Source organism: Mustela putorius, unplaced genomic scaffold, assembly GCF_011764305.1.
Source record: "Mustela putorius furo isolate JIRA1106 unplaced genomic scaffold, ASM1176430v1.1 tig00003845_pilon_pilon_pilon, whole genome shotgun sequence".
NCBI classification, from domain to species: Eukaryota; Metazoa; Chordata; class Mammalia; order Carnivora; family Mustelidae; genus Mustela; species Mustela putorius.
Window position 1 is genome coordinate 91199271 of NW_025421998.1, and position 144179 is coordinate 91343449.

General features: G+C 43.9%; 1 protein-coding gene across 2 annotated transcripts; it reads right to left on the bottom strand.

The window, feature by feature from the left end:
- Positions 1–270: 270 nt before the first annotated feature.
- On the bottom strand, positions 271–112965 carry CREB3L2 (cAMP responsive element binding protein 3 like 2). 2 transcript variants are annotated; one of them, XM_013050021.2, is made up of 12 exons: positions 112448–112965; positions 48353–48629; positions 32415–32590; positions 30845–30932; positions 27138–27322; positions 25027–25173; positions 23938–23996; positions 22643–22711; positions 9708–9807; positions 9312–9438; positions 7485–7701; positions 271–5841 (listed from the first exon to the last, which is right to left on the bottom strand). In XM_013050021.2, exons 1-12 carry the CDS (start codon positions 112547–112549, stop codon positions 5766–5768), a joined length of 1623 nt encoding a protein of 540 aa, XP_012905475.1. In that variant the 5' UTR covers positions 112550–112965; the 3' UTR covers positions 271–5765. The 2 variants fall into 2 exon arrangements, with proteins under 2 accessions (XP_012905475.1, XP_004741747.1); XM_004741690.3 differs by having other exon boundaries at positions 48413–48629; positions 112448–112964.
- Positions 112966–144179: the final 31214 nt, after the last annotated feature.

Sequence of the window (144179 nt, forward strand, 5' to 3'; positions counted from 1 at the left end):
TGAACTCAGCAGTCAGGCGGCAAAAATCTCCAGAGAACGCTGTTTTTCTTCCTGGGACTGACTGAGAAAACAATTCCATGTCTCCATATTCCTCCAATGGAGGCTTGGATTTCAGTCCTACATATCAGACAAATTGCCGTTGGAGGCTCTTCTGTCAGCTAGATAATCAGAAAAGAATGGTTAGGCACACATAGATGAAAGCCACGCTCCTTCGAAAAGCAAAATGCTTTCAAAACCAGATGAGCAGAATTTGAAAGACAGGACAACGTGTTACTAATTAAGAAAAAAATATTTTTATTCGCAAGAAATGGAAATACAAAAGCGTAACAATTTTTCGGTTCATTTTTTCCCCCCACACTAAGTACAAGTATCCTGCAAAGCTTTTTTTAATTCTTGGTATTTACTTAGCTATGATAAAGACTAAAAAGCCATTAAAAAAAACAACAACAGCACAATATGACAGATAACAGACTCACAATCTGTTTAGACTTAAACACTGCTGGCCTACAGAACTATTACAAGAGAGAGTAGAAAGTTCGGCCTGTCCGCATGGCCATTAAAGCTCACGGGAGAGACAGTCTAGAGTCTGCTTAGCATTGTTTCAGTAGGGTCCCTCACGATTCGCCAAGGTGTACTGGTGCTTTCCATAGACTCCTAAAGCATTTTCTCTGCAAGGGCGAGGCTCTAAGGAAGGCAGGCCACGGGTCCGTGGTGCAGAAAGTTTATGATCTCACTTAGCTGGTGAGCAAAGGACAGGAGCAGAGGAATGGAGTGAAAATCCCTGGTTTTTCTTTTCCAGGACGGAAAGCCTGCTAGTTGGAATTCACAGGGGACTAGATGAACAAGATAGGACATGAGTGTCGGGTGAGTACCTCCAGCAGAAAGCAAAGAGCTGAATGAATGCTCACACAGTGGCCCCAGCACAGGGACCGGACAACCTTACAGGATCCCAGAGAGGAATCTGCCCAACCGAATCCACATACTGTACTTTCCACATCTCTTAGAGGTCTACCTGTCTCCTGGTAACGAGTTGCCCTGTTTTCTCTATAAAATGGAAAGCCTCGATGTATTAAGCACAGTACCCAGTACTTAGAAGGTGCTCAAGAAATAGTATTTCTCTTCCTTCTCCAAACCAAGACAAAAATAAAGCATTCCTGAATTACGATGCCCAAAGTGACAACTTGAAACAACACGTAGATTTTTCCTGTGCTAAGCGTGGGCTCTTTGGCCACAGAGAGGCAGAACATTAATCCTTGAACGGGCCAAGTTCCTTGGCCCTGAGAAAATGTTCTGCTGTGAGGATTGATGATAACTTTAATCCAGGCTGGCCGGTTTTTGATGTGACTGCAGCTCTACAAAATGGGATTTTCCTGATGGACAAAACCGCATTTCTTTTCTCCTGATGTGCAAATCCGATCGTGGTTCATTTTTAGGAAACCGCTTTTGAAAAAAGTGGAAAAAGGCTCTTTCCCCACACTTGCTTCAGCCTAATACCACAAGGCTATCCGTAACATCTCTCAGGGACCAAGGAGTCTTCAGTCATCCTGGCGGATGTATATAAGGCACATTTAAGGCAGATATGTGCTGGAGACAAGGGGGACATTTGTGCATGTGTCAGAGAGAGAGAGGCTTAGTGCTTTTGTCTTTGAATAGCTATTGATTAATGAAACCTCCTCAGACCCCTGACTCCTCAACAATCCCTAGGGCTCCATGCAGAACTCTGCCTCCGTAAAACTGAAAAGCCTGAGGACTGACTGAGGGACTGATGGACTGACAGACTGATGGAACTGACTGACTGGGAAACCTGAAATCCATCTCTGGCTCCTTCACAGCCTCCCACTGGCTTCTATAACTGGCCTCCCAGAGGGGCTCACACTATCACATGTCCCCTAATTGTCTCAACATTCCAATGAAATGGCTCTCACTAGAGCGGTACCTGCTAATGGTTTCAGAGGTCCTGTCAGCACTTCGAGCAGGAGAACCGGGGTCTTTAATAAAGGTTTTGCAAAGGTTGCATTCGACGGAACCCAAGTTATGACTCATGCAGACCAGGGGGAGGCCAAAAACCTCCTCCTTCATCTCCAGTCTCCCCCACGTGAGCAAGACCAGCATGGAGGGTCCATTTCCTCCAACTAGAGTGGGATGTCTCCATTTGGTGGTCAGGCTCGAGGACGTGCCCCATAGGATGAGTGCTCGAGAGCTGGCCCCAAGATGCCTCTGATGCTCGCTTTGTGGTTTTCTTGGTCTGAGGCCGTGGAAGAAAGAAGCCATGAAGTGTTGAAAAATTTTAATGACACACATGTGACCAAAATTCTGGACAGGGTCTCACTGTGTCATGAAGCTGAATCACTTCAACACTCCCCGCTTCTATGGGCATCTGACATTCACGCCCTCTTTTGGCATTCAGGCTAAATGGAGAGATTGAGAGGAGGGAAAAAAAAACCTGGGAATGATAGTTGGTTTGTAACTAAGTTGAGCTAAAAGCTGCTCTCACAACCCACAGATTAGTTCTCCAAATCAAAATCATTTTTATTAACAAAAAGGTGATCTCATTTTGCCTAAGCTGATGTCAAATCTCTCCCCGCCCCACCAAAAGCAGCAACCTAGTTCAGCTGTCAGATTTTTACATAACACTCTCCTTATGTGACCAAGGCTCCAGAGTCCTAACACTTCACAGGAATTCTTTCTTAAACGGGCACCGAGGCCTTTCATCTCCAGTATCCTTTTCTAAGCGGAGTTAAGAGCTGTGTAAAGGGCCAAGCTGGGGGGTGCCTGGGTCACTCGGGGCTCAGCCAGTGAGCAAGCGCTTGTTCTCGGAATGTCTGCAAGACATCTCCTGCACCAGGGGAATCAAAGAGAAGGAAGAGGAAACGCTGTTTACCTGATGAAAACCAGAATTAATCTACTTATGAGTTGCCTATTTATTATTTATGGTTTATGGGGACGCTAACAGTCTCACAGACTTCAAAACTCAAGTTCGGAAGCCAACGTCTGCCTCTCTTTGAAATCTTCAGGGTTAACCAGGCATTACCGACAGGGGTATGGGACTGCTCTCTGGGGGGAGCAAAACCACCGATACCGGGGCTTAACCCCAGAACAGCAAAGGAGCACACATCCCTTCATCACTTGGCATTATCCAACTCTTTTGTGTCTTCTCGACCCCCTGGCATCCTCCTGAAGGGACAGGTGTTTCGTTCCCTTGACGTGTCCAAGTAGGGAGTGGAGGGCAAAGGCTGTGCTCAAAACAGCGGCAAGGTTGGTTCTTGGAACCCCCTTTAACGTGGCCATTGGAGCTCCCAGGCCGATGTCTCCTGTTTCCACATACAGCTGCAGTTCTGGAAGAACAGCTTCCCAGAGGAAACGGCCTGCTGTGTGGAGGTCTGGAGAGGGGGATGACAAGCAAGGGTAGCTAGGGAGAAAATAAAATCCTCAAGGTACTAAGGGGAGGTACCGGACATTTGCTGGCCTGTCCCTTCTCCTGCCTCAGTCAGGAGAGCGGGTTTCCCACGCTGGCTAATCCAGGAGGCTTCAAAACCTGATCTGGTTCCACCGCAGCAGGTCATTCGGCTGACCCATGCTCACACTTCTGCCCCCAATATAAGGCCTTTCCTTTCTCGTTGACCGAATACTACTTGAGTTCCTTCTTCTTACCTTTTTAGGCCCCCATCGGTGCCCTTGCCTGATAATTACAAGGCATTTTTAAAGAGAGGGATGGGTCAGCAGTAGCCCATGACTACCTGACGCCAGCCAGGCCCAGGAAGATCTGGAGGCAGAAGGGAAGGAGGGAATGGAGATCAGAGAAGCAAGGGGAGGAGGCACATTAGTAAGCCCTCTTCCTCCACAGCTCACACAGCCTCTGCTCTCCCTCCCCAACGCAGGGGACCCTGAGACGGTGGACAGCAGCCCCAATCCAGCTTTACACATGGCTGAGAAGACACCCTTGACATCTCCTGGTCCGGAACTTTCCACCACAGCAGAGAGAGAGAGAGAGAGGAATCACTCACAGGGAGCCCCAGATGTACGTAGGCAGACAGAACAGGGATCTGCTTATGAGGTACGATGGAAAAATGCTAATGACAGCAAGTCCTGCATCCAATATGAATGGAAGGCCCAGGCATGGGCTTAATCCCTTGTAAGTGCAGGTTTCAATGACAGTGTAGACCGCAAAGAGAGAGAGACAGAGACAGACAGAGAGAGGAGTTAAAGCTAAAGGTCCTTTAGCTACTACTAAAAATAAAATACAAAATGCAAGCAGATTTCTTAAACAAAATCTCTCCCAAGCTAGGGAAAAACACTTAAAGGGGATCTTCTACATTATACAATAAAAAGGCAATTTCCATTTCTTATTTGTATGAAAGAGGAAAGAATTTTTTCAACTACAAAAGTTACTTTTAATCATTAAACAAACAGACAAAAAAAAAGTAGGTCGGGGGGTTTAGGTTTTATCTCTTTGGGTAAGCTGCAAAGTAGCCAAACCTGACTATAAAAGGTAAGACTATGGATACACAAATGTCACCTACTCCGACCCCAGGCCTCAGGCCCACCCCTTGTGTTGAGGCAGAAGAGGAGGGTAAAGCAGAAGTGGGTGGTGGGGGTTGGGAGTGGGGAGGCGCTAGGAGCAGGCATGGAAAGGCAAGCCAGCAAGGTTGTCTGAAACGCCTGTTGTCAAGGACAAGGACTCCCTTCTCTTATGGGAACAGGACAGAAAAAGCCTCTGAACAGAGAGCCACAGACCTGATTAAGGCATTACTCCATCTTTCCCTCTGACTTCATTCTGCAGGAGGACACAAGCTTAAGGGGATTTCCCGATTATAATTAGAGGCCTCCAGTGGAAGGAGGAGGAAGAGGAAGAAGAAGCAGAAAAACACGGGAAAAAACAAAAATAAAAAAACACCATCTGGAGGATTGGGGAATCCCAGAGCTCGGGTGCCCTCCTACCTAGCTCCAAAGACCAGTTTGGAGGGAGACATTGGATCTTTTCAGTGTGGTTGCTAGCAGGGAAGCCTCAGCGAGCTAATAAATACTATTTACAAATGGGGAGGAGAAGCCGGGGAGGCAGGCCTAGGGGTATGTGGGGACGCCAGTTGTGGGGATGCCCTACAAGCAACAAGACGGGGCAGGTTCGCCTGGAGTAGAAAAGCCTGATTCTTTCAGGCATTGCACTTGCGGCCTGAGAATGGGGACGGGAGAGCCCTCGCTCCAGTGCGGGGAGGACGATCTGCGAGGGCTCTGATGGGGCAGAGTGGCTGGGGTGCTCACTGAAGGCGCTGGAACTTCCGGGGCTGTCGGGGTGCAGACACACCAGAGACCAAGGCTGAGGAAGGCAGGACGTCAGTCAGAGCTTTGCCAGATCCCAACAGGCATCCTGGAATTTTCAAGGCTAGAGTCTGGGGTCTCACATGAACAAGAGTCATCTCTTCTCCAAACAGATGGTCACATCCCATAGTGAAAATCAGGCAGTATCTTTTTGGCACTATTGGTAGAAACGGGCCTGCTTGTTCCAGCCCCAACCCTAGAACAATTTCCTATGGCGGTAAACAGGAGGGGGGGAGGGATGCTGGGCTCCCTCCTTCGGGGGGGCATGGGACGGAGGGAAGGTGCTCTCTCACCACAGGTGGGAATCCCAGGCTGTCCTCCCATCCAAAGCCATGACGGCTTGCCCATGTCTTCATCCAGATCAAAGGCAAAAAAGGAAAAGCTTATGACAAAGGTGGTTTGGGGACAGGAAAGCAGAGTGAAGAGAAAGAGGGAGGTGGACAGCCTCTTTAGAAAGTGGCGTTCACTCTTCTGTCGAGTTCTACAACTTTTAGTGTCTCGTTCCCCTCCAGTTTGGCGTTGACCCTGGAAAGATACCAAAAGGGAAGAGTCTTAGCTGACTGACAACTACAATTCTCATGCTTGGGAGTATGATATAATCATTCCATGACGGCAACTTCGTCAACTTTGAGGGCAGCCCCAAGCGGGTTCTCATTCTTTGCCCACCTACTAGAAATCCTCTGTTCCTACTAGAAATTCTCTGTAGTGTCTCCCGCTACCAGCCCATCGGCTCGTTCACATTCCTTCCTTTATCCCTACCCAAGAGGAGACATCCCAACCCAGAGGATAAGCATGGTTTGATGCTGATTTGTTATACATTGCTTTAAGCAAATATATCATCAGAGGATGAGTAACCCTATGCTACACTCTGGAAATAAAAGAATAAAAGGAAAAAGTCTGATCCCTGGTTTAGAATTTCAGATAAATTAAAAAAAATTAAGTTGAAATAACACTAAACATATAATAGAAAATAAACATGTTATTAAATTATATAACAGTCTAGAAAGTCTCTAGGCTCTCAGAGGAGGGCTTTGATGTCAGGGAGACATCTTAGAACAAGTGAGAGTTTTAATGGGGCCCCGAATAGTGGAGCCAAGAGGGGAGAGGACTTGGGGCATGAGCCACGTAACCAAGCAGTGGAGTGTTCCATAGCTCCCAATGGCACCTCTACAAGTTTCTCTGTAATGGAAATCATAACACCTAGCCTCTTAAAGTATTTAAAAGGATTTATAGATCACATTTGCATAGTACTTACGAGAGTAGGTGCAGTAAACATTCAATATGCATGTATCATGTAAACATACCAAGTACATGTAATTATGAACCTTTCCCACAGCTTTAGGGGGAAAAGCATTGGAATTTGCAGTTGAATCTTCAAGTGGGAGCCCTTGCATTGGAAGAGCATCATTTCTGGGAAGCACAGGGGTTAGTTCAGCTAGATCACCAACCAGGCCACACATAACCAGGAGTGTGGACGCAGACCCTCCTTCCTGTGCTGTCTGGCATTTTCAGGAACCTCCCCCAGCACAATAACACTATTTGACCATCCTTTATGCCTTTAAGTTTCCCAAAAGACTTTCCCCCCTAATGTCCTAAAAGAAACAACATACGGAGAATTGGAGCCCAGTGTTATTTTCCATATGGAAACCCATCTGTGCAAAGTGCCTCTCAAATGATGTCCCTCAATATAAATCTATAATTAAAATTAATACACATTTATTTGTATATAAATCATAAAACTCTACGCTGACATCGAGCAGAACATACACACATCTCTAGAGGGAGAAAGGGAGGGAAAGGTCCTGAGGCTGCGTCTGCATGGTAAGCGCGCCGCTTCGGCTGGGCTGTATTTTTTCTATATGAGGTTCTGAGGGGAGGAAGGAGGGGGTCAAGCCACCATGGCCAGCTCCCCAGTGACAAAGCAGACACAAGGGCAGCTCATCCTAGGTCCTCCACCACCACACTCCCCCCACAACTCCATCTCTGTTAAGGGCAGCTGTTGGCAAGTAGTAGCCTCTCCAGAGTCCCAGGTCCCGGAGAGAGGTCCTGAAAGAGCACAAGACCTGGACTGGGCCCATGGGTAAGTCGACACCCCACATTCCAGGTTGCCAACCCACAACCCATCATGCACGCCTCAGGGGAGCCAGATCTATGTGTACTTGACTCACAAGTGTTGCTGTAGCTCCAACAGCATGGATTTCTCCAGGCTGGTCTCATTGGAGATAATGAAATGGGGAAGATCCACATCAGGCCTGGTCTCCAGGCCTGATGCCCTGAGCAGAGAGGATCCTCGGTCCCAGTGCCCAAGCTCTCCAGCTGAGGCTGGGCTGGACGGCTCTTCCAGCGGGGAATGTTCCTCGTAGATCAGCAGATTTCTGGATCTCACTGAGGACAGAGCAAAGGAACAGGTGTTAGGGAAAGACCACAGGGTTTATCCTATCCCAGCGCCAGAAACAGATGCTAACTTGTGGGTTCTTTTGCCCAGAATGGAGGGTGCCTGTTGGTGCTGGCTTTCCATAAAGGCTTCAGGGTTTCAGAGTTTTGTGCAGTGAAACATTGTATCAATTATCCAGTGCTGTAAGAACAACAGAAAGCAAATAGACATGAAGCAAACCTCCATCCCCACAGCTTTGAAAATAAAACTCCCCTCCTTGCCCACCCATAACCATCTGAGGGGAACAAGTCATGAAGAATGGGAGTCAAATACTTGGAGAAGTCCAGACCAGCTAAAACAAGAAACATTTCCAATGAGTTGATCTTGCATGGAGAGAAGGCACGAGGGCAGAAAACTGCATTTTCATCTGGAAACCAGAGAGAAGCCCCAAAGCCAAAGCCATAAATCAAATGACAGAGACAGTTTCTTTGTTTTATAGGAGAGTTGCAGAGCTGGATGGCTCTGTAGCAATTTTCCACAACACAGAAACTCTGCTCTCATTGGCTTCCATTTAAATTTACAGATACATTCCCTTAGGGGGAAAAAAAAAAGAATTTCCCAAGAGATCACTGAAATTATGTGGTTGAAATGCTAGCATTTCTGTCATAAACCTGGCAGAGAGATAACCACCCAGGGAAGATCAGAGACGTTTCAGAACAGCAAGACTGAGCCTGCTGCCAATCTAGCACCCAATTCCACACTTGCTCTTATTAGTGTGTGCAGGTATCTGTGTGTATGTTATGATGCCCAAAGGCTACTTCATTATTTCCTACATACCTAAAAGGGATCATTGAACTAGGTGAGGTTATCACACTTCTAACACCTGAGTCTCTAAATTCTCTAAATCTTGGTCATAATGTGTTGTAAGACAGACCGATTCATTTCACGAACTCTTAACTATGGCAACATACAATTCCAATGAATAGAAGTAGAAACCCAGGGAAGTCCTTTAAAATGTCAGGGAAAGGGATGCCTGGGTGGCTCAGTTGGTTAAGCAGCTGCCTTCGGCTCAGGTCATGATCCCAGCGTCCTGGGATCGAGTCCCACATCGGGCTCCTTGCTCCGCAGGGAGCCTGCTTCTCCCTCTGACTCTGCCTTCCACTCTGTCTGCCTGTGCTCGCTCTCTCACTCTCTCTCTCTTACAAATAAATAAATAAAATCTTTAAAAAAAAAAAAATGTCAGGGAAAGCTTAATGTCCCCCCTCCACCTACTACTCCCCCCACCCTGCCAAATCTACCTCCCTCCCCCTTATCAGAGCTCAAAAAGGAGACCTCAGAATTTGCCTAGAGCAAGAATCTGCAAACTGTATTCTGCCATACTCTGCTCTAGAGAATTCCCAGTGGAGCCTCAGGCTGAGGCAGGAGGGGCACAAGAAGGGAGCCAGATGCCTGGGCACCAGACCCGCTGTGCCTTCTTCCCTCCCCTCAAGAGAGAAGCTACGCTTCTACCAGTTTTTAAAGATAAGACTTTCTCATAAGACCTCCCTCAGAAAGATGAGCTTCCAGAAAGCTCCAGACAAATGGAACAAGACACTTTACAAGTTGCCTAGTGCCATCTTACCGACAGAGGCTGTATACGGCTCCTGCAGAGAATGCTGGCTGGGCAGAGCCATCTTGGTGGCGGAAGGATAGGGCCCGTAGCCCTGAAGGAAGCTGCCGAATGCGACAGCAAAGCATAGCACGACCACCTGCAGGGGGGAGAGGGAGCACGGGGAGCTGTCAGTAAACGAGCCCAGAGCAAACCTCAAGCCCCGCAACAGCTAGGGAAGTGCAGGGACTCAGACTCCCCTTCCCCAGGCTGGACTGGGCCAACTGGTCAGCCCCGGGGAACATCAGAGAGAGCCACACAGCATCTCTAACCCCACGTGGACGTGGATGTGGCAAGTTGGGGATAGACTGGTGACTGGGGGCGGGGGGGGGCAGGGCACTTGCGGTGCTGTCCCTTTGGGAAACTCACCATGAGGCATGTGCCCGTCTGTGTGCCCGCCAACTTGCAGGTGCGCGAAACCTTGCCCATCACCAAAGTCTGAAGTTTTTGTAGTTGCTGCAGGAGAGTTCTGCAAACACAGCAAACCAAAGCATGAAGAGTCTAAGACAGAGGAGAGTGCTTTCCAGCGACCTCTGTCCCCAGGCTCCAGGGAAGCTGCCAGAGCTTCGCATCTCAATTTGAATGCAGTGTCAAGGGAGTCTCGTTCGGAGGGAGATACTACGGACCCCAGTGCCTTTGAGCCTCCGTGCGGCAGGACTCCCCAGAGTTTGGAATGTGCCCCTCACTTTGGCAGCCTGTCCAGTTCTTGCGCTGTTTTGTGTAAGAGCTGAATGCCCCAAGTTATCCCCTACAATGCTGGGACTTGTCTAACAGTCCCTGAGACAAAACAAAAAAAACAAAAAGAACATTTAGCTGGGTGGGTGATGGTGGAACCAGCGGATCTCATTTATCTACGAGAAGGGAAACGCTGAAGAGGACATAAGGAAGGAGAAACAGAGACCTGAAGGAGTGGCCAGAGGTGGTGGCTGTCACTGGAAATGGCGGCAGGATCCATGAGCCACGGTCACTCAGATGGCAAACTTGAGGAGGAAGAGAGGAAAACCAAGGATGACAGGGAGGCACACAGCCAGGGGCACCTCACACCTATGGTCCTTGCAGGCTCACGGCATCTCTACGGTCAGAAACAAAGCCAGACTACGACAGAGCAAAGAAGTCTGCCCGACTGGACGCATGCTCAGAGCCAGGGCTCTTGGGAACCATCCCCTCCACACACACTCTGCTCCTTCTCCAGGAAGAGACAGGGAGCAGAAGCAAAAAAGAGTTGTTCTCTCCCTAAAATCGGACAACTGTGCATACCCTTAAAAGGGAAGGTTTGGGATGAGAATCCTATATTCTGGTCTGTGTGACATCAGGTCACAGAGAGAGCAGATGGTGACATTCTTTGCAAATTCTGAACACTGCAAGCCGCAGAAAAGGATCTTACAACACAGCCTCCTGAATCAGAGCCTCTGGGATCAACCCGTGTGAGCAGCCGAGAGCTGAAGCTTCTTTTTGCTTCACTCCTTCCCCAAGCCCCGTGCACACGGCAAAGTGGAACCATTTTATAAGCAGATGCTTTTTCTCGAGTCTCAGAAATTTTCAACAAATTCATGCTGTGATGTCACATCAGAAAGCCAGACAAGCTCATTTGGAAACATCAGCAAATCACTTGTTTGCAGAATTCTGGGCTCTCCCGAGGAACCTGCCTCTAGACACAATCTACCTCCTGAAGAGCCTTCAAGTACTAGAAGGACAGGCTAGTCTTCTCAGAGTTTGCAGCCTCCACCCTGACAAGCACCAATGACATGAGTTTCTCCCAGCGTTAAGCCAAGCAGGGACAGGGTGGCCATAGCAGCTAGCTGGCTAAGATCTGGGGCAGAACTAGGGCAGTGCACAGCACACACACACACAAAAAAAAAACCCCAAAACCAAAACAACAACAACAACAACAACAACAACAAACAATGCTGTGTGGTCCTGATGAATTTAATTTAAGCAAAACAAAATCATTCATCCCATGAATCAGTATGATTAATTTAAATTCTATTAACATGGACGTCTTTTTAGTACCTTATGGTACATTTTGTTGTTGTTGTTCATTGTTAACCTAGAAGTATAATCAAACCATTTGGACCTGGTTTCTGTATATTCAGGCAACATGTTCTTTAAGTGTTCTGTTCCTCAAAAAGTTGAAAATAGAGCTATCCTACGACCCAGCAATCGCACTACTGGGTATTTACCCTAAAGATACAAATGTAGCGATCCAAAGGGGCATGTGCACAGGAATGATTACAGCAGCAACGTCCACAATAGCCAAACGATGGAAAGAACCTAGATGTCCTTCAGCAGATGAATGGATAAAGAAGATGTATACATATACAATGGAATACTATGCAATCGTGAAAAGAAATGAAATCTTGCCATTTGCAATGACAATGATGGAACTAGAGGGTATTATGCTGAACAAAATAAGTCAATCAGAGAAAGACAATTATCATATGATCTCCCTGATATGAGGAAGTTGACAGGCAGGGCAGGGGGTGTGGGGGGAGGGAGGGAAAAAAATGAAACAAGATGGGATCAGGGAGGGAGACAAACCATAAGAGACTCTTAAATCTCACAAAACAAACTGAGTGTTGCTGGGGGGAGGGGGTTAAGGGGAGGGTGGTTGGGTCATGGACACTGGGGAGGGTATGCGCTATGGTGAGCGCTGTGAATTGTGTAAGCCTGATGATTCACAGACCTGTACCCCAGGGGCTAATAATACATTATATGTTAATAATAAATAAATAAATAAACAAATAAATAGCTAGATAGCTGGATAGATAGATAAAAAGTATCTATATGTTACTCAAGGCTAAGAAATTCTGATAGTGTGATTACATTAAATTCCTCATACAGAGAGCCTGTCATTTGTGACAATACAGATGATGAACCTGGAGGGCATTACGCTAAGTGAAATAAGCCAAACAGAGAAAGAAAAACACCATATGGTATCACTTATATATGGAACCTTTAAAGAAAAATCTTCTTTTTTTTTTTTTAAGTTGAACTCAGAAGCAGAGTAGAAAAGCAGTTGCGAAGGGGTGGGGGGTGGGAGGCATAGGGTGAGGTTGGTAAAAGCCATAAGAGGATTTAACGTACAACAGAATAACTGTACTGTCGCACTGTATTGGATGACGGAAATTTGCAAAGAGAGTGAAACGAAAATGTACTCACTAGGAAATGCAAAACAAAAAACGGTAAACATGTGAGGTGAAGGATGCATTAATTAACTCGATGTCAGGAACACTTTCACAAAGTATGCGTGTTTCAAATCATGTCTATTTTGAATATCTAACAATTTTGTCAATTATACCTCTAGAAAGCTGAGGAAAAAGGGAAAAAAAGAGCTTGCAATGAAATGATCAGATAATGCAGCAAGTTCTTCTCCTCACGCCTTTTTCCTCTTCTCCCAGCACTCTGGACGAGCCCCCTATTCTTAGCTGCTGGCATAGCTGCCTTTCCCAAACAGGGTGCTAAGTGACCTAATGCACACCCACTTCCTGGGGGAGCATTCGTTCTCCCAGCCCTAGGATGTGGCAGGCAGTAGCTTCCATTTTCTTGACTACCTCAGTGGTGCTGGCGCCAAAGCTTTCCCTGGGTTCTCCCTGCTGTATGTTGGAATTCTAAGACCTGCATTTGGCCATAGGGCACAACACTTTTCTCTCATATTCTGGCCTCCTTCTGTGGTACTGAGTCATGTGTTTGTTGCCCGCTAGACTACGGTTTCCTCACTTGCTTCTGAGGAGCCATCTTGAAGCAATGGCTGCCTTGGTGGGGGGGGCCAAGCACCTCAACTCCCGCGGGGCACCCCTGTTGCCTGAGCTGGCAGCCTGAGGTACTCAAGTTCAGCTGTGCTCTGTGCAGCTTTCCAGATGTTTCCAAAAACACTGTTTTTTGCTCCAAAGTCTTAAGGTGATTTTAAAGTGAAACCAATTCCCTCTTTTACCAACCAACCTTATTCACCCGCAATCATCCCACACTTCTTTCCTGCGAAAACCAAATCCATCAATTACTTGGAATCACTCCTCCCTTCAAATTTCTGGTTGCGATCACTAACCCTTCCCTAGACTGAAGACGCTCCATTGTGGCGCCTGAAAGCCGACCCTTCACAGACCAGACCTGCCTAAGCATGTCTACCGGTGGTAGGAGGTTCTTGCCTCAAGCTGGGACCCCTAAGGACAGAGGCAAAGTGCTGCAAGTGTGGAAGAAGGACCATCCAAGTCTGGCTGGGTGGGCAGGGAAGGCTAGATGTTTTCCAGTTGGGTGGAAGTTTACTTGGCATTCAGCAGCGCATCATCTCCCAACTCAAGATAATTATATTCTGAATCCACTGCAAATGAAAATAGTTGTTTAATGGTCCCTGATTTCTAACAGTCTATAATCCTTCTCTTTGAGATGAGCAAATGTGTAGTTTTAAAACAGAATTTTTTTTTTTTTTTTTTTTTTTTTTTTTTTAAGTTTGAGATGTTGGTGGAAAGCAACAGCGATCGATCATGTGCTGTTTCCTGCTGCTGCTTCTCCTGCTCAGGTCAGTGGGAGTAAACTGAGCTGATGGTGGAAATGATGACATTCTGAAGCCCATCAATCAGCAACTCAGAGTGATTTCACCCAAGGAAAGTGATGGAGGTCATCCATCCCCAAATCTAAACAGATTCCAAGGATCCAATCAAGTCTGAGAAACTCATATATATTCATTCCTACAGCAGAAACACTTATCTTCATCATAAGGAAAGGAAACTAAAAGGGAGCACCCGCTGACTGAGTTCTAGGAACCCCATATACTGAGAGATACCAAAGAACTGTCTCAAAGACATGTAATTCCTAAGTTGAAGCCCTCATATGTAAAAGCTGATTTTGTAGTTCATGGACTTTCCAATGTGCTATGACACATGCCCTTGTTGATAACCTAATAAAATCAAGAACCAAAATACCTCTCAGTTAGGTAGATTTTTCTTAAACCCAGTGACATTAATGTCATATCAACAATAGCCCAATGAAGAGATACGTCCATCCTTAGAAAAGACAAGGTTACTGTAGGGGCACCTGGGTGGCTCAGTTGGTTAAGAGTCTGATTCTTGACTTCAACTCAGGTCATGATCTCAGGGACATCAGATTGAGCCCATCAGACTCCTTCTGGGCATGGAGCCTGCTTAAGATTTTCTCTCTCTGCCTCTCCCTCTGCTCTTCCCCACATACACTCACTCTCAAGCTCACTCTCTAAAAGAAAAAAAGAAAAGAAAAGGTTACTATCAACAGGGGTCAAGCCACAGATGGCAGAGCCACAATAAAAATCAGGGACCCATACTAACAAGGTTTCTATGACAACGATACAAATAAAAACAATGACATGACATTGTTTGTCCTGTGGCACATCTCAGGCTATACCAAAGATGAAATGCCAAGTGAGAGGTTAAAGAATCAAGGGTGCTCCTTGACCTACGCCAGGTGTCTGGAAGTCAAACCTGGGCCCTGATTAGGAAAACGGAAACTACAAGACCTGTCCCTCCTTGAGACACTGCAAGAATGGACGGGGTGGCTTTAGAATTGGAGCATCTGCACTGGAACAGAGGATTGGCTGAGTTTAGATCTTGGTACCACTACTGCATAGTTTTAATCAAGTTATCTCAGTCCTGATTTTAGGTAGCCAGTCAAAGTGAATCCCTTTGACCTCCTCAGCTAATAAAAGAAGGAGAGAATTCCCCTTCCTGGAGTACTCTTGGTTTCTTGAAGCAAAGACACCCTTCCAGAGTGCCTGCTACCCCTTTCCATGGGTGACAGAAGCAGCCAGCCCTTTATAGGGAAGCTTGGGGCCTCCTAACTGAAGCACGGATCTGAGATGATGTGGGATTCTTCCTGATGCCCCTGGGACAGATGCCATGGCCTGTGACATCGGGAGTGTGGATGACGGACGTCACCCTGCTTGCACGAAGGGCTGGCTGAAGGAAAGGCAGCCATCAGGGGAAATGGAAGAATTATTTTTAAAACTAAAGCTATAAAAACCCAACCATAGGACAGACCCAACAGTGCATGCACAGCCCAGAATAAACTTTTTCTTTATTACTGTATTTTAAATCATCAGTGACCATGGCTAATTATGGCTTAATGAATTCTTGGGCTTCCGGGAGCAAGGTCTCAATTTAGAGAAAGGAGTACTCGTAGCAAACATTTATCTGGGCCAAGAGATTTTTTCACAACTTGTTAAATTGGAGTGTCCAACTCTTGATTGAAAATGCGGATTTTGTCCTGTGATAAGATGTAAAAATAAACTTAGTGACTGTCCTCACACAGCTCCTTGTAAAAGAGCAGTCCGAGGCAGCAGCCGGCCTCACCCAAAATATATCGTCCCCCTGTATCTTGGGAGGAGGATGAAGGGAAATCGGACAAAGCGCCTCAGAAGTCGCCAGAAGGGCGAGACATACTCTTATTACAACTGGGAATATATCAACAGCCTCGTGGTTTTGTCTTTCACTTAATCTAGTATTCTAAATTATGTTTAAAATGTTAAACATAAAAATTATGTTAAAATTATGTTAAAATGTTAAAAATGTTTCCTTCATTTATGAGACACAGAGAGGATGAGAGAGAGAGAGAGATAGAGAGAGAGAGAGAAAGAGGAAATGGTCATATAGTTATTACTGCCTTTTGTACTTGAAACATTCAGCTACCTGATTGCCCACCAGAGTAACAAACCAGAACCAGGGAAAAAGAGTAAACTGGGGGTTCCTGATAACTCGCTATGCCAGGAACTCTCGATAGATGTATTTTCCAACACATCTTCTAACACACCCGTAAGTGTAGGCACACGAACCACTCTCTGGAAAAGTCAGCCTCCTACAGAGATGCGGGAAATTTTTTTCCCTCCTTCCAGAACTATCAGAGCAGTGTTGTTTTCCAAATTCGCCATCATGAACCATTAGTGGGTTGTGGGAACACTTGGGTTGTCAGTGGTGAATTTTTTTTTTAAGATTTTATTTATTTATTTGATGGAGAGAGAGAGATCACAAGTAGGCAGAGAGGCAGACAGAGAGTGAGAGGAGTGAGTGATACAGGGTGACGATATATTTTGGGTGAGGCCGGCTGCTGCCTCGGACTGCTCTTTTACAAGGAGCTGCGTGAGGACAGTCACTAAGTTTATTTTTACATCTCATTACAGGACAAAATCTCTCCCCACTGAGCAGAGAGCCTGATGCCGGGCTCGATCCCAGGACTCTGAGATCATGACCTGAGCCAAAGGCAGAGGCTTTAACCCACTGAGCCACCCAGGTGCCCCAAATTGTGAATTTTTTTAATGAAACAACCAGCTGGAACACATGGGATTGGGGGCTATCACGCATCGTAAATAAGCATCCAGTTGTGAAGTTATGCGTGTGGGGTAGAGGTTCCCATGGGATGCCTGGGTCGCTACAGAAAATGCAAAAGGATCACTACTGAAAAGTCTAAGTGCCACTCAGCTGGTGCACCCAAGCACAATAATTATATATGGCTGCATATCAGGTTGCTTTATGACAGAAGAGCCAAGCACCTGTGTCCTTCTGAAAAAAAAAAAAAAAAAAATCCCACCTGAATCCTTCCCCAACCCCATGCCCACCCTGGTCTTTTAGAGTAATTGTCTCAGAATTTCTGAGGGTTAGGAGGAGGGTGTTCAAAAGCTAAACCATCTACTTCCAAGTCCTGGGGTGGAGACGGTGAGAAGCTGGGGTACAGTGGACCATGATTTAAAGTTCCACACGCTGCATAACGAGATGTAAGGAGACTCACGAACCATCTCCAAGACTTCTGAATACTGAAGCGTGACATATGCAAATAAATAACAGTCACAGGGCGCTAAAACCCTAACCTTTGCATAATATTTACGTATGATCTTTTACTTAAGCTTTGAGGGCTGTTCAAGGGGCTTTGGCCTCAATAGGAAAAAAAAAAACAAGGAAGCATTTTTTCCTTTCTCTTTCTGTGTAATCGCTGTATCACAAAGGGTTCGCTGTGCTGGGACCAAAGGATACTTGTGAGATATTCCATTACCTACTTGTGCAGGACCAGGAACAAGAGAGCTCTAGAATGTTCTCTGGGGCTGTGGAATGGCTGACTTTGCCACAGACTTCCAGTCTCTCTGGGGAACTCTGTCTGGTACCCAAAGGGAGGTTTGAAATATTAGAAAGCTTATACTCTTCCCACAACCAGAAGTCACAGATACCAAAGAAATGAAAGTGAATTAAAGCAAGGTGAAGGTCTGTTGAGTGGTAAGTCACATCATTCATCAGTACTCCAGTGGCCTCCCCGAGTAGGGCAGCAGGGGGGACTGGCAGTGACGGTCAATCTACAGAGAACAGGGGAGCCTGGGGAAGAGGGTGACAGTGCGTCATGCAAATGGGCACAGGCATAGGGGCCAAGTAGAAAAATGAGGAGAGGTGGAACACGGCGAAAGCCCAGTGCACATAGTTGGAAAGAGCTGTATCAGGAACCATGTGTAGATTCCAAGAACAAGACAAGTGGAGGTAGACAGAGAGGGTTAGAGCTGAGAGGACATGAACCCCATGCAGGACTCCAGGCACACAGCAGCCGGGTTCAAACTCCTGATGCACCAGCTTTGGGGATGGCCCCTGGTGGCTTGGTCTACCCTTCGGAGAAGAGAACTTGGGGTAGAGACCCACGCAGGCCCTGGAGATGACCCAAGGCCCCTGGGGCAGGGAATTCCAGAGTCCCAGGTTACCAGGGTGAGGACTGAGGGGGTAGAGTAAGAACTCCACATGCAAACATTGCCTTGGGCCTGCTGACTGTCTTCCCATGGACGGCTGTGTGGCTAGAGGTGAGCCAGAGCAGGGTCCCCGAAAACACAAGGCCAAAGCAAGGCCCTCCTATTCGGGTTTAAGTTAGCCCTGTGCTGGGCGAAGGCAGTGGTCCTTGAAAGAGAAAGGGGCATAGCAGAAGAAAAATGAAGATCTGTATCAATTTAAAACTTGAGTGGCTGAGGTTTACCGTTCTACCTCTAGACATTTGGATGACCTGAACCTCACGGTGCCTCAGGTCCCCCTCCAAAAAATGAAGTCAAATTAGGTAGTCTGTGCTAACGTGGAATTCAGGCCTAAGCTCCCACGCATGGCTCCACACATCGGGGCAGGAGGAGAGGGCCTGTGGCTCACAGCCTGACAGAGGCAAGGGACACAATATGGAACCAGAGGGCCAACAGAACCACCGACATGGGAAACTGCTGGGCTGAGTGGTGTGGGTCACCTGCACAGGAGTCCTCTGGAATGAGATGAGGGTAGGGCCGTCCAGAGGACCTGCAGCTTAGAGGGGTAAGGGATGGGCATGGGAAAGCCAGCATGATTGTCCAGCAGCCACACACACACACACACACACACACACACACACACATATACGCGGGCCTCACCCGGACCTTGTAAGTGAAAATGTATTTCCTGATTGAGTGCAGGAAGACAGGCCCCCTGGGAAGCTATCTCTCTCTCATCTCACACATCTCCTGATGGCACGCAATTAGTGGCTCGCCTCAGCAGTGCAAGTGTGAAGGTGCTTTCTCACGGCTTGGCTCTGCTCCGAGAGGCTCCGGGTAAGGCTGCAGAAGTGTTAAGAGCATTTCTTCATTTTCTCTCCCGTCCTCATCCCCTTCCAACTTCCTGAGCTCAGAGAAAAGGGTCTTTACACCTAGAAACCAACAATGCGCTCTACCAGGTGGCCATTGCTAAGTCCAGCATTAACCAAAAGATTCAGGATTGACTCTGAATTGGAGCGCTCATTTTTATCCAGAGAGATGGAAAAGTCCCTCTTGGGGTGTAACACGGAAGTGGGAAAATGAAAAAATCATCTTCCTTTAATGTGGTCAACAAGGAAATAGCCACTCACTTTCCCCACCATGTCAGGTCCCATGACATCATTGCGCCCGCGATCCCCCAGCCCACTCCAGAGATGTGGGATCCGGTTCATGCCTGGCTCTTCTGTGTCTATCCAGCTACCTCCAAAGGATGATAATCCAAGAAACAGGGCCAGGAACACAAACACAGGTGTGTGTTCATTAGGCCCAGCCCTGTACTTAGTTCAAACACTGTGTCACTGACGCAATGTTGTGTGAGCAAAGGGTCCAAAAGTCTCCCTTGCCACATGCCCAAACCACCACCTCTTCGGGACAGGTGGATGGCAAGAGACTGCCAAGGTTACAACAGAGTCACTGTGGTTAGTGCCGTGTCCTCAGAGCAAGGCGAGGCCCTTGAGGAGGGCAAGACGCCAAAGGGATGCAGACCCACTTTCCTTGTCTCAATGAGAACAGCCCTGCGCTCATGTCTTGACCTCTCAGGCTAAAACACATTAAAAATTACTTAGAAATTATAACCCCAGGAGTCCCCTGATAAGATTATCTGATAAGAGCACTGACTACAGGTCAGTCAACTGTCAGCCACAAAAGAAGGGTTGTCTGCCCGCAAGGTTGAGTTTTGAAGGCAGAGAATACAGGGCCGCCAAGAGACAGAGCAGGCCTGGGGCACGTTGTTTCTTCAGTGGAGGTTCCAACAGGCTAAATGCTGGGAAGAATTTCCACACAGTCCATGAAGAAGAAAAGAGGAAACTCATCATTGACTCACAGGGAAGAACATGAGATAGGCTGACCCCACGCTCAAATATACCATATGTTCCCGTAACTCCTGTTCCAGAATAACTAATATTATTGAAATCGCCATGGCCATTATTTAAAAAGATAAAAGTAATTGGCAAAACACAGATTGTGTTACACAGAATCAGATGTACCTTATGTCAGTGTTCCTCACACGATAGCTCTTTATCAGCTTCTGACAGAAATAAGGACTCTGAGGAAATACACTGATATGAAAATATGCCCACTGTGTTCTGTTAAATGGGAAAAGCTCTTAATGAAAGAGGATGTGTATATGTATAAATACGCACGTATAAAATATTACAAAATATAAATATCTCTGGGTGAAAAGATTTTAATTTTTTCTTTTTGAACTGTAGTTTCTAATTTTTTTCTGTGATGAGGAATATATTACATGTGTAAGTTGTTTATTTTTTGAGATACAGAGAGAGAGAGAGAGAGCGTGTGCACAAGTGGTGGGGGGTGTGCAGAGGGAGAAGCAGAGTCCCCATTGAGCAGGGAGCCCTATGCCGCATTTGATCCCAGAATCCGGGGAGCATGACCCAAGCCTCAAGGCAGACATTCAACCGAAAAAGCCGCCCAAGCACCTGGGTTGTCTTTTTTTTTTTTAAGATTTTATTTATTTATTTGACAGACAGAGATCACAAGTAGGCAGAGAGGCAGGCAGGGAGAGAGGAAGAAGCAGGCTCCCTGACGAGCAGAGAGCCTGATGCGGGGCTCGATCCCAGGACTCTGAGATCATGATCTGAGCTGAAGGCAGAGGCTTAACCCACTGAGCCACCTAGGCGCCCCACCGGGCTGTCTTTTTAAGTTTAAAAAATATGGGGTTGTCTGGGTAGCTTCTTTTAAGCATCTACCTTTGGCCCAGGTGGTGATCTCAGGGTCCTGGGATCCAGCCCCAGGTATGGCTCCCTTCTCAGCGGAATCAGCTTCTCCCACTCCCTCCCTCCCTGCCCGAGTACGCGCTCTCTCTCTCTCAAATTAATAAATAAAATCTTTTTTTTTTTTTTTTTTAAAATACGATACAGTAAGGTCATCCGGGAGAGGGGAGGAGAGGCCCTTTCTAGGAGAAGCGGGCAGCAGAGCACTTCTCATCCCAAGCACCCCGCTCCCCAAAGCTGAGCCCGTACTGCACCTCTGCTGCCCCCGTGTGGCTGCGAGAAGACCTGGCACCTGGAGCCCTTCGACAAGGACGAACCTGGATCAAACTCCAGGATTATCTTGGATACATTCTTCTTCCTCTTTCACCAGTTCATAATGTGAATTTGTCCCACTCGTGAACATGGAGCATTGTAAGTGCTAGGACGGGCGTTCAGGACGCTAACAGGTGGACACAGACTCTGGTAGGGGTTCAGGGCCCGGAGATCTACTACGGCAGGAGTGAAGTTGGAGGTAAGAAGGGGCAAAGCCTCAGGAGACTACTTGACCACAAGGAACCATGAAAACAGAGCCCTAAAGCCCTTTGCCGCAGGGGGTCAAGGCGAGAGCACCTGGAGCCGGGGGTGTTTATTGACTTCTCCCATCCTCTGTGGAGCACCTGAGGCAACTGCCCTCGACCTGCTGTTTGAGCACAGACGTTCCCAGAAACGCAGAGGGAAGTCCAGTGGGTTACAATGTCCGATGTTCCCACTGATGGTAGTTTAAGCTTAGGAGTAGACAAGCCTGCTGCCTAAGCATCGCACCATGAAGACGGGAGCCAAATTTAGTGTTATCAAATGACAGGCAAATAGATTTAACCTGATCTCTTAACGATTGCAAAATCATTATTAGGCATTAATGCTAAGCCTTGAAATGATTAAGTAATATTCTTCTTACCTAAAAGGCTATTTTTCTCGGCTTGCATTGTCAGATCTGTAAAAACTAAGGGCAACAGGATCCCCTAACAAATATTTTAATTTTTAAAGTGTAGTAGGCACTGCGTACACATAAACACATTCTAGATTAAACTCCCCAACTCTTAACCCTATACCTTAACCCCTTTTTCTTAATCCCATACCTCAACCCCTTTCTCTTGCATATGACCCAGGACAGCACTCAATACACTTCTCCTACATTTAGGCTCCAGAGCCAAGTTTCCTGCATTCAAATGCAACTCCACTATTTTCTGTGTGACTTTGGGCATATCACCTAACCGTCTGAGTCTCAGCGATCTCCTCTATATAATGGGGATATTAATAGGACCACCTCATAGGGTTGCTGGAAGGTTAAGGAGTTGACATCTGTGATGCGCTAAAAACAACACCTGACAAGAAAGGGCTAGAAGAGCTTGTTAACTCACTCTGTCCTACAGATTTTTTTTTAAATGGGTTTGAAATGTCATTAATTTTTATACACTGGAACTTAAAACAAACCTGGTGTCCTTTTTTCCTTTCACGAGTAAACACCATCTGTTACTAAGATTGGGTGACAATGAAGAGGCCAGTCCCTCCCGTCCACCTCTAAAGCTGAATGTCTTTTTCAGGAGAAACAAACCTACCATCCTTATTCTCCTCCAAGCTTCCTGCCATGTATTTTAGGAAAAGTAAAGAGAGTATGTGTGTGTGTGTGTGTGTGTGTGTGTGTGTGTATACAAGTGTGCGTGTGTGGAATATGGCCATCCCGAGTGCCTTCATACCTTCCTCCTACTCTAGTCCTGGATCTGCACCCCCCCCCCACTTTCCATTAGGCAGTTTCAACAGCTCTTCACGCTAGCGACACTCACCTATTGGTGTTCTCCAGAACCTCTACCTTCTTCCGAAGCTCCAAGTTCTCAGTTGAACAAGACTCCACCCTACAGAGGAGCAAGAGAGAAGACAATTAGTTGTACCAGTTGAGCGAATGCAGGTAGGGTTTGGAGAAGGAGGACTGGGCTTCAGCTACTCTAGGGAAGTGAGGGAGAGAGCCTAGCCAACCTCAGTTGGGAAGAAAGGTAAGAAGACAAAAGAAAAAGAGAGAGAGAGAGATGAGTAACACGTGCCTCAGAACAAGAAAATGAATAAGGATGGTACAAACTGTAAAGTCCTAGGGTGCTCTAACCTCGATTTCTTTTATTTCGTCCCTATTGCTCTCAATGTCCATCACTCATCTCCCTCATCTACAGGAGCCTGGATGCTGCTGGCTGTAGTCTTGGCCAGAAGGACTGATAGGGATAGACAAGGGGGTTGGAGAAAAACACAACGCCTCAAGACAAGGAATCCAGCTGCAGGAACATGCCTCCCAGAGGCATTAAAGACCATCTTGACCCTGAAGCCTACAGAAAATAATGGAACATCATGGGACTACTTCATGCTCCAACACCTAACCTAGGAACGTAGAGACACTAACTTCCAGTAGGAATGTCGTCTCCCCAGACACACAGGAAGATTCACTTCCGGGTCGGGGGCCTCATTTCCGGGTCAGGGGCCTCATTTCCATCTTAGACCATATTTGTTGGTCAAGTGGAGAACTGTATTTCTAAGGCTAATACAAAATTGCGTCTCATTCATGTTTCTCGACAGCCCTCCTGATATTCTGGACTACTCAGAAGAACAAACGATGCCTTCGAGTGTTTTTGTGGGTAGTAGCTAGCTCGAAGCATGAATGACAGTGGACGGAAAGTAAGGAACGCCGGCGGCACTGGATGCACGGCCAGCGCGCCTTCTCTGGGGCTGAGGGATGAATTAGCACTGCTCCTTTCGGCGGAAACAGTGCCTCTCCTCTGAGGAGAGTTCCAGGAACGGGAATGAGTGTTAATATTTGCACTTGTTTGCAAGGAAGCCTTCGAGGATTTACTCTGGTTAGAAATGCTGTGGTACCAACGCCTGCTAAGATTGCATTTTTTAACTTAAGGCCGTCCTTGTAAAGCCTCCCCCTCTCAAATCCACTAGGTGGCAGGCAAGATCTAGGGGATGGGCCAACCGGCTTTGATGGTGGCCAGAATGAACTTTATCCACTTTCCCTGAAAACAGAAGCTTGGCACACTCCCATTTTCCTAGGCAGATCACCCAGTAACACACCCAGTTTCGGCAGGAGGCTTACTTTTTCTCCAAGCTGTCCATGTATTCTTTCTTCTTTCTCCTACTTTCCTGGGCAGAAATCTGACACAGAAGGGGAGAAGAAAGGATTAACTTCCTGCGGCTCCGGAAGTCAGTTGTGTGTAAATGGAAGAGAGGAGTCTGTTCCGCACAGAAATCCCCAGAGTCCTGCTCATTTCTGTGGCCGTTCTTCATTGAGATAACCTGCTGGCTCATCTGTGACTCATCTCTTCTGACCTCCCTGGTTTCAACCAGCCTGTGTGGTCACTAGTTCCCACCAAAGTGGGCCCCTCATGGGAAGCCTGGCAGGCCTGAGTCAGAACAGAACATGTGGGTCACAAACCATCTATGTCATCTTCAGTAAATGACTTCAACTCCATGGGCCTCAGTTGGCTCAACTAGAACATGTACACCAAGGCAGTTGGGCTTGATCAGACATAACCCCCTTCCTGGTTCTGCACAGGGACGAAGAGTGGTAACTGAACTCTCTTTTTCTTTCTTTCTCTGTCTCTTGCCTTCTGGCCTATCTGTACCCTAGCCATGCCCCCTGAACTCACTAGTCCTGATTTTCCCTGTAGGGACCTAGGGCTAGGAGACTACTAAATCCAGGCATAGGATGGCAGATTACAGGATTTTTTTTTTTTAATCAAAAACCTAGTAAAAAAAATTTAAACACCCATAATGCATTTATATTAGTTTATTTATAAATTATACACATGCCCACGAGAAGGAAATACTACATACATCATAAAACAGAAACTTAAAAGGCTGATGTAAAAAATATTAATGGGAGTTCTAATGTTTTCCTCTTAGCCCGGAATGGATCCCCATGGGCACCAAGGAATAGGCACACCCAATTTGGGATCCACTGACACAGAGGATGGGTGGAGGGACTGGAGGAACACAGGGGTCAGTGGGGACTGTGTTCCTGCTCCCCACTGAGGGGAAGGGCAAGACTGAGCCTTGTCCCCCTTGTCCTCCCTCCATGAGATGGGCCAGTGTTGGCCACTGGGAAGAGGGGGATTGGGGGTACCCAGGCTTAATTCTTGTCATGGTCTCTGATCATAAAAGCACCTCGATTTAAAGGGCTCACCTTGTTCTTGATTTTCCTCCGAATCTTCTTCAAAGCCTTCTCCTCTGATTTTGTTAGAGGCAATTTGGTGGGGATGGGATAGCCCTCGGCGATCAGGGTCCTCTTCTCCTCTTCTGTCAGGACCAGTGGACCTGACCCTTGCAGTTTCTGTGCAGATTAAGGGGCAGAAAAAGGGTCAAAGCGGAACAAGGGGGCAACACTCAAGAAACATGCACAATTCAGGGGCGCCTGGGTGGCTCAGTGGGTTAAGCCTCTGCCTTCGGCTCAGGTCATGATCCCAAGGTCCTGGGATCCAGCCCTGCATCGGGCTCTCTGCTCAGCAGGGAGCCTGCTTCCTCCTCTCTCTCTGCCTGCCTCTCTGCCTACTTGTGATCTCTCTCTCTCGTGTCAAATAAATCAATAAAATCTTAAAAAAAAGAAACTTGCAAAATTCTGAGAGGAAAGGGCGCTCATATGCTTCAGGTGAGAGATGAGTAGTCTGAAGTGGAAGCAAAGATGGAGAACACAACCAAGGATTATCATTCAAGGGAAAGGGTGAAGAAACCTCCACCCATCAATTCCCAGAAGGTACCCCAGTGGGTGAAACATTACAGGATTCATTTCCCACATCTCGAGATTTCATGGCCTGGGAGTGATGGGGGATTCACTTGGAGCTCTTGGTGAAAGAGTGTCCTTGTTCTCCTGAAAACACAGTTTTGCAAGATGCTTTCCACATACCAGGAGTCACTTCTTGTCCCCCACTAAAAGCTAAGGGGCCAGGGCTCCCAGAAATCCACCTGCAGGCACATCTCATGGAAGTCTCTGGCTTCGGACAGTCCCAGATTGTCCATCAGCAGTGAAGACCCGGGACAATAGTTCATCTCATTTAGCCCATCATAGAATGATGAAGCTGAGCGCCAACAACATCTGAGCCCCATATTCAAGGTCATGGAACACTCCAAAGAAAAGGCATCTCTCAAATCATAGCTTGTGATCAAGACTGAGACTGAATTAATACACACGGAATACTGTAATACAACTCAAGGTGCATTCAGAATCTAGGGATAGAGACACATGAGTGTGTGTGATAAGGAAAGGCTTAAGGGTAGGAGGGGAGACTGACATTGGGTTTAAAAGGAAGGGGATGATTTACACAGAGAGAGGAGGGCATTCCAAGCAAAAGGCAGTATTCTGAAAAGCACTTGAAGATGCTGTCCTGTCTAGAATGGATAGGAAGTTGTTGAAACAGCAAAAGGTCAAGGTGCCCAGTATATAGTAGAAGTACTGGGGTTTGATACCAAGAGCTAATTAAGAAGCGCAAACAAGACACTGTAGGGGTGTGACACTGGGAGGACTTCCTAACATGGCCACAGATCCAGAACTCCGTGGGGCACACTGACTTTACACCGTCAAAATTATATTAACCGAGAGATGATTCTTACAAAATTTTTAAATATCTCATCTCATTCAAATGTTCTCTATGTGATATAAATTCAATACGGTTGATAATAATTTTATCATTCTTCAGATTTCATAGAAATCAATGAATTCTTCAGAATAGTAAAATGTTAATTCTCTGTCTCTATTTTTATCGGGGACAAGGTGCCCTTATACACATTAGGGATGAATGATGACTCGTGCTTTCGAACACAAGTCTCTGGGTTGGGAGTTGTACCACAGGCAAGAAAGGGTTAAACTATACTTTTGAGCTTTCAGCAACAAAACATTTCATCTCGGACAAAGTTTTAGGTTCATCAAAGACTGCTTATTTGAAAAACAAGTTATTTCCTATCATAGGCCACAGGATTACCAAAAGTGATGGTAAGTATCTGGGATGTGATTTTGAGGAGGAAGACAACACAACAGTGTGACCCCTTCTGCTCTGGCTGCGTCCAATGAAACAAACAAGCGGTAACGGGCATGTGCACCGGGAAAGGGCAGAGGATGGTGTTAGCATGGCGAGATCAATAGGCAGGTCTTAAAAAGTGTTCTTCAAGGTGGCTATCACCCTGCTTTAGCAACTAAACCTAAGAGTTCCTTACAAGAACAAGTGTCAAGTGGCCTTGAAGGACACCCACTCCCAGCGAAGCTCCAAGGGACCAAAGGGTAAGGGCTGCCGGCGAAATACTCACGTGAGGGGCCGTGAGGAGAGGGGAGCTGGACAGGGCCGAGGGGGCCCGCGCCACGGCTCTGGCAGGGCTGTGGGTCTGCGGCAGGCCGAAGGGGTGCAGGCGGGGGTTGGGGCTCAGGCTGCCCTCCGAGTCGCTGCTGTGGCTGCTGGGAGGGGTGGGGGGTAAGTGCAGGTGCTCCACGGAGGCTGAGGGAAAGAAAGCGGGTTTCATCCATCAGACAGCAATGAAGCAGGACCCGGAGGTGGTCAATCGGCTGCACGTCCACACAGCCCAACGCGGGTCAGCTGAACAAAGGGATGGAGATGCTGCGTGTGCGGATAGGGGAAGATCTCCAGTGTATTTTGTTAGGGGGGAGGGGGTAACATCAAGGTGCAGAACGGTATATAAAAGAGTCCTCCTTTTGTATGAAAGAGGCGAGCAGGTGAATACAGACTCCTATTTGTTTGTCTCTGCATAAAGAAACATGGGAAATACATAAGAAATCAATAAAATTCCGACCTCTTGGGGGCTGGGGGAAATTAGGGTAAACCGTTAGGGTAAACCGTGGCAGGGTGCATAACTTCTCACTGTATTTGCTTCTTATCATTTATATCCTTTGACTTGTGAACCACGTTAATGGATCAGGTGCTTAAAAAAAAAAAAATTAGCAAAACATGGAGCCCGAGAGCATTCCCAAAGGCTGCTTTGAGAAAAGCTCATTTGTTTCTGAAGGAATGTGCATGGCAGGGCCCCCAGGCAAGACGCCTGACATTCTTCCTTCAGAAAATCCTAAATCCATCTGTAGCTAGGTAGGGAGGCACTGGAAAAGCGGTGCGTGTGTGTCTGGGTGTCTGTGTGTGTGTGTCTGTGTGTGCGCGCGCGTGCGTGCTGGGGGAGCCTTGCTGCTCCACAGTCCCTTCGCCTCCCCTCAGGGAGTCACAGACAGGCTGTCTGCTGGAACGTGTGAGCCACAGTCGGTGTCATCAGTCACACATCTCCAGGGCAGCGGGGATGGGCTCCAGAAGGCACAATCCACTCTGAGTTCAGACTTATGGACAAAAGAGCTCTCCTTTTTCTGGTCTCCTTTCTATTCCTGCTAAGCTGAAGCACCTTGAGAGGCAGGCACTGGTTCTGAGCCAAGGGGCATAACCTTGGGTAAGCTTTTCACCCCACACTGCTTCGGGGCCCCCAGGACAACCGAGCCCTTTAGTACCAAAGGGGCAGCTCGGCCGGAGGAGAGCTTGGGGTCACAGAAAGGCTTCAGCCTCCTCTTCTCTCCTGTAACCAGAGACCACCTGAGGTGGGAAGGGCCTTCTGAGACACAAGTGACCCACCAGATCCCACCCAGAGCCAGTCCTGTGCCGCCCTCCCTGCTGTTCACAGCACACAGCTCTTTCTCTGCGCCTTCCTCTCTTCGTCTTTTTCTAACATAGTACCTTCACTAGATCCTTCCCCTTTTCTCTGACAAAGTCTTGCCAAAGAGCCCCCTGGGCTTTGTACAGTCTGCGGGCACTTCGAAAGCCAAGGAATATTCTAAAATAATCCTTGCATCTCTAATGCCAACATCGCTGCCAACGGTTCCAGGGGCCTTAAATATGCTTCTCCCCCCACCCTGCCCCTGCCCAGAACAGAGTCCTGAGAGTGTCAACCAAGGTGTCCAATGGCTTCAACAAAGAGGCCATTGGACCGAGGTGTCTTTCATGCTGTGGTCTATGTGAACAAACCAAGATCGATGCCTGTAGACACATCAAGGTTACCAAATTGAAACCCAAGGGCAACCAGTCATAGAGAACCAACTAGGCTTTAAACAACAGCCACTCAAGGATCTCCTAACTTTGCTTCCAACAAAGTATCAAAGTCTCTCCTGAGTGCCCAATGGTGGAAGACTCCCAACACCTTGTGGTTTGGCGCTGCCAATTTGAATACACTTTTTCTCCAATAAACTCCTAAAAATGTTAATATGCCTCAGTTTATCTTTTAACAATGGTGGGAAAAACCACCACCACCACCACTACCACAAAACCCAAGAGCAAAACCTATCAGGGGCTCCTGCTGTCTGCCACACCGTGCTGTTACATTTAGAACTAGCCAACTGCACCTAGAGCTTACTTGCCCCTCTCCCTTAGCATAGTCCAAATTATTTTAATATTTTTTTCTTTTCCAAGCAGAAGGTGCTCTACAAAAAAACAGAACTGGCACATCAGGAAAAGTGAGAGAAACTCAAATTTCCTTGTTCCTGCTTATTAAGAGCTTCTGACCTGGCTCTAGGTGCCTCGGTATCAGATTTCTAAATATCACTTGAAATACCAGTCTCAGATTACTTGAAAGGTCTGGGGACAGCAAGCTACTTTGCCTAGAAGCTCCACTGCTTCTAAGATATTGAATTTCCTCCTCTCTGTTTATCTAGGATAATGAGGAAGGACTGCCCGCCACTTACTTTACTCTTGAAATGTTTCTTCTCTAGTGATCCCTGAGTCTGAAGCCTGAACCATCATTGTTACAGTTAGGACACTTTCTGAAGCATATGGCAACATAAACTAAAAGAGCAAGATGTATTGAATAGTCTTCATGAAAAAGAAAGGAATTACTTTAGAACAGTTAAGTAAGTGGAAAGCACTAATGGAGACCACTCCGTGGAAAGATATAGCGTTTCTAAATGGGTTCTAGTCGATATTGTTAATTTCAAAAATGTAATCGTTTCTTACTGATAACAAAGGCAAATACCAGCCCTGATTAAACTGTCACAGATAAAATCCCGAGTTCCTAGCAGAATGAAGGGCGTTATGCTTTCAGGAGAACTGCTCATTTGTAACACCCACACATTTTCTATGACAAACGCAAACATGACTTTCTTGTTTGTCGACCACACTAACAAACTGTCCTAATCTCATCCAGAAGACATCAATAAAAAGATGATGGTAGGTCTGGAGGCACAAAATTTAAAGCACAGGGCCCACGCAGGGGTATCTCCATTTTTAAAAAGGCCAAAAAAGCCTCCTTAGACTTTATGACACTTGTTGGCGGGGGGTGGGGGGGTGGTCAGTGTTCAGGATTCCCCAGTATGGGCTTCATCTGAGAACAAGAGGGAGAAGTCAGAAAGAAACTGATGCAAAGAAAGAAAAAGTGAAAAGTATGACACCTTAGAATACGACATTGGAATGCATGAACTAATTTGTAACTAGGAAAGAGGCTCCTTGTAACTACTGTCCTCCAAAGCCAGCATTTAAGAACAGTGGATGATCAAATCATGGATTCACTTGACAAAGGGTTTAAACTGAGTTGCTTTAAACAGGCCAGGTGCCTTTGTGGCTATTTGTCTATTGGCCTCTACTGCGCAGGCCCGCAGAACAGAGAATGGGGCTTGATTCATACATTCACACCCAGAAAGGCAACACTTGCCTTGTTCACCAGCACCCAAGTCATAGCTGACCATAAAAGTTTGGGGAAAAAACACCTCTGCTAGGAGTAAAAGTAAAATACAAGACTTAGCATAAAAGCCTTAAGCATATACAAATATTTAGATAAAAGATTTAACCATGTGACACAGAGGGGAAATTAAAATTTAGCTTTCCTCATTTGTATTTAGAACCAAGGGTTTTGAGAGCAGAGCTATTTCAGAGAGCAGGCGATGCCTGTGCTACATGTGAACGCCAGCACTCTCTCCCACACCCCCTTTCTCCGCACCCCCCCATCCGGGACCCCAAGGAAGCCAGGAAGAGCAGACGGACCTTCTTTCGGAGAGAAGTTGAGGAACTGATCCACTTCATGGGGCTCCAGCTTGATCTTAGGTATAATGGTCTGGCACGAGGAATCAACCTAGAGGAGGAATTTCAAACAGTTTTTAAAAACCAGGAACAAACCTAGAGGGACACCAGGGGAGCGGCTTGTCATCCAACCATGTGTCTCCCTCTCTGGGCAGCCCCACTTCTCCGGGCTGAGCGCAAGCAGGCTCTTTCTCTGACAGGCAGGCGGCTTCCTTCTTAGACTTTCTCTCACCGCCTAACCTGGCTCTTCAGCAGACCGAGCGCTCGGGATTCCGAAGTTAAAAAACCAGGCCTTCTCTTTCTTTTGTTTTTATCATAATATAAATACCATAAAATAGTCTGGCAACTTTGAAAAGGGCCACAGGCCTCCAATAGTTTGTCCTACAGCAGGAGCTGCCTGAACCAAACAGTCTGTGATCCCCCCCAGGCTTCCTCGGGATTGAGAGTGTCGAACCATGAACACTCACTACAGAAGGAAGAAAAGGTCTCTGGCCTATGCGTGGAGCGAGGCCAAGACCCTGGCCTTGCTTAATTACACACTAAAAAATCAACCGAACTGACATCTCATGGTTCGAGAAGACTGAGAGGCACTCTCGAAGCCCAGTGCAATGAACAGAACCAGGCCGCCCATGAGAAAGGAATTCTAGAGCGCCGCTGTAGTGGGGCTCTGTCCACAGCCTCCCACTTTTCCCAGGGGGGTTGTAGAGAGCGCTAAGAACAAGTGTGCATGAAAGCTTTCTACTGCTTCTGTGTGACCTCTTCCTAAAAAGGCACAGGTAGATAGGATGCCTTGCTCAGAGAAGTTCTGACTTAACATCAGTGGAGCCATTGTTTATAAACCTTTGGCTTTGAACTTTAGGAAATTCAGGACTGGCTTTCAACATCTGGAAGAAGATGTCCACGTATGATTCTGGCCCACCACTGGACACTGGAAATGCCTGGAGAGAAGGTGGGGTAGGCATGTGGGCATGGAATCCAACAAGAAAGAAATGCCCAATTTAGGATGTTTTCCACGTGTAATACAATAAAAGCTGGCAGGTGGGAGATCCCCAAGTTGGGTCAGAGCAACTCCACATTGCACAAGGAGAGGAAATCATAACACAGGAAACAACACTTCCCTCAGCGCCGGCATACAAGCCAAGGATTGCATCATCATTTAGTCCCTCTCTTTCCACTGGCCTAAAAATCGATCCCATGAGGAGTTTGATTTTTTGTTTTTTCTGTTTTTTTAAACCATGGATATCGGTCTATTTATCTTAATTTTGTAACAGCAGTCATCGGAAAAATGAAAGCAGACTTGCTACCAGTTTTCTGAACAATGCCTTTAAAGGAAGTGGCATAATCAATGCCGATCCCAAATCAACACAGCCTTGATATATACATACACACATATGCAGCCTCTAGATCCCCCGAAACATCTAGAACCTGAAGCATCTAGAACCCCTAGCTCCAAAAATGGTTAAATGCCTTATTGGAGAATGAGGATGCATGTCTTTTGATCCAATGTGTGTGTAGGGAAGGAAAGTGAGCATACCCCAGTATTCATTTCCAGCGGGGGTTCCTCCTTCTCAAAAGGGGTGGAGATGGCTGTGATGGTCAAAGTGACGGAGGGAACAAGTCCTGGGGGCGGCTCCTCCGTAATCGGCTCTGTCTTGATGGTGGTTGATGGAAAGTCTGTAGACAGGTACCATTTCTCACTTTCCACTTCATCTGTGGGGAGAAGACAAGCACATGTATGAATCTGGTCGGGGGTATCAGACATAAGTAAAACAAGTGACCACTGACCCTGCTCCTCAGAAAAGAGCTCCAACCATAGGTCATGGAGAGTAGAATACGAGGAAATAAAGTGAGGATGTGAGAGAGGAGATAAATGGACAACGAAATGAATGGCCAAGGAAGAATCTACACTTGCATTCGTTGGCGTGGAAGTACGCCTAAAGGGAACCTCAAGGATCCACGTCAAAGAAACCTGCCTTCCTGGTCAGGGTCGGAAGGAGGCTGGGTGGACGGGAAACAGGACAGGAGGAAGAATCTCCATGTGTGATGTTGTGTACTTTTTGGTTTTCAAATTGAGTGACTGTGTTATCTATTTAAAAGTAAATAAGCACATTTTTAAAAGATTTATTTATTTGTTTATTCGAGAGAGAGCGTGGGGAGGGGAGGGTCAGAGGGAGGAGAGACACTCTCAAGCGGATTTCCCGCTGAACACAGAGCCTGACATGGGGCTCGATCTCAGGACACTGACACCAGGACCCGAGCTGAAATCATGAGTTGGATACTTAACCATGGCTTAACTGAGCCATGTAGGTGCCCCAATAAGTACATTTAAAATTAAGAAACAAATGGTGTGTAACCAGAGTCTCAGGAGAGAGGGCTGGGGACCATGGTGAGGTGGGCTCTGTTCTTCTCCCAGTGGACAGTTACTTGTTTTCTTTTTCTTCTCATGCCCCCTATTGTTGTCCTCTGGTTTCCCTACAATCCCAGTTATGCCTTAAGCTTGACCTAGACCTCCAGAACTTTAACTTAGCCCTCTGTGAAACTTCAGAGTTTGTAACAAACTTCTGCCTTTACTGAAATGGACCAAATATCTAGAGGAAAGAGCCGGAAGCGTGGATCTTGGCTTGCTACTGGCTTTCATAGTGATCACAGGCCTAGAGATCAGGACAAAGGAACAAGAACAGACAGAAGCACCTCTACAGTCAACATGCATTCTTCTAGGAGCTCATGTTCACCTGTTTCTTACCAAATTACTTCTGAGCCACTAGCCAAGCACAGCCCTGGAAAAAGAGGGAGACGGGCAGAAAAGACAAGACAAGGGGATTGCAAACAGGTGCAGAACAAGAAAAAACAAGTCAGAAATTCCCAAAGTCAGCATTCCTCACCTGAAACCATGTTTACTAAAATGAGGCAAAAATAAAGCAAAGATACATTCCTTGCTTTGTGAAAATGTTTAAACACACACACACACACACACACACACACACACAGGGTTAGTGAATGATTACTATACAGAAGAGCAAAGTTGTTCCCATTAGGAAATAATTCTACACTCAAGAATTGGACTCAGTGGGAACTCAAGCTTTCTTAAGGAAAGGTTTGTGAAAATCGTTTAAGAACTGCTAGACATGGGAAAAGAGTGGGCACAGAAGCGAAAAACGAGAAGTTCACAATTATTAAAATTGCGCTTCCTAAGCAACTTTCTTGAAACTCAAGAAAACATTAGATGCACATGTACAAAGGAGAATGATGTGCCCCCTTAAATTGAGTTTGTATCTGACTTGATTAATTATTCCAGCCCTGTATTTCCTGAGGCAAAGTAAAGATGGGCAAGACTTGTGTGGGCAGAAGATGTTTTCCTTTTGGAACTGGTTCTAAAAAGCTGCTGAATGCTATGGTGTGATGGGAGAATTTCCATCATTCGCAGGGGGCTCACCGCGTCCTGGCTGAGGGGGAGGGGGAGGAAACAAAGGGTCTTTTGATGGCAGCCAGAGGAGAGAGACCACGTTGGACTTGACACAGAATTCTGCTGGCCACATGGGCTCCCTGCACAACTTAGAGAAGCAACTGGATGAAGAGCCAAAAGAAGATTCTAATGCCTCTTCCAAAATGAGCTTAAGAACCAGAAAATTCTGTCACCAGCGAGGAAGACTCACTCAGGACAGACAGATCTGGGGAAGAGCTGGAGAGACAGAGGACACAGATTCCACTTTCTCTATTCGGCAATGACATGTGGATGCCTTTTCCTTTGTGAAGTCAACACTTACAGCCTGTTCACACGAGCAGCATTTATCCCTGCCAGAGACTGGAAGGGAGATAGCGAGATGCAATGCAGCCTCAGCGTATATTAAAATTAACAGTAAGGAGCCATCGCTGAGAAAAGGTCCCACCAGGAAATTGTGAAATAAGGCCAGATCCTCGGGCTGTGCACTTATGACTACTATAATGAAACTTACTTCACAGGGGGGGGGGAGGCAAAAATAAAAACAAAAACAATACAGAACTATAAGACAAAATAAAGACAGGTAATGCAATCAGTTCTTCTTGTGTAGCTAAGTCATCCTCAAACATGGGACAAGATAGTTGATATTCTTTTTTGTTGTTGTTGTTAGAGAGAGAGAGCGAGCGAGCACAGGCAGACAGAGTGGTAGGCAGAGGCAGAGGGAGAAGCAGGCTCCCTGCCGAGAGCCCGATGTGGGACTCGATCCCAGGACGCTGGGATCATGACCTAAGCCGAAGGCAGCTGCTTAACCAACTGAGCCACCCAGACGTCCCGATAGTTGATATTCTTAATGCTCAATGTCCTGCGAGCCTATTTTAAAATTACATATAATTTTAAAATAGGCTCGCAGGACATTTATATATATTATCTATAATATTTATACATATAGCTTATAGATATTATATATAATTTATATTCATATATAAATATATGTATATTTATATATATGTATAAAATCATTGCTATATCAGGAATGGAGACTGAAGGACAAACAATGATACTTGAACTACGAAGTAAAACCTCCTCTCTCAAAGACACTGAACTCTTCCAAGTGAGAAGCCCAGGCAAGTGGCCTCTCTTCCCGTGAGCTTTGTTGAGGACAAAACACCGGTGTTGCCTTTGTGCTTCCACTTCAATAAAGTAATTTATTACTCTAACTTGAAGATGATGTTTGAATTAGAAAGAAGGTTAAGGCCATCGAGCTCAAATACATCATTTTCTTTTTTTTTTTTTTTAAAGATTTTATTTATTTATTTGACAGAGAGAAATCACAAGTAGATGGAGAGGCAGGCAGAGAGAGAGAGAGAGGGAAGCAGGCTCCCTGCTGAGCAGAGAGCCCGATGCGGGCCTCGATCCCAGGACCCTGAGATCATGACCTGAGCCGAAGGCAGCGGCTTAACCCACTGAGCCACCCAGGCGCCCAAATACATCATTTTCTAATGAGGAAGTGGACACACAGATCCAGACTGCATGGTAAAATAGTGACCGTCCCAGATTTCTGCATTTCCAACCAGTAGTCCTTCCATCCAAGAAACAACTAAAAATGTAAATAAAGATTTGTGCACAGATATGCTTACTGTAGCATTATTTTAATCACAAAACACTGAAAAGAACCAAAACAGTAAAGACCAAGGGCAAGGTGAACAAATTATGATGCATCCACACGTGAAACATTTATGTGGATAATAATATTACACATGCCAAGTCTTTTTAATAACAAGGCAAAGAAAGATTTATTATAAAATATTAAGAAAAAATCTACATACCCCTTTATATATTATTAATGAAGAACTGAAAGGAAGCATATCAAAATGGTAAAAATATCTCTAAAGAATAATCCAGAACATGAATGACTTTTTTTCCCCCTTTAGATTTTATATGATTTCCCAGATTTCCTGTACCAGGATATACTGTTCCTGGATAATCATATTTGGATATGGCCTGCTTTCTCTGCCTGCTCTGTTTTATGACACCTTATGATGGTAATTATTAGATAGAGGCCCCAGTGGCTCAAGGGGGGCCCACTCAGAATCCCTTGACTCAACAAGAGTCAATAAGTACCTTCATGTTTGTTATAAATTGCATAATTGGCCTCAGGTCTATACTCACCTCTCTATCCATGACCACTGCCATGTAGTTTTGCAGTGCCTTCCCACTGTGGACTAATCCCCACCTCGGTCTGGCCACATGACTTGCTTTGGCCAAAGGGATGTTGGCTTCCTAACATAAGTAAGTCTTAAAATGCACTTGCACAACTGGACTTACACACTTGTGCTTTTGACATCCTAATTAAAGTATGTGCCAGGACAATCTACTGACCCCAGGAGAAGGAGGACAGACACGTAAAACAGCATTTGGCCCACAAAGGAGCCTGATCAAGATCAGCTAATTCCCAGCCAACTCAACATTCACTCAATTCAACATATGAGCGAATCTAGTTGAACCTAGGAAAATCACTCGACTGTCTTCTAGCTAAAGCAGCTGAACTCCAGCCAAGGCACAGATATATGAGCTATAATAACAAATGACTGTGGCTGAAGCTAGAGTCTTGGAGTGGTTTGTTACACAGTGACCTAGCTGGCTTATACAATCTAGCTGAATGTGTATACATGTAATTAAATCCATTACATCAGAACCCATTGCAACAAAAGAGCTGCACTTACTTGCCATAATTCTTCTAAACCATCATTTGTGAACCATACCAATAAATTTGTAGAGTGACTGATTAGATCTACCTACCAGTCCCATCATAAAATAAATGACTGCATACAGAACAAAGTCAGCCAGTATGAAGTTTGGTGAGAACAGCGTTTCATTGGCAGATGACATTAGAGAGAAGTTCATCCTAAACTACAAAGTGTTGGCTTGTTCTCTGTTTCTCCCTAAAAATAAATATAAAATCAGAGAACACAAAATGACAAATGTAACCTATGAGGCAGGGTGTGAACAAAGGGCAGAGTGAAAGGAAGTGAGCAGAACACATATTACAATTTTCCACATGATCTTATTCTTGTAGTTTGACTTTACAGGCAAAAAGATCAGTAGAGCCACCATGGCTTAGAACTGGAATTATCCTTAGATGTTCGAGTTATTGGCTAAACTACAAAAACAAGAGTCAATACACTCTACACTCCCTAATTTCTAAAACCTGAAGCTCAGATATTGAGTGGAAAAAAACCATTTTCCCCCCCTTAAATTGTGTTTACATTGCTTTAAAGTTTCACTTTGGAAGGAAAACATTACCCAATAACTAAGGTCAGTAGCGCATACTGCGGGAAATAAGAACAACCCCCATATCATCCGATTTTATTTATAAACAGCGTCCTGTCAAAGGTCAAGCTCAACTGGCACGTTTCCTCAGCATCACAACTTAGCTATCAGCAAGGAAATAAAAACAAGCCACTGTCTCCTGGTGGTGAACAAGTCCTCCCCATCCAAGGACAAAATGGCGCCGCTGTGAGAAATGGCGCTAGACTCTGAGACTATTCCCACAGCAGGGTGCCCAGAGGGGCTAGAAAAGACACGGGAGGGAAACCAATGTGGAGGCAATACCCTATTGCCCATTCTCAATCATTTCCATATATATTGTATAAACAACCGTAATGAACAGACCCTCATTCCTCAGGAAGAGGGGGAAGAAAAAAGATCAAACTCTGAATCAGGAGTGGGCAGTATCTTTACAAATATGTTACCTATTTTATGTTTATATACATATACACACATGTGTATATACAGTGTGTGTGTGTGTGTGTATTCTTAAAAAGCAAAATCCAATGGGGCCGATATCCCTTATAGGATATACGTCGAAATATCCACTGGCTATTTATAGAACAGGGCTAACGTGAAAAGGAAATTCTGTCAAGCCTGCCTCATCTAAATCCCTCAGCGTTTGATAACCTTGTTTGCTCTTTGACATTTTCAAAGGAGTTGGGAAATCTTGACGGGGTTTTTTTTTTTTTTTAAGGCTTTAGTGTCATAGTTTATTGACATAACAAATAAACTTATTTGCTCCCCCAATGGGAATCTTATGGAGGGTTTTTATTTTTTAATTTTTTATTTTTTATAAACATATATTTTTATCCCCAGGGGTACAGGTCTGTGAATCACCAGGTTTACACACTTCACAGCACTCACCAAAGCACATACCCTCCCCAATGTCCATAACCCCACCCCTCTTCTCCCAACCCCCCTGCCCCCAGCAACCCTCGGTTTGTTTTGTGAGATTAAGAGTCACTTATGGTTTGTCTTCCTCCCAATCCCATCTTGTTTCATTGATTCTTCTCTTACCCACTTAAGCCCCCATGTTGCATCACCACTTCCTCATATCAGGGAGATCATATGATAGTTGTCTTTCTCTGCTTGACTTATTTCGCTAAGCATGATACGCTCTAGTTCCACCCATGTTGTCGCGAATGGCAAGATTTCATTTCTTTTGATCGCTGCATAGTATTCCATTGTGTATATATACCACATCTTCTTTATCCATTCATCTGTTGATGGACATCTAGGTTCTTTCATAGTTTGGATATTGTGGACATTACTGCTATAAACATTCAGGTGCACGTGCCCCTTTGGATCACTACGTTTGTATCTTTAGGGTAAATACCCAATAGTGCAATTGCTGGGTCATAGGGCAGTTCTATTTTCAACATTTTTGAGGAACCTCCATGCTGTTTTCCAGAGTGGCTGCACCAGCTTGCATTCCCACCAACAGTATAGGAGGGTTCTCCTTTCTCCGCATCCTCGCCAGCATCTGTCATTTCCTGACTTGTTGATTTTAGCCATTCTGACTGGTGTGAGGTAATATCTCATTGTGGTTTTGATTTGTATTTACCTGATGCCGAGTGATATGGAGCACTTTTTCATGTGTCTGTTGGCCATCTGGATGTCTTCTTTGCAGAAATGTCTGTTCATGTCCTCTGGCCATTTCTTGATTGGATTATTTGTTCTTTGGGTGTTGAGTTTGCTAAGTTCTTTATAGATTTTGGACACTAGTCCTTTATCTGATATGTCGTTTGCAAATATCTTCTCCCATTCTCTCAGTTGTCTTTTGATTTTGTTAACTGTTTCCTTTGCTGTGCAAAAGCTTTTGATCTTGATGAAATCCCAATAGTTCATTTTTGCCCTTGCTTCCCTTGCTTTTGGCGATGTTCCTAGGAAGATGTTGCTGCGGCTGAGGTCGAAGAGGTTGCTGCCTGTGTTCTCCTCAAGGATTTTGATGGATTCCTTTCTCACATTGAGGTCCTTCATCCATTTTGAGTCTATTTTTGTGTGTGGTGTAAGGAAATCGTCCAATTTCATTTTTCTGCATGTGGTTGTCCAATTTTCCCAACACCATTTATTGAAGAGGCTGTCTTTTTTCCATTGGACATTCTTTCCTGCTTTGTCGAAGATTAGTTGACCATAGATTTGAGGGTCTATTTCTGGGCTCTCTATTCTGTTCCATTGATCTATGTGTCTGTTTTTGAGCCAGTACCATGCTGTCTTGATGATGACAGCTTTGTAATAGAGCTTGAAGTCCGGAATTGTGATGCCACCAATGTTGGCTTTCTTTTTCAATATCCCTTTGGCTATTCGAGGTCTTTTCTGGTTCCATATAAATTTTAGAATTACTTGTTCCATTTCTTTGAAAAAGATGGATGGTACTTTGATAGGAATTGCATTAAATGTGTAGATTGCTTTAGGTAGCATAGACATTTTCACAATATTTATTCTTCCAACCCAGGAGCATGGAACATTTTTCCATTTCTTTGTGTCTTCCTCAATTACTTTCATGAGTAATGGACATCCCTGTCATGTTCCTGACCTGAGTGGAAAAGCTTTCAGTTTTTCTCCATTGAGAGTGATATTTGCGGTGGGTTTTTCATAGATGGCTTTGATGATATTGAAGTATGTGCCCTCTATCCCTACACTTTGAAGAGTTTTGATCAGGAAGGGATGCTGTATTTTGTCAAATGCTTTTTCAGCATCTATTGAGAGTATCATATGGTTCTTGTTCTTTCTTTTATTGATGTGTTGTATCACACTGACTGATTTGCGGATGATGAACCAAACTTGCAGCCCTGGAATAAATCCCACTTGGTCGTGGTGAATAATCCTTTTAATGTACTGTTTGAATCCTATTGGCTAGTATTTTGGTGAGAATTTTCGCATCTGTGTTCATCAAGTATATTGGTCTATAGCTCTCTTTTTTGATGGGATCCTTGTCTGGTTTTGGGATCAAGGTGTTGCTGGCCTCATAAAATGAGTTTGGAAGTTTTCCTTCCATTTCTATTTTTTGGAACAGTTTCAGGAGAATAGGAATTAGTTCTTCTTTAAATGTTTGGTAGAATTCCCCCAGGAAGCCTTGATGGATTTTTGATGCAAAAAGCTCTTAAAGGAAGAAATGCTAAGGCTGGGTTCTGGAGGCTGGGAGAAGGGAAAGCATTGATTGAATGTGTTGGAATCCTATTAAACAGCAGCCCACCACATGTTGGAATGAAAGGTAGAGGCCTGTCTGTCCATGGTCCTCTCCCTGAGAGCCTTGACCCTGAAACAACCTTCAGTCATGAGTGATTGGATGAAGTAGTGAAAACAGTAAAAATAGCAAACACTCCTCTGTGAGTGTTTACTATGTGTGTAAGTATTGGTCTAAGAGCTTTACATATTTTAATGTAATCCTAAGAGCAGCCAGGTAAGGCAGGTGCATCTAATTACACATAATTAGAGATTAAGTGACTCACCCCAAGTCACCCAGTTGGTATGGGGCAGACCTGGGATTCTCACCCTCTTCTCTTTGTCCCTCTAGTATATTGCCAATCAGTGATTTTAATCTCCAGCAAAATTGAGTGTAGTCAATTAAAGTGTTTGGAGCCCATAATTAGCCACTACTAAAATGCAATATTGGTTCTTGCTATCTTCACCTCGGTTTGTATAGAATTCAGACCCCAGTGTTCCTGAGGTAGATTCCCAGGCTAAGACCAATGTTTTCAGTATTCACTAGGTGCCAGGCACTGTTCTCAGTGCTTTCATGTATCAGATGGACCTCTGGGATCAGCACGATTTCTCTCGAGCACTTCCCTAACTCTGTGTCCCTTCTGTGCCTGCGGATGGAGAACCCCTTTCCCTTACTGCCGTCATTCCTACGGCAGCCAGCTGGCGCGGTATATATTTAATTCTGCAGTCACCTGCTTAAAGGTAATAATATTTATTTGGTGGTTACTAACTGCCAGGCCCTGTTGTAAATATTTAATACACGTTAATTCATGGAAGCCCCACCACAGCAGTACGAGGCATGTACTAGTATCATTATTTTCATTTTAGAGATCAGGAAAGTGACACGAGAGTTGAGCAATGTGCCTAAGCTCACCCCATTAGTAAGTGGCAGGGTCCAAGTTCAAATTTAGACAGTTTGACTCTAGAGATGAGCAGGCATTCTGCATTGAGCAGCTCTGGTCCTCCTCTCAGACACCATGCTTAGAGTATGATATAAATAAATACCTGTGGAAGGCATGGTTGACTTCAAAATATTTAAGACACACAACAACCTCTCCTGTACACTTCTTTTCCCTAAGTAAAGTAATGACTCTCATGTGTGAATATCCAAAGTCATCTCAATTGCTAGATGAATGTCCACATTGTTTTCTGTTGCTATTCTAGCATTGCAGGGATTAGGCAAAGAAGTCACTCATTCATTCATTCTTTCTTTTCTTTTTAAAAGGGAAGCCTCATTATTCTTCCTGCCTATTAGGAAAAGAAAGCATCACCAAGATACAAGATCACCATCACCAAGAAGGGTGTCACCAAGAGCTTCTGTCATAAGCGCAGGGGCTGGACTCCGAGAGGACAAAGGCTCCTCTGCTTGTCCAACCCTACCTGAGTCTCAGCCTGCCCATGTGAGAGAACCTAGTTCCCCTCTGTGGGGAGATCAGCAACACAACTTCCTTTCTGACCCCTGAATCCACACGCACTACGATGGCTCTGATTGACTGATGCTCTCGTCAGTAGCTCGAACAAAATGTAATGAAGATACAGCTTGTTTGGTGTGTTTCTGTGACTTTCTTTGAGGCCCCACCTCCTTGGAACATCGCAACATCAAGATGTCTTCAACACTGCACGCTGCAAACCCGTCACTTATGACTCATCTCTCCCCTTTATCCCGCATACAAGATCGTGTGCTAATCGGGCCATGGGTTTCAGCCCAATTAGTCCAAACCCCATTACTTCTCTGCCATCCATGTTACACACCTCCCCTTTCCTCCTCCCGGACCCGGGTCCAGGCACACCTTCCGTGCTGTGGCCTCATCCGCCACGTGACATCATTTACTTCTACTCTTCCCCAAAACACCATCCTGCTTTCCTAAAAATCTGTTTTCCCCCAAACCCCAAGTCTCGGCTTCCACCAGGCTTCACAATTACCAGCAGCACTGCTCCTCTTTAGCTCACACACTAGAGTTTTCATTCCCACCTGTGAAAACAGCTCCATAAATTCAGGGTCTCCACACTAAGTCTCCCTACTCAGCCATCCCTTGCCCTGGCTAGCGTGAAAAGCCCAACTCGCTTAATCAGAAGGAAGATAATTATTATGTCCCTAGTCCCACCCTCTCTAGAACCTGGAACCGCCACAGTTACAGTTCCTTATTCCACCCCAAATAAAGCCCCCTCGGCTTGTGCGTGGTAGAAATCTTGTATTCGATCACTTCAGTGCATGTATTTTTTTTTTTTTTTTTTTTTTGCTGAGTCTGTTGGTATTTTATGTGCATTCTAATTTTGTTCTTATTCATCTGGGAGGATAGTGGCCATGTCTAGTTCTCTCTAAACAGACTTCCTCCAGCACTACTAAGCTTTTTCTTTAGGAAGAAGACTGAAATTGAAGAACAAAGCAAATGAGCACCTAGCATCCCGACTTAATTACAAAGGAAGACGACTAAAATAGCATAACTCATGACGATGCCTTCCACATGGTAAGGCACAAGACTTGGTCATTCAAATATAAGCTTTTTTTTTTCCCCTTTCAATCAGAGTATAAAAATATCCACAGACATTTTACTTGGATGTTTAACCTTCTCTCTCTCTCTTCTTCTCTCTCTGTTTTTGTAGAACACAAAACCCTGCCTGGCATGTGGTTAACAGCCTTAATCATGGGGAGAAATGAATGAGCTCAATGCAGGATGTCTTTCTGGTGGTTTTGAAGGCCAAGCCCACATTCTAAAGGGCTGGCAGTTGCGGTTGGCAAGCCCACATGAAGTTCTTTAGCTCTAGCGTTTCAGAGAAGTCTATCGTCAAATTCGGTCCTGAGGATAGATGATTCCTATGTAATCTTAGATCAGTGTTTCTCAACCTCTTGGCAGGCGGGGGTCGTGGTGTGTGTGTGTGTCACAGACTCTTTTGAGGATCTAAAAAAAAGGTATAAATGCTCTCAGAAGAAAAACTGACAAAAGTAGATAGAGCCCCAAATGTTGTATACAATTTTAGGGATCTACAGTCCATCTGAGTCCATGGTAAGTTAACAAGAAGAACAGCACTCACTACATATGCCCCATGGAACTGGCCTGGGGTTCAAGGAGGGAGGGGCGGGGGAGAAGAGAGAATAAGCACGGAGAAAACGAGGAAGGACAGAGAAGAAGGAAGAAGTGGGAGACCGAAGAAGAGACGGTAAAGGGGAGAAAGGGAGAAAAATCCCAATGAACCAGGACAGGGTACTCAGATTGTGTATCACTTTCTTTTAGGTTTAGAGGCAGCTATAGAAGAATTCCAGTTCATCTCAGGAAAACTGAAGAAGGAGCTCTGAATCACTGGCTTTCCCAGGTATAATGAAATGACGGCCTCACTATCCGTCGCTAGAAACAAGGACTCCTCGTTCTGCTTATGCTGTTTTCCCAATGCAAGAGAAAAAGGGTATTAAATTTAATGTGAACAGCAATTTTTTAAAGGCTGCCTCGTGATTCACTGCCTTAAACAGCTACCGCCCTTCTCCAACAGGGAGAAGGAGAGACCACAGACCACGTGGTACAAGGTGTTGGGGGGTCCTGGGGATTGCTCCTCCCTCGAGGCAGATGCAAACTGGGGTTCAAAGGAATAAAACAATGCTGTTCCCAAACATTCGCCCCTTCACATAAAACTCAGGAAAATACAGGAAGCTAAGACCTAGACAAAGCTTTCCCGGGCAAGTTCCCCGTCTACTCATGTACGGTGTTTAACTGTGATTTTGCGGTCCAAATAGTTACTCTCCTTGTTCACTATTCCCTACTGATACAAGGGCTTTTGCTGGCTGAGAAAGGGGGCTCTAACTCAGAGAAATACCAATATTTGAACATGAACGGTGGGTCAGAAACCCTTTGCAAAATATATTTGACTCACTATTAACTGTTCTCAGCAAATTACTAGCACAGGTCTATTGCAGCTCAGGATCTATAAATAGAACAAGGCAGGAGGTGAGGGCACTGAAAGGTGTGTGCTTTGGCCTAATGATAAGAAAGGCTTCCTGGAAAAGATTCCCTGATTCTTTTTCCCCAACACTATTGGCATAGACGGCATGGAGTTCCCCTACGTTGCATTTCTATCAATCACAATTAAAACACAAAGAAAGAAATCGTTTCATCATAGAAGAGAAGGAAACCTGCGTATTTGCAGTCATTTCGCTAGAGATCTTGCTTCAGAAGAATCAATGTCCTAGCCCTCAGGCCTCCCTCTGCTTCCCTCCAGTCACTCCCACTGTTTCAACGCTCCTCTACGCATCCAGGCCCCGGAAGCTCTGCCTCATTCAAGCAACCTTTCCTATGACCTTCCTTGCGCACGTGCTCCCTCTGTCCTGAACTCCTCCAGTTTCATTTCCCCTTGGGACGTTGCTTATATTCTGTCTGGTAAAGCACATGGGGCAGGTGGCATTTTCACTAGACCCTGAGTTACTTAGCGATAGGATCTAAACTTCACTGCTGTGTCCTTTAAGTCTGTAGGTCGGTGTTTGACACACAGCAGGTGTTCAACAAACATCCTCAAAACTGAGGGGAAAGTCCATCTGCCTCGATCATCGAGGCCTTCTCTAGCCTGCATATTCTAGAACAGCCAGGCCACCGAGGGGCTGACAACCCCACAGACACTAATGGTCTCACTATAAGTGTGGCTTTGTGGTTAGGACTCAAGTCACACGGCCTCTGCCCTCTGTTCTTGCTGTGTCCTCTGCCTAGAAGCCTCTTCCTGACATGTCTAGTTCTTTCTCTCATCTCCTGCTGATCTTTGCTCGGACCTTACCTTCCAAGAAGGCTCTGTCTCGCCTATTTAAGATTTCAGTTCCCCCTCCCCTGTTTGAAACCCTAATGTCCTGTTTCTGTTGAAACCCTAATGTCCCATGTGATGGTTTCAGGTGGAGGGCCTTTTGAGAGTGCTTAAGTCATGATGGAGCCCACACAAATAGAAACCATGCCCTTATTAAAGAGACCCTAGTGAGCTCCCTTGTCTCTTTCACCATGCGAGGAAAGCCCAGGAAGTCTGCGACCGGAGAGGGCTCTCACCCAAACCTGCTGGTACCCTAATCTGGGACGTCCAGCCTCTAGAACTGTAAGGAAGCAATTTCTGTTGTTTATAAGCTATCTAGTCTTTTGGGATTTTTGTTAAAGCTGACTAAACGGACTAAGACACCTGCCCACCTCCTCTAGCAATGCCCTACCCCTCCTCCCGGTTTATTTTTCTGTATATTACTCATCACCATCTAATAAACCATATATTTTACTTCGTTCCTTTTCTCATTTTCTACTCCACCCTTATCTCCTAGAGCGTAAACTCTACTAGGGCAGAGATCTTTGTTCACTGTGTTTGCTCTTTTACCCTCAATGCTTAGGACAGTCCCTGGCAGGTGAAGTACAAAGTAGTTACTGGACAGATCGCTATGACGTGAATCTGAAGAGTGAATCATAAAGCATTTATAAAATATCTACTTTTTCTTCCAATGTTTGCTTCTACACAAGACAGCTGCTAGAAGCCAAGAAATACCACCGGATCAAATGCACCCAGCCCAGTGTACCGGCATCATTAGAGACCTAGCAATGCCTGGAAGAAGAGAGCAGGTGTCTTCCCTGACGCCATCACCAGAGATGAGGAATGCGCTTCCTCTTCCGCACCTTCTCCCTTAACAACTGACTGCACAATTAACTCAATGAAGTAACTGCTCATCGGATACCTTCCGAGTGCCAAGCAAGTACCAGGAACACATAATCACACCTGCTCACAGCCGGCTCCAAATAGAGAACAGAAATAAAATAATGGCTGAAATATAAGGGCAAGTGTGACAGTCTCTACAAAAATGGAAAAAATGAAATAAACAAAAAAGGCGCTATGAAAACATAAAGGCTGACAACGTCTGGGGGGAGAGTCCGGAGGACACTGGGTTGAGTCTTGAGGGATCAGTGGGAATGTGACTAGTGGGGCTGACGAGAGGGCAAGAGAAGGCAATGGAAACTCCGAGTAGGGAAGGCCGTGTCCGGCGTGGCGTGGAGAAGTCACTGCCAGAGCCACACAGACGGGGAGCTATGGGACAACGTGGGGGAGGGAGGGAGGATGAGCCCAGCCCACAAAGGACCTCAAAAGCCACACTCAAAGGTTGGCTTCATTCTGCAGAACAATGGAGGACTGTTTGAGATTGTGTAATACGGAATGAATCTGAACAGAAGTGAATATTCTTCATGAATCGTTTCATACCTTCATCCCATCTAACTCCTTGGAGTCCTGACTTTATGAGTACCCTAACTACCAGAGAAATATTTCCACTCATTAGTCCCAGAAACCAGCTGCATTAGATTTGTAGTTTGTCCCTGCGCTCTTAAAGATTATAATCTCAAGCGCATTCGCAGAGTCTAACAGACATATGAAGAATAAACGAACAAAAAGAAAATAATCCCCCGTAAGTTCCACGGGTAGGAACCCACTATCATACGTCATTGGAGCACACGGCCTGGGAAGTTGAGAAATCCTCCCCCAAAATTTCCTGATCACCTAAGGTCCTGCCGGCCTCTTACAGCTCCTGGTTTGGAATAATAGGATTGCAACAGCAGCTAAGAACAATATCTTACTATGAGTTAGGCCCCGGGTTAGGTGCTGGTGCAGAGTTTCATGTTTAATCTTCGCAATAAGACATGGAGTCGACGCTGACTTGTCCTACTTTTATGCACAAGAAACGTAGGGTTTGACCACATGAAGTAGCCTGCCTCTAACTAGTCCCTGACATAGATCTTAAAGTGAGGTCTGGCTGCAGAATACATCACCTTCACCCCACCCTTAGCATGCGTTCAACAATTTTATTGTTGGTTGTATACATTTCTCATGTTCCCGAGAGGATAGGTTCTAGGAGAGCAAGGTGTACATTTTTTTTTCTTTCTATTTCCTTCATTGTCTCACCCGTGAACTCAAGAACCACTAGGTGAATGAATGGCTACACTTTAAGGCACTGATCATACGTGATATAGGAGTTCAGCCATGGAAGACAGTCACTTTCCAGACAAATGGGCAAACAGCTCAACACTCTAAAGCCAAGAAAACTCGATCTTGAACAAATATCATACAGATGGCACTGGCGATGGGCAAGAAATGTCACCTAGAAGGCTCAGTGCCCTGGGAACGCTCACCAAAATCTCATATGCATGTGGTCAAGGGACCAGACTGAATGTGGGTTGACAGGGTGCCCATGAAGGATCTGAGGAGAGGAGCGGTCAGAAAAATTCTTCTGAAAAATGACATGGAAAAAAAAATGACATGACCTCTTAAAATGACGGGCTTCCTGGAATTATCAACCAGAGAAGCCCACCTGATTTGCAAAAGGATGCCCTGCTGCCCCATCTACAGGGTCAAAGAAAGCCACTCAGTGACAGCAAGTTCCCAGACCACCCGGCCAGGGGTAGAGAAATGTCCCCCCCCCTTTTGCATTTCCCCACAGCCCCAGCCCCAGGCTTTACGTGGAGCACGTATGGGGCTAAAGTGGGGGCCGACAAGAGTGTAACACTCACTCCGCACCCCCGAGGAGCTCAGAGCCATGGTCCCCGGTGCAGCTCTTGCTCTGGATTTACCGTCATTGACGCTGTCGCCCGAGGTAACGTGGGTGAACGGTGACTGGGCCCGAGGCTCCTCACACAAGGAGTAGCTGTGCTCCGCCTGGATGAGAGGCGCGGGGGATGTTGGGCTCGGCTCCACCTCCATCGACACGCTCTTCTCTGAGAGGAAAGGGTCATTCAGGAGCTGACCCAGCACGTTCTGGGAAAACTCATCCAGGAGTTCTGAGAAGTGCTACGAGACACAAAAGAGGAAGAAGTCTTAACCATGACCTGAGAGTTACCCAACATCCTCGGGCAGATCCGTCATCTGCTGCTTCTGACGAAGTCACTGACATACAACGTCCAGTTACCTGTGGCTAGGGAGCAAACGACCCCAAAGTTTAGAGGCTTCGAGTAACTACTATTTATTATTCCGCACGACCCTGTGAACTGGCTAGGCACACAAGCTCATCTCATGTGAGCTCCTTGAGCTGGAAGGTTGGCTGGGAGCTATGTGGGGCCGGGCCAGCCAAATGCCTGGATCCTTCCTTCAGAGACTGTGGCAGGCTGACATTCTTCCCAGGATTCCAGAAAGGCGCTAACAGGGAGGAAAACCAAAGCTGACTGGCCTCAGAAGTCGCACATCAACACTCCCTCCACATTCTTTTGGTCAAGGCAAGTGACAAGGCCAGCCCAGAGGCATGGGCTGGAAAAATGGACTCCCACCTCCTGACGAGAGGAACGGCAAAATCACGGCAGACAAGTGTGGGTGAAGGTCAGTGCAGATCACTAGAAGCCATCACTGGAACTATCTACCACATTTTCATTGGGAATATTTTTAAACACACTATCCTGTATGTCTACAGCATGAGGGTACTATTTATAGCAAGGTGCCAAGTTCAAAGGCATCAGAGGCCGCTTCCCTCTGCTCTCCCCACCACCGAGACTCTGTTCCTCTGCAGTTTTTCCTTAATCTCTTCTCATCCTCCATCTCCACTGAGTCTCCACTGAGCCCAACACCACTGAGTCTCTAGCCCACACCATGCAGTGAACATGATACAGGAATGGTCTACACACACATTCACAGGGACCCCTGGATCCCCTGTTCCACAGTCCCATAGGTACAGCCCCAACCACTCTCCCTCATGGATAGGGGGATGTTCATGGTATGAGGGTATGCAGAACAGGGTTTTTTCAATCTCAGCACTATGGACATTTTGGACCAGATAATTCTTTGTTATGTGGTGGTGGTGGTGGTGGGGTTCCTGTGTTTTATAGGATGTTTAGCGCCTACTCAATGCTAGTAGCACTTCCCTAGTTTTGGAAACTGGAAATGTCTCTAGATTGCCAAATGTCCCTGGGCTGGGGAAATGGAGGAGGGATTCATCCTTGGTTTAGAACTACCACTACCGACTACATTAAAAATAATAACAACAATGTGATATGGTGAGTACTGTGAAGTGTGTAAGCCTCACGATTCACAGACCTGTACCCCTGGGGCAAATAATACATTATATGTTAATAAAAATAATTAATACAAAATAATAACAACAAAATTAAATTAAATACGAAAGTCCCCTTTGGCACCAGCTGCTAGAACCATTTTGTCTTTCTTAAGCTTCCTGAGTCACAGACTAATAGTGTCATCTTTATTGATTAAATTTTAGGGACACTTCTGGTATAGAAAGGAAGTTACAAAAGCAGATAAAACAACTGGAGAACTGATCGCAAAAGGTGATGCCCGGGGTAGGCAAAGAAAGCTCTTGAGATCCACAGGCATACTAAGCCCTACGACTGAAGGTCAGGGAAGGTGCTCTGAAAATGAACACACCTTCGGGATGGGAAGGAAGGAGGTTAGAGCTCTAAGATTATGGTCGTTCTAGGATACAACTTCTCCTTTAATAAAGGAGAGAAGGAGACAACAACAGAAGAGGCCCTTGTAGGCGAGGTCCTCAGAGTCGAGTTTTGCCAACATCACCAACATAAGTGGCTGCATCTCACTGGGACAGAATACAGGAAAGCCACGGGCTTGAGCACAGCCTGACAGATACCAGCCATCTACAAGAATAAGAGAGGCACTTGGGGATGAATGCTCTGCACACAAACACATTTATAACTGAAAAGCCCCTAGAAGCATCTCAGGCAAGAATTCCCAAAAGTCAACTGCCTGCATCAAAATCACCAGGAGACTTTGTTTTAGTCATTTTATAATGAAATATTTAAGACATTCAGAAAAATTATAGAAAACAGTACCACGAATAAGTACGTATCCTTCCTTTGGGGAAAATCTTATTTTTCCATGTTTCCTGCTGCAACTTTTTTTTTTAACTCTTTCTTTTTTAAAGAAATAAAACATGAAGGGACTATTAAAGCTTCCACCCATTTCCCTTCCTCCCTCCCAAAGTTAACCAACACCCTGAACTTGGTTATCATCCCCACTCAGGTCTTTACATTCCTCCGACATATGCGTATTTCCACTACATACATAAGAACACTTTAAACTTTAAATAAATAGTACCATCCCTCACACATCCTTCTGTACCTTTATTCCCTCCAAAAACATTTTTTAGATTCATTCATGTTTATACACGCAGCTCTATTTCATTCATCTGAACTTCTAATTTGTATTCCATTGTATTTACCTATTTCTTCTTTTTTAAAAGATATCATTTATTGGGGTGCCTGAGTGGCGCAGTCCTTAAGCATCTGCCTTCGGCTCAGGTCATGATTCCAGGGTCCTGGGATCGAGCCCTACATGAGGCTCCCTGCTCTGGGGGAAGCCTGCTTCTTCCTCTCCCACTCCGCCTGCTTTGTTCCCTCTCTCAGTGTGTCTCTCTCTGTCAAATAAAGAAATAAAATCTAAAATAAAAGATTTTATTTCTTTATTCGACACACAGAGAGAGAGTACAAGCAGAAGGAGCAGCAGGCAGAGGGAGAAGCAGGCTCCCAACTGAGCAAGGACCACACCTGGCAACTCAGGACTCGATCCCAGGATCCTCAGATCATGACCTGAGCTGAAGGCAGATGCTTAACTGACTGAGCCACCCAGACACCCCTTAATCTGTTTCTTCTCGAGAGATATCTAAATATCTCATTATTATATGTGATACTATAATAAACATTCTTGGAAATAATGGGAAATTAAAAAAAAATTACAAATCCTCTGACCCACCTTCGGAGCTTTTGAGTTGTTCAAAATCATCCGTATGAAAACCACCCCCACCACCTGTGATTCTAATGTTCACTTCAATTTTTCAACCTCCGAAGGGTGACCCCAACCCTACTCACCACCCCCACCCCCATACACCCCACTTTACAATTAGTTCCCTAGAAACTTACAATGTCCCTAGAGCCTGAGCTATACGCAAGTCAGAGGAAGACTCATGGCTTATTGAGCCACCATGTGTTAAACCTGAACTAGGTATTGGGGATACGAAATAATAAGGAAGACAACAGAAAGGCCGTGACTTTCCTGGGCTTGCCATTTAGGCCAGTGCTTCTCATACTCTGATGTTCCCATGAATCCCCTTAAGACACAGATGGTGACTTGCAAGTCCAGTGGACCTGGGGGTCTGCATGTCTAACCAGCTCCCCGTTAATGCTGCTAGTCCACAGACATGCTCTGCTGAGCAAGGAGCAGAATATCTGCAAGGCTAAGGTTAAGAGCCAGGTTTCCAGACTGTAAGATCACTCGAAGTCAGGGTCCAACTCCCTCAGCATGTCCCAAAAGACAAATTTCGTGGTTGCCTGATGGTGAATATTCTGCAAGTATCTGACAGAGTTCTTTCTGAGGCCAACATTCAGGGAGCAGAAAGAGAAATAAGTAACACAACATTAAAATGCAAACTCAAGAGCCGAACTCATAGTCCCTGTATTTCCCAGCCACAATTCGCTCCCCTGAGCGACAATGTCCACTCTGGCCAGCTGTGCTGACCCTACTACACCTCTGGAATCCTGTTCTACCCTGAGCCAAGGCTCTCTTTGACTGCCCTGCTTTCCCACGGAAGCTGCCAGGTTGGGCTACTCAGCGGACACCGTTTTCCTTCTCCTGAGCAGCAGTAATGAATGTTTTCGTGAACATCCCCCGGATAACCAATAATAAACCTTCTCTAACGCTGCTAACCGTCCCTGAACTCCCTCTACTTTGGGTTTTGTAGTAATTACTACGTTGCCGAACAATGTAGCCCTAAATGATAGACAGTCCTGAAGAACTTGCAGTCATTCCTGAAGGCAATATGCTAACCTCCCCTCTGGGAAAAGAACCTCGTTGGGAGAAGGACCAGCCAAACCTGACTGCCACCTGCACCTAGGAACTTGGCAAGGTGATGAGCACTGAGTAGGTCCCAGGGGAATATCTGTGATTGAAAAGATATTGTCCCAACTTGTCCCAGCCGGGTTCTGTGACTCAGCCCAGCTGATCAGTTCCTACTGGACCTCCATGGCAGCTGGGGGCTCAGGGGCTCAGCAGACAGGTCACCATCCCCCTGCTGGAACAAGGACGAGGCCAGAACCGGCCCATCATTCCTGGCAGCTGGTGAGAGGGGGCATATGGTCTTGGAGCGAAGTGAACCTCCCCAAACAGGGAGCCTTCCTGGATCCTGCAAACACTTGAGCAAAGGACCACGCATGTGAATCTGAGGGTTATGAAATGTTTATTTGCATGGCATAATAGCATTTACCATTCTGCCTAAGACTCTGGTCAAGCTGTCTGGATTTACAAGGTATTTTCATAGCTCTCCCCTCAATGAGTGCCCACAAGACCTCAGTCGCCTACTGTTTGAGCGAGGCCTTGAACTGAGGTCCTCTTATTTCAAATTGACCAAACTTGCCCCCAGTATTTCTTCCAGAAAAAGGTGCTGGAGCTTCACGATCCAAATGCAAGGAGAAGTTCCATCGGGTATAACACCAGGAAGCTGCCACCGATCAGCGATGAGGACCTGGATGGGACCAGGTGCCAGGCCATCTGGGGGAGAAGCGCTTCACCTATTAGACTCCCAGAAAGTGAGCGAGGAGCTCTCCTATCAGGCAGACACATGTCCATTCACCAGTGAGAAAATGGGGGTTCGGGGAAGTCAGGTGCATTGCCCAGGGTTGGGGTCACAGGTTTCGAAGTCCACGCACGTAGTTTCCACTACGGAACAGGGCCTCACTGAAGTCTGTCTCCAAAGCCGACCTGTCGCAGGGGCTGGAATTTCGAAACACTCATGTAGATTTCACAGACAGCCCATCCACTCGTCCACCACAAACAGAGTCTTCCGTACTCAGTACAGAAACATGCGGGGGAGTTTCTAGACGGGGAGGCTCCAACATCACTTCTATGGGACGCCAGCAGTAATGATAATGGTCAGGCCCTTGCCCTCGGTGCACGGTTCTGCCCAAGGGTTCCCAGTCCCATCACTGAATCTCTGGGTTGGAAGAAACCGCCTGACGGGGCTGAACCCCTGCCTCACGAGAGGAGTGTTCCTTGCCCACCTCAGTGAAGAAGGCCCTTGGCAACCTGCTTTAAGAACCTGAGTCAATGGGGCACCCAAGTGGCTCAGTCATTAAGCATTTGCCTTCGGCTCAGGTCATGATCCCAGGGTCCTGAGATCGAGCTCTGCATCAGGCTCCCCGCTTGGCAGGAAGCCTGATTCTTCCTCTCCCACTACCCCTGCTTGTGATCCCTCTCTCACTGTGTCTCTCTCTATAAAATAAATAAATAAAATCTTGTGTGGGGGGGAAGAACCTATGTCAAGGTCTCATCTTCTCCTGGTCTAATACCCAACATTTAATATCCTCCAGTCCGGCCTCAGCTGTCCTGTAAAGTCTTGCCTCCCTTGATTCTAAAGCCTGATACTTTTACTCCAATGCTACTCGTGCCCTTATGACCTTGGGTGATACAGCTCCAGAACCAGACTGCTCTGAGTTTGGATCCTGGCTCCTAGCTATATGGGCCTCAGTGCAAGAGGAGCTCAGATCCCTAAATTTCAGTCTGTTTCTCCTGTAATGTAAACAGAACAACAGTAGCAGCTTCCCGTTGTGAGGATTGAGTTAAATAATGCATGTGATACCCCCAACACTTCGCTGGCATAGCAATCAATTTTTTAAAAAGTTCTTTAGGGAAAAAGAAAAAAAAACTATAAAGATGAAAACAATTACATGTTGGCATCTGTACTTGCACACTGTCTTTTCACAGTGTTCTTTCTAGAATATCCTTTCATTTTCCTATCCATTAGGAAACTACCTAAAAAAAAAAAAAAAAAAGAAGAAGGAGAAGAAGAATCTATTTCTTTTACAAGTTATCCTAGACAGACATAGCTTCTTGGGAATATGTATCTCTTAATCAGACATATTTTTACTCTTCTTTGGTGTCCCTTTCATTGCCAAGTTACTTAAACCTTTTACCCTTGGGCCTTATAAACTCCATAATCAAGAAGTGAACATTTTCAGCCAGCTCCCTCTGAGCCCGGTACAGAGCACTGATCACATGCGCTCCCCAACTATCTCTTGTCTCAATTTATTATCATTCTACAATATCCCAGCCAAACTGTGAACAAATCTCCATCGAAACCTAGGCCTCCCTATAATCAAGAAAGAAGCGCTATCAAATGTTTAAAACATATATCCATGAGTACAGATCAGATCAATTAAGAGAAATGCTTAACCGGACATACATCATTTACTTTATTAAAAAAAAAAAAAATTCTGAAGCACTGACATTGTGTTTGTAGGTCATTAACCAGCTGTCAAAGGAGCACACAAGAGTGGTGTACAATCTGGGCGGCCTGCCGCCGCTGACAATTGCCCCAAGAACTGAGGTTATGGGGATGAGAAAAAGGGAGGAGGAGGAACACAACGGATTCATCATTCTTGAGCTCAAACAACTGGTTGCATAGAGCTGTCATCCTTGTACTTCTGCTCGCCACAAAGTTTTGCTCCTTCCAACCGATACAGTGAGTGGCTACCCTGAGCAAGGGACTCTACCGGCCCCTATTTAGAGGGTGAATGAGGATCATCTTATAAAGAGATCATGATCCTGAGATGCCATACGGTTACGTGAAATGGATATCCTGGGCCCCTCTGGAGCAAGGAGCTCAGAGAGCATGTTCAAAGCCGTGGTGCCCTCCCGAGGTGGGCTGGACGGCATCTTCTGGGTTCAAGCTAACACAAGCAACCAGTCCCTGCCTGGGCTTCTATGGCCATCACACCCTCTCTTCTGGATTCAGTTTCCGTGTGTGTGTGAAACTGTGTGTGTGTGTCTGTGTGTGTGTGTGTGTGTGTGTGTGTGTGTTTATGGGGGGGGGATCGTGAACAACTGGACTTTGGATTTGATTTCAGTGGTTTCTCCCCTCTTCTGATCTCTGTACCCTTTTGAAACTCAAATGAAAGCTTCCTACAGAAACTGGCCCACAGATGCAGATTCCTGGTGGCTCCCCGCCCCCTCCAGCCTGTCCAAGGTCAGGAGAGGAGGACTCCATGGATCTCCAGTTAAAAAACTCCCAGCAGGGATGCCTGGGTGGCTCAGTTGGTTGGGCGGCTGCCTTCGGCTCAGGTCATGATCCCAGCATCCGGGGACTGAGTCCCACATTGGGCTCCTTGCTCTGCAGGGAGCCGCTTCTCCCTCGGCCTCTGCTGCCACTCTGCCTGCCTGTGCTCTGTCTCTCTCTATGACAAATAAATAAATAAAATCGAACCTCCCCCCCTCAATGCACACACAAACCTCCCAGCACAGGTAATAGTAACACACACAAATAGTTAAAGGTCATGGCTATCAACACATTCTGCTCTAATACCCTATAATTTTCTAAAATGTTACAGGCAATACAAAATGCAAAAGCTTTCCAAAACTTAGGAAAAGGAGGGAAGTGCCCTCTTTCTGCTTCTTGGGCTAGTTCGCCCCATGTTACCCGGTCTAGGGCCGTGAAACTGAGGAGGCACAGGAGGAACCCAGCGAGGCAACAGCACCTGGAAGCTCCCTCAAGAGGTACGGGTGGGGGGTGGAGGGGAGAGTCGGGGGCAAGGCGTGCCCCGGGCTCCAGTGGATGTGTTCAACAAAGATTTTATTCTCCAGGCCTCCTGCCTGGAACAGGGCTGCCTTGGCTGACCGCATCTGGCTCAAGGCTCACTCTCAGGCAGGGGAAGAAGGGTTTTTAGTGCAAAATTGCAGCTAGGAGCTTGCCGGGAGCGCCGAATGCTTCAAAGACTTGGAGCCTTGGACAGACATAGGGGACGTGGTAGAGGCGAGCTGACAACCCCCAGAGCCTCAAAGAAATGCCGAGAAATAATTCTGAGGGCACAGCTCAAATTCACTTTGGAAACCAAGGTTTCCCTCCAGCAAAACACACAGTTGGCCAGTACTGGACAGGAGGGAGAGAGGGAGGAGAATAAAAGGAGGGAGGAGGCAGCAGGAAGAGGAAGGAGGGGGAGGCAGGATGGAGGGGAGAGAGACATGGCCTCCCCTGCCACTCTCCCGGGGACAACTTCAAGGACAGTGTCCTTAGACCTGCGTGGATCTTGACCTGCAAACAGGATACAGCCTGATGCCTAGTAGAAGAGAACACTCGCTTTTCTGTCAAAAATCCCAAGAAAATAAAATACTCACAAATCAAACCCTAATACAGTGAAACTTCAAGGGCGCTCAGTTTTTTGTTGGTACCAATATTAAGGTATAATACATATTTCTCTAAATAAAGAAATGTGGGGTTGAGCTTTAGAATTCCTTATTACGCAGTTTGAAGGGGTTTGTTTGCGGGGGGGGGGGAGTGTATTTTTTGTAAAGTGATATATGCTTCACTGAAATTTCACAAGCAGGAGCAGAAATTGTTTCTTAAAGAGCCAAAACACCCAGCCGTTGGTTTGTAGCACCCAGATGTCCCTCTCTTCGTAAAAAATAAAAGGTATGTGAAATAGGTCAGTCCAATTTTAAAGGCATTGGGGGATGTCTATGTAAAGAACCCTACTAAAAATCCACTGGTAGGGTATGTTCTATTTTTTGTAAAAAAGAGTCACCCCTAATTTATTTATTATAGAAACATTAATTTTTATGTGATATTTGTTTCCAGGGAGATGCACCAATACTAATCCCTTTTAAATGACATAATTTTTCATCATTAAGACAAGTAATGATGCATTTTCTCCAAATGCAATCCAATCTTGACGGCCTGTAGCAGGTCTTCTTGCTTAACGGTTGAGGTGAAAAACTTCATTATTTTATTTTATACAAGCAAATCAGCTAATGAGAGGAAGGGAGAAACACCCCATGGGTGACTTCTGGTAGGTGGCAAAGGAGAGCTCAGATTCAGAATTAACTAGCCCAAAGAAATTCAATCTGCCCAGTTCTTGGTTCATTTATATATATACCTGCAAATGTCTGCAAATGTGCTTCTTAGTTCTTCTGGAACCCAAACCAGCCTTAGGCTGGTAGAAGGCTTCCCCTTCTCTGGCTTTACAGTATCTAACCAGTCTCAACAGGAAGAAAAGTTGTAAGAAAATATAATTATTAATAATAATACGCCATGCTGAATGCACAGTGCTTTACACGGGACAAAACACTTCCACACCATTATTGTATCTGATCTCAACAAGATCCAGAATTATCTACAAGGTAGGGATGGGGACTGTGGAGAATGGGGGAGTAGGTCAGGATTCCTGGCTGCCAGTTCTGTTCCCTTTTAGTTTCAGCTTTGCCTGCTGCTCCCTGAACACAAACACAACCAGAACTCAGTAACCAGATTCCTGACTGCCAAACGCTTTTGGAATTGTAATTTGGGCCCGAGACCAGGACATCCCCTCAGATTGTGGGAGGAGTGCCTCGGGATCCTTTTAGAGCAGGCGGAGCTGTTCCAGAAATAACACACAATCCATATCAGATGGAGGAGTCCTCTTTGATTTAAGAAACTCAAACCATCCCCTGGAGTCCTTCTCCCTTCTCTTCTGTCACAACAGACAGTTGAATCTCCCCAAAGACAAACTCAAAATCATGATCAAGCCAACCATCCAAGGTGCAGGCAGTACAGAATCTGCCGTTTTGTTCTCTCCATCCACGGCGGAGCTGCCGAGAGCTGGGACGTGAGCGGGAGCCACCTTGACAGCCATTTCTTCCCTCACTCAGTCCCGAAGTCCAGATTCTGCCTCCGCATGGCCAGTGCGAGCACTGCTGACCGGGCGGGGCTTTCTGCCTGACCCATACCACACGCCAAAGCCAACAGGTTTACTTTTAACCTTCCCACACTTAAAAGGCCCAACATAATGCCATCTAAGTCCAAACTCCCCATAGAGTTAAAGTAGATTTAAATTTCTTATTCACCATCTCCCAGATTCTCCAAAGTTTCTTCCTAATTGATGTTTTGTCCCTTGTGGATATCCTCCTTCTGTGCCTTACCTTCAATTTGCGGTTTTTACCCTTTTATGTTCTCTTTATACAAGCCAGCTGGGAGGCTTGTTTTGGCCCGTCTCTTCCGACTATGTCTCCTGCCTCCTCCACAGACAACTCCTCCTCCCCTCAGGTGTCCTCCACTCGAAACAGAAAACAACACCATCTCTTTGCCCCACCATACACCTTCCAGTCTTCACCAAGAAACACCCAGGGCATTCCCTCAGGGCCTTCGACTTTGAGAAAGGCATAAAATATTCATTGTTTCTATTCTCTTTGGGTCCTACCCTAAACCTACTAAAATCTGGTATTTTGCCATTCCAGAAAAAATTTCTGATTATGACAACAGGCCCCAGATCATAGGTGGATGAAGCTTGAAGAAATACTGGAAATCATCAGGGCCTACCTGGTCATTTTAATTTGAGAAAATTGAAGTTCAGAGAAGTATGTGAAATCTTTACACTCTTGATTCTGTAACCAGAAAGATGGTGACTATCATTAAGGATGGCCAAATGACCGAAGAGTCCCACAGACTTTCTTCATGGAATTTTTTGGATAGGACATATGGTTTGCAATGGGACAATTCTGTCTCAAGCTAAGATCCAAAGCCAAGGATGTCAGGTGTGAAAAACTAAAGGAGCTATAAAGTTTTCATGAAAAAACAAAACAAAACAAAACAAAAAACCAAAAACAAACCCTATGTATTTCTGAGCCAGATATGTCAAATCAGATTACCAAGATCATCTCCTCCCTAGAATGCCACACTAGGAGAAAGGGAAAGTGCTTCAAGAGTACAAGATACTATCTGCCTTCTTGTTCAAATGCACAGGGAGTGACTCACTGCCAGGAGGTACCACTTCACCCCCAGATAAGAGCAACAGGAATCCCACAGGTTGCCAAACTAGGAAACCCAGGCAAGTTCTGGCTTAAAGCCACTTAGACTTTTGCTCTGTCAGATCTCACAAGCGTGCTCCACCTCCCTGCAATACTGGCCTAAGGAAACACACTGGAGACTCTTAACCACGTGAAGGAGGAGGGGTCCATCCCCTCGAGCCAGGAGTCGAAACACATACATTCTAGATCAGCTCTGTAATTTTTAGTAGTCACCTTGAACTATTAACCCATGCTTTCTACTTCAGCTGAAGTGAGGGAAAATGCAATCTGCCTTTCAAAATTGTCACAAAGATAAAAAAAAAATTCATGGACAGTCTGATTCCAATTTAATATGGGGCTATGGCAAATAAAAACTGGCTGAGAACCATGAAAGGGTTATGAACATGAGAGCTACAGTCAGCCACATAGTTATTTCTTACCTCCTTGACTGGCCAGTTAACAACTGTAAATATGGGGAACGTGGTACCTGTTGGACATCTGCACCTGCATGTTCCTTCCTCTTATGAAACCCAACCAGCTGAGGTAATGAATCCCCTTCTATCTCCAAATGCTATTAGAATCCAAGAGTCCAACACCTTGGTCAGGACAGAAATCTTGGGACTATGAGGAGTAAAGAACCACCGATTAGTTAGCTCTCTGATAACTGGTGAGATTGGAGAGACATTAGAAAGAGGAGCTCCATTATTTTTTTTTTAAAAGATCTATTTATTTATTTTGAGAGAGAGAGAGAGAGCAATGAGCAGGGGAGGCGCAGAGGGAGAGGGAGAAGCAGACTCTGAAATGAGCATGGAGTCCCATGCAGGGTTTGATCCCACGACCCAGAGGTCAAGACCTGACCCCAAATCAAGAGTCAGAGCCTTAGCCAAAGGAGCCACCCAGGGGCTCTAAACTCCATTATTTTAAATGAAGAAGCTAAAGTTAAGAGATATCAGGCTTGATGTTTATTCACTTAAAACAGTTTCTCTCTCTAATGAGAACTCAATAAATGCGGTTTCATTGTTATCATGACTATAAGCTTTATATTTCAAACTTTGAAATTGGGACAAATTATTAAGCATTTCTTTGATCTATCAGTCTATTTACACAGATTGCAAGGCTCATTTGTTCCTGGTGATCTCATATTAGATTCTAGTTTGTTCTTTCACTTACTAAGGGGCTCCGTGTCACTACATCAATTCCTAATTGATAAATCTTCTTCCCTTTTTGAAAACCAGGCCCACATCTCCAGTCTTAAACCTAGATAGTCCTCTACAGACCACGATTATGGAGAATCACGATGACATCCATGTTTCTTCAGTGCTCTTTCATTTCATGCCCCAAATTTTCATGGAAACTCCTCACTCAACTTTCTAAGAGGGAACTGGTCACAGACAAGCTGGATTATCAAGTGTTCACTTGGTGGGGCACGGACAAGAAAGGCCCAGAAAACTCAAAGTAAACCAATGAGAGAAGAAAGAGATCACCCAGGAGGCTACTGAGAAGCCATGACAGAACCAGCAGAAAGCGAGAAAAATAGGACAAGTTGGTTGTGAAAAAATGTCCTGGACGTGTTCAAAGACATCTCGCCCTGACTGTCAACAGCAGTGAGCCAAAGCTTCCCCGAGATGGATATTTTTAGGTTCTCAAGTCTTGCTCTGGAAATGGACTCCAGGTGCTCCAAAAGGTATGGGCTTTGGCCACCAGGCTGATGCTCCATCGAATAGCTACCATCCTGCCTCTCCTCTTCATTTGACCTCGGAAGGCTTGGAGACTGTCTAATAATGATGGTGAAAAAAAGGGAGCCTGAATTCTCTAAGAAAGACCATGAATGGAATGTAACGATCTCCATTTATCAGAATAAGCAAACTGAAGATATTTTGCTGTCCCTCTGGGAAACAACATGCAAACACATGTGAAAGCCTGAACAGCTTCATTTTCCTCCCCAAAGACAACGTAGGGCAATGCTTCTACAGTTTTTTTCATTATTTAACAGGGGTGGATGCTTGCTTACTGAGTCACAAACAGGGAGCATTTGCTCTCTGGTCATAAAAGGTGCTTTTCCCTTATATCTGAAGCCAGACAGGCTCAGAGATGACAGAAGGTCTGAATGTAATAAGGGTACAATGCTTTCGTGGGGGCAGGGAATGTTTTGGAAAGAAAGCCAGCAAAGATTCCTTAATAAATAAAATAAGAAGTCAAAAGGGCAACTGCTGCGGTGGTTAAAAGGGAAGCTCAATTTGGAATTAAAAGGTCTGGGTTTAGACCTAGCTCTGTCACAACCTGGCTCTGTAACTTCAGGCAAAGTCATTTAACCTCTCCGGGCCTCTTTTCTTAGAATACAAAATAAAAGAATAAAACCAGCTGGTCTCCAAGGCCTCCTGCAGCTCTGGACATTCTGAGATCGGTTATGAGGTAGGCGGCCTCCACTTCCCCTCACCGAGGGGAATAAAACAGCCTGAAAACAAATCTTAAGCCTGAGTCAGTGTTCCCTGCAACTCCTTCTCTCCAGCCTTTTCTGAGGCTCTTTTGGCAAAGAATTCGTACCCTTGAGGATGACTGCGCTAACAGCTGGATGGTCCTTGGCTAATTCCTGCCTTTGAACAGCTGGCCTAGGAGACAAACAACCAGACAGGATTTTATCAGAAAAAATGACTCAACTTTGGCAGGCCAAGTATAGACAGACAGAACTAATCGAAGCTAAAGAGGGCTGGACTGCTTTTCCGTGGGCCCCCACTACCTCCTTCCAGCCTCAGCAGTGCAGAACCACCCCGAGAAATGGGGGACAGAGAAAGGACTAGACAATTCCTAGGAAGCCCCAGAAGAATTCACGGCTGTCCTATCGTGTTTTCTGCTCCATTCCTTTGAAGAAACCAAACACTGTGAAGCGGTTGGAAGTTCTCAACCAGACCCTGTGGTTATTTTAGGTTAAAAAAAAAAAAAAAGATTCTCCATTGATTGGAAGTGTCCTGCATATCCCAGGGCCCCTGAACACAAAAGCTTCTCACTCCCCCTCCTGATGACAACCCAAAATCCACCACGGATTTCGAAAACCCGAAGAAGAGAACTTGTGATACGCAGACTCAGGCAGATCACAAAGGATGGCTATGTTCCTCCGGGGTCTTCCGTGCGTCTGTTTTCATTATTCACAGGAAACGCGGCATGGGGTCAGAAAGTTCTCTTGATGGCTGTCTGGGTCACTGAATTCTTTTCCCTCTACCACTCAACCACCTACCGACATCTGAGGGTCTCTCTCCTCAAGAATCCTCATACTCTCAACATTGGCAAAGCTCAGTTTTCTAGTAGGCGAAATCTCTCTTCTAAAGTCGGATCCTTGGCTTCCCTTTGTTTAAACAGATTAGTGCCACCAGCAGCCCCCAGAGAAGGGCAAGGGAAAAGAAAACAGCCGCTCACAAAGCTGCACACAGAGTCTGGGTGTGGAACGGAGGTGCCGCCGGGCACCTCGCTGGCTCGTGATGTCTGCGACGGTGCAGTAAAATTAGTAAATTGTGCCAGTGCTAATACTCCCGTCTCAACAAAGTGGTTTGTTTATTAGGGCTTCTTGCTCACAGAAGATGTATTTAAAAACTTTATGAGTAACCTTGGGGATGGACTAGGGGAAAAGTAAACATCAAGCCCAAGTTTTGCCTTTGCCAGCAGCCAGCCCTCCAGCAACGACAGGGAAGCCTGTAACACACGCAGCACTGGGTGAAAACAACACGATCACAACCTCCAAGAAGGATGTACTGATCAAAGGCAGATAACCCTGACTTGGTATTTATCATCTATCTGAAATGTGAGTTTGTTTCCAGAAATGAAGGTAAGTAAGCGATCTAAGTAAGTAGGTACTCAAAACGCTATTGCAGAAAGCTGTTTGTGAATCCATTAAAACATTAAAAAATACGTATGTGTATATATCTCAAAGAGCAAACATATTACAACTTTATTCCCTTTACTTTTCAGTTGTAGAGAATTATCTACAAATGCTTTAACATCTAGGGAGATATCTGACAAAATGTTGACAAGTTTCTGCTTAGTAACAGTAATGGTGTAACTGGTAATATGACACAACAGATGTGGGTTGTTTGTTCCTAGTTATATTTTCTACACTGAAAATCTGTGAGTTTATAATGGGGGGGGTAAGCATTTGTTTTTAAAAACAGACTCCATTTAATCAAATTAAGCGAGACCTGGATTAAATAGTCCTCAGGGAACAAAGAACAGTGAAGAGAGCTGACTAAGGACAAGCATGGTCTGCCCAGAAGGCAGATTTTCTCTATTTCATTCCTGATAAAATAAAATAAAATAAAATAAAAATAATAATAATAACAACAACCCACTGGTAGACCCAGGCTTACCGGATCACTGTGTAAGGACATAATATCCCAACTGGGTCCCCCCCCACCCCCCGCTCTGGCACTTTAAATGTTAAACACACAGAAATCTCTTCAATTTTGTCCTCCATTTTGATGACAATCAGGCCCCACCACTGGGCCTTTTGCCAACGAGTATGGCTACCTACTACAAGTGAACAGGAAGAGTTTGTTTGCAAAACCAGTTTCAATGGAGAGCTCTGTATGCCACAGAATCCCAAACGCTGAAAATGAGCTCCCTTTTATTCACCATCCCCTGACCAGGGTGGACCCAGAACATCTCCCAACTATGGGAGCTTTTATCCTTAGATTGTATTTAGTAGTGATTTCGGTTCTTCATGAATTAGGGCCACCAGTCATAAATCCCGAAAAATAATATCTTTCGGCCTTGCTCTTGCTCCACATCCCCTTCCAAAATTACAGTCTGCTACACGGGGAGAACAGACCAGCACTGGCCACTCGCTATCTCTCAGCCACCATGGGAGGCTGAATTCTAAGATGACCCCAAGATTCCTGCTCCCTGGTACACATCCTCTTAAGATCCCCTTCCCCTGAGTGTGGCCTGTATGACATGAGACTATGACGGCACTTCAGGGAAGGCAATTTTGCAGATATAATTAAGATCCCAATTCAGCTGACTTTGAGGTCATCAAAGCAGAGGTTCTCCTGAGTGGGTCTGACCTCATCAGGCAAGCTTTTTCAGAGAAGTTCTAGAAATCCCAAAGAGATTTTCCTACCGGCCTGGAAGAAGCAGGCCACCAAGAGTCCTACACATGTAAAAAACTGAATTCTGTCAGCAGGGGAGCCAGCAAAATTGCACCCAGACTCCTGACGGAGGGAAACCATGAAGGATACATGGTGTTTTCTAAGTAAATAAGTGTGTGGTAATTTGTTATGTAGCAATAGAAAACTACTACACCCACTCACTGGCTATGTGTCTGTCCACTCCCTCACCCACAATCTTCTTGTCCACATCTCTGAAGATGTTTTTGTGGAGGAAACGTCAACCCTGAGGATAAATGTGGGGACTGGAGACTCTGTTAACCTTGTAGTCAGCCTCAAACTGAAGAGGGTGGCCCTACCCCTGACTTGTCCAACGTGTTCCACCCCTGTTTCTTGAACCTGATGCTTTGCTTCACCTCCCTTGTTCGCTCCTTCTGGGAAGTCAGGCCAAGATGGCGGCTATGACTTCATACCTGGCCTCCCAGACCACAGATCTAGGTTTGGATAAGTCTCTTTTTCCTGGCCAAGGCAAAGTTGACTTTTTTCTTTTACAGAAACTTTTACAAGAAAACCAAGAGATGGAAGGAGAAAGATTTTTTGAAATTTAAAAAAAAAAAAAAAAAAACAGAAACATTTACTTAGGACCTATTTCTTGTACTATGTTAACTAAAGGCTAGTCACAGCCTGGGTTGGCTGGTGTAGCTTCTGGAATATTCATCTCCACATCCGCTTCCCTCCCCGGCCCTATCTTTGCAGGAGGTTTACAACTATGCCAGCTTCCCTCTGGCCTGACTTGCATTTGAGTTGGCACCTTAACTAGCTCTGGGGCCATTCCACTCTGCAGCTTCCCTCCCAGGCCCTCCTGCTCTGGTTTCTGGCTCCATGGATAACCAGGTACCACCCATCTGACTTCAACAATTCCTCTCCCAGGCCTCACACCGGGGACCTCACAAGATAACACTTGAGCGTCACTTGCTATCTTTGCGTCTCTTTGCTCCTATGTCTTACCCTTTTCTCTGACCTCTTCAGCTTTGACTCAGCTAAAATATGTTCAGAATTCACTGTCTCAGGCAACTGTGCTGAATTCTGGAGATACGGAAATGCTGTCATACAGCTCGAGGCCTACTAGGACTGCCTAAAACATGTTTAGTAGTCCACAGTTGAAGCTGGTACCACATTATGCCAAAACTCAATCCACAGTCAAATTATTTTTCTCAGTTAGTGCCTAAGCTTTGCCTTGCTAGTAGTCAGAAAAGCAGCATAATGGCGACCAAAACTTACCCTCAGCTTCTCTATCTCCTAAAAATAGGCACTATAGAGTTGGGCGAAAACCAATGTAATAGGATTTCAGTGTCTAAGTTCCATAGTAGGCTTCTCACTATTAAACTGTCTACTCATAGGTGCCCATTGTTAGTAAAAGAAGGAAACAGAATACTGACTCGCCTTAGGGCAACATGAATCAGTAGAGGTAAATACCTCTAAGAGGGTTCTCTTGACTATTCTAATGTGTGCTGGGCTCAACACAAGAATTCCTTAGTTTGAAGTCCCCTATGGAATCCAGAGGCATGAATATTAGTGTATTACTGAAAAATAACTTCATGAAAGCAAGCTGACCATCTACCAGCCACGTGTCTGTCTTGGACTGCAGTTCCCAGAAGGTATATCAAATGCATTTTGTTGTCTTTGTTCTGCGACCTACAAACATGATGAGGAAGTGGCCATTCACGTGCATTCTGGTGATGACAATGAAAATCAGCATGATCCCTGGCAACTGCCCATGTCAGCTTTGTTAACTCTGTCCCAGGCTTGAGCATCGCTGTGTATGAATCATCAGAAATATAATGGGACATTCACACAAGAATGAGAAAAAAATTTGAACAAGTTATACAGAAGATACCCTCTATCTAGTTGGGAAATGAGTCAATAGCTCACATCAGTGTCCAAAGATCACTGGTCCCAGGGTAATCTCAAAGGCCAAGCCAGCAAAAACAAATGTTTTCCCTCAAGGAGATACCTACTATCAAAGTTCAGGAAAAAAATAGCCACTTAGACAGCCATTTTAACCTCCAGATTGCTGACCCCATCTCCCCTACCACTGTGACCATCATGGTGACCTTATGAGAGTACTCCAGTAGTTGAGTTCCATCTTGTGTTAATGTCACACAGAAATTTAAAAAAATAATGCCAAAAAGATTCCACCTACACTGTACAGGTGTAAACTAGACCTCAAAACACTTTATGAATGACCTACATATTCTCATGTAATGGTAAAATTATCAAAATAAAGGGACTCTTTTTAGACTGCCCCCCCCCACCCTGGCCAATCCCAGTGAAGTGGACTCAAAGATTGAGAGCTTGGGAACACCTTCTCTAGTTTGGGGATATTACTGTCAAGTCACCTCTTTATATTTCACTTTTCCTATAAACAAAACAGGTGCCTGTGCACTAACCTTTCCTCACACGACTTGCTTTACCTGGGTCTGGATATTGGCAGGCCTCTTCTATCACTTCATTCAACAGCCAACATGACACATAAAGCTTATCAACATCCCAGGCAAGATGAGGGAAAAAAATCTAAGGAAGACTTCCTTAAGGGTTATTTTGAAACATTTGTATTTCTTATCCTAGGGGAGAGATGTGTTACAAAAAATTAAATAGTGACATGGGCTTAGGCACTTATTGATGTAGAAGCCAACGTATACTCTTATTTGATAATGGTGCTGGTTGAGGGTGGTGATCTCCAGGCAGAGTTGCCAAGAAGCAAAGGTCACTGTCAAGATTACTTATGGATTTTCTCTAAGGATCTATCTCCTTGTCAACATAATTCTCATCATCAGAGGCATAATGAGGAGAGTGACTACATATATTACTTTGTTAAATCTTCACAGCGAACCTGTGGATTACGTGATATCATTATCCCCATTTCACCAGTGAAAACATGCGAGCTCAGAGGGGGTCCGTAACTTGCCCAAAGTTGCACAACTGAGGAAGGGGCAGAGTCAGGAAATCAAAATCCGTTTCTCTGACTGTAAAAACTACATTCTTTCCAACATGCCCCTTGACCCTCCATCGTAAACATGTGGGTGGATGGTGTCTTGCATTTGTGGGCCATGTGGCTGCCACTGTGTTTTCCAGCGAGGGTATCGAGTCTCACAAAGCAGGCAGCGTTCACTGAAAGGAACCAGACTCACTCTCTGGGCCTCTGCTGAAGGCAAAATACCTGATAGTCATTTCAGAAAGACAGGTAAGGCCAGGTATGCTGACCATCAACCCACGTTTGGTTTTTTTTTCTGGGTAAATGAAGGGGACAGTTCCATCTCCCTCAGTGGGGCATTGTCACGATCAAATGACATAGACCACACCAAAGAACTTCGCAAATGGGAAAGCCCTGATAAATGGAAGGTGACATTATTTCCCTTATCCCCCACTAAGACTCAGAGGGCTATGCATCTGAGCTACTCCCCAGCAGGGCTTTTTTCAGGATTGAATTTGTTTAGGGTGGGGAGCGGGGAAGGATTATGAAGACTCCACCAACACCAGGGACGTGTGTTGGTGCCTTTCCACAGTGAGTCATTTACGGTTCAGTTAATCATGGCAAAGCCAGTCGGTACAATAGCATACACAGCCAATCCTCATTATAGGCAGAATTCCTATTTGCAGATCCGCCTACTGGCCCACATTTATTTGTAACCCCCAAATCAATACTTGTGGCACTTTCATAGTCATTTGCGTATATGCGCAGAGCGGCAACAATCTGGGTTTACCCAAGTGCACATTCTCAGCTGAGTTTGAAGCTCTGTCTTTTTGTTCCAGCTCTCATTCTAGAAGCAAACATCCTTTCCATGGACTATTTAATGCCACATTTTTCACATTTTTGTTTTCTTTCTTGGTGATTTTGCTATTGAAAATGTCCCCCAAAGGCAGGGCTGATATGTTGGCTTGTGTTTCTAAGCACAAGAACGCCATGATGTGCCCTATGGAAAAACTATGTGTTAGGTAAGCTTCATTCAGGCATGAGTTACAGTGCTGTTGGCTTGAGTTCAATGCTAATGAATTTTTAAAATATATTAAATAAGGTGTCTTTATACAGAAACACACCTAAAACAAGGTATGCATTATCGCTTAATGAAAATATTGGGACCAGAGGCTCATAGAAACCTAACCCTACATTTCCCCTACAAGCAATGATTTAGTACTCATTGACTCAGTGTTCACAGCAGCTTTATAGAGCGTAACTTCCCCCAACACAAGAACAGACTATATTTAGTCATTAGAATTTGTGAGCACAGAATATAAATTTGAGGAGGTGGGGGAAAACCGCCTGCTATGCATTTAAAGAGTCACATATTAACGATCTAAAATCATATATTACAAAAAAAAGACTGAGAGGGAATATACAAAGTAGGTAATAGTGCCTCTAAGTTAGCAGAATTAGAGAAGATTTGTTTTTATTTCTCCGACTTCACTCATGTTATTTTCATGGCTTAAAAATAAAATTCTAAGTGCAAAATAATTGCCCCCATTAATGTCAGTGAGAAAAATACGAAAGTCCTTCTTGTCAATTCTGTGACTAATCCAATATGAGGCAACACTTCCAAACGTAATTAAAACCATCTGAGGGACTGTTTGATTCACTTTTCTGAGAAACTTGAAAAAGATCTTCCTAACACGGATGGGACTTGGGGTCCAGCAACATCGAAGTTTCTCTTCGAGTTCTGATTTCTAACTCTACCCTATACTCAGCCTCCTGCCCTGCTTCCTCAGGGCTGATAGGACCCTGCTCCAAAGCCTCAGATTCTCAGTCCCGCACCTCAAATATCAGCCCAGAAAGGGAGTGCCTGTGCCTCCCTGACGGCAGTCACGGACCCTGTTTCATCACCTTCATGGCATTTGCCATTATCTTAAATTATCTTATTTATTCATCTGGTCCAGCTTGTATTGCCTGACCCCTGCCCCCTCCCTAGAATATAGAGCCTGTTAGGCTCATTGTCCGTAGCCACCTCACCCCCACCCCTCAACCTGGAAGGGCCAGATAGGAGGAGCTCAATAAATATTTGCTGACTTACTGACTCTCGGGTTTTCCTGATTCCTTTTTCTCCTTTGACCCCAAACCAGTGTTCAAACCAGTTATCTACCCATTATCTTATTCCAGGAGTCTAGGAATATGCCAGTCATCTCGTAAGTCCTTTCCACGTACACTCCTCTGTGTCCCTTGACTCCATCCCGACTCATTTCCTGGGAGACAGCAGGGTTCAGAGTTAAAGATTTCGTTCGAACTCAATGCAATTTATTCCAAGTGGGATTGGCCATTGGTGGTGTTTCGTTGAAGACCTGCTTATCGCTTGGCTGATTATTTGCTACTCTACATCACACATTCCTTCTTCATGACTAAATCACAGCAAAAGCCTCTAACTTCTCTGCACACACTCCAGGCTGGCTGAGCTTGAGGGGCTGTTGGAAGAATAATCACGTGTGAGAGCTGCTGTTGGTTTATGTTAATGTTCTCCTACCAGAGCCAACAATCCCCAACACATGACCCCCCCCCCCCGAAAGGGAGGTACGAGTGAGGTTGTGGAGGAGGGGGAGATGTGGGCTGGTGGTGAGCACCTGGAAATGTGACAATGGACAAATCATTTTATCTCTGTTGGGAAATCCTTTTTTCACTTACCTGTGTTTTAAGGCCATGAGGGGGATATACATTGAGCTGTTTGTAACGTCACATCTTAAATCAGAAAGCAGCTGTGGTATAGAAAAAAATGCTTTACCTAATCCTGTTTCCATGATGGTTTCTAGGCAACTGCCCAACGCTATGATCCTGGGTTTTCACACAGCCCAGTCACATCACACAGTCCTGTCACTTCGCCAGCAAGAAAAAAAAGCAGGGGTTTGTGAGCAGCAAATATGGAAGGGTAGATGGAACTTTCTTGATGAATCATAAGGAGCAAAAAATCCAGTCACTCTTAATGGAAAGATCAAAATCTTAAGAGGCCCCTGGCATGGGCTTCTGTCTGGGATTCTGCAGTTCCACGAGCATACTGGGAATTCTGCCCTTTGATTTGAGATACAGGTTGCATGTATTGTCCTGATGTATGAGGGATAGCTAAAATGACAACTAAAATTAGGAAATGACCTGTAGCATTGAACAGCTTCTGGGGACAAGAGTAGAGGATTACTTAATTTGCTCCAATTGTATATTATTTTCCTCAGGGGTAGGGGGAAAGACTAGCGAACTAATCCCAGGAACACAATCCACAGATTACAATGACAACTGGTCTCCCGGTGGGGACAGCTGAAAGCACCCAGGAGAAACAGGAGTAGAGCTGGGTGGGAGAGCTCATCTTGGGCCCACCCACGGGGCCTGCCGTGGCCCCCACCTGCAATTTCCATAAATGTTCAGCAAAAGGAAAAGCAATGCAAGGAAACAATCAGGACACCGTGGGTGGTGTCACCCTCTATAAAGACAAGCAATGAAACTGCAGTCCGAACTACTTCAGCAGCACCTCTGTTTCAAAACACACCTGTTCTGTTTTGCCCAGCTCCCCAGCTCTATCCCCTGGAATGCTGCACAAAGGTGCTTGGGACGCTCACTGCTTTCTGTGTGGCAGTGAGCGGAGGCAGCCGAGAGAGTCAGGCAGGGGGCCAGAGGGAGGTTGACCAGCTGCCCCAGCTTGCCCAAACGTCCCTGGTTTTAGCATTCCAAGTCCTGCATCTGGGGAAACTCCTCAGTCCCAGGCAAACCGTGACCATTGCTCAACCTACAAAGGAGTAGAAAGAAAAGTGCAGACATTGCCTAAACACAGGCATACTTAGTCATTCAACACCCTGAGTCACGAGGAATCCAGACTCAGGAAACCCTGCTCTGCAGGTCCCTGCTGTAAAACGGCAGTGAGCCAGCGTCTGGGATGCTGGAGCTTCCCCACCCTGATCCCCACGCCTGGGTTCTTCTTTGACACCAAATAAACTCTAAAGGGCAGCATTCCTCTAACAGCCCACTGACAGAGACAGCGGTCCTCCTCCTCTTTACCCTACATTTGGACGTGAATGGTAGATGGCCATGGTGAACCAGTTGTTCCCTGCTTGGAAATAAGTGGAAATGAAATAAAAAAGCAGCCATGGTAGGAAGCGCAGAGATGTAACCAGAAGCATCCAATTTCAATATAACTGAACATTTTCAATTATAAACAATCAGATCAAAAGGGAGCTCCTTCCTGTTCTCAGAATGTCACTTCCCTCTGTAGTTTCCATCTCTGGGGCCTTGACGATCTATCTGCGTGCCACGCCGAGTAGCTCTAGGGGATCCAAGGCCCAGAAATGCCATACGGAAACAGCACAGAATCACAGCAACGATTATTTTAATCTGTATCTCACAATCCAGGTTCTAAATGTTATGTCAGTACGGAGAGCACACTGCCTCGCTTGAGAAGTCGAACCATTCAAAAGGTGAACGAACACTTCCCCGGGGGGCTGGCGGAACCTAGTCATCTTTTTTTCTAGGAAAAGGGATCTGTCACTGGCAGGAAAGTAGCAAAATTCAATGAACCCGGTTGTTGAAGAGCTGCTTTTAGAGAACAGGTTTCCTTTTATAAAACGGAGGCCTTTCTAAAAGCAGTGTGTGTGAATTTAATCTAGTTTTCCACTGGTGTACATTCAAATTCTCAGAATGTTTGTCTTCTTTTCTTCCTGCCTGTGCCCTCGCTGGGCCCCTGCTCTGGTCCAGCCAGACTTAACGACATGGATTTCCCCCAACATGCAGCGCTCATCACTCCTCCTGGCCTTTGGACCCAGGGCCTGGCATCTGGAGTTCCCCCTCCTCCCCACCTCATAATCCGGCCTCTTCCCACATCCCCCTGGGAGTCAGGTTGCTACGCCCCCCAAGGGCACCAGAGCCTGAACATAACCTCCTCCTACTGCATTTATCACTTACTTTGTGCATTTTTTTTATCTATTTCCTTCTCTCTCTCCCTCTGGGTGCTCTCTCTCTCTCGGGTAAATAAATAAAATCTTTAAAAAAAAAAAAAAAGAAAAAGAAAAAGAAGAACATGCCTGGAGAAAGATAGACTGGGTATAAAAGGAGAATGATAAATGCAATGACCTTTACCTCTTTCCTCTACCAAAGTAATAACGGATCCATAAGTCAACACATTTCAGATGAGCTCTTACTAATTTTTGCTGTAACATAGGGAGGAATAATGATCATAATACAGCATTTCCTTCCAGAAAGGGAAAGCATCATGTTTGGCACGCTCTGTAGCAGGCCTGACCCACTGCCGTCTTAAGGAGCTAAAAACCAAACCAATAACTTGCCAATTTTCTCCTAAATCCAGGCCATCACTACGGTTAATTTCTGTGGTCGCTGAGAAGCAGACAGCTATCAGATCTTTCTTTTCTTCCCTGACCATGCAGTTCCCTGGGGTCAGCGGGAATATGGTTCAGTTTAATACTCATAGGCCAGAAGACAATTCCAGAAGTTCCTGTTACCCAAGGCATCTGGGCCAAGGCTATGGCTAACAGACTTTATGAACTAACACAAGTTAGAAGAGCATTCATATTTAAAAAAGGGATCCCATTAAGTTTGGGACTTGGAGACAAACCACTAAGATCTCTGGTGTCTGTGGAAGATGACTGGGATTTCTATTCCCTCAAAATAATCAGAAAAGAAATCCTTAGCTACTTAAACCCAGTCACTTGAGATCATCAGATGGATTAAAAAGAGTTCAAAACGTCTTTATTTAAGGAACCACCTTATCTGCCTAGCATTTGTGGCAATGCAATGTCTAAATGTTCGAAGACATCCAGTTAATTAAGTGGGGAGTCTCTTTTTCCGAATGTCATACCTTCCACATCAAGGGACAATGAGTAAGTTGCTCATAAGTCAGGACCCCTTGAGCTCCTCCAACCAGGTCATCCAACTGACTGTCCCTACTCTGCCAGCCCAATGCCTAGATTTGGGTGAGTGGATCTGGTCACAGACGAAACCCAAGGAAAGTCCTAGAGGGTCAAGGTCAAATCTCCAGTGCCCACACCATACAAACTTGAGCTCTGATGGAAATATAAGGGAAATAATAACTCAAGTATCTCTTTTCAGTCTTGCAAATATCAATTCATGGGGCACCTAGGTGGCTCAGTCAGTTAAGCATCTGCCTTTGGTTCAGGACATGACCACAAGGTTCCTGGATCGAGCCTCACATTGGGCTCCCTGCTCTAGGAGCTGCTTCTCCTTCTGCTTCTCCCCTGGCTTGTGCATGCTCTCTCTCTTTCTCTCTGCCAAAAAAAATAAACAAAACCTTAAAAAAGAAAAGAAAAGATCAAATCATGAAAAAAAAAAAACAAAAAACAAAAAAGATGAAAATTGAAGCCTAAGAGAAAGAACCTTGACTCCAAGGACTACAATTGACTTCCTAGTGAAGATCAGAGTCCTTACCTGGGGAGAGATGCAAAAATGGTCTCCATAGTGTGCAATCCCTGACATTAAGAAGTGGTCTCTATTTCTCTCCTTGTTGTTTCTAGAATAGCTTTTTGAGTTGTTTTGGCTAACAGATTATGGAGGAAGTGACTTTGTCCAAGTTCTGAAGCTGGGCAGAACGTGACCTAAGAGTCTTCAACACTCCCAATCTCCCCCACGGAAGTGAGCTGCCACGTGAATAAGCCTGGGCTAGCCTACGGGAGGATGAAAGACCCCAGGTCCTGTACCCCCACCATTCCCTTCCTGTTCTACTCCGTCTGATCACCAGCCATCCTCAGGAGCTACAAGTTGAGCAGCACCTCACCACAGACTCATATGAGTGAGCTCAGCTGACATCAGCACAAGAACGACCCATGTGAGCCAAGTCCAAATGGTTGGTTCACAGAATTGTGGGCTAAATAAATGGTTGTACGCTTTGAGTCACTAATTTGTCATGCAGCAAAAAGTCATACACCATTCCCCAAAACTTTCTGAAAGAGAAGAGATAATCATATGTCCAAATGGCATTCAATTCCTTGGAGACAGAAAACCAGACCAATAATTTCCCAAATACTCTACAAAGTAGGGCAAGTGAAATTATGATGAAAAATCAAATCCTAAAGACCGAATGAAATTATCATTTGGTAAATTTCATCCTTTACACTAAGGGAGGGAAGTGGACATAATATTTAGAAAATTTAAAGTAATTTTATTACTGTGCTTACTAGTGCAATAGAAAATAGAATGATAAAATCCTCACCCCAGTAACTTTCACTTCCACTCCCTTGCCTGTCACAGAAGTCTACTTATCCACATCGCAGGGTCCCAATTTTTATAATTCCCATTACTTTGTATCCCCACTATAGTCCTCTAGCAAAACCACAGAACAGCAGTAACTTCCACTGACAGAAATCCTTTACTGGGTGCTTTATACACACTATGCTTTGAATTTTCACAACCACCCCATGAGTTGAGTACAATTAGACCCATTTTATAGAGCAGTAAACCGAGGCTCGGAGAGGTTAAGTAACTTGACACAGTCACGTGGTCTGAATGTGCTGGAGACAGAATTTAAACCAGCATCTGTGTGATTTCGCAGCTCACACATTTTCCATGATGCAACACAGCCTTGACGGAATAGTAAGTGCTGGGCTCATAACATAGACTTCTCATGAGAGCACAGGCTCAAAATACAATGACTATAAATAAATGCAAAAATAAATAAATACACACACACGTACATACACAGGGTGGAGAGAGAAAAAGATGCAGCTGTGCCAATTGCAACTCTGCCCCAAAAGTTGGAACTTTATTGACTTTGGCCAAACCCTTTCCGAGACTGAGGGAAAGAGAGAAAGCAGCAAAAATATAAGATGGTTAGGATTAAATGCTTGTTATCCAATTATCTAAGAAAAGACATCGCTGAAGCAGTGGTCTCTGAACCCAAAGCAGACAGAGCGGAACTTTCTGAAATTCACAGAAATGCAACTGGCTAATTGCCCATATTTGTGAAAAGTCTCCCATAACACTACCACTACTGAAGTCAAACATGGGTTTTATTTACACAAACAAATAAATATAATCTTATTTATCAATTATTTTAAATTTAATAGTAAACTATTGTCTGACTTGTACTTAAAAGAGAAATGTAGCCTTACAAAGTACGCCGACTGTTTTTGTAAGAAACTTGTATTTTCAAATTAAATCTTTATGCTCTCCCTGAAATTCATTTCCTTCTTCCAAATTATTTATAAACCAGAAGAGAGAGACGAGAATTTAAAAATTTCAACTGCTCTCAATTGTTTCGATTTAAATTAATTCCTCTGATGGCCTGAGATCTGGCCAGCATATAAACAGGCAACGGTTTGAGGGAAAGTGTGTTAAGTCACCTGAATCAAAACTGGGGAAAGAACACCACCATTTTTTGCCAAAGCGAAGCAGAGTCTGATACTCTCTGGTTGGGTCAGCTGTCACTTCCTCCACCCAAGGGCCCCAGAGCTGGTGGTGGTGGGGGGGGGGGGGGGTCCTCTCAGGCCTTTCCTACTTCGCCTTCTCTGGAGGAGGTCCCTTCTTCCCCCCTTGGCTGTAACGGAACATTCAGATGGTTCTACGGCTGCTGCTAGGCCTCACCTCTGGCTGTGGTGTTCCAGAGTCACTCCTCTGTCACGCCACCCCTCCACTCCATTTCTACAGCAGGGGTCTTGCTCTCTGGTGAGCTGGTCCCTGGAGCCCTGATGACTTTCCTTATCTTGCCCAGGGACATACCTCATGAGTCCCACCGTGACTGCAGTCCCTACACTCTGTCCCTAGAAGTTCTCAGGCTCATCCTTCACTGTTTCCCCCAGCTGCTCCCGGCCAACACATCTGCCAGGTCTCTGTTGCTTCATCTTAGGAGGACACCCTCCTCCGACTCCCCGGTGCCAGCCTCCCATCCCCCGAGGCCAGACCCCCTCACTTCTCTGGGTGCTTTCCTCCGGACTCAGACGGCTTCTCCACGTATCCAGCCCTCCCTGCTCCTCCCCATGACCCCCTTCCTTCCCCATGTGCCATTCCACTGAAAATCCAGGCCGAAGTCAGGAGACTCTTGCTCCCCAAGGGGAAGAACCAAAATGTTCACATGAAAAGGGACGTTGGAGGTTTTTAAAATTTAAACCCGTCTCAATGCAGGGTCACTGCCTACAGCATTTCTGAAGATCAAGACCACACGGACCACACAGACCACCGCCGAGCAGCTAAGCGGTCACGTGCTCAACTAAAGCCGCCTCCTTCACCACGTTTGCTGGATGGCTGTGGTCTGGACCTTGGAACTTTCTTGAAGCCTGTCAGCATGGACTCTGAGTTTTTAATTCTCAGGTCTCGGCACTCACCTGGATGAACCACTGGCTCCCAGGCTCCCTCTGTGGGCCTTCACCCCCCATCTTCTCCAGCATCATTTCCCCTCATCTCCTGGCTCACGGGGCCTCCGCAGGCCTCCCCCGGGCCCAGCAGACTCCTTCCAGAACCACCTTCCCCACCTTCCCTGGGTTGAGGGCTGCCTGTAGGCTCAAATGCCACAATATCAGAGAGGCCTTCCCTGACAACCCCAGGTCAATGAGCCACCCCACCTGTTCTGTTCCCCATAACACTATCACCTCCTGAGAAATTACAGATGTGTTTGCTTTCTCCCTCCCTCAGCAGCACACGACACTCCAAGAAGGCTGGACCCTTGTCTGCTTGATTCCCTGCTGTATCCCCAGCACCCAAAATATAGTAGCTGGCACCAAGAAAGTGCTCCATAAATATTTCATCAATAAATTAATCCGCACTCCTTCCATGCTCGCCATCCCCATCACTCTCGTGTTTCCTTGCTCTCACACCGGCCTGTGTGCCCTACTTCCAGGGTGATTCTGCATATGGATTCTGACCGATGAGCAGTCCCTTCCTGCTTTGAGTCCCTTGGGTCTTCAGGCCTCTATCTGCTCCTTGACACCAGACACCCTCCCCTTCCCACTCCAGAACCTCCTACCCCAACAAAAGCCTGGAGAAGCACACGGCCTATGTCATCTTCTAATTTGCTAATAAGAAGGATGAACAGAGATAACCAAAGACTCCTCTCTTCTTCGATATTAAGCTAGAATCTACATTCTCTTGACTACCTCTTAGCCGCCCCACCCTACCGCAAGGCCAACACCGCTCTCTTCCTTTTCACAAAGGTTCTGTTCCATAATCAGCTAGAGATGCTTTCCAGACATTAGTGTCAAGATTTTCCTTTTCAAAAATCTATACTGTACTCATTGCTCTCTAGTTCTCTTGTAATATATGCTTCATTTTAAAATCCTTGGGGCGCCTGGGTGGCTCAGTGGGTTAAGTCGCTGCCTTCAGCTCAGGTCATGATCTCAGGGTCCTGGGATCGAGCCCCACATCGGGCTCTCTGCTCAGCAGGGGGCCTGCTTCCCTTCCTCTCTCTCTGTGATCTCTTCCCTTCCTCTCTCCTTCTGTGATCTCTCTCTGTCAAATAAATAATATCTTTAAAAAAAAAAAAAAAAATCCTTATACTGGGGGCGCCTGGGTGGCTCAGTGGGTTAAGGCCGCTGCCTTCGGCTCAGGTCATGATCCCAGGGTCCTGGGATCGAGACCCACATCGGGCTTCCTGCTCAGCAGGGAGCCTGCTTTCTCCTCTCTCTCTCTGCCTGCCTCTCTGCCTACTTGTGATCTCTGCCTGTCAAATAAATAAATGAAATCTTTAAAAAATAATAATAAATAAAATCCTTATACTTTTTTTTAAAAGATTTTATTTACTTATTTGAGAGAGAGAGAGGAGCAGAGGGAGAGGAACAAACAGACTCCACATGGAGCACAGAGTCCTATGTGCGGCCCCATCCCATGACCCCAAAAGCACAACTTGAGCCAAAACTAAGAGTTGGATGCTCAACCAACTGAGCCATCCAGGTGCCTCCTTACACTGGTTTTTAACAGTCCATGCAACTTTTATATTTGTCCTCCAATGGACACCAACGCTTCTATCTTCTAGATACATTCTTTTGCATTATTGTTTCTGTTTTTTATAGGTTGAATTTAAACTTTCTTCCAACTTCATCAACTATATATATATATTTTTTAAGATTTTTATTTATTTATTTGACAGACAGAGATCACAAGTAGGCAGTGAGGCAGGCAGAGAGAGAGGAGGAAGCAGGCTCCTCGCGGAGCAGAGAGCCCAACGTGGGGCTTGATCCCAGGACCCTGGGACCATGACCTGAAGCTGAAGGCAGAGGCCTTAACCCACTGAGCCACCCAGGCGCCCTCATCAACTGTATTTACAGTAGACTCCTCGTCAGAGAGCTATCTAATTTTTTTCCCCTGGATTCTTTGAAATCCTCCTCCCTAAATTTCTGATCCAGGGATAATTGTATTCAGGTGTTACTAGATTTGTTTTGAAAAACCTTAAAATAGAAATGGTCATTCCCCTTTTAGTTTTGGTAGGGTTTTGTTTTAAGCCTATTTTTGCTGCATGTGGCTTTTCTGTTGAAGAACAAAAGAAAAAATAAATATAGAGGAATGATAGCAACACCAAGGAAGAACTTAACACAATCTGCTTTCAGCAGAAACAGATCTCTAGAAAGTCTAAACATCCCGTTATCCCCTTTAAAGTTTACCACGTTAAAGAAATCCTCACTTAACCTACCATCAAGTCTGTCTACCTGGGCTCCCAAAGCACTCGTCACAACCAAAGCCATCAATGTTTGTCAACAGGGGAATGTTTTCCTCTGATGTTTATTCTTCCCACCACTCCACGCAAACACTGGAGCACCTGGGGCTACGACTCAACAAATACAGGAATTCTAAACCATCCAGAAAAACCAGATCATTGCAGTAGAGGGGAGGAGGGGATAACCATGATACGCAAAGGAGTTGGACACCGAATTATCTGGACAACCTGCTTCCCCTTCTTCCAAGGCTACCCTTTCTTTCCAGTGACGGAGAGTCACAAACCAGGAGTAAGTAAAATCAAGATCCACCCCAGAGATTATCCACTAGTGGAAAAGAGACACTGGAAAAGCAATGGCCTCCAAAACCAGAGGTGGGTCAGGGGACACTGCGGTGCCCGGTGCCCCACAACAGCTCAGGCTGTGGCTGACTCCAGCAAGCACATTCTCTTGAGATAACTCACAGTTTCCCTATAAATAGGAGCTTTGAAGGGTTCCTGGGTGGTTCAGTTGGTTGAGCATCCGCCTTCAGCATTGGTCATGAACCCAGGGTCCTGGGATTGAACTCCACATTGGGCTCCCTGCTCTACAGGGAGCTGCTTCTCCCTCTCCATCTGGCCTTCTCCCGAGCTTTGCTATCACCTGCTCTATCTCTCTCAAATGCATACATTAAAAATCTTCAAAAGAAAAAGAAGAAGAAGCAGCTCCATACTCTTCCCTCTCTCCCAACACACGTCGTATATACACACACAGCACACAAATACATTTATATTCTTGACAGGAGAACCAAAGCCATAAAAGACCGAAATCTGTGGAATTGTGCTGGTGTAAGCAATTGGGGTTTCTCTTCTAGAATAATTAAACTGAATCAATGACAACAGCTACTTGATTATGAGACTTTGGAGTCCACACATGAAATATTAGAATATTATTAATTTTAAAATATTAGGAGAACCCACAGGTGACTAGGCCACTTCGAGCGGTTCTTCTGAAATATTTTCTTGGAACACCTTAGGCAGAATCATGTCCTCAGAAAGCGTTGATTAAACAGTCTTTAGAGAAGGAGTGTGGCCCATGTCAGAAGCAAGGTGCCCAGAAGAGGAAGCCCTGGGCTCCCACCTGAACGATGCACTCTCTGCAGAGATTTAAGCCCAGGCCTCAAGCTCTCTTCCACGGTCAAGTGAAATGACCAGGATGAGACCTCTAAAGTCTCACTCCCCCAACCCTGTCCGATTCTGCATCTGAGGAGGAGCAAACTGAAATGCTATTAGTTATGCCAATATCAGCAATTGGGATATAGGTCCACTGACTCTACTTGCCTAGCCCCGGACAGAAATTCTGCAGTTATACCTTCAGGTCACTATACCAGGTCACTATACCAGAATACGGCCAACTGGCTGGCTTAACCAGTGACAGAAACTTGTTTTCCAGAGGCTGAGAAGTCCAAGATCAAGGTGCGGGCAGGTTCAGTGAGTGGTGAGAGCCCCGTTGGTTACAGACTGCAACTTCTTACTGCATCCTTACATGGCAGAAGGGACCAGAGATCTCTTTGGGGTCTCTTTTATATGGGTGCTATATCTTTTTTCAAGATTTATTTATCCATTTTAGAGAGAGCATGAAGCAGAAGGGGCAGAGGGAAAGGGAGAGAGAATCTCAAGCAGACTCCAGGCAGAGCACGGAGCTGGACGCCCAGTCAACCTCATGACCCTGAGTTCATGACAGGAGCAGAAACCAAGGGTCAGATGCTCAACCCACTGTGCCACCCAGGTGCCCCTACATGGGTGCTAGATCTTATTCACCTCGGGAAGGCTCTACCTCCAAATACCATTACATTGGGGGTTAGAACTTTCACATATGAAATCTGGGCAGACATAAATATTCATTCAGTCCACTGCAAACTTGTATCACTGGAGGGTCTGGTAAGACCCTCCATCACCTGGAGGATCTATTAAGACCCAGATGCCTGGGGCTCACTGCTGGAGTTTCTAATTCAGTAGGTCTGGGATGGCGCCAAGAAATATGCATTTCTAACCAGTTGTCAGATGCTGCTGCGGTCCATGGAGCAGATGTTGAGAACCACTGGTCTCCCGGGAAGGCACATGACATTCACTGATGGGATCGGGGACTTTGGGAGCTGAGGCTGGGAGAGGAGCCAGCCAACCAAGGCAAAGGAGCCAAAGAGGACACAGACCTAAGAAAGGGACAGCCATGAAATTCTTCCAGAAAGTGAAAGCACAGGGCTAGCTGCATCTTCTTAAATTAATATCCTAATGTATATTACCTTATAATTTGCAAAATGTGTTATTTTCATCATCTATCTTATTTCAATACTTAAAATATTTTCAATACTTAAAAAAAAAGTCCTAGTAGGTTGTAATCTGATGCTCTTTCAGAAAGCAGATAAAAACAAAAGCAAACTTAGTCAACAAAGAAAACTGGAAATTCGGGGTGCCTGGGTGGCTCAGTGGGTTAAAGCCTCTGCCTTCGGCTCGGGTCATGATCCCAGGGTCCTAGGATCGAGTCCCACATCAAACTCTGCTCGGGGAGCCTGCTTCCTCAAGAAAACTGCCTCTCTGCCTAATCTCTGTCTGTGTAAATAAATAAAATCTCACTGGAAATTCATTGATAACTCAGTGCTCAAGAGAGAGAAGGGGTGTGTCCTTGGTGTTGAATGTGAATATTTAAAAGGCACATGTTAATTCTAGTCCTGGCTCAGATAGAGAGGGGAAAGCTTGGAACAAGCTAATCTTTTGGAAAGAAGAGGGAGAACGTCTCACTTCTAACTACAGGAAGTTCAACGTGGAGATTTCACAAAGAATCAGCGGTAACATACTGTGCCTCAGCTTCATGCCTCTGGAGTAAAAAAGAATAAAAATCAGCAAGTTATAAAAAGAAAAATTGGAGGCAAAAGGGAAGCACCTTTGCAATCTGAGAGTTAGCTAGAGCTCCCCTGAAAACGGTTTTATTGACAAGCTGCAAGAACTGTGGTTCAGCAGCGTTGTCCTGCTTCCCGAGGCTACGTGTGAGCCGAGCTCTTCTCCAGGTGGCACCTCTCCCTACATACAGACTCTGAAGCATCTCGGGAATGGGAGCACGGAAGGAGGTTGTCATGGACTGAATATCTGTATCCCCCTAAAATTCACCTGCGGAAGCCCGGGCCATCAACGTGATGGTATCTATCTGGAGGTGGGGCCTTTGGCAAGTGATTAGGTTAGGAGGTCAGGAGGGTATGATCCTCCTGATGAGATTAGGGCCCTGATAAGAAGAGACCAGGGAGCACCACTCACCGGTGCTTGCTTCCTGCTTGCATTCTCTCTCTCTTCCCCTGCACTAGATCTCTCTCACCCTCCCCCTCTCTCCCCCCACATCCATCTCCTTCTCTTTTCCTCCCTCCCTCCCTCTCTCCTTCCTTCTCACTCTCTCCCCATCCTTTTCCTTCTCCCCCACTCCCTCTCTCTTTGTCCCCCCACCCTCCCCATCTCCCCCCATCCAATTGGGAGAAACGAGTTTCTGTTGTTTAAGCCATCTGGTCTATGTGTTTTGTTACAGAAACTCAAGCTAAGTCAGAAGGGGAGTGAATGTAGGTCAACCCAGCGGTTCGGGGCTCTGAACTCATAATCAAGGTATCATCGCCTACCTAGTGACAATTAATCGAACTTCAGGCCAAGTGTCCAGAAAGGATACTTTTTTAATATAATAATGTCCTTGCACTAATAGCAGATCTAAAACAGAATAAATGCCAGACTTGGTTTGAGTCCCAGCTTGCCTCCAGAGTGGCTCCACTCCCTACACCAGGTTCTGACCCAATGCTAATCTCAGACAAGAGAGGCTCTCTGTTTAACTCTGGAGCAGGACACCCTTGCTATTCACGTGAACCTGATGGGACAGTTTGGTTCTGGCACTTGGATTCTCTTCTAGATCCCAAACGCCATGGCTTCTAACTGGAGTTTGGCTTCCGACCAGTGTTTGCTGCCTACAGGTTCCCAGTAACAGGAGGCCTGCCTGAACTCCACTCCAAAGAACCTTCTTCCCCTGACAGCTCAGCCTCACACTGGCCACCTGCACGCACTGACCGCCCTCACCTACCCACGATTCCTTGCACGGTAGTACCCCATCCATTGGGTGCAATACCACGTGAATTCCTAATGGCTACTGTTGGCTGATCACCAACTATGTTGAAACGAAGGATTCTTGCTTTAACACGTGTTACGCCTCAACACAACACTGCAGGTAGATACTACTCTTCCCATTTGGAGGTGAAGAACAGGAGACTTAAAAAGTTAAATAATTCTTATAACTACACTCAAGTAAAAATAAATTAATACCTTAAAACATAAAACGAAAACCAAACAAACCAACGTTAAATAATCTTATCAAAATCATACAGCCAGTTAGTAAAGACTTGCAATTTTAACCTGCCTGCTTGATTTCAAAGTCTCGTCTTCCTACTATGCCCTAGTGCCATTTCCACCCCATCTTGGTGAACCCCATCCTTTCCCCACAGCTGATGCTTCGTTGGACCAGAGCTGGCCACCCTTCGAGCCACCCTCTCAGCCTCACACACGGAGCCATCCCAGCCTCCTCCAATAAGGTCCACAGCTAAGTCAGTACCCCTCCCCCATTCCCATATACCCCCTTAATCTCATTGCCTGATCTCTGTCCCAACCCATACGTGAATTTAGTTTGGCAACTCCCACCTGCTTCACCATCAATTTCCAAGTTGAAGCACAAAGTCATCAGGATGCATAAGAACAAGTCTTGTATATATCATATGGGGTGTCCCCATATCATAGGGACAAAGGAGATGACGGGAAAAGACAAAGGAAGGAGAAGAGAGAATAAAAAAAAAAAAAGCACTGAAGAGAGAGGAGGAAGAAAGAAGAAAGCCGACCACATGCTGCCCAGTTAAACAACACATGTCAAATAAGGACATTCATGAGGCTGCTTAGTCAGGAGGGACAGGAAAGTCTGGACCTGCAGCACAATCCCTGGTCTTCCCAGTCCAGCCAAAGCAAACTTTTCCCAGTCTGAGAAGAGAATGTGCCTGATATCAAGAATTACAAATCGTAAAAGCAATGTTTGATCTTTCATCAGACCCTAGATAGGAAAGGAAACCAGCTCTAAAAGACATTTGGGGGACAACTGGGGCAATCTGAACACAGACATATGAGAAAACAGTAGGGCATCCATGTTTAATTGTTTTGAGTGATAGGAAGCTGTTCCAGAGCACGTCTTTGTTCTTCAAAGAACATCTGCTAAAGTACTTAAAGATGAAATGTCATCGCGTCTCACTTTTAAAGGGTGAGCAATAAAACAACACACATACACACATACGGAAATAAGCTAATATGGTAAAATGTTAACAACTAGTAAATTTAGTTGGAGGATATATGTCTTCACTGCACTATTTTTACAATTTTTCACAGGTCTAAAATTTTTCGAAATAAAAAGTTTAAGGGAAAAAAAATACAAATTAGCCCCAACCTGAGAAAAGAAACTTCCATTAGCCTCGGGACATTTCCATTGATCCAGTAAGTTCCTCCCACTGACGGGGGATGTGGGGGTTAGGGGGGCATGGAGCTCTGGCTGTGGGCTGCCTGTGGAGAGACACCACCTACCATGGGTGAGCAGAACAAGCTCCCTAACCTCCTCAAACCTCAGTCTCCTCACTTGTAAAATGGGGCCAAATATAATACCTAACTCAAGGAGTTAAAGACTTAAATGAGACAATTCATAATAATTATGAAAGATAATTCATCATCATCATATTATTATTGATATGAGAAAGGACCAAAAAAACACTATCCCCACTTAAACTGCCAAATAGAATCCCGAAGGCTAGACCAACTATTTTGTTTTAGATTTTTTTTTTTCTCTTCCTCCTATGTAAAACACAGAGAAGCAATTTCGGAGAGATGGCATGTGCCGAAAACCGCAGATACTGGAATGGATCCATCTATCAGGCTGTAAAGGTGAGAACAGGATGACACCTCTCTACCAAAGCTTCCTATAAATGTCCTTGAACTTGACGTTCAGGGTAAAGCACTTGCAGCAAAGAAACAAACTGTAAGAAAGAAAACTGAGCCTCCTGCCGCTAAGCGGGGCCGTTCATGGAGCAGAGTAGAGGCTGGTGGGAAGCTGAAAGTCAAAACCGATTTCTTCTTTTGGCCAGAAAAGCTCTCGCTGGCCAGGACCCTGAGGGCTGGCTTCTCCCCTCCCCACAGTAACTGCCCTTGATGGCTGGGAGTGCGGCCCAGACAGAGTGCATTCCTCAGGGCTGGAGAGTGGGCGTGGGGCCAGCAGCCGTTAAACACCACTTTTGTATCCTCCAGCAAGAATGTCTGGAACCAACAGCATGTGCCTTGTTCTAAGAACAGATTTCTCTTCGAGCAATTTCTCCAGCATACAGAAGATCTGTTATACAGTATACATCGACCTATATCTGTGCTTACTTTAAAACTGTGTACTTCAGTGGGGGATACTCCGGAACATCCCTATTTTGTACAAGCCTAGACTAGGACATGCTTCCAACATCAGTAGGAATGGAGTCCCCGGATTCAGTTAGCAGCACCACGGAAACACCCAAATTTAAAAGAAAACAATGAAATCTACAAAGAGGCCCACAGTTGCCCATGTATTCCTGGAATTTGAGTTATATATCTTTAAAAAAAAAAAAAAAAAGGTTTTAGAAGACAGAGAAGTTTTTACACGGGACACGAAGGGGAACTGCAGACACTGTAGCACCCCGAACCCACTCCCTCGGGGACAAGGCTCTGACGTGTGGGAGCGCACAGAACATAAAGCCTTCTGCTGTGCATTCAGAAACCGGGGGCCTCCCTGCCCACGGCAAAGCCCCTGACCTCATGTTCTTCTGACCTTAATCATGGACTTCCCTGGAGAGTCACAAAAACCCATGGGCTGTTTATAATGTGTACTCCGGCTCTTTTTACCTTTCTAATATTATTAATTAAAAATTAAGCAAATCTTTTTAAAAGAGAAAAAAGAAGGGGTGACACCAAAATTCCAACACTGGAATATTAGTTAAGAAACACAAGAGAGGGGCGCCTGGGTGGCTCAGTGGGTTAAGCCTCTGCCTTCCGCCCAGGTTATGAGTAAGCCCCGAGTTGGGCTTTTGCTCAGCAGGAAGTCTGCTTCCACCTCTCTCTCTGCCTGCCTCTCTGCCTACTTGTCATCTCCATCTGTCAAATAAAAAAAAAAAATACAAGAGAGATGCATAATGAAGACAACATAAGCATTAAAAAGTGATAGGTAAGAAATAAAGAAAACAAACGCGTGGTCACCAGAAGCAAGGGGAGGGGGTGCGACTATGGATGAAACAGCTGAAGGGGATTAAGACTGCATTTATCATGATGAGCACTGAGTAATGGATAGAATTGCTGACTTACTATATTGTACACCTGAAATTAATATGACACTCTGTTAATTATGCTGGATGTTTTTAAAAAGAAGTAATAGGTAAATATTAAAATAAGAAAAATATCACTGGATGTTAAAAAATATGACACAAAAGTTATGAGGAATATTAATTATAGCTATATAAAAGAAAGACTCAGAAAATGTCTGACTGCTAATGCAACAGAAATTTACAGCCATTTTAGGGGGTTATAATGCGTTTTTAAGAGATGTCTCTTTTTTCATTTCTGTAATGGGGTAACATTCTTTTTGTAATAACAGTAACAGTTATTCTTGATTTTAAACAAGGAGAACAATGAATAAGGGCAGATTTCTGATTATGAACCTACAGTTATCTAAGGGAATTAAACACCGTACCCTTTAATACATTCAATCAATACATTGTGCATCGACCAACACAGGGAGTGTTTTCACACTAGCAAGTCCCCACATTCACACTCTGGCAACAAAATCCGCCTATTTGCTTTGGGGAGTGTCCCCAGTTGACAACACAGGGATAGAGGCTTTGGCATCTCTGCAAAAATATTTATGTATGAGAATACATGACACACACACACACACACACACACACAGAAAGTTAAAGAAATAACCTATATGAAAGCCTAAAATGATTTGAAATTCTGTAGCTAACAGTGGACTTCGTCACAGGGAGCCCTACTCCCATTTCTTGACTTGTTCAAAGACTTGGGTCCTCAGGGGTAGAGATCCTGGGAGTTCTCTGAATCCACAAGCTCACAGTGAGTGTGTGCTCAAAGTTGATAAGCTTTTCCCAAATCAGCTTAGTACCAGAATGAGGAACAGAGAACACAGTTTTCTAGACAGTGACCCACAGGTGCCCATTCTCTTTGAACACAGTGGAAATCCACGTGTCCCTTGGAAGCCAGAAGAATGCACGATGAGAGCCAAGTTAGTCTACTGTGGTCCTCAGAGGGAGTAAGCAGCCAAAGGTAACAGGAGATGCTTAGGGCCAAGAAAGTAGGAGCGTAGGGCCCATCGGCACCAGGTCCATTATTATGCCCAGAGACTCAGTATGGTATATCCGGGACATTGTAAGAGACAGGTTATTTTTCATAATGCCATGCAGGTGAAAAGGGACAATGGCAAGAGGGGTCTCAAGTCAGCCATGGCTTTCCAATTCAGTCTCAAAATGCTCCTCTGAGAAACCCACTTCCAATAGGTAATGATCCATATGGAGCTTCTAATTAATGACTCTCTTACCCATATTCACAGTTTAGTTCTCCACCAGTTAACCATGCAAGTTTTCACAAGATTACTAGCAATCTAAAAACATTTTATGAGTTGACATTGTAGGTTCTGAAGAGCATTTCCAGACCAATGATTGCCCATCATTGACTCTGCCGCAGCAAAGGTAGAATCCACTAGGAATGAGACATGAGAGGGAAGAAACTGTTGAGAGGCAGAAATACCCATATTATAAAATTAGAAATAAAAGTGAAGAAATAATAGAAATAGAAATAATTAGAAAGAAAAGTAAAATGCCAAGTATCAATCTTAAAAAAAATCCTCTTTTATTAAAAAAAGAAAAGTCCAATAAAAAGACTATTCCTATCTCCCCCATTGAATTCATCCACTGAACAAATATTTCTGCATGTTGGGTACTGAGGTATAGTGGTGATAAGAAGCAAACAGATCCTTGCTCTACTGGAACTTACACTAATGGATGAGAAGATGTCCATCAATCAAAATAATGAATAGAAAATATAAAAATGTTATAATCCCTCTGAAATAAAGGCAACCAGATCACCAAGAGCAGGGAGAGTTTCCATAAGACTCAAGCTCAGTCTAACAGATAAACAGCAGTTAACTGGGCAAAGGGAGAGGGCAAGAGTGTTCCAGACAGCGGGAACAGTATGCGTAAAGGCCCTGTTGCTGGAAGAAAAAGACGTTAAACATTTAAAAAAGGGAATGGAATTCTTCGGGCTGGAGCACAGAATGCCAGGGAAAAGGTGTACAGAGGTCAAGCCCCAAGGGAGATGCAGGACCTTATTAGGATTTTTTTTTTTTTTTAAATCGTTAACAATATAAAGCCATTGAGTGGCTTAAGAAATGACAGTGATTTGGGCAGATCTGCATTTTGAAAATATTTCTCCTAGACCTGGGGATAATGGGAAGGAGAAGACAAAACAGATGTGAGGAGAATGGCTGATCAGTTATGCAGCAGGTCCTGGTAAAAGATGGGGGCCGCTTTGTCCTAATGAGGCGGCCAAGGATATGGGAAGAAGTGACCGAGTCAAGGCATTTAGGAGGAAATATCTGCAGGAGGCGGCGCGACAGACTGAATACAGGGGCTTCGGGAAAGGATGACGAGGATGGCTGGGAGGAACCTCGCCTGCCTGCGTGATGAGGGCCTTATCCATCCCTGAGATGGGCAACAGGTTTTAGGCACGGCCTGGGGGAGAGAAGCATCTCAAGTTCAGTGTGTGACATATTTCACTGAGAAATCTTTGAGATAGCCCGGGGGAGAGGTAAGCTGGCAACCGGACAATCAGGTCTTCGAGAGAGATCCAGGCTCAAGATCTAAATTATAGGCCTATCATAACGTAGATATGGTAACTGAAGCAACAGAAGTTGCTCGAGCAAAGGTTACAGAGCGAGAAGAGACATTTAGGCATCACGCCCTGAGATAGGCAAACCCTTTTAGAAGATTGTCCGACTCAAAGGAGATAAGTGAGAATAACGTATTTTATAAACTAAGAAGCATTTATATTTATATTTATATTTATATTTATATTTTATAAACTGAGGAGGGCTGGGAGACTGATATTTCTCTGTATTTTATAGGTGTAGAAATTGAAAGAGAAGTTACAGATGAGGCTCGACCTGGCCATTGGTTATGTAGACAGACAGGGCAGGAGTTTAATCCCTATCAAAGCTTCAAAAAGTCCAGGAGAACAGACTGCGTTCTCTGTGAGCCCCAGAGGCTCTGGGAAGGGGGCTGAGAGGGACTCATAATCGACACGGTATTTCTTTTTGGGAACCCACAAACGAGTCCCACACTCTGGCCTCTGCAACACGCTGGCTGCCGCTCCCAGGGGGCCGCTGACACACTGTATGCTCACATCTGCAGGACTCCTGCCCCATCTCCCGTCCCTTAAAGGGTCTTTGTTGTTTGTTCCCCAACCCCACAGGCAGGACAGAGGGCCTTTGCTTCTGTTACTCCTTAAAGGCAGCACGAAGTTTGGGGAGCAGGGAAGTGAGAAAGAGACTTCATTCTGCACATTTCAGGGAGGACCAGGACCCAGGACTCAGGGGGAAGTAAAACCCGGGCAGCACACTCTCCTGGAGGCACGGCTCTCCTCCTGGGGCCTCAACACCCAGTTGTAAAATAGCAGGAAAAGAGAGAGGCAGTCAAGCCTTGCACAAAACAGCTTTTATTTTTCTCGGAGGAAAGCTGTTTTAAACTATATCCATGTGCTAGAATTAAAAGTGATTTCACCCTCAAAAAAGGGACCTTGGAATCACTCTTCCCAGCTGCACAGATCAAATGCAATTCAGCTCAGGCCATTGAGAAAGACACAGAGTGGGAGGCGCGACCAGATGACCCTCAACGGCTTCTCAGCTCCAAGATGATTCGGCTCCCACATGGAAGAACCAGATGTTCCTACAAAAGAATCAGCATCTTTCAAAAACATCTCTTTTCCTTTCTTTTTTTTCCCCCCTCTGCTAATATGTGAGTTAAAGGCACTCCGAATTTCAATTAATCGGCCTTGGGTTCAACATGGAAATTTTATCAGCCAGGAGTTTGTTCTCTCAACTACTTTCTCTCTGGGGCTTTCCTGGGGAAACTTTCCTAAAATTACAATGGCCAGTCAGCCACCAGGCCTGTGCTCAGACCTAGTGACCCAATACTCTTTTGCACAGAGCAGAGGCAGTCGCTCTCTGCCCATCTCAAACATTAGGCCTTGGGTGGCACTGACCCCAAATTAGTCATCTGAAGTGTGGGAGGTGTTTTTTTTTTAACTCCAACATTTTAATTTGAAAAATGTCAATCAGAGCAAAGTTGAAACAATTCTATAATGAACACTATATGCCTACCTCCTAGATTTGACCATTAACATTTTATTATTCTTGTCTTATCACAAATCTATCCCCCACTCTATCATGCATCACCTCATTTTATTTTTTATGCGTTATGTAACAAACTGCAGACTTTTATATAAATACAAATCTGATCTGAGAACTATTTTAAAAAACTCCAATGCTCTATCTTCAAAATATTTGACTCAGTTAGTCTTGAAGTGGGGGGCTCAGGCATCGGTATTTTTAAAAAATCTCCTCAGGTAATTCAAATATGTAGGCAAAGGGATAGGCAAGAATGCATCTGCTTGCCATGAGCCCTGATCAGTGGGAGTGAGACAAAAGAATTCCAGAAGCTATGCAGCTTGCAGTGCTCAGCCTTCTTATATGCACACACCAACACACACAACAAACACAAAGGGCAAAAGATACGGAGGTGGGGGTTGGAACAATTTGCTTTTATTGTCTCAGAACGAAGGCCTCAGCAAGGTGTTGGGGGGCGGTGCAGGGAGAATTTGGGTCTAAAGACACTCCCTGAATTTGCTTATACACTGGTACATCCCCTCTGCCCAGCTGCCTTCCTTCATCCTTGCCAGTTTCCTTCTCCTCCTTACAAGGAGGCAACAGGATGCCTCCTATCCACAGCAGAAGGCTGCATAGGAAGGGGCTACAGGTCTACTCGAAATCTAACAAAAAGAAGAAGAGGATTAGCAATAAACCCTGGCTAGGTTTCTCAGTCCAGACAACCCAGAAGGAGAATGCTATGGTGGCAGCAGCTGCTGTAGGAGCACCATCTCCCTTTTTGCTCAGAGACCCAGAGCACACACACGAGATAGCGATGCAACAACTTCAAGATAAAACTATAGGGACAAATAATACCTACAAGACTTCAGAAAAAGGAATGACAAGTAGTGACTATGAGAAGAACCTTGGTATAAGCCCACTGGGTATCTAACCAGAAAATTAGTAGCAATATCAGAAAAGCTTGGATATTAACTTCACGTTGAAGACAACAAACAGATCAATCATATGCAACAACACCAATAAACCTTGTCGTGTTTTGTTTAAGAAATACCAAAGCAGGGGCGCCTGGGTGGCTCAGTGGGCTAAAGCCTCTGCCTTCAGCTCAGGTCATGATCTCAGGGTCCTTCGATGGAGCCCCGCATCGGGCTCTCTGCTCAGCAGGGAGCCTGCTTCCCTCTCTCTCTGCCTGCCTCTGCCTACTTGTGAGCTCTCTCTCTCTCTCTATCGAATAAATAAATAAAATCTTAAAAAAAAAAAAAAAAAAGAAAGAAATGTTGAAGCAGTATCCTGCAGTGCCTTTTAATGTGAACTTAATACTCCAGAATCAGGGAGCACACTTAACATTTTCTAAAGTGACTCCACATTAAAAAAAAAAAAAAAAATCTCATTTAATCCTCATACCAACCCTGTGAAGTCAATGGGTATTATCACTTCACTTTACAAATGAAGCAAATGAGTCCAAGATAAATAAAATTAAATCAGAGACTACTGAGCTCCACAAACCCAGAAGGTAATTATCTGACTTCTAACCACATTTTTGTAATCTAAAAGCACTTTACAGAAAAACTGAAATCAAGGTCAGATAGAATAATCTCTTTTAAAGCAGACTGAGCAATGGAAAAGATGAGCTTGAAAAGTAGTCAGGTCACAGCAAATAAAATGTCCTGATACCATTTCTGGTTCTAATTCCAGCAACATTTCAGATGGGTGCAGAAACAGTACTCTTTTTATGAAATGCAGATAAGCCAGGACGCTGGAGAGCCGTGCCTTGATCTGGACAATCTCAGCACAGTCAATGTGCCTGGAGCACTCGTGAGATTTCTGTGGATTTGGGGAGAGTCCACAATTTATCTCTGAATGGCCTATAAAACATCTACTTTGGGAGGATCTCTTTATTTGCTAGATGGAATGTTGCCCAATTCATGAATCACTTAATAAAGACAGTGAGATCTTTAAAAAAAAAAAAAAAAAGATACCTACTTCATGTTTCTTGTTTTAATGTATTGGCAGAACAAAGGGGAGCAGTTTTTTAAAAGCAAGAGATTCACGCACAAGTCTTTATTTCTAGCTTCTTTTAAAGTCAGGTACCTGCCAACTCTGGGTCTAAATTCTTGTCTGTCAGCCTGGTGGGGCTGAGTGGCTGCTGCTTTCAGCGAACAGGTCCCACGTTCTCCCAGTCTCTGCAGTCCTTCCTGCTCCCCGTGACCCCCCCACACTAGTTTCACTCCCTGACAGCTTCACGCTCCATCTGCCTGAGCCCTGCGCTCAAGTCAACATGAGGGCTGATGGTCCAGAAAGGTGTGAATGGTCAGCCCGGATGCTGTGTGAGGGTTAGTAAGTCAGGTTACATTGTTTTCCAATAGCAGGGAATAGGCAATGAATGAATGTAGGACACTGGTCAGGCCTTGACATTGGGGAACAGGAAGCTGAATGGCCCAATCCACTGCTATTCCCACCAAATGATGAGGAATGATATCAATGAGGCTGACTGAGGAGGGCAGCAGGGGTGATGCTAAGTGCTGGGTCCCCACCAGTCTTGGGCTTCCCCACCTGGGCCGAGTGCTGCTCCAGAAAGACGCGTGGAATGGAGACAAGGAGGACAATCTCAGAGACACGAGCGTCTGGTTGACCAGTTGTCTGTGAGGGCCTAGAAAGAGCAGCAAAATGAGGCGTCTCAGAGGTTCTTGAGAACTCAGAAGTTGTACAGCGAAACAGAAGAGTCACGATACAAGTAGCAACCGATGCTACTGTGGGAAAAAGGAAATTCAGAATACTTGTACCTTAGGCGCACAATCTGAGGAACTGGGAATATTGGCCTCGAATACCCTTTTGAGAAAGGCTAGGGTCAAGTGCGAGCTGCAAAGGGAGAACCGCGGGGTTCAAGAGCAGGTGTCCACCGCAGGACAGGACAGCAGGGGGAAGAACGCCTTGGCTGCCGGGCACCCATCCTCTCTGGTCCAGTCATCCCAGCTCTAGCGTGTTTTATTCATTATCTTGAAACTTGAGTTTTTAGTTTTATTCTCCTAGTTCCACTCCAGGGTTAGAGCCGGGCAAACTCCGCCAGGGAGGCTAGGCAAAGTGCCACGAGGTCAAGCCAAGAGGCCAAGAGATCCCACAGCACAGGCTGAAGCTAGTCCCACTGGACCTTAATTTCAGAATAGGATTCCCGCCCAGACTCATGCACCCAGATGTGAAACTGACTCCAAAGGGGCTCACAGGGGGCCAAGTCTTGGGCTCTGTCTGGCTTGACCTGGCATTAGCACTTGGTGCAGTGTGGCAGGGCTAGGCTCCAGTCAGCCTCACGGGAAGGGCAGCAGGACACCTTGCCAATGGTTCTCAAACTGTAAGGTGCAGGGATCACCTGAGGAGCTGCAGATCTTCAGTTTATCACCCAGAAAGTCTAGAGTAGGGGCTGAGATAATGGGTCAGTGACAAGGTCCCAGCAAATGCTGATACAGCTGGTCCATGGACCACGCTTTGAGTAGCAAAGCTCTAAGCCAGAAGTTCTCAACCTTCATTTCATTTTGGAATCACTAGGAAAGCTGTTAAAATTTCCTATTGCCCAAACCTCACCCCAGAACCAATCAGATCTGAATCTCTTGGGCTGGGACCCACGCATCAATATTTTAAGCTGTCAGGTAATTATAACATGTACCCAAGATCAAAAACCATTGCTCTAGGCAGAGGGGTGGTTAAATGCGGAGGCTTGTAGTTCCAGAGTATTCATCTGGCCTGAAGCCTACTCGAGGGTGGGGTCAGCCACAGAAGTGACCAGAGGCCTAGTTAAGGTCTCAGCCTAGAGGGCCACACCCTGAAGCCTGGAGAAATACAACCAGAGAAATGGGAAGGAGGGGTTGCTGGTGCCCAGGGCTTCCCCCTAGCATTATAGACACATGTAAATAGAAAACCTAGATTCAAATTTCCCAAACGAGGGAGCAGGCTCCTAAAATATGTAACTGGCTCACTTATGTTTGCTCCAGAACTGGGAGAGCCACAGGCTGGAGGTTCTCAGTATTTCAACGGGGAGGGGTGAAGTAGAAAGCGGAGCGGAGAAGTAGAAAGGAAATAAAGCAGTTCCCTTATCTGGGACATGAAGGGGTTGTGCTCAGCCATACTGAAGGTCCCTATGAGCTCTATGATCCTGGAAGTTTGGGAAAGCATTATTTTGTAGTGAGGCACTTAATATTCATCCTGTCTTCACCACCTCACCACCAGGAATGCCCATGTTGTTCAGAGTAGCAAGGTGCCCGGCTAAACCACTCATGTTCCTGGACACTCTGTGACAGCGAAAGATAGCCAGCGAAACCCTGCTGGGACCCCATAGCAAGCCTTGGCTTTTCTAACACAGGTACTACCCCCTTCTGCTTTGCCATCCTACTTTCTTCCTGCCAGGGAAGCTGATGTAATGCTGGAGGTGACGCAGTCATCTTGTAGTCATGAGAAAAGAAAGGCAAAATAGGGCAGAAGTTTTCCACCGTTCCCAGGAACAACTGCTCAGTGATGTGTAGGAGTGACCAGCTCTTCTCTTGGCTACTCCTCTTTATTTATATACTGGCTCAGTTACTCCACAATGTAACCCCTCCTGGCTCCCTAACCTCCCCATACACATGGAAAGTCAACTCTGCAGTTTCCAATCCCCGCTTCCCAAAAGACCCTCCACAATGCACAGGACTGCTGGGACCACCTCCAGAGCCCACAAGTCCTTGCAAGGAGACAGGAGAATCTAAGACGAGATTCTAAACCCTGAGTTCGGGTCCACTTGCTGTCAGGACCGAGCAAAGCTCCAGAAACAGCGGCAGAGTCCGAGCACAGTCAGAGAAGAAAGGAAGGGCCTAGAGGAGAGAAAGAAAAAAGGACAGCAAAGGACACGGGACTGGGACCCCCCACGGCACCCAGGTCAGGAGTGAGCCAGCCCTCCACTAAGCCCAAATTCTAGGAAGGTCTCTGCTCCTAAAATGTCTTCATGTTTACCATGTTTCAAAAATGATTTCAATGGCTCAAAGGAAACCTACAATATTAGGTCAAATACAATTCAAAATGGATGTAGAGAAGAATCTGTGATGCAGGAGGATAAGAAGTTCGGGAGAACAAGGGAGGGGGAGCTAGTGTTAGCACCGGGTGTCATGAACGAGTATGTGGGCCAGAGCCCTCCATTTATGGTCAGAAAAGACAGCTTCAACCTTTGCCTGCTTTGAGTCAGTATCTTGAGAATACTACAAAATGTCTGTAGTAAGATTTTTTTTTTTCTTTTTTTGGCATATGATGTAAACCACTCATTTTTTATGCATTCTCCAAAAAAAACACTAGGCAGTGGAGGGAGGAGTTTGTTCCCCCAGAAGATAATACCAAAGGGTTAGGTTTAAGGGACAAACAGTGCTACTTGTAGTGAAGCTGTCTTTAGTGCCTAGGGGGTAAGCTCACCTGTCCGTGGTCAGGGTCTCATGAGTGCACAGCAGCAAGTGGGAGCCGGGCTTCCCTGGAACATTCTGGGGGATGGACAGCAGCACAGCAATGGTTCTCAGCCATGCACACAGGATGCTGGCAGTGGACACCCTGAGTACAGACCACCATATGCTGATGTCCTAAGCTCTAATGTGATTGTATCTGGGAGTGGTCATAAGGGTGGGACCCCCATGATGGGATTAATGTTCTCTGGAAAAGAAACCAAAGATCTCTCTCTCCACCGGGTGAGGGCACAGTGTAAAGAAAGCCAAGAAAGCCAGAGGAAGGATTTGCTAATCCCTTGATCCTGGACTTTCCAGCCTCCAAACTGTGAAAAATAAATGTCCATTGTTTCAGTCACCCCCTCTAAGATATTTTGTGGCAGCAGCCCAAGCTAAGACACCTAGAGACTCTCAATGCCAGACACTGGCCACCTGCTCTACCAGGGGGCAGGAGAGCCCGAAACACTGGTTCCCTCATTTTTCACCTCCTCAGCCACATGACCCCAAGGCAAGGATGGCGAATGCCCTCCAAGCACTAGCGGGCCCACAGTTCTAGCACTGAGGAGACAGGCCGGGCCCCCCAAAGAAGTGAGCTTCTTCCCAGCCCACTCACATTCCAGGTAAAGGAGAAGTCAGGGCAGAAAAGAAATGTCAGGGATCCCAGGCAGTCCCAGCAGAGGGGGGAAGGGAGGAAGCAGACACCGGAATAAAAAAAAAAAAAAAAAAAAAATCAAAGGGAAAGCGGCTACAGAGCTGGTGGGCTTTCACACACGTTCCAATTAATCTGGCTAACTTCATCCTCTCTCTGTGAAAAACCCATAGTAAACAGGGTCGCCTTCAGGCCGCTCTTCTAAAGAAAACACACCGGGCTTCACGCAGCCATTAGCCAATGGCCCCAGCCAGGCAATGTTTCTTACTCCCAAACCACTGTTTTTAGATACCACTGCTCTCCACCAAATAACACATCCCTGCTCACAGTCAGGTCCTCCAAACCGCCTTCTGGGCCTGGCTACTCCGTCTGCCCCGGATTATCTTGTTAGCCTGTGTCTCTGCTTGGTCTTCCACAAGCTGATTGTTCTGGAGGCCTTGCTAGGCTTCGCTCCTCAAGGGCAAGGCTGAGCTTCTATTTTTTTGTAATCATTCCAGGAGGCTAGATTCCAGGTTCTGTACCAGAGGCCCCCAGTAATTTCTGTTGGCCAGCTGCTTTTCCTGAGAAAGCATAATCAGACCTTTTGATTCCCATATACAAACCGCCTGTGTCCCTGCCTCTCTCCTCCCTGGTGAAAGGGACTTCACAGCCCACTCACATTCTGGGCACAGTTTATACATCTGGGATGAGCCGCTAGGCCCAGGGGTGCCAGAAAGCACACTTGGGGGGTTGGGGGCACATTGAGCGGAGAAGTAGAAAGGAAATAAAGCAGTTCCCTTATCTGGGACATGAAGGGGTTGTGCTCAGCCATACTGAAGGTCCCTATGAGATCTATGATCCTGGAAGTTTGGGAAAGCATTATTTTGTAGTGAGGCAGACTCTGCTGCTTGGCCACTTAATATTCATCCTGTCTTCACCACCTTACCACCAGGAATGCCCATGTTGTTCAGAGTAGCAAGGTGCCCGGCTAAACCACTCATGTTCCTGGACACTCTGTGACAGTGAAGGATAGCCAGCGAAACCCTGCTGGGACCTCATAGCAAGCCTTGGCTTTTCTAACACAGGTACTACCCCCTTCTGCTTTGCCATCCTACTTTCTTCCTGCCAGGGAAGCTGATGTAATGCTGGAGGTGACGCAGTCATCTTGTAGTCATGAGGCAATGCCCAGGAGGACAAAGGTCTACCTGCTAAAGAAGGCAGAATGAAAATGTGAGACAACCCTGGGACTCACTGGCACTGTTCACCCACCACACTGGTCCTGGAAAGCCTCGCTCAGGATTTCTTGGTTCATAAAGCTAAACTAATGTCTAACTTAGTGTATTCTGAAACTAAGGGACATATACAGTTCCAACTCTGAAACTCTGGGTCTTGTTCTTTTTTTTTTTTTTTTTTTTTCGAGAAGCAAATTTGGCACAGGTAACAGTTTCTTAAAAGGGCAAGGAGGAAAAGTAAATCTACCTACCAGGATATTTTTCTTTTGGTTGGCAAATCCCAAAGGACAAACTCGTCATGAAAGTCAGCAGCATCTCATAAAAAAAAAAAAAAAAAAACAATGGAGGGCTCACCAGTCGCCCAAGCAGCCAGCTGCTTTACAGGAACACAGCTCCATGGAGTAGAACCATCCAGTAACTCATTCAAATTTGTTGGCCTCTATAGCTAAGGATTTTCTCCCATTGGCATTCAGCCCCATTACCAGAAATTTGGGGGTGTTGTTGTTATTGCTATTGTTGTTGTTTAAAATAAAGACATATGACATCCAGGAAGGGTAGAGACACAGGTTTCTAGCAGGTCCCTCCCAAAGCCCCACTGCAATTGCCAAAATAATAACAAGGTATTACCGGAGTGGGTCCATTCCCACGCCAGAATCTCTATGGAACCTCTATTGGATAGGATGCTGGTTAGTCCAGATTAAAAAGTCAGGCAGAGAAGACTGACTTGGAACCTGCTTCCCAAGAAGGTGGGCTCAGTGTGGGTTCTCTGGCTCCACTGTCCTTATATCAATACTTTGAAGTCAAAGGCCATATGCAGTCAGTTTCTATGCCAGTTGCTGCAGCTTAGCAACAGCATTTGGGGGCTTGGGGGGGAACAAGCAGGGAGCCCTTCAGCCTTCTCCCCAGTTCTACAGCTGGCCCACATGGGGCTGCTCCCCCAGGCTCACTGTTCTCTTCCCACTCTCATGCTGATCGATCCTCAGCATCTCACAATTTGCCCCAGAAATGTTATCGTACGAGAAAAACACTGCAAATGATCTTAATATCCACTCAGAAATAGTTGCTTCAGGGAATGCTGAGGGGCGGGCGGATGGTCCAGACCCCTTTTGCCTTCCCTCTTGTGTTCTGAAAAATATTAACACCTGCCACCAACCACCTCCTGCGAAACCTCCACAAACAATTTCAGTTCTGCTGAAGCAGGTGCCTGAAAAATCCAAGTGTGAATTTAGTCCATGCAAATCAATATCAGGCCTTCAGCTTAGAAAGATTCAGGTAGGAACATTAAAAAAAAAAAAAAAGGTTAAGGTTTTTTTCCCCCCAAATGTCAGTCCCTATCAATCGGACCACACTAGGGTGAAGAGGGTTGAAGGTACAAACTTAAACAGTTGTAAGACAAAGGTTCTGGGGATGTGACGTACAAGATGATGACTACAGTTAATAACGCTGTGTTATATATTTGAAAATGACTAAGAGAGTAGATTTTAAAAGCTCTCATCTCAAGAAAAAGAATTTATAATGATGTGAGGTGACAGATGTCAGTGAAACTTACAGAGGTGATCACGTTGACTATAGACACACATCGTATCTTTACGTTGCCTGCCTTAAACTTATAATACAATGTCAGAGGTCAACTGCGTCTCAGTAAAACTGGAGAAAGTAAATAAATAACAAATACATCCATACATACAATTAGATCACATTAGAGAGGCTTTATTTTGCTTTGGCATTTTTTCTCCTCTGAAGTTTAGATAGAGCTCAGCAAGGGTTTTCTTCCTCCGCATACTTGAAGTTACTGAAGAAAAAAAAAAATGGAGCCCAGGGAACTACTTTCTCCTAAGCAGTGGCCACACGCCAGGCGCAGGCACAGACGCATTATTCATATCGTGTCATCATCCTTGCTCATGGCCTTGTGAACCAGCTTCAGAAGGGTACCCGGAGGAGGGAGCGCCTGAACCAGACAAAGCCTGGAGTCATGGATTCCACTCAAGCAGCAAATATTTTACGGAGTACCTGTGTATGCTCAGCCCTGTTCTGGTAGCTTCCTAACCAGTGTGCCTAAGGAGTGCCCCAAGCAGAGGCTGCTGCCGACAGAGCCCATGGGCCGTGAGCCGTGAGCACTTCTCCTACGGCTTCGGTGCCCCCGCAGAAAACATCCACAAGTGCCTGTCCAACAAAGCTTGGAAGCAATGAATAAATGATTGCTTGCCGGTGATCAGGGCTATGAACCAAACCTTGTGCTAACTCCAAATCCCTGCCTTGTGTACCGACTCCCCGGTCCCAAGGCGTGGAGCCATTGGCAGACATTGGGACCTGCAGAATCCCACAGCAGAAAGAGCAATAAGCAAGTGGAACATTCATCCCGCTCCCTTACTCAACCATCCCGCCTCTCAGCTGGGCCAGCCTTCACTTCGGTTTCTCCTCTAAGTGTGTATTTAAATCAGAAGGAAACACTAGGTTTCGACCCGCCTCATGTTCCGAATATGTAAACACAGCTGAAACACCAAATGGTTTTCTGGCTGCTCTTTTTCTGCTTTCCGTTCGCATCACACAAGAAAGTGCCCACGTTCAAGGCCGCTGGAGCGGGTGGGTGCCTTCAGTTAGAACATGGTGCCCTGGAGCCCAAGGGCAGCAGGTTTGTGCCCACCTGGGTCCAGTCCCCCTTCTCTGCCTCCTCGGACCAGAGCGCCAGGCCTTCCAGCTGCTTCCAAATGGGGGGTCATGGGCTGCCAAGAGCCCTGGAAAGAAAACTTGCAAATCCAGAGCAGAACCAGAAAAACAACTCCTGGCCAGGCCTCAGAAATGAATACCATCTCAGGGTAGAAAGTTAAAAGTCACAGTTACAGAGCTGGGCTTTGGGCACTCTGGTTACAAAAAAATACGGTATTTCCCCCAACCTACTTTTCAAGGAACAGCGTCCAGTGCCTACACTGTTTGTAAATGGAAAGCTGGGGGTGGGAGAAATACCGCATTTTAACTTTTTCATTGTATTCTACTGAAATCCATAGGTCTGCTCTTAAATTGTTTGGAGTAAGTTTTTATTAAAATAAAACACACACACACACACACACACACACACATCCATTTAAGGCCCTCGTGGGTCATTGTGGCCTCTTGCTGGACTACAAAAGGAACCTTGTCTGTGACTAATTTTAATTTTTTTATTTAAATTCAACTAGCCAACACATTTTCAAAAAAAAATTCAAAAAAACCCCCCAAAACCACAAAGTTAAAATCCAAAGCTGCCACAGGTAACCCCAGCTTATGAATCCAAAAGTGTTTGGGAGTTCACAGCACATTCTGCTAAATTTTACTATGAACCTAAAGCCAGTCTAAAAAATTAAATCTTTTTTTTTTTTAATTTGTACACATAGGTGCTTCCAGGGCATAAGACATTTTGTTACTGAAATAGTGGATTAAAAAAATCATCCAGTTCCCGGTCAGCCAAGAGACCGCTCAAACCCACCCTGCAGCTGAATTTTCGGGGCGGCTCCCAAACGTCGTGTATCCTCCCAGGTGTCTGCTCTGCTGCCGGCTGAGAAGGACGGATGGCCGGCCGGCTTCCTCTCGGGGCAGCGGGGGAAGCAGGATTCTCCTTCCTTCCCACCCCCTCTTCCTTTGGCCCTCGGTCCTGGCTGCAGGGCTCCCCCTCCCATGCCCGTTTCTCCTCTCCCACGGAGGGCTGGGGGCCCTAGCAGGTCAGCAGAGACCGAAGGAGAAGCCGGCCCCAGCATTTAGGGGACAGGCCAGCAGCCAGGGGAGGGCCGCAGGGTGTGCCCTGGGAGTCCCTTTTGCAGGTCCTAAAACCCAGGGATTCCTTGTAGCTGCCCATTTGCTTTGAAACTGTGTCATTTATTTTAATGGTTCCTTCCCCTGGAAAACCCTCAGGCTCCCACTCTTACGACAGCACCATTTGTCCTCACCTACCCCTATTATATCATATAAAAATGGAGCCAATTCAATTAGCTTTTTTTTTTCCCTACTGAATATTGTGGCTGTATCTGTGATCAAATCCATCTTTGGCCACCAACGGGTCTACCTAGTACTTTCTTCGTGCGAAGAGTCAGAAGAAATAAAGGGAAATGTTCAAACTTTACAGGTATTTGGCAAACCCCAACACTCTCATACGGGTGTCGGAGGCCAGAGGCCAACCTTCTGCACACACCAAGGCCAGAAATGGCACATGCACAAAGGGCCACATGCACAGACTCCTGGTCGCCAACCAGAAGGACATCCAGGGACAGACGGACTCAGCCTGGAGAGAAGAATGAAGGACGTACCCTCATGAAAGGGCATGGGTACCCTGACAGTCTCCAAGGCCAATATTAAGGATTGCTGTCAGGTTTGTACAAAAACAAAGGGAAGAAAGAGGCCGTGTTGTTTCTCTTACCCACCGTGCCTCTTTACTCCTAGTTCTGGTCTGTCTGCCTTCTGCTCCTGCCTGGAAGCTAGGCCTGCCACGGAGAGAGTCACAAGCTCAGACCACAGGGAGGCCACTGTGCCCCCGAGACCCAGGTACTGTGCTGAGACGACACGCACACCGTCCTGGAAACCAGGTGAAATGCACACTCAGCCTTCATTATCTCAACCAGTCTGTAGCAACGCTCTCTTCTCTTGGATCCCGTGATGGGATTTTCCTGGATTTTGTCCACATTTTCCTGCCGGTTCTTCCTGAGTCCCACCTACAGATTCCTCTTCCCTGGCCAGCACGTCTAGGGCCCCGAGGGCTCTGTCCTTGGCCTTCCCTCACACTCACTCTCACCTAACCTCCCTGGGCCAGCTTCTGTGGGCTAGGGGCTTCACCGATCCCCTCCAGATTTGCAAACATCCCCAGTCTACACCTCCAGACCAGATCTTTCTCCAAACTCCAAACCCAAGTTCCCAAATCCCTTTGAAGTAGAGTGCCTGGGTGTCCCATGAACACGTCAGACTCAGTGTGTCTGAAAGTGAACTCGTGATTTTACCCACCAAACTCATTCCTCCTCTAATTTCCCCTTTCGGGTCACTGGAAGCACGGCCAACTTAGTCTGCCACTTCAGAAACAGGAGGTGTCCCATGTCCCCTCCAATCCCCCAAGGCCACCAAGTCTAGCTCCTAGCTCTTGCCTGATGGATGTGCTCCTCTCTGGCAGGTTCAAGGCCCTCACTGTGTCTTATACAACCTCGTGGGTGAAAAAGCCAGTCACAGATCGTCTTGCCACCATTAATTTTACCCTCCAATCCATCTGTCGTAATCCCCAGGGTTTCCTTTCTAAAACATATTTTTGCTCCTGTGTGTCTCTTGTTAAAATCCCTAACAGACTCCCACTCCACTGCCCACAAAAGAACATCCAAATGGGGCACCTGGGTGGCTAAGGTTAAGGGTCTGCCTTCTGCTCAAGTCATGATTCCAGGGTCCTGGAATCGAGTCCTACATCGGGCTCCCTACTCAGCAGAGCCTGCTTCTCCCTTTCCCTCTGCTGCTCTCCCTGCTTGTGTTCTCTCTGTGTCTGTCTGTCCCTCTCTGTCAAATAAATAAAAAATAAAATCCTAAATGAAAGGACATCCAAATGGTTAACAAGATATGCAGACCTTTCATGATCTTGTCATATCTCCCAACACTCCCCCACAGAGTACTCTCAAGGTATACAGAACTATTTGGGATTTCTAGAATCAACCAAAACATTTTGCACATTCCTACCTTGTACTTGCTGTTCCCACTGTCTAGAGAACTCCTATTTATACGTCAGGACCCACTGTAAATATCACCTGCTCTGTGGCGTGTTCCCAACCTCTATCTCGTTTGGAATTGTGATTCCTCTGTGCTCCAGAAATACTTTGAATACAGCTGTAATGCAAAATGTTCCCCAGGTATTTAATGACTTGTTTATATAGCTTCCCTCCCACTCAGCTAGGAAAGCCACAAAGTCAAGAATGTATATCCTCCTGCCTAGAACATACGCAGGTTTAGAAAAGCAGTTCATTAAGTGTCTCAAATTGGAGGAAGAACCGGCTATGAAAGACATTTCCCCAGGATGCATGGGCAGGAAGCCACGGGAAGGAAGGAGTTAAACAGTTCAACCTTTACAATGCTATGATTGGTAACCTTGGATTTGAATTTCTGTTTAAAGTAACTGGCCAGTGAGAAAGCACTTTCATCACAAATCCTTATTTCCTCCAAGTTTTCTAAAAACATCACCCTATCAGTTTGAATCCTGCAGGCTCCTTCTCAGCCAAAAGGAATTTCCCTTTAAACAAAAACTATTCAGACATTTCCAAGATATGAAATGTTAAAAACCAGGATTTTCCACTCAGACAACTAGGAAACTGTTTGTGGATTTTTTTTTTTCCCCAGACTCCTCTTATTTGCCAAGAAGTCTGAAGAGAACTTTTTTTCTGATGCTAAAAAAATGTTTCCTACCTCTGTGCCTCTCTGTTTTTTCCATTCTTTATTTTGTCTGGGTTTTACCGAAGCAAGATCTTAAGCTGGGAAGGAGACAACATGACATCTGCCAACTGGGTTGACCCAATGATACAGGCAACCAACTAAATCTCCTTGTTGGGTGTTTGAAATCATTTTTCAAAGCTGAGAGCCTTTCAAAAGTAGGAGCATGATACCCAGAACAGAACGATGGGGTTAAAAACAACCTTTGGGGCCGTGTGATACAAATGCAGTGTTTTACAGCTGGATAAAGGGAGACCCCGAATGTCACGTGACTTGCAGCACAACGAGTTCACACAACAAAATGACTTAAGCTCCAACAACAAACTCTCTTCCAAGAGCCGCCATTGAAACTTCTAACCAGAACCAGGCATAGGAATGTGGGTGGCTCAGAGTCTCCCATCTCAATTCTTTAAAAAACCCTCAAAGCTCTTTAGTAATGCCAGCACAGGTGAAGCTCAATAAATTACTCCCGAACAGAGCAATCTGGATGCAGGCAGTTGCATGGGAGCTTGACACAGCGGTACACAACCGAGGAATATATGGTACTTCTAAGAAGGTATGTCTGATTTTTGATTGACCTTCCATACAGTCTTAGAAAAAATTAGACACCACCCCAGAACAGCACAGAGTGTTTCTCAAGCCCATGAAAAACACAGCTTGCATCTGATGGGTGACGCTGACTCTAGAAGCATCCCAGTGAGCTTCTCATGGGTCTACACTGCAGGAGAGCTGAGCCAGTAAACATTCCCTGAGATACAAGAGGTGCAGTGAAAAGGGGGTTCAAAGTGTCCCCTGCTCTTCTTAGAGGGATGCTTCATGAAGATTCAAGGATTACCCAGTCAGAGCTCTACCAGAGCAAATGAGGGCCCAGAAGAATCTTGGGTTATACCAAAGAGCTCCCACTTTCTGTCAAGAGACAAATATCAGATACAAAGATCTGAGAACCAGCTGTATTGAAGGTGACAGAGGAGCCCAGGGGACCATACAGAAAAAACAGAAGGCCAAGTATCAAACTCATATTTAATTGGTGACAAGGAAGCCCAGGGAAGAGGGAAAAGCTGAGCCCACCAGACCATCATGGAAGCCAAAGCAAGAATGAGTTATGAGATGACCTTGTAGTCAATGCTGTGAAATTACTTCCACGAGGCCTAGTAGGTAAGGACAGAGAAAAGACTGGATGTAGGGGTCAGAGAGAAGTCAGAGGACCTTCTAGCAACAGAGGGAACCAGAACTGACAGGGTACAGAGGTAAGTAGAAAGGATGGAGATGCAGGCAGTAGGTCCTGACGACTTGTTTGAGAAAACCTGGCAGTAAGCAAGAGAGAAAAAAAAAAATGAGCAAGAAGGGGCAACAGCATCTGGCAAACATGTGGTCAAGGCAGAGACCTGTGTTTACAGCAGAAGGTAGAAGCTGGGGAGGGCAGGAAATGAGGATGTGTGAGACTAATAACAGGCCCCCGTGATTCCTGAGTGATGTCAGACTCCTGAGGTCAGGGCATCTCCTCCTCAGAGAGAAGACGGTTAACTTAGTGGAGAAGGGGGTTCGGGCTGGGGCGGGGAAGAGTACCTATTATGGGCCAGGCAGTGACATGTGAGGTCACCTGCCCAAGGTCACTAGAGAACCAGTGACCCTTGACACACGGAATCTGCCTGACCCCAAAGCCCACCCCTTTCCACACGCTGGCCTGCATTCCCATGAAGACTGGGGCTGTTCAACAATCACCCACATTTCCACCTTGTTCTTTATAAACTAAACAAGAAAAGATATTGACCCATGTCGCTTTCACACTAAATTTTCAGATTTCCAGAAGCATTTATGAGATTTCAGAGTTTAAAAAAATATATTAACCAAAGAGGTCAAGGCTACCAAGCTCATCTATTCTCCAAGGCTGCCTCACTCCACTCCACTTAATTAGGCATCAAGCAATAATTGTGCTTCTCTGAGCATTCTGCACTTGGCTAAGCATCTTGGGACTACAGAAAAGCCAAAGTCATGTCCCCTCTCCTCAAGGAGCTTGTCTTTCAGCTGAGCAAATCTTTACTCCTCTAGGCTTCAGATTCTTGGTAGATAAAACAGGCCAATGCCTCCTCTGTGCCTATAGGATTTGATTACAGGAAAAATCAAGGTCACTTAGAACTTCATTTGAAAGAGAGGGAGAACATGTGGTGAGCAAGGTTGACCCAAAGATCATGGGTCTCGTCATTTTCTTTCAATCCCGACTCTGCACCAACAGGGAACATGAACACCCCCCTCTTTCATAAAATTACTCAATTGGACAGTTCAGATGTCCTACAGCTGTAGGCCCCAAACCCTACTAAATGCCCCACCACGGCCTAGGGCCATTTGCCCTAAGACAGCAGACAAGTCAGAGCTATGCCAGTCTGAGGCAGGCCGCTCAAGGTGCCAACAGGCACACATGGGCTTATCTATACTTGAATGACCACAAGCAACGGAAAGAAACAGCTTCTTTGAAAACTGACATTCAGCTTTCCACCTGCTGATCTGAGGTTGTGTGGACCTCGAACGAAACAAGTCATTCTTGTCTTGCATGATAAGCGTGATTGCAGGCTTAGGTAGTTACCTCCGGCCCCAATATTTGACCTTGATACAGATAGGTCAGATAGTAGAGTGAATTCTACATTTCCTTGTTAGTGGGTTGGGACACCGCAGCACACCCTCTCTGTTAGCCTTTGTGTGCATTTCAGAGGTCAGTTCTGTCTAATCTTCCTTCACTGGGTGTTATTGGCACAGCTATATAATACTCTTAGAGCTTTGCAAGTGGCACCGGACTTGGTTTGATCTTTTGTTTCCAATGCTAATTATTGTGGATTTAAAAACATTTTCCATCGGCTAGCCCATCTCTGTGAGGGAAACAGCTACTGGTCCAACAAACACACTAAACAAAGGACTGCCAACTTGGACTATTTTTCTAATGATCAGGACAATGGCACCGGCTGACCCGACAAGAGCTCCTCAACCCCGGCTTGACTAATCTGAGCAGTGTAAATTCCTTTCCAGCCCTTGGTTTTAAAATGGTCAAGTGACCCAATCCTTGCTGATGACGCTCAAAGAGAAATCAGTTGGTGGGCTTCTGCAAAAGATTTCTTCCTTCCTAAAAAGGGTTACAGGAAGAATCAAGCTCTCTTTTTCCTCTGGAGGTCATTTTGAATCCAACACCGGAAACTCATGTAGGAAAGAGCTGTTTTCTGATGGCATCCAACCCAAAAATGAAATCTGCACATAGATGGACGGATGGCATTTAGAGGAGTCGCTGAGGAGCACCTCGGTGGCTCAGTCAGTTAAGCATCTGTAATTGGCTCAGGTCATGTTCCCAGGGTCCTGGGATCGAGCCCCGCATCGGGCTCCCTGCTCCACAGAGAGTCTGCTTCTCCCTCTCCCGCTCTCCCTGCTTGTGCTCTCTCATTCTCTGTCAAATAATTAACTAAAATCTTTAAAAAAACAAAACAAAAACAAAAACAGAGGAGTTGCCAAATCAGCCAAGCAAGGAGTTATACCCCTAGGCCTCTTATGACATGACATAATTTACTTATTGTACAAGCAGTCTGAATCCGTTTCACTTACTTATAGCTGCATACATTATAATTTAATTCAATAATTAATCTAGAGGCAATGCCTCGTTTCCTGCAAGAGCAACTTCACATCAGACCACCCTGCTTCCACAGAACGTTTACCTGGGGGTCTTTCAAGAAAGAGGGCAAGTACAAAGCTCAGTCCTGCCCTCTCACCTTTCAGAGCTGTGCCTGAGTCTACCTGCCCCCAACCTGTGTTATCACCATGAGAACAAGTTTAGAGACAAAAATATAATGGGTCAAAGAAATTTCACCAAGCCACTGAAAATCCTTTAGATCATAGATAAATTAGCAACATAGGTAACTGGCTGCCTTATGAATAAGGGCCCCATATCTAGAATAGAAGAACGGTGAGCACTCCCTCCACTCCCCGAATATTCCTTCCCTACAACCTAGGGATTGCCTTAAATTCTCCATTTAGAGATCCACCCTTTTGAGCTGATATAATTACTATTAAATCTAAATGCCCATTTAGGGGGTCATACGTTAAGCCTCACTAATAATTAAATATTCAGTGTAAGCGCATCAGATTTTTCATGAGAGCAAAATTTAAGAGGGGGAGTTAGAAAGAGAATACCATTACAGCCAGTACTTGGGGTCCAAGACGGGAGGAAAACATGAAAACAAAGTTCAAGAAAGGTGAAGTGAGGGCTTTGGAGACAAAGTCTATCTGCTTTGCAATTCTTCCATGAGAACCCATCATTCATCCTTCCGTTTGTGGAGATCAGGTGACAAGTAATGATCTTCTCAAGCCAGGAGGATCCCAGGTTCCCCCTCAGAACCTGGCCAGGGCCAACAACAGGAATTGTCCCCAAGGTGAACATCAACCGAAAAGCCTCAGTATCCCTCTGGAGCCATATGGGTCGCTGGGCCAGCCAGGAGGAAGAGGAGACCAGCAGCCTGTGAGATTAGCCAGCTCCATCCCAGCACTCAGTGGCAGAGGTGGAAGTCAGATGACCTTTACATCCAGACACCAGGCGGGTCCAACATCCCCTTAACTCTCCACCTCCCACTGTCTGGAACCGGTCATTTCACTTTGAACACCAACTAGATATAAAATTATAGTGCGAGGCCACCAAATGACCTTAACACGGTCCTGGATTTATACGAATAGCACTGAAGACAAGCAGAACGTCTGTCATTATCTTTGCAAAGACTTCAGAGTTCCTATTGCAGAGGTTTTTTACAAAGATTAAAACCATTGCAAAATTGGAAAAAAAAAATCCCTATTTTCCAGATTGTTAAACCGAGATATAAGAAAGTTGCCACGGTCATAAAGTTTACCAGAACCAAATTCACGGTTAACCCTCCATCCTTAGAGACCCTTTCCACCCAGAGCTGCTGCTTCCTCCTCTCTTCCCCCAAGGCCTCCACTGACTTGGGAAGTGTTGAGTTTTAATGGAGCATCAGATCCTCTCTTCTTCCCCTAAAGAGACTCAGGCTAAGATTACCTCCAGTCCAGTGTTACATGGCACCTTTAAGTTTTAATTTTACATTTTTTTAATACATTCAGGAGTCCAAGTCAGAACAGCATACAAGGAATAGCTTGTAAATAACTCCCTCACCCCTGCTCCCTCTCTTGACCTCCAATCCCCAGGTCCCCTTGCCAGAAACAATTATCCATTTCTCAAGCATCCTTCTGAATACGAACGGTGTATATACAAGTAGATAAAATGCATAGCCTGTTTTGCTCTTTAAATTACAGAACCCCACAACAAATTCCCAGAAATGTAATTTGCGCAGAATCTTAGAGGAACACGACATACATGTTAGAAACGCCCAACATCCAGGTAGGCTTGGGGGAAGGAACCAGGTTTCTCACAAGTATTTCAAACCAGAAAAGAGACACCACACACTCCTCATCTTTAGATCTGCCATCTTTTCTAAACCCACGTTTAGCCCGTACATGCTCCAGAAACAACAGTGCTCGTAAAAGGACTACTCGCTGATTTAAAATAATATATTGTCATCTGTATAGAAACTATTTTTTAAGCTCCAAAAGGAAGCCCAAAGCTCTCATAACCCAGGATCTAATGAGCAAATGCATATTCATTCTATCCACACACTTCATTATTTTGTAGACTTCTATCCTATCCCCCCGCCCCCCCCGCACCGCCCAAACCTTTGTCCTTCTGAACCAAGAAGACTTCTTCACAACTAACCAAATGAGAAAAACACTGCTCTTGATGGTTCACAGAAGTTGCCAGAGATGGTATGTCCCAGGTTCAGGCAACTTGAACCTTCTCTGTTTTTAAAATCAAGCAGGTGACAGGTTTTGCTAAAACAGAGCATGAGCGACCATGCATGCGGTAACTAAATCCCTATTTAGACCTGGAGGTCAGACTATTCCACATTTTGGACTAATAGCAATAATAACCAGCTCTGCAACTGGATACTCAACAGAGTTCAAGAAACAGATGGGAAAGTTATCTATGTTCACATCTCTGGCAAACTCCCCTTAGTTTAGAGGGAATATAATCCAGTTGTCTGTATGACTAAATCCAATACCTCTTTCAACACTAATTCATATACACAGTGTGTTGGCAATGACTTGTAGCAATGATGAGTGGCATTTTACAAGAGTGAGTTGCCCAGAGGAGAGACACATCCCTAAGTGGCAGACATAAAAGTCGTTTAAAAAAAAAAAAAAAAGTAGTAAGAAACATAATCACACATCACTGCTTCATCACAAAAACATTGAAAAACTGAGCTCTTAATACCAAAAGGAATGTAACGGTGCAGAAAGATCTTAACTAGAGCCAGTACAAATGGTTCTGTCTGGACTTAAAGGTCATAGTCACAGGTAGCAGCATCTCAAATCCTAGTCCGTGATCACACAAGTGCAAGTCACAGGCTGAAAGGAAACCTGTATGGCTGCGCGCGCCTAATTCATGCCACCAGCTGAAAGACAGGCCCAAAGCTATGGCATGACAGCTGCTGGATGAGACATTTTCACAGTATGTTTAAGTACAAAAGAGAAGAGCCGCCCACCCCCCCAACACAAATCCCATGTCAGCAGAAACACCTGGAGCACCCAATCACCAGAAGACATTTGAGGACCAAGGTGCTCTAAGCTCTGTGCTGACAACAGGAAGCACATCTGGGCCCTCAATGCAAATGCAGCCCACGTGGTCTCCTCAGGGGAAGCCTCAGTGAGCAAAGCCCAGATCCCAGTACACATCTGGCTTTTGCCCCAGCATGAACTACCACTCCCTCTCCACCCCGCACAAGCCATTCTCAGTCATCACAAGTGCCTTGGTGGGAATCACAGGGAGGCCCTCATCCCTTTTCCCAAAATAACGTCAACCAGAGGCAAAGGCCAAGGAGGGAGGTGGAGCCTACAGGCCATTTTGCCAAAGTTTCAAATATCCTGGCACTGACCCCCTTAGAAAAATCATGAAGGGGAAACAGCCAAGCTTCTCGTTTTCTCATTAGTGATCTCTCTCTCTGTCTCTCACTCTCTCTCTCCTCATTACAAACTTCTGCATTTCTAAGAAACAAAAAACAAACAGATCTCACATAAAATCATATTAACATTGCCGGCTGTTGGAAACAATTTCATTTCGCAAATGTAATACCAATGATTTGAAATTGAAACTTCTAAAACACATGGGCAGAATTCCTGTGACACTTCAATCCCCAAAGGGGTCCCTGAGGCATAAGACTGAACAAAGAACTGGTGAGCGTCCCACCTTCTCCAAAGCTTTTCTGCAATATGCGGCTGCCTCAGATTTTCCATACTCTGCAGATCTTTCCCCTGAAGAGAGAGGAAGCAGACTGCTTGGCTGTACAGTTAAAGAGCCCAAATAAAGCAGTCTCTCTCCTTGTTTCAAACGGGCTTTCCCAAACGCACACACACGCACACACACGTGTACTTCCTGAAATATAAACAAAAAGTAAAGAGAGAGAAAGAGTCTGACAGCGAAAGAAAGAAAATGCCACTTGGTTTAGCTTTTTAAAAACCTTCCCACCAAGTCAGTAGCAAGCTCGACAGTGGCGCATTATCCTCCACCACGACCCCCTTCGGCTTTACAGTACTGACAGCAAGAGCAAATGACACTGCGATGTGAAAAAGACTCGGGAAAAGACTATAAATTGCCAAAGGAATACGAACTGTCACTGCTGTTACCGAAACTTGCAAAGGGCCGGGGGCCCGCAGTTATCTCTTCGGATCGAAAACCACACCTCTCCCTAGATCTCCTCTGGGCTTGCCTGCCTCGTCCCAAAGACTTCCCACGTCCCTGTCCCCAGCAGTTCCCTTATTGACAGTGCTTCCCCCTCGCCAGCTGCCCGGTGCCCGCCCCGCGAGTCCTCACCGTAGGGTACATGAGAGCCTCGGTTTCTCCGGGCTCTGACAGCTCGCTCAGCTTGCGGTCCCACTGCAGGACGCTCTGCTCCCCGCTCTCCAGCACCTCCATGCTGGTCCGAGGGACGCTGGGCCGAGGATGCTGAGGGCAGCAGGGGAGCGGGCAGAGCCGCCTCGGAGGGTAAGGTCCGGCTCCGCGGGGCGTGTGTGCGTGGGTGCGCGTGTGCGTGAAGCTTATGCACTCCGGAAAAACCGTTCTCTGCTCTGCCCGAGGGAGGAGTGCTCAGGGCTCCCGTCCGGGGTCCTCGGAAGTCTGAGAAGTGCCGGGGGAGACAGGCTGTCCAGGGATCCGGCTGAAGGCTGCAGGGGTTAAAGCAGGGCGCGCATCCAAAAAGAAGGCAGGAGAGCAGCTCTCATCCCCCAAAAATCCCTTCGCAATATGCCCACTCTCCGCTACTGCTCCAGACACAAACTTTGAGGCTCCCCAGGGCTCCTCAGTTCGGCTCCAGGACCCAGCTATGACTCCACCTCCTTCTAGGGAAGCGACCAATCGGATACTCACCTCGCCCGCCCTATCCAATCAGAAGTCTGGCTTTCCTCCCCGTCCCGCTCCGAAAGGCTGGGCAGAGGGAAGTCTCTGCCCAGGCTTTGGAATGTGGGCGGGGAGAGCCTTTGACGTCACCGGGGAACTCCTTCTGCCTGAGCGCAACCAGCCACCGCTCTCTGAGGCAGCGGACCAATGGAGTGCTTGAGTCTGGGAGTGATGGACTGAGAGATTGGCCAGTAATAAAGGGGAGCCTGGGAGGAACAGCCAACCAAATAGCGACAAGAATACATTTCATAAAGGTGGGCGGGTGAACTCCGTGCCTTGGGTTAGAACCCATAAAAGTTCTCGCGCGCTTGTGGAGGGGAAGAGAGCCGCTGTGTGGGCAGATTTATATACTGTCTTAAATATTATATATGCTTATATAGCGTCTTAAATATTTTCTTAATGTATATTAGCTCCTATGAGTTTTGACATTTTTAAAAAATTAGTTACGTATTCACAAATATAAATACTCCGCATTGTGCGTGAATTTGTATTAGCGCATTCCTAGCAAATAGTCATTGTCTGTTCCTCACGTTTTTCTCCCTAGTTTTCTTATGCTCTTCTCCTGACACGTTTTTTATGGGCTTCATTTTTTCTTCTTTCAGTTCACTCTACAGACATTATTGATAAAATCAATGGCTTGCTTCATCAGGTCCTCAAGAGTTGTGAGTTATGACTTTGAATTCGGGGACACCAGGTGGCTCAGTAAGTTCAGCGTCTGCCTTTGGCTTGGGTGCCAGGGTCCTGGGATCCAGTCCTGCACCCTGGGATAGTGCCCTGCATTGGGCTCCTTGCTCAGTGGGGTGTGTGCTTCTCCGACTGCCCCTTCCCCTCCTCCTCTCTCTCAAATACATAAATAAATATTATTTCTTCACAGAACTTAGATCTCCGTGGAGGAGTCAGGCAATAAACAAAGGAAAAAGGGCATAATGTAAAAAAATTTTTTAAAGATTTTATTTATTAATTTGAGAGAGAGAGAGAGAGAACACATGGGGGAAGAGCAGAGGGAGGACAACCAGACCCATGCTAAGCCCAGAACCCCACTAGGGGCTCCATCCCATGATCCCAAGATCATGACCTGAGCTGAAATCAAAAGTCAATGAGTAGTGGCATGATGTACTTTCAGAAAGGGGTAACTGGTATAAAGAAAATAAAAGCAAGGTAAGGGTATGCGGCAGTTCTGTGCTATTGTAGATAGCACTCGGGGAAGCTCCTTCTTGGAAAATGACATTTGAGCAGGGACCTGGATGAAATGAGATTTGGGGAGGAACTGGTGTTTTGCTGACATATAGGGAGGCCCATATGGCTGCAGCAAGACTCGTCAGGTGTAGTGAGTGATGGGAGAGGAGGCCTGAGAGATGGGCAGGGACCCGATCACCAGGCTGCCTAGATTAGGGAAGAGAGAGCCTATTCTAACACTCTTCCCCCAACACTGTGATTTTTCTTTCTTTCTAGACCCCTCCCTTAAGGGAATCAAATTTGTTGGAAATATAATTTGCTCATTTTATTTTTAGCATTTTTTATTGGTTTGCTCATCTTAAATATAAAGGAGTCTGCGAGTCGTCTCAAGTTTCTTACAATGGCACATTCAGATATTAAGTATTACTTCCTCTCCTTTGCAAGTATTTCCCGGTGAGTGGGGTCAGTCAAAGGTCTTGGAAGTCTGTGGTCTTTAAACAGTGGATTATCATGTGAACTATTCCATTTGTCTGGTCCTATCTCCTGGGACTTTTGAGAATACTTTAAAACTTGAGTAGAAATTCCAGTTTATGGGCATGTACCATCTTTGTGTAATAAGTTTCTCACTCTTCTCTTGGTCCTTGGTTTTCATTTTTTAATCTGCTGCCCCCTTCACCACATCCTTTTAGCATAACTCTCGACATAAGTTAGAAACACGTACATTCTCCTTAATGTTGGAATACAAACCGTTATCAAGCATTTCTGCTTTTGATAAAATCAGCCCCTAGTTATGACCCATGTGGTAGGCAGCTTCAAAGATAGCTCCAGATACTCTGCTTCTTGGTGTTTATACCCTCGTGTAACTCCCTGACCTTCAGTGTGGGCTCGACTTCCTTCAAACACATAGAATATGGCAAAAGTAATGGGCTTTCAAGAAAGATTCTGGCTCCTCACTTGCTTGACCTCTCTTCCTCGCTTGCTTGCTTGCTCCAAGGAAAATCAGCCGCCATGCTGTGAGCTGCCCACATAGCAAGGAACTGAGAAAAATGTCCAGCCAATAGCCAGCAAAGAACTGAATCCCTCAGTCCAACAACACTTGAGCAGCTGCATCCTGCTAATAACCATGTGAGTGACCCTGGGAACAGATTCCTCCCCCCAACCCCAAGTTGAACCTGAAGATAACTGTAACATTATCAGAGACCCTGAACCAGGGGACTCAGCTAAGCTGCACCCAGATTCCTAGACGACATATACTAAAGGTAATACATGTATGTTGTTTTAAGCCACTAATTTTTTTCTTCCTAAGTAATATAATAGTTGGTACTCTAAATGTTTGATGAAATATACCTGTATTCCAAAAATACTGTCACAATCCCTAATGGTGAGTTTTTTCATCCGCCTTTGAGGATGTTCATGTTTCCTTCTTCCATTCAGTGTACACAAGACTTCACGCCAGCTCATTTCTCGTTCTACACTTGAGTCTAGCATCTGTCCCTTTCCATCTCATTCTTAGGATTGAGCAAGTGTGATGACTTTTTCCCCCCCCAGCTCTCTGCCATTCTTAAAAAGCAGCAGCACTTACTTCCCTGTCTTTTTTCTTTTCTTTTCTTTTCTTCTTTGAGATATAATTGACATATAACATTAGTTTCAGATGTACAACATAATAACTCAATATTTGTATATATTGCAAAAAGATGACGATCATGTCTGGCTGTAGTCAACAGGATGTATGCTACATTCCCAGGATGTAATTATTTTATAATAAGGTTGATACCTTTTGACCGATTTCACCCATTCTGCCTACCCTCTCCTGCCTGTGGTAGCCACCAATCTGAACACTTTGTATCTATACATTCAGTCATTCAGTTTTTTGTTTTTATTTTTATATCCCACATATAAATGAGATCAGATGGTATTTGTCTTTCTTTCTGACTTATTTCACTTAACATAACACCCTCAAAGTCCATCTATGTTGTCGCAAATGGCAAGATTTCCTCTTTTGTGGATAAATAATATTCCATTGTGTATGTATACCACATTTTCTTTATTCATTCATCCACTGATGGACACTTAGGTTACTTCCATGTCTTGGCTATTATAAATAATGCTGCAATGAACATGGGGCTGCAGATATCTTTTCTAGTTAGTGGTTTTCTTTCCTTCAGGTGAATACCCAGAAGTGGAATTGCTGGGCCATATGACAGCTCTATTTTTAGTTTTGTTTTTTTTTTTTTTAAAGATTTTATTTATTTATTTGTCAGAGAGAAAGCGAGCGAGATCGAGCACAGGCAGACAGAGTGGAAGGCAGAGTCAGAGGGAGAAGCAGGCTCCCTGCGGAGCAAGGAGCCCGATGTGGGACTCGATCCCAGGACGCTGGGATCATGACCTGAGCCAAAGGCAGCTGCTTAACCAACTGAGCCACCCAGGCGTCCCTATTTTTAGTTTTTTGAGGAACGTCCAAACTGTTTTCCATAGTGCCTGCACCAATTTACATTCCCACCAACGGTACACAAGGATTCCCTTTTCTGCACATCCTCACCGACATTTGCTGTCTATTGTCTTTTTGATAATAGCCACTCTAACAGGTTTACGATGGTATCTCATTGTGGTTCGCATTTGCCTTTCCCTGATAGTGATGTTGAACATCCTTTTATGTATGTATGTATATTTTAGACAGAGAATGCATAAATGCAGGGATCAGAGGGAGAGGGAGAGGGAGAGAATCTTAAGCATGCTCCGCTTAGCACAGAGCCTGATGCACGGCTCCATCTCATGACCCTGAGATCATGACCTGAGCAGAAATTAAGAATTGGAGGCTTAACCGACTAAACCACTCAGGCACCCCTGTTCTTGATATATTTTGGATATTAACCCCATATCAGGTATGTGATTTGCAAATATCTAATGCCGTTTGGTAGGTTGTTTTTTTGGTTCGATGTAGCCCCATTTGTTTACTGTTGCTTTCATTGCCTTTGGTTTTGGTGTCAAATCCAAAAAATCATTGCCAATAACAATGTCAAGGAGCTTTCAACCTATGTTTTCTTCTATGATTTTTTTGGGTTTCATGTCTTACATTCGAGGTTTTATTCCCTTTTGAGTTAATTTTTGTGTATGGTTTAAGATAGTGGTTTTGTTTGATTCTTTTCCATGTGGCTGTCCAGTTTTCACATCACCATTTTATAAAGAGACTGTCCTTTCCCCATTTTATATTCTTAGCTTTTTTTAAAATAAATTAATTGACCTTATATGATTGGTTTCTTTCTGGGTCTCTATTCTGTTCCACTGATCTGTCTGTTTTTATGCCAATACTATGCCTTTATAATACAGTTTAAAATCAAGAAGCATGATGTTGGGACACCTGGGTGGCTCAGTGGGTTAAAGCCTCTGCCTTAGGCTCAGGTCATGATCTCAGGGTCCTGGGATCGAGCCCCACATTGGGCTCTCTGGTCAGCAGGGAGCCTGCTTCCTCCTCTCTCTCTCTCTGCCTGCTCCTCTGCCTACTTGTGATCTCTGTCTGTCAAATAAATAAATAAAATCTTTAAAAAAACAAAAAAAGAAGCATGATACCTCCAGCTTTGTTTTACTTTCTCAAAATTGCTTTCCCTGTTTCAGGATTGTTTGTCCTATGTCTGTGAAAAATGTCATTTGAATTTTGATAGGGATTACATTGAATCTGTAGACCACTTTGAGTAATGTGGACATTTTAACAATATTAATTCTTCCAATTCATGAAGCAAGAAATACCTTTCCATTTATTTGAATTTTCTTTAATTTATTTCATCAATGTCTCAGTTTTCATTTACAGGCCTTTCACCTCCTTGGTTAAATTTATTCCTAGGTATTGCGTTCTTGTTGGATGCAATTGTAAATGGAATTGTTTTCTTAATTTCTCGTTCTGATAGTTCATTATTAGGGTATAAAAATCCAACAGATTTTGTGTGTGGGTTTTTGTATCCTGCAATTATATTGAGTATGTTTATTAGTTCTAACAGTTCTTTGATGGAGTATTTAGGATTTTCCAAATAAAATATTGTGTCATCTACAAATGGAGATGGTTTTACTTCTTCCTTTCTTATCTTGATGCTTTTTATTTCTTTTTATTGCCCAATTGCTGGGACTTAAACTTCCAGTACTATTTTGAATAAAAATGGTGAGAATGGTCATCCTTGTCTTGTTACTGATCTTTTCCCACTGAGTATGATGTTGGCTGTGGGCTTGTCATTTATGGGCTTTATTATGTTGAGAGATATTCCCTTTATAGCTACTTTGTGGAGAGTTTTTCTTATAAGTGGATGTTGAATTTTGTCAAATGCTTTTTCTGCACTTATTGAGATGATCATATGAGTCTTATCTTAAATTTTGTTAACGTGCTATATCACATTGATCTATGAATGTTGAGCCTTCCTTGTATCCTTGGAATAAATCCCACCTGATTATGATGTATCATCCTTTTAATGTACTGTTGGATTTGGTTTGCTAATATTTTGTTGAAAACTTTTGCACCTTTATTAGGGATATTGGTCTGCCACTTTTTTTTTTTTTTAAGATTTTGTTAATTTATTTGACAGAGAGAGATCACAAGTAGGCAGAGAGGCAGGCAGAGAGAGAGAGAGGAGGAAGCAGGCTCCCTGCCAAGCAGAGAGCCCGATGCGGGACTCGATCCCAAGACCCCGAGATCATGACCTGAGCCAAAGGCAGAGGCTTAACCCACTGAGCCACCCAGGTGCCCTTTGTGTGTGTGTGTGTGTGTGTGTGTGTGTGTGTGTATGTGTGTGGTGTCCTTGTCCGGTTTTGGAATCAGGGTAATGCTGACTTCATAAAATGAGTTGGGAAGTGTTCCCTCCCCTTCCATTTTTTGGCAAAGATTGACAAGGCTTGGTATTAATTTTTCTTCAAATGCTTGGTAGAATTCAGCAATGAAGCCATTTGGTCCTGGACTTTTGCTTGTTTGGTGGTTTTTTGATAACCAATTAAATTTCTTTACTGATAATTTGTCTGTTCAGATTTTTTTCTTTCTCATGATTCAGTCTTGGTAGGTGGTATGTTTCCAAGAATTTATCCATTTCTTCTAGGTTGTCCAATTTGTTGGCATATAATTGTTCATAGCAGTCTCTTATGATTCTTTGTATTCTTGTGGTATTGGTTGTAACATTTCCTCTTTAATTTCTGATTGTATTTATTTGAGTCTTCTCTATTTTTCTTCGGGAGTCTAGGTAAAGGCTTGTCATTTTTTTTTTTTTTAATCTTAAAAAGACTCTTAGTTTCATTTTTCCCCATCATCTTTTAAGTCTATGTCATTTACTTCCACTGTGATCTTTGTTACTTCCTTTCTTATCCTAACCTGAATTTCATTTGTTCTTTTTCTAATTCCTTGAGGTAAAAAGTTAGATTGTTTAGTTGAGATTTTCCTTGTTTTTTAATGTAACCATTTACTGCTCTACTGCCCATTTTGATGTAGGTCTTTTTCTTATTGGCCCAATGTATAGGAGTCGCTCGGCTGGTTTGGGGATTTCTTTCAGAAGAAATTGTTCTGTGTTTAGCTTCAGTGGGCCATGGCAGAGTGTAAGTTCAGGATTCTCCTACACTGCCATCTTGAATCAGAGCCTCCTGTCTGTTCTTGGTAAATAAATGGCATCTGAATGATTGGAGGTCATGTTTTCCCAAAACCAAAATAAAGTACAAAGCCAACAAGATTTTTTCCTGATTTTTTGTGATATTATTTCCTCTATTTCCATGTCCCAATCTATTTACCGTTTTGCTCTAATGTTATCTATGCCTTCATCCTAAACATTAAGATAAATGGTGTCCAGAATTGGGCACTTGACAGATTTCCACATCACAAAAATAAAACCCTCCTTACAGGATGGCATGGCCCAGCGCATCCACATGCTTTCAGTCTGAGTATTCAATAAATATTAGTCTCTTGATTTTCTCTCTTTTTATGTCCTATAATTTCTTCAGTTGATCCACAAGAATTTGTTAAGTACATTTTGAATTCCAGACATTATATGTATATATTTTCCAGGTATAAAATTTCCTCAAAAAAAGAAATGGAATCTCACCATTTACCCTTTTCCTAGACCAATGGCTAGGAGAAGAAAAGGCCATGTTTGGTCAAGTATGAAGAGGTAACCCAATGGCAGATGCATCCAGTCTGGTGTTTTCAAGCTTTTCTGGAAATCAACTTTTACCTCAAGGCTTAGCCAGTAGATGAATATCTCAGCACCTAAGGAAATTTAAGTTGGTGATAGAAAGATATGGTTGTTTGGGTCTCTGTCCTAAACTGTCAACTTTCCTCCATTTCCCACAAATCAGAAAAAGAGTTCAGTGACAAGCCTGTTGCCTTTCTTGGTGAGAGGAAAAATCTCCCCAAGCCCACAAGAAAAAGCTATACAGAATAATAAGCAAAAACATCCCTAGAGCCATGTCCTGATGGTGATACATGACACAAGCCTTGAAGAGTTGGTCCTCACAAATGAAATTGTATGTCAGAAAATATGTGTGAGACTGGATAGCAGTTGGCTTAAAAAGGTCTTCCTCATCAATGGTGAAGAAGAGGAGCAGGCAAGAAAGCTTGCCATCACAAAAAGTTGCCAAACTCTGTTAGTCTCCTATGGTTGCCCATAATAAAGTACCACAAACCAGGAGGCTTAAAGCAACAGAAATTGTCTCACTGTTCTAGAAACCAGAGGTCTTAAGTCAAGGTATTGGCAGAGCCATGCTCTTTATGAGACTCTAGATATAATCCTTCTTTGCCTCCTCTTGGCCTCAGGTGGTGGCTCTCCAACCTTGGTATTCCTTGGCTTACAACTGTGTCATTATGACCCTTGCTGCCAATGTCACATGGTATCCTCCTCCGTGTGTCTGTATCTTCATGTGGCATTCTCCTCCCTATTGCTCTTCTTTTAAGAATACCAATCATATTGAATTAGGACCCACACCACTGTAGTATGACCTTATTTCAACTAATTGGATCTGCAGTGATTGTGTTTCCAAACAGGGTCTTATTCTAAATTATTGGCAACTTCAACATATATTTTGGGGAACACATTTCAATTGATAATGCCTGTCTAGCCATCATCAACATTACCCCATGGGTTCCTAGTGCAAGCACATTCCTTTCTTGATAATTTTAATGCCCCTAAACGTGTCTTTGATTCTTTGGTAAAACTATCATAGCCCACCCCCCCCAAAAAAAGCAGACTTCCTTACATTTAGAATTTAGCATTCCTGTTGTTACTCTGCAAGATGTATGCTATGCCCTTCTACTCCTCTTCTGTCTTCTTTTCATACATGTCCATTCAAGAGCTCACCCTAGTACTCTCCCAGCAAACGCCGAGTCCTCCAAGTACAGCCCCTTTGCCTTTTGTATTGAACCGAGTGTGATTATATGATCAGATTTGGATTTTTGAGAACTTCTCATTCCTCAATTTCTAAGAAAGAGGACTATGAAAGCCCAGACAGCAGGCTAATAAAACCATATTGAAAATATAATAAAGGTGCCTGGGTGGCTCAGTCAGTTAAGTGTCTGCCTTGAGCTAAGATCGTGATCCCAGTGTCCTGGGATTGAGTCCTGCATGGGGATCCCTGCTCACTTGGGAGTCTACTTCTTCTCCCTCTGCCCCTCGCTGCTCCCCTCTCCCCCTTGCTCTTGCTCTCTCTTTCTCTCTCTCTCTCCCTTACATAAATAAATAAAATATTTTAAAAAATAAAATCTAATATAAAATCTGTAACCTCTTCCAACCTTAGTAAGATCAGAGATAGCAGGAGCCACCATGAACAATAGCGGTTGCACAGGTGTGAGGAGCTATAGCCACATGTCCTTGGCCTTGCTCTACCGTTGCTGTCCCCAGAGATCTTGATCCCCACCCTTTCAGTGCCACAAGGCAGCTTCACAATCGTGTTCTGAATGCACACTCACACTGCTTTGCCACTGAGACAGCCTGCCAACAATACACTACAGCTCCTTTTAGAATGTTAGAGAAAATTTTCTGAGTCAACTGGCTGTTTGAAAAAAAAATTTTATTCAATCCCTACCTTAAAACTTATATGGAAATAAATTTCAGATGGACTAAGGACAAAAGTATAAAATAAAACAAACCTATCTAGAGGAAATAGTGATAAAAGACATATAATTTTAGTGTGAGAAAGGACAACATAATATAAAAGGCAGAAAAAATATAGGAAAAGCTAGATTTACTTACACATAGATAGATGTGTGTGTGTATACACACACACACACACGTATGAATGTGTGTGTGTCCACACAGAATATGTAATTTGAATAAATTAAATTAAAATATTATCCATGTTCTTGCTAACCTGAGTGTTTTTTGGTGAAGGTCTTTTTAATTTATTTTTCCTGGTACTCCCATCTCATCCCAAGTATATGGTGTTAACAGCCTGGTGTGTACCTTTCCACACTTTTCTTTTTGTCTGTATAGTTTATACAAATACACATACAGAGGAGCTTAATCACTGTTGTGTTATGCACACTTCCCTGCATTTTGCATTTCTCACTTTACAATAGAGCTTGGAAATCTCCCAAGTCCTCTGATATAGATTTAGTGCATTCTTGTTAATGACTGACTGATAAAGCACCACTAAACAATAAACTAAGACTACTAAACATTTTAAGAGTTTATTTGAGCAAAAACCGATTGAGTCAGGCAACATTCAATCTAGCAAATACAACAGAACTCCAAGGAGCTGTACAAAATAAAAAACTTTCATAGGCAGAAGGGAGCAGGAACAAACAAGTTGTAAGAAGCCAAAAAGCAGGTTAGTTATGCAAGGTTACTATCCTTTGGGAGATGAGATGGCAGGGTCTATCAGAGAAATTATAGGTGCTGATCAGGTGGTTCTTGATCGATTCCATTTCTGGAAGCACTGAAACTTTAAGTTAAAAACTTGGTTTGGTGATGTGGGGCTTAGTATAAGCAACTCCATTTTGTGCCTGTTGTCCTGATTTTAACAAAATAAAGCACGTTTTATTTTCCAGTTGACAAACATTTACTCCATTTCCAAAATTTACTTCTGGAAACATCAGTCAGATGACGTGGGATAATATGCTTTTATCTTTTGAATTTCCCTGTAAGTGACCTTCACCCAGATATGGAAGATCAGGCTCAGGTTGTTGAATTTCACAGCCTTCAAGCCCCAGGTGCTTAAGGATTGGAGATGGGGTTCCAAGAATGGAGCTTAGTAAGGGGTAGGGTGCTGAAGTGGCCTGAAGGGCCAAGGAAGGGACATGGGCTACAAGGATATTCTTTGCCATGACGCAATTTTGCCTCTAACCAATGTAGGTCCTCACTCTAGGAAACTGTTCACACTGAGTCACAAGAGAGACCATAGATTACTAAAAGGAGGATGGAAGATAACTTGAAACTAAAGATCTGAAGTAGAGACAACAGGAACTGAAGTTTCAGTGAGAAATATGGTCATTTCTACAACACTGCCACCATGTGGCTGTGGAACATTGTATGTAGCAAACCTCAAGTTTGGGTTGGAAGAGTAGTTACTAAATAGAATCAGTTCTCATGTTCTATCTTAATTTGTACCTCCCAGGTCAAGGAATAAACGTGTCCACCAACCCAAAGAGTGTCCTTATGCTATTTCCAGTCAGTACCTCCCCATCATCATTTCCCAATTTCCATTAGATCTGCCATTCTTGAGCATTCTATAAATGGAATCCTATAGTACATACCCTTTTCTGTGTGGCTCACAGTGTCTTTAAATTTCACCCATGTTGTTGCATGTGGTCAATTCCTGGTTATTCCCAATAATGGGACTAAATTCTCCACAAACATTGAATTAGTGAATACTGGGCCATTGCTTCTAGGGGAAATTGGTTCTAGGGGAAATACAGCAGCAGGTTCCTGTGGGTCTCAGTATTAACTCACCTCATCAATACATATAAACAAATATACCAATATATACAAAGGTATAAAATCAAAAGCAAAAAAAGCAAAATCAAAACAAATACTTTGTTTATCTGTGTTTCTGTCTAAAGATGCCTTATCTAATGTATATCGTTGGTTCATTAGCTTTGAACTCACTGCCAACAGCACTATAGGAGCTATGTGTCTGAAAGAAGCTGATCCAACACGTATATTTTCTCTGTAAGGCAAGGCACAGCCTTCTTGCACTACACTTGGATCATTTTGAATGGTGAAATCACCATCAAAAAGCATAAAAATATGAAAAACATAGAACTAAATGGACCACACAAAGAATGCATATTTACAGTATGAGGGCTGAAACAAAAAGACAGAGCACGGCTTTCTTCATCCCCACTGAAAACCTGCCCACCAAGCAATTAAAAGTTTTTGCTACTCTGTGCATATTCCTGAATGGCCATGAATGCCACATTGATTTCAGGCTTACACATACATTTTAGCAAATAGGAAAATTCTCAAACATAGAATCCATAGATAATGAGGATCAATTATATCAATACTTTGTTCTTTTTTATTGCTGAGTAATATTCCATTATCTGTATAAAGCACTCTCTGTTTATCCATTCACATAGATGGAATTTTGGGTTGTTTCCTATTTAGGGCTATGATGAAGTAAGGTTCTATAAACATTCTTATAAAAGCTATTTTGTGAAACTGCACACATTTCTTTTGGAGGTGTGAAATTACAGTGCATGTTCAGTATTATTAGAAATTTTCAAATGGTTTTCCAGAGTGATTTGCTATTTCATACTCTCATCAGCAATATGAGAGTTTAAGGCATTCCACGTCTTCACACCTGCCACTGACGGTCTTTGTAATCGTATTTGTTCTTGTGGGTATACACTATGGTTTTCATTTGTATTTCCCCAATGATTAGTGATGTTGCATACATTTTTATACATTTATTAACCATCTGGATATATTTATGATGTTCCTTCTCAAATTGTTGTCCATTTTGAATTGGGATGTTTATCTTTCCTATAACTGATATTATGGCATCCTTCTTATATTCTGCATATAAATCCTTTGTCAAATACAGGCATTGTAGGGAGTGGGGGAATGGGATAACTGGGTGATGGACATTAAGGAGGGCACTGGGAATTATATAAGGTTGTTGAATCATTGACCTTTACCTCTGAAAATAATAATATATGTTAATTAATTTAATTTAAATTAAAAATGTATATATTTTTAAAATACGTGTATTATAACAAGTAATGTAATAATGTGACTATTTTCTCCCAGTGTGTAGTTTCCCTTTTAATGTACTTAATGGTGACTTGTGATGAGTGGAACTTTTACATTTCAATTAAGTCCATTTAAAAACATTTTTTTAAAATATTTTATTTATTTATTTGACAGAGAGAGATCACAGGTAGGTAGAGAGGCTGGCAGAGAGAGAGAGAGAGGGAAGCAGGCTCCCTGCGGAGCAGAGAGCCCGATGTGGGACTCGATCCCAGGACCCTGAGATACGACCTGAGCCGAAGGCAGCAGCTTAACCCACTGAGCCACCCAGGCGTCCCAAAAACATTTTTTATTTAAGGCTAGTGCTTTTCATGTCCTAAGAAATCTTAACTTATTCCTAGGTAATGAAGTCATTCTCTTATTATTCCTAAAAGCTTTATAATTTTACCTTCTACATTAAGGTCTATAATCCATCTCAAAATAGATTTTCTGTATGATGTAAGGTAGAGATCAAGGTTGATTTTTCTTCATATAGACATCCAATGGCTCTAGTGCTGAAAAACCTTCCTTCTTTAAAAGAAACTTGCATCATTAATTTGAGAGCTTTCTTCTTTTTAAAAGTGTACTACAGCTATACATTCCCCTCTTAATACTGCTTTTACTGCATCCCATATATTTTGAAATGTTTTATAGTCACTGTTTAGTTCAAATACCAAGATCTATTGTAAACTTTCCTTTTACCCATGGGTTACTTAGAGGTGTTTCTTCATTTCCAAATATGTTGGAATTTTCTGAATATCTCTTTAGTTATTGATTTTTAGTTTAATTCTATTGTGGTCAGAGAACATATTGTATAGTTTCTCAGTCTTCTGAGAATTTTTGAGGCTTGGTTTATTTTGGTGAATACTCCACGTACACATGAATGTGTTTCTCTCCCTCCCCATCTACCTTTCACCAACTTGTGCTCTCCCTCTCTTGCTTATCTTTAAAATACATAAATAAAATCTTTTTTAAAAATGGTAGTTCCTAGATCACACTGATATAAAGGTATGCTTTTCTCCAGGGTGATTTTTTGGCACAGTGTAAATTATCTCGTTGCCCAATATACTTGGAAGTAGAGCCAATCACTGTGATATTTACCTAAATCAATTATTTAATGGGAGTTGCAAAATGGTGATATTCTAATTCTTTCATGAATAATCTGCCTCCTTTAGTTAAGAAGCATTATCTCTCAAGTAGAAATGAACTCTTGTTCCTTGCCAAAGGCAGAATGAAAGTTTAATTATTTTTTAACTACTAATTTCTATTTTATCTTATATAATAATTGTCTGCAATGATCATCTGTAAATCTTTTCTGCTCCTCTTTTCTAATAACTTTGGACTTGTGAAGTTGTATTTGTTTATTGTTTTTATAATCACTAATATTTTTGATAATCAAATTGCCCCAAATTTTACCAATGGCAGCTTGAACAAACTGACTTCTGTCTTCTTGATGTCACCCCAGTAGTCTCTGATGCTTCCTTCTCTTTGGCACACCCAGAAATGACAAGCTCACCTTATCCTTTCCCAGCCCCAGTCCTCAACCATATCTCTGAAGAGTTCTAATTCCCTAGAGTGGAGAAAAGTATGTAAATACCTAAATCCGAGCTCCAGGAAGGCTCACTCCTAGAATGTCATTGTTTTTAGACCCTTTCAGTATGCAGAATATATGTATGTATTTTTAGCTTGAATTTATCCTGGTATATCCAACTCAGATTTAACATGACATGGCATGATTTTACATTTATAGCTCTCTAACACTGAAAATCTTGGTTCCTAATAATTTTACGATATGTATTTACTTGCTATATTGTAGATATAATACACTTTCAAAATTACAGTACCAGTATTACTATTAAAAATAAAACTGTTGACAGAGGAATACAGTTTATTTGTAGTTCCCTCACTCTCAAATTCCTTCTTTTTTTTTCTTTTATCCTTAATCTATATTCACTAAAGCTGTACAAAGTTCTGTGTAGAAAAGTCACTTGGAATAGTTGTTTTTTCTCTGAGATTCTATTATCAAGTGGATATATAGTTAGGTTCATTGGTTTCCTTTTTTTAAGGCTTCCTTTTTTCCTTTTATGATCTAATTTTTAATATGAAAAATACATACTTTCAAGGTAAAAATTATATTAAAAAACTATACTCATGGATTTGCTTTTATTCCAAAGCCTTTCACCAGGACTCCAAACTACCACCATCTCCACTAGAGGGAACTATTTTTACTTATTTCTTGTTTGTCATTCCAGTGTTTCTCTATCAAAACTTTTTCCTTAGCTTGCATATTATAATCAATGAAATGTAGAATATCTGTGCCAAGCAATATACATTTTAGTTCTGATGGCTTTTGAACTTCACAGAAAAGATATCTTACTATTTGTTGTTTTCTAGGACTTTTAGTCATTCAATATTCTATTATGAAATTTGTACATGTTCTGTGTAGCTGTTGTTTGCTCAATTTCGTTTGAGTTATATTATTCCATTGTGGAATACAGCACAAGTCATCTGTCCTTTTGTCAATGGCATTTGGTTATTTCTGGGTTTTCTTCCCAGAAATAACTGTGTATACTCTTGCTAATATTCTATTTCAGACAAAGTGGACTTCAGAGCAAAGAGGCATTTCATAATGATAGAAGGGGCAATTCTCCAAGAAAACTTAGTTCCTGATATGTGTGTACTTAACAAAGTAAGAATAACATTTTTAACAAAAAAGCCATAAAATACTTGATGCAAAAGCTGATAGAGCTAAGAAGAGAAAGGGAAGAGAAATAGATTAATCCACTATTATATTTGGAGACTTCAACACCCCTCTATCAGAAATGAAGAGATCAAGAAGGGAAAATCAACAAGAATATTTGAGCTGAACAGCACCATCAAACACCTGGATCTAATTAATAGTATGTTAATAATAATAAACATAGTCTATAGACTATGTCATCCAAAAATAAGAGAGTGCATATAATTTTCAACCTCACACAGAATATTCACCAAAAGAAGTCACAGTCTTGGGGTGCCTGGGTGGCTCAGTTGGTTAAGCATCTGCCTTTGACTCAGATCATAATCCCAGGGTTCTAGGATCAAGCTACATGTCGGTTTCCCGGCTTGGTGGGGAGTCTGCTTCTCCTCTCCCTTTGCCCCTTCTTCTGCTCATGCTCTCTCTCTCTCTCTAATAAATAAATAAAATCTTAAAAAAAAAAAAAAGAAATCACATACTGGGCCATAAAACCCATCTTAACAATCTTTTTTTTTTTTAATTCAATTAACCAGCACATAGTACATCAATAGTTTCAGATGTAGTATTCAACAATTCATTGCTTGTGTATAACACCCAGTACTCATGACATCACATGCCCTCCTCAATAACCATTCTTAAATGAACAGAAATTACACAAAATATGCTTTCAGACTACAATGGAATTAAACTAGAAACTGATAACAGAAAGATAGCTGTTGACTTCTTGACTACTTGGAGATTAAACAATACATTTCTAAATAGCTGATAGATCAAAACAAAATCTTGAGAAATTTTTAGATATTTTGAAATAAATGAAAATGAAAATATGGTTTATCAAAATTTATGGGATGTAACAAGAGCAGTATTTTCTGGAAAGTTTATAGCATTGAATACGTGTTAGAAAAGAAGAAAGATCTAAGATCAATAAAATCAATAATTTAAGCTTCTACCTTATGAAACTAGAGAATAAAGAGCAAATTAGATTCGGGGTGCCTGGCTGGCTCATTTGGTGGAGGGTGCAACTCTTGATCTTGGAGTCATGGGTTAGAGCCCCATGTTGGGGGAGGGAGGTTGGAGATTACATTAAAAATAACAGGAGGCAAGATGGCAGAGGAGTAGGGGACCCCGTTTCAACTGGTCCCCTGAATTTAGCTGGATATATAACAAACCATTTTGAACACCCACAAAATCAGTCTGAGGTGTAAGAATATAAATCTGGATCTCTACAAGCAGAAAAACAACTGCTTTTTGCAAGGTAGGACATGTGAAGTTGTGAATCTGTGGGGAGATATCCAAAGATAAGTGGAAGAAGGAGGGAGCCTCCATTAGCTGGCTCCTGGAAAGTGACATAACACCAGAGTGCAAAATCAGAACCCTTGGAAATCTGCTTTAGTGAGATGCATCCCTCTCTGAAAGGGGCTCTGGAAATGAAAAGACAGAATTCTAGGTGGGGGAGTGTGGTCTTGGGATCCAAGGAGTCACAGCAAATGGGGTGCCTGAACTGGTAGAGTGCCCAAGCAGTGAAGTTGGGAAGCAGGTCATGGTCAGCAAGCCCAGGAGGGGATTCTCAACTTGGGTTACTATTAACTGAGAGTTCGGCCAGTCAAGAATTGCTCTTTTCCTGAGCAGCCTGAAAAGAACTGGAACCTGGGGGCCATTTGTCATCCCCTGGGTGGGGTGAGACAGCTGCACCCACAAATGGACAAAAGCTCACAGGGTGATAGCAACCTGGAAAGGGTGGCACCCAGACATGATGTGCATGTAAACCTGTGGCTACTTGTGACTTTAGAGTCACAAAGGGCAGTAGCACTCCTGGGCCCATGGGACTACCCCTGAAATAGTTGCAGTGGGAATGCACCATGCAGGTTTTGGCGCATACAGAAGCAGAGACTGTTTGTCCAGGAGGGCTTATCAAAGAGAGAAGACTGCAATCTTTCTGCACTGGGTCAGAGGTTTGGGCATAGCATAAGTGAAAATATAGAATCTCTAAGGGCAGAAATGAAATCTAATCAGGCCACACTTAAAAATGCTATGAGTGAGATGCTGTCTAAACTGAATACTTTAACAGCTACAGTAAATAAGGCAGAAGAGAGAATAAGTGATCTAGCGGATAGGCTGTTGGAAAGGAAGGAAATTGAGCAAAACTGTGATAGACAACTAATATCCCATGAAAAAAGGCCTGGAGAGATTAATAATGCCATGAAACATTCCAGTGTCAGAATTATTGGGATCCCCAAGGGGGTGGAGTGAGAGAGAGGTCTAGAAGGTATATTTGAGCAAATCATACCTGAGAAATTCCCTAATCTGGGGAAGGAAACAGCATTCGTGTCCAAGAGGCAGAGAGGACCTCTCCCAAGATCAATAAAAATAGACCCTGACATATAATAGTGAAGCTTGCAAATCTTGCAAACAAAGAAACTATCCTGAGAACAGCTAGGGAGATGCAGTTCCTTACATATGAAAGGAGGAACATCAGAATAACATTAGACCTATGCACAGAAAATGGCCAAGCCAGAAAGGGCTGGCAAGACATATTCAAGGTACTAAATGAGAAGAACGTGCAGCCAAGAATACTTTATCCAGGAAGGCTGTCATTCAGAATGGGAGGAGAGATAAAGAGCTTCCAGGACAGGCAGAAACTGTAAGAATATGTGACTCCCAAGCCAGCCCTACAAGAAATATTAAGGGGGATTCTGAAAGTGAAGAGAAATCCCAAAAGTAATATAGACTAGAAAGTAACGGAGAAAATCTACAAAAACAGGGACTTTACAGGAAATACAATGGCATTAAATTAATCTTCCTATAGTTACTTTGAATGTAAATGGGCTAAATGCTCCAATCAAAAGACATAGGGTAACAGACTGTACAAAATAGCAGGACCCATCCATTTACTGTCTACAAGAGACTCATTTTTAACCTAAAGTCACCTCCAGATTGAAAGTGAGAGGATGGAGAACATTTATCACATTAATGGACTTCAAAAGAAAGCTGGGGTCGCAATCCTCATATCAGACAAAATAAATTTTAAACCAATACTGTAGTAAGAGATGTAGAGGGACACTATATAGTACTTAAAGGGACTATCCAACAAGAAGATCTAACAACTGTAAATATCTATGCCCCACAACACAGGAGCAGCCAATTATACAACCCAGTTAATAACCAAAATAAAGAAACATTGATAATAATACAATATTAGGAGATTTCAACACTCCAAAGCAATGGGCAGATCATCTAAACAGAAGATCAACAAGGAAACAAGAGCTTTGAATGATACATTGGACCAAATGGACTTCATATTTACAGAACATTCCATCCTAAAACAACAGAATACTGATTCTTCTTGAGTGCACATGAAATAAATTTTCTCCAGAATAGATCATATACTGGGTCACAAATCAGGTCTCAATTGATACCAAAAGACTGAAATTATTCCTTGTAACTTTTCAGACCACAATGCTTTAAAACTGAAACTCAGTCATAAGAAGAAATTTGGAAGGAACTCAAACACTTGGAGGTTAAAAAGTGTCCTGCTGAAGAATGAATGGGTCAACCAGGAAATTAAGAATGTAAACAATTCACTAAAACCAATGAAAATGAAAACACATTGGTTCAAAACCTATGGGATACTACACAGACAGTCCTAAGAGAGAAGTACATAGCCATCCAAGCCTCTCTCAAAATATTAGAAAAATCCCAAATGCACTAGCTAACCTTACACCTAAAGGAACCTGAAGAAAGAAGAGCAAATAAAAGCCTAAACCAAGTAGGAGAAGAGAAATAATAAAGATTAGAACAGAAAGCAATGAAATAGAAACTAGAACAGTAGAACAGATCAATAAAACTAGAAGCTGGTTCTTTGAAAGAATTAAAAAGATTGATGAAACTCTGGCCAGACTTATCCAAAAGAGAAGAGAAAGGACCCAAATTAATAAAACAATGAATAAAAGGAGAGAGATACTGAAAGACCTGCGGATCCCCTTACCCAAGAATTCAACACTGCCACAGGATGCAAACAGCAAGAGGTTCTTTATTGTTACGCAGGTGCCTGCGGGTGGTCAGCAGCTCCTGCTAGCTGAGCACACCTGGCTGGGGTGGTGCAGGATTTTTATAGACAGGTACAAACAAGTCCCAGATGGCTGACAATTTGAACATTTGAAAAAAGGCATACTTGGTGTTAGCGGATTGGCTTTGGAAGACCCTGCGCGTGAAGAGAAAGGCGGGAAGGGGAAACAAAGAGGGGAAGTTTGACCTTATTACTCAGCAGAAAGACATCCTGTCTACGTGACTATGCAGCCCCCTGTCTACGTGACCTACGTGACCATGCAGCCCCCTTACCTATGTGACCATGCCTCGGCTATTAGGAGAAGGTATCTTGTTCAAACAGGAGACAAGTGTCATGCCCTAAAAGCCAAGCAGTTACAGAAAGGCAAAAGAGCAGTTACATTGAATTCAACCCTGGGGGAAGGGTCTTTTCACTGCAAGGGGAGAAGGGGTACTCTTACACAACAAAAGAGCAGTTAATTAGTTAACGACGGGGTGGGGGGGTCTTTCAATACAACTAATACCATGGAGATAGAGACAATTGTTAGTATTTATTATCATCAGCTATATGCCAACAGATTAGGCAACCTGGAAAAAAAAGATGTCTTTCTGGAAACTTATAAACTACCAAGACTGAAACTGAAAGAAATAGACGATCTGATTAGACCAGTTACCAGTAGTGAAATTGAAGCAGTAATCAAACACTTCCCAAAAAACAAGAGTCCAGGGCCAAATGCTTCCCCAAGGGAATCCTACCAAACATTTAAAGAATGAATGAATACCTATTCTACAGAAGCTGTTTCAAAAAATAGAAACAGAAGGAAAACGTCCAAACTTGTACTATGAGGCCAGCATTATCCTGATACCAAAACCAAAGACCCCGTCAAAAATGAGAATTATAGACCAATATCATTGATGAACATGAATGCCAAAATACTCAACAAGATCATAGCCAATAGGATCCAACAGTATATTAAAAGGATCATTCACTACAACCAGGTAAGATTTATTCCTGGGCTACAAGTGTGGTTCAACATTTGCAAATCAATTGACATGATAGAGCACATTAATAAAGGAAAAGACAAGAACCATAAGATCCTCTCAATTGATACAGAAAAAAACATGTGACAAAATACAGCATCCTTTCTTGATTAAAACTCTTCAAAGTATAGGTATAGAAGGAACATACCTCAATATCATGAAAGCCATCTATGAAAAGCCCACAACAAATACCATTCTCAATGGGGAAAACCGAGAGCTTTTCCCTTAAGGTTAAGAACATGACAGGGATACCCACTCTCACCACTACTGTTCAGCATAGTAATAGAAGTCCTAGCCTCAGGAATCAGACAACAAAAAGAAATAAAAAGAATTCAAATTGACAAAGAAATAGTCAAACTCTCTCTCTTCTCAGATGAGATGATACTTGATGTGGAAAACCCAAAAGACTCCACTCCCAAATTACTAGAACTCATACAGTAATTAAGTAACATGACAGGATACAAAATCACCAACACTAACAGTGTGACTGAAGAAAGAGAAATTAAGGAATTGATTCCTTTTACATTAGCACCAAAATCTACAAAATATCTAGGAGTAAACCTAAAAAAGAGGTAAAGGATTTATACTCTAGAAACTACAAAACACTTATGAAAGAAATTGAGGAAGACACAAAGAGATAGAAAAATATCTCATGCTCATGGATTGGAAGAATAAACATTGTTAAAATGTCTATGGTGCCTGGAGCAACCTACACATTCAGTGCAATCCCTACCAAAATAACATCAACATTTTTCACAGAGCTGGAACAAACTATCTTAAAATTTGTTTGGAAACAGAAAAGACCCTGAATTGCCAGGGGAATGTTGAAAAAGAAAACCAAAGCTGGGGGCATCACTATGCCTGACTTCAAGCTATATTACAAAACTATGATCATCAGGACAGCATGGTATTGGTACATAAATAGACACATAAATCAATGGAATAGAATAGAGAGCCCAGAAATGGACCCTCAACTCTATGGTCAACTAATCTTTGACAAAGAATATCCAATGGGAAATTGGATAATAAATGGTGCTGAGAAATTGGATAGTCACATACAAAAGAATGAAACTGGACCATTCTTATACACCATACACGAAGATAAACTCCAAATGGATGAAAGATCTAAATGTGAGACAGGAATCCATCAAACTCCCAGAGGAAAACATAGGCAGTAACATCTTTGACATTGGCTGCAGTAACATCTTCGACATCAGCCACATCAACTTCTTGAAAGACATGTCTCTAAAGGCAAGGGAAATAAAAAGCAAAAATTAACTATTGGGATTTCTTCAAGATAAAAACTTCTGCACAGCAGGGGAAACACTCAACAAACCTAAAAGGCAATCCATGGAATAGGGGAAGATATTGGCAAATGACATATCAGACAAAAGGCTGGTATCTAAGATCTATAAAGAACTTTCAAACTCAACACCCCCCCAAAAAATAATCCTGTCAAGAAATAGGCAGAAGACACGAACAGATACTTCTCCAAAGAAGACATACAAATGGCTAACAGACACGAAAAAAATGCTCCACATCACTACCTGTCAGGGAAAAAAAAAAATCAAAACTACAATGAGATACCAATATACACCAGTTAGAATGGCTAAAATTAACAAGACAGGGAACAACAAATGTTGGCAAAGATATGGAGAAAGGGGAACTCTCTTATATTCTTGGTAGGAATGTAATCTGGTATAGTCACTCTGGAAAATAGTATGGAGTTTCCTCAAAATGTTAAAAACAGAGCTACATTATTACCCAGAAATTGCACTAGTAGGTATTTACTTCAAAGATATAGATGTAATATAAAGAAGGGGCACATGCACCCCAAGGTTCATAGCAGCAATGTCCACAATAACCAAACTGTGGAAGGAACTGAGATGTCTTTCCACAGATTAATGGATAAAGAGGATGTGGTGCATATATACAATGGAATATTACTCAGCCATCAGAAAGGATGAATACCTACCATTTGCGTTGACATGGATGGAACTGGAGAGTATTATGATAAGTGAAATAAGTCAAGCAGAGAAAGACAATCATCATATGGTTTCACTCAAATGTGGAATATAAGGAATAGCACAGAGGACCATAGAGGAAGGGAGGGAAAACTGCATGGGAAGATATCAGAAAGGAGAAAGACCATGAAAGACTCTTGGCTCCAGGAAACTGAGGGTTACAGAAGACAAGGGGTTGGGGGATGGTGTAACTGGGTGATGGGTATTAAGGAGGGCATGTGATGTGATCAGAACTGGGTGTTATATGCAACTAATGAATTGTTGAACAGTACACTAAAAACTAATGATGTTTAGCCAACTATATTCTGGCTAATTGAACATAATAACAAAAAATAATAAAAGGAAATTTAAAAATAAATAGCAAATTAAATTCAAAATAAATAGAATAAAATAACAAAAATTAGAGCAGAAATCAATGAAATTGAAGATGAGAAAATCAATGATTTTTAAATCAATGATTCTTTAAAAACATCAATGAAAGTGATAAAACTGTGACCAGATTTACTCAGGAAAAAAAGAGAGAAGAAACAAATTACCAACATCAGAAATGAAAGAGGGGCCATCACTACTGATGCCATGGGAATAGATGCACTAGACCCAGGTGATTTCAGTGGTGTTCTCAAATATTTGATGAAGAAATTGTACTGATTATCTACAATCTCTTAAAGAAAGCAGAAGCAAAGCAAATACTTCCTAATTTATTTATGAGGTCAGAATTTCCTTAATACCAAAACCAAAGACATTACAAGAAAGGAAAACTACAGATGACTATATCTCACAAGTTTTAATGAAAAAATCCTCAACAAAATATTAGCAGTTTGAACTCAACCATATATAAGAAATTATATGCTATGACCAAGTGGGGTTTATTTTTTTTTTTATTCACAGGTATGCAAGACCTGTTCAACATTCAAAAATCAATTAATGTAATTTATCAGATAAACAAGCTAAAGAGGAAAAAGTATAATAGATATAAAAAAAGCATTTATGACCCCCATTCATGGTAAAAAAAAAAAAAACCCTCAGCAAACTAAAAGTAGAGAAAACTCCTCAAGTTAATAAAGAAGGTCTTCAAAAGCCTACAGCTAAAAAATATTTACTAGTGAGACACTAGATGCTTTCCTAATTAAATCTGGAACAAGTAAAAGATGTCTTCTCTTATTACTCCTGTTCAACATCTTATTGGAAGTCCTAGGTAATATAACAAGACAAGAAAAGGAAATAAAAGATATACACATTGTGAAGGAAGAAATAAAAATTCCTTTGTTTGCAAATGACATAACTGTCTGTGTAGTAAATCCCAAAGAATCAAATAAAAATCTCCTGGAACTAATAAGCAATTATGGCAAGATTGTAGTATAGAAGATTAATACATAGAAATCAAATGCTTTCTTATATACCAGCAATGAACACTTGGAATTTGATTTTAAAACATGGTAATGTTTACATTAGCACATAAAAAGTGAAATACTTAAATAAATATATGTATATGTATAAGTATAAACAATAAACAAATAAAATCCACAAGATCTATATGAAGAAAATTACAAAACTGATGAATGAAATAAAAATTCTAAATCTCCCTGATGGCTAGTGATGATGAACATTTTTTCATGTGTCTGATAGCCATTTATATGTCTTCATTGGAGAAGTGTCTGTTCATATCCTCTGCCCATTTTTTGATATGATTATCTGTTTTGTGTGTGTTGAGTTTGAGGAGTTCTTTATAGATCCTGGATATCAACCTTTTGTCTCTACTGTCATTTGCAAATATCTTCTCCCATTCCGTGGGTTGCCTCTTTGTTTTTCTGACTGTTTCCTTTGCTGTGCAGAAGCTTTTGATTTTGATGAAGTCCCAAAAGTTTATTTTCGCTTCTGTTTCCTTTGCCTTTGGAGATATATCTTGAAAGAAGTTGCTGTGGCTGATATCGAAGAGATTACTGCCTATTTCTCCTCTAGGATTCTGATGGATTCCTGTCTCATGTTGAGGTCTTTTATCCATTTTGAGTTTATCTTTGTGTACAGTGTAAGAGAATGGTCGAGTTTCATTTTTCTACATATAGCTGTCCAGTTTTCCCAGCACCATTTATTGAAGAGACTGTCTTTTTTCCACTGTATATTTTTTCCTGTTTTGTCGAAGATTATTTGACCATAGAGTTGAGGGTCCATATCTGGGCTCTCTACTCTGTTCCACTGGTCTATGTGTCTGTTTTTATGCCAGTTTTCAACATTTCCGTAGTGATTCGGGGGTCTCTTCTGATTCCATACAAATTTTTGGATTATTTGCTCCAGCTCTTTGAAAAATACCAGTGGAGTTTTGATCGGAATGGCATAAAAGTATAGACTGCTCTAGGCAGTATAGACATTTTAACAATGTTTACTCTTCTGATCCAAGAGCATAGAATGGTCTTCCATCTTTTTGTGTCTTCTTCAATTTCTTTCATGAGTGTTCTGTAGTTCCTCGAGTACAGATCCTTTACCTCTTTGGTTAGGTTTATTCCCAGGTATCTTATGGTTCTTGGTGCTATAGTAAATGGAATTGATTCTCTAATTTCCCTTTCTGTATTTTCATTGTTAGTGTATAAGAAAGCCATTGATTTCTGTACATTCACTTTGTATCCTGCCATGTTACTGAATTGCTGTATGAGTTCTAGTAGTTTGGGAGTGGAGTCTTTGGGTTTTCCATATAAAGAATCATGTCATCTGCGAAGAGAGAGAGTTTGACTTATTCATTACCAGTTTGGATACCTTTTATTTCTCTTTGTTGTCTGATTGCTGTTGCTAGGACTTCTAATACTATGTTGAACAAGAGTGGTGAGAGTGGGCATCCTTGTCGTGTTTCTGATCTCAATAGGAAGGCTGAAAGCTTTTTCCCATTGAGGATGATATTTGCTGTGGGTCTTTCATAGATAGATTTTATGAAGTTGAGGAATGTTCCCTCTATCCCTATACTTTGAAGCATTTTAATCAGGAACGCATGCTGGATTTTGTCAAATGCTTTTTCTGCATCGATTGAGAGGACCATGTGGTTCTTCTCTCTTCTCATATTAATTTGTTCTATCATATTGATTGATTTGTGAATGTTGAGCCATCCTTGTAGCCCAGGAATGAATCCCACCTGGTCATGGTGGATAATCTTTTTAATGTGCTGTTGGATCCTGTTTGCTAGGATTTTGTTGAGAATCTTAGCATCCATATTCATCAGTGATATTGGTCTGAAATTCTCCTTTTTGGTGGGGTCTTTGCCTAGTTTGGGGATCAGGGTAATGCTGGCTTCATAGAAAGAGTATGGAAGTTTTCCTTCTGCTTCAATATTTTGAAACAGCTTCAGGAAAATAGATGTTATTTCTTCTTTGAAAGTTTGGTAGAATTCCCCAGGGAATCCGTCAGGTCCCTGGCTCTTGTTTTTTGGGAGGTTTTTGATCACCGCTTCAATCTCGTTACTAGATATCGGTCTATTCAGGTTGTCAATTTCTTCCTGGTTCAATTTTGGGAGTTTATAGTTTTCCAGGAATGCATCCATTTCATCTAGGTTGCTTAGCTTATTGGCATATAACTGTTGATAATAACTTCTGATGATTGTTTCTACTTCCTTGGTGTCAGATTCAAATTAAAACCACATTGAGATATCACCTTACACCAGTTAGAATGGCCAAAATTAGCAAGACAGGAACAATATATAGCAACATGTGTTAGAGGGGATATGGAGAAAGAGGAACCCTCTGACACTGTTGGTGGGAATGCAAGTTGGTGCAGCCTCTTTGGAGAACAGTGTGGAGATTCCTCAAGAAATTAAAAATAGAGCTTCCCCCCCCCAAAAAAAATAGAGCTTCCCTATGACCCTGCAATTGCACTACTGGTATTTACCCCAAAGATACAGATGTAGTGAAAAGAAGGGCCATCTGTACCCCAATGTTTATAGCAGCAATGGCCACGGTTGCCAAACTGTGGAAAGAACCAAGATGCCCTTCAATGGACGAATGGATAAGGAAGATGTGGCCCATATACACTATGGAGTATTATGCCTCCATCAGAAAGAATGAATACCCAACTTTTGTAGCAACATGGACGGGACTGGAAGAGATTATGCTGAGTGAAATAAGTCAAGCAGAGAGAGTCAATTATCATATCGTTTCACTTATTTGTGGAGCATAACAAATAGCATGGAGGACAAAGGGAGTTAGAGAGGAGAAGGGAGTTGGGGGAAATTGGAAGGGAACCATGAGAGACTATGGACTCTGAGAAACAATCTGAGGGTTTTGAAGCGGCAGGGGGTGGGAGGTTGGGGAAACCAGGTGGTGGGTATTAGAGAGGGCACGGATTGCATGGAGCACTGGGTGTGGTGCAAAAATAATGAATACTGTTATGCTAAAAATAAATTTTAAAAAATAAATAAAATAAAACAGTTATAGCATTTACCCATTCAAAAAAAAATTATAAATCAATGATGAGTATTCCATGTATGTAGACAGGAAAACTCAATATAATCAAGATGTCAATTCTTCATAATTTGATCTAGATTCAACACAATCCCAATCAAAATCCCAGGAAGTTATTTTGTGGATATGAACAAAGTAATTCTAAAGGTTATATGGAAAAGGAAAAGACCCAGAATAGCCAACACAATATTGAAGAACAAAGTCAGAGGAAAGACCCCAAATAGCAAACATAGTATTGAAGGAGAACAAAGTCAGAGGACTGATACTGTCTGACTTCAGAGGTTATTCTAAAGCTACTATAATCATGACGGTGTGGTGTTCCCAACAGAATAAACAAATGGATCAACGGAACTAGTCTCTGACCTTTGACAAAGGAACAAAGGCAATCAATGAAGGATACTTTTGTAACAAATTGTGCTGGGAACAACTAGATAACTATGCATAAATAAATAAATAAATATAAAGACAGGTCTTACACTCAAAATGAATTCAAAATGGGTCATAGACCTAAATGTAACTGCAAATGAACTCAAAATGGGTCATATAGACCTAAATGTAACTGCAAAACTATAAAATTTCTTGGTTATAGCATAAGAGAAAACCTAGGTGGCAATGAGGTTTTTTTTTATACAACACCAAAAGTATGACCTACAAATGAAAAAATGGACTAAGGGTGACTTCATGAAAATTTTAAAACTTCTGTTGCAAGAAAGAGATACAGTTAAGAGAAAGAAAAAAACAAGTCACAGATGGGGAAAAACTTTTGCACAATGCATATGTGATAAAGAACTGGTATCCAACCCAAAATAATAAGAAGAATGCAAACTCATTAATAAGAAAATAAACAACCCAATTTAAAACAGAGCAAAATATCTGAACAGACACCTCGCCAAAGAAGGTACACAGATGACACATAAACATACAAAAAAATGCCCGACATCATATGTCATTAGGGAATTTCAAATTAAAACAACAGTGAGATACCATTACACATGTTAAAAGGCTAAAATGCAAAACACCAACACTAAAATGCTGACAAGGCTTATAGCCACACAAAACCCTGAACATGAATGTTTATAATAGTTTTATTTTTAATTACTAAAACTTAGAAGCAACCAAGATGTCCTTCAGTAAGGGAATAGATCAACAAACTGGTATCCATATACTGGAATATTATCCAACGACAAAAAAGAAATGAGCTAATAAGGCACAAAAGGATATGCACATTGCTAAAGAGTTCAATTGGGAAAGCCTACATCCTGGATGATTCCAACAATATGAAATTTTGGAAATGGAAAAGCCACAATGATAGAAAAATAAATAAATAAATAAATAAATAATGAGTGAAAGATCAGTGGTTACACAGAGGGTTGAAGAAGAAATGAATACAGTTGGAGCATAGAGGACTTTGAGGACAGTGAAGCTGATCTGTGGGATATGAGTGGTGGGTACATGTCATCATGCATTTGTCAAAATCCATAGACTATGCAACTCATGGTGAAGCTTAACATAAACTATGGACTTTAGTTAATATGATGTATCAATATTGGATCAATTATAACAAATGCATTGGTAAAACTGGGGGTAGAGGCTTAGCCTGGGAAATCTATATGCTCACTTTTGTGTAAACATAAAACTGCTCTACAAATAAAATACGTTCATTGAAAAAAGTTGTAGCCACTTAACCTGCATATTTCCAAATGTTTACAAAATTTATTAATTTACAATATAATTTTTGTCTGATCTTATAAACTACTTATATCATATAAAAGTAAAAGGCAGAGTTAATCTAGGTTTATTCTGATGATTAATTCTTTCCTGAATTATTGTTAATAAAACCCATGCTTGCAAACAAGAATAAAAATCCTTTGGTTCCACCACTACATGAGCCACAAATAAAAAGACTGTTACATAGAAAAAATCTGTAGGTAATTCATTAATTTATGGGTAAACAGTGTGATGATGAAACAACAGATAAGTAGAACAGAATCAAGAGCCCAGAAATACACATGCACAGACATGGTCAGCTGATCCTTGACAAAAGAGCAAAGGTAAATAAATGGCCAAAGGAAAGTCTTTTCAATAAATGATACTAAAAGAACTAAACACTACATGCAGGTGGAATTGCAAGGGACAATGAATAGCAAACACAGTCTTGGAGGGACACCTGGGTGGCTCAGTGGGTTAAGCCTCTGCCTTTGGCTCAAGTCATGATCTCAGGATTCTGGGATCAAGTCCCACATCAGGCTCTCTGCTCAGCAGGGAGTATGCTCCCCCCACCCCATCTGCCTCTCTGCCTACTTGTGACCTCTCTCTCTCTCTCTGTCAAATAAATAAGTAAAATCCTTTAAAAAAAAAAAAAAAAGAATCTTGGAAAAGAAGAACAAACTAGGAAGACTCATACTTTTAGGCATTAAAACTGGCCATGAAATGGCTATGAAATGGACATAGGACACAGGTTTGCTTTTCTTGCTCACAACACTTCCTCCAGAAAGTGGAAATTTACAGAATACTTTATCTATTGCAATTATTTAACAAACAACAATACCTCTGTCCAGAGATCACATTTATTGGCAAAGAAAGAATGGCAGTGGGCTCATGTCCACACACAGCATGGTCTAACCTTCAAGCAGAAGCAGCTGGCATAATTAAATTGTGGAATGCAGTACTAAAGACTCAGCTCTAGGGCCAGCAAATATAGTCTTTGTCAAATGGTTCTTTTGGATTTTTTCTAGTATTTTGCAAATATGAATAATTTATACAGTGAATGCTTGTGCACACATAATTTTATGCTTTTGCCAATGTAACTATGGATAGTTTCCTGGAAGAGGGATTTCTGGATCAGTGAGTAAATGCATATTTGATTTTACTAGGTAATGCCAAATTTCCCTCCCTAGGAGTGTACCATCTTGCATTCCCATCATCAAAGTGTGAAAATTCCTGCTTCCTCATATCTCCAATAGGACAAATTTTTTTACAGTCTAATATGTCAAAAAATAATGTTTCAATTTAGTTTTAATTTTCATTTCCCTTATTATGAGAGAGGTTGAACAATTTTTAACATGTTTAAGGGTCATTTTATTTTTTTTTAAGATTTTATTTATTTGAGAGAGAAAGAGAGAGAGTGTGCAAGCAGGGAGAGGGAGAGTGATAAGCAGACTCCACACTGAGTGGAGCATGATGCAGGGCTCAATTTCAATACCCTGAGATCATGACTTGAGCCTAAATCAACAGTCAGATGCTCAACCTACTGAGCCACCCAGGTGCCCTGATTTGATACATTTCTATGTTGTGTTATGATGGTCATTGTAGCAGACTTAGCACCTCTGTCACATCATAAAACTGTCATTTCTTATTTGTGGTTGGAATAATTTAAGATCTGGTCTCTTAGCAAGTTTGGTGATGACAGTATTACTGCCTATGGTCATTACATCTTTACATCATTACATTGCCTATATTGCATTACATCTCCAAGACTTATTTACGACTAGTTGCAAGTTTTTACTCTGTTTTTATGAGTTAAGCTTTTTTAGATTCCATACATGTTATATAGTATTTGTCTTCTTTGACTTCTCTCACTTAGTATAACATCCTCAAGGGCCATCCATTTCTTCTAAAGTGGCAGGACTTCCTTCTTTCTCATGTCTAAATAATATTCATGTGTGCGTGTATGTGAGTGTGTGTGAGAGAGAGAGAGAGAGAGAAATACATCACATTTTATCTATTCATACATTGATGGGCACTCAGGTTATTTATATATCTTGGCTATTGTAAATAACACTACAATAAGCATGGGAATGCAGATATCTCTTTGATACCCTGTTTTCATTTCCTCTGGGTGTATACTCAGTAGTGGAATTACTGGAACTGTAGGGTATTCCTATTTTTAACTTTCTGAGAAAACTCCATGCTGTTTTCCATAGAGGCTGTACCAGTATACATTCCCACCAACAGTGCAAGAGTGTTATCCTCACCTATGCTGGTTATCTCTTGTCTTCTTGATGGTGGCCATTCTAACAGGTGGGAGGTGATAGCTCATCATGGTTTTAATTCGCATTTCCCTAATGATTAGTGAGGTTGAGCATCTTTTCATGTAGCCGTTAGCCATTTGGCTATTTTCAGCATGTGTCCTTTAAACTGAGTTTAACAGTTTAAACTACCATCACATGGTAAACTTTCATTTCAGGGGATGTTAGGAGGGTTCAGAGTAGAAAGGGGAGGAATCTCAATTCAGTAGATATTTCTGTGATTTTGTGTACCTATTTGGGTTCCAAGGAGTTAGGGAAAGACTGCTCCCCTCTCACACCCTGCCATCTTGGCTTCCATCATTTATATTAACAGGTCCGTCTGTGTTCCAGTATGTGAATAATGCCTGGCACATTATGCTCTTAATATTTTTCAGAAGAATTAACCTTACTATTTTAGTACAAATCTTAGTATTTTGGTTCTTTCTTTTAATCGGAACATTCAATTTTGAAAATCACTTACTGTGTTATTACTCTTCTT

Bases quoted from the DNA above. Each gene is read 5' to 3' on its own strand.
- CREB3L2 (XM_013050021.2), bottom strand. From the start codon at position 112,549: ATGGAGGTGCTGGAGAGCGGGGAGCAGAGCGTCCTGCAGTGGGACCGC. The intron at 9,808-22,642 runs GTGAGTGTCGCT...CTGTGTTTGCAG, and splicing joins GTTCTGGAGAACACCAATAG to AACTCTCCTGCAGCAACTAC. The intron at 9,439-9,707 runs GTGAGTTTCCCA...TCCCCCCTGCAG, and splicing joins AGACGGGCACATGCCTCATG to GTGGTCGTGCTATGCTTTGC.